The following is a 144,179-nucleotide window of genomic DNA, read 5'->3' on the forward strand; positions in this document are numbered from 1 at the left end:
TTGCGGCTTAAATTTTTACATCCCACAACCATTTTTGTGCTTGCCATCGGCTACTGTCTCCTTAACCTGCCCTACTCAAATGATGTGAAAGTCCGTTACGGCATTACACCGTTCGAGCACTTAGGCGCAGCACATTACAGAACAAAATTTGCGCTGTAAGCAGAAACCGAAGAGAGCCAATGAACCAAGCAAAACTGTTTGTAACCATAGGCACGAGTGAATAACGAATCGCTTATGTGCACAAGAATACTGTACGTAGATGTGAAGGCTCAGTACTTTTGCATTTGACGGTATAGAATTAGAAAAGGCAACTGTTTTTTTCGCCCAAAGCTTTCCGGTATTTGCTTGAATCTTCTGCTATAAGACAGCCGGGCACGGAAAGAAGCATACCTTTTAAGCTTACAATCTCTGCAAACTCTAGCTGTCAGTTAATTCCGAATTTGATTTTCTCAAGTGCGTGACCTTAGGAACGCGCGAATACCGTTACTGGAGCCCTTTTCTGGGGACATCAAGCGAGGAGCAATTTTTATCATTGTTCTCGGCTGGCTTTTCGTCGGCTGGCAGGTGCTACACAATATGGCTTCCTGCTGGCCTGCGCTCGTCCTGTTCTCTCGTTCTTGTCCGTGTCTTCTAGTGCTATGACCACCTCTTATGTATCTAACCAACTAGCCCAAAAAGCCATACTTGTAGACTGCTTTATTGCTGCATCTAACTATGCTTGCTTGCCAGTAGGGGAAATAACGTATCCCGAGCGCGCACTTTAAACAATATTATTTCAAAGCTATTTAGTCTTCCGAGCATGTAACGTCGTAGCCTACACAGTAAAAAAAAGTACACTCTTAAGGGTAACGCTCTTAGCCAAGGGGCAAACAAAATGCACTCTTACACACCAAAAGCATAAGGAAAGCGCGTTTAGGCGTGCTTTCGGTGGTCCCTACTGAACCTTTAAGCCTGCTGTTCTTTCGTCTCACAAATAGAAAAGTTACCCTGAACCACGTAATACTTTTATTGCAGAAGGATACAATCTTGAAGGTTTAGCAAAGCGCTACGTTCGACTTTAAGAAAGCTCGCTAAACCGTCAATGTCTAAAGCGGGTTACTGAGCTCTTCCGAGGCACTTTTCGTTTTTCAGCTAAAATTAGTGAAAGTTGCGGTAATGATCGACAGATTTCTGTAGCTAGAATTCTGGGTTCTACTGCTCCCACAACGCAACCAGGTTCTTTATGGGAAAGTTCCATCTGCGCATCATCTGCATGCACGAGAAATTTCAGGAGACTAGCCTTGAGTCAGTGGTCTTGAACAGCGCTTTTTTCACTTTGTGTCGTCGTTCCTTCCTTATTTTTTCGCGTTGTTACATACGTTTTAATGAACCAACTAGCACAGCAAGCAACCAATCTTGAGTCATATTTTCTTCAGTTGCTCTAATATACAGTGCAAAACATTTTCTTTACGAAAACGAAGGAACTTATTCAAACGAAGTAAATTATGAATATTAAAATGAAAGAATTTCCGCTTCATTCCCCTCAATCAACAATTTGCATCGCCTATTGCCTCTTTTGCATATATTAAATGTCAAATAATTTGTCCTTTTTTCAGGAGTGCGTTATGGATCACATCCCACTTTCAAAGAACATGGGAATGGCTGTCGGAAAATGGATCCTCAAGATTTTGGGACACCAGGAATAATTTGCAGGCAGCATTGCAGTCTGCAGACAATAAATAAACATTTTTGCGAAACAATCGTCATCCTTTCGGAGGAAAGCTTTTTTTAATAAAATTTATTGCGTAGATTTCACTCCAGCTTGATGTGATCGCAAATAATTCAGCAACCTCCACACATTGTTTAGGACTGACACCTTTCAAAACCATACAAGCTCGTTTCACACAGCTTACACTCGCGTGAATTATTTAGGTATAGGCGGGCGAAGAGGAAGACTAGACGTTGAACACACTGCTTCTGTTTCCTGTGCCTTTTATATATTCACCGTGATAAGATATGGAATGCAGAGGGGTCGGCAATTCGTGACGCACTATATTGTAAATTTATGTTTTTATTTTTCATTTTTTACGAAGAAATGTCTCTATTCGAAGCCTGCACGTAATAACGAATCCTGTAGTTAGCTTTCTGCTGAATCCTCACTGTCAAAATCCAAAGGCACTCATTATTAAAGTGAGGAGACCCATTTTTATTCCAGCGCATGTTTCGCGCAAAGCGTTTCGCTAGCCAGTGGTCAGCCCGTCTCACTGTACCACACAGTAATAACGTAATAACGCGTCATTATTCATTGGTCTGTGCCCTCACCCCACTCCTCCAGGGCCACGCAACCGTTCGCTTCACTCCACATGGCAGGAGCTCCCCACGTCATGCATGGTGGTGAAACACGGGACAAAAGAACAAGAACAGCAGAGGGTGAACCAAGGAAATAATAGCAAAAGGAAACGCTTTTGCGAAGTGCCATGAAACCAGACGGCAAAGTCCGCAATAACACAGTTTCCGCATCGGCTGCTGCTACCCCGTCGACAATAGCATTAGTCACATAGCGAAGGGCCCGCTTACTATAAACAGTTCCCATTTCAAAAGCTCAGAAGAAAATACAAGAAGACGAAGGCCCAATGTGTGTCCCTCCCCACGGTAGTCGTTAGTAAAAGGCTAAAGGTTATTTCGTACTGGTGCTGAGGCCGACAAAATCTTCCTGTCTCTCATACCTCCCAAGCGTCACAAGTGGCGTGAGAGTGACATGACGAAGCCGCAACTCGCCCACACTCATTGCGCTGAGTCATTCAGTTCCTTTTGATAAAAGGCACTTTGTGTGATGCGGGAGGTTATATTTAGCTCTAGTATTGCCAGATAACGCTGTCGTTGGTGTACGAGCCACATGCCTATATGGAAATCATCCTCAACGCCGGCGACCCGGCGAGCTGCTAAGCTGTTGAACGTATAAAAACCAGTTAATATCTAGCCAACAGCAACGTGCTCCGTAGAATGCACGTGAAAAGTGGAAATACTTTTGGTAGGCAGTCTTCCAAAGAGGCTGAATTCTTGGCCAAGTTCAAGAAAACGGTAAATTCCAAAAACGTATAGCAGAAGTAATAGCAGAAGGCGCACAAAAGTCACCTTTATGCCGCGTTGCTGTAGCTGACACCACGTGGACGAGAACTTTATACGGGTGGAAGGTAATCCCACTGATCTCTACTATGTTTAGTGGTAATCCACCTGAAAATGCCGAGTTGCACTAAATGCTTCATCCCAGCTTCTTTAAGTTAGTTTAAAAGTAAAAAAGCACAATTCTGTGTATTGTAAGTGCGCGCGCGCGCGGATGTGTGTGTGTGTGTGTGTGTGTGTGTGTGTGCGTGTGTGTGTGTGTGTGTGTGTGTGTGTGTGTGTGTGTGTGTGTGTGTGTGTGTGTGTGTGTGTGTGTGTGTGTGTGTGTGTGTGTGTGTGTGTGTGTGTGTGTGTGTGTGTGTGTGTGTGTGTGTGTGTGTGTGTGTGTGTGTGTGTGCATGTGCGAAATGTGTCGTTATACAATGTGTAATCATCGTGTGTGTGTGTGTGTGTGTGTGTGTGTGTGTGTGTGTGTGTGTGTGTGTGTGTGTGGACGTGACATGTGCCAAAGTGTAGTGTCGCGCTAAATTATGGGGCGCTATAACGTAAAATGATTCCAAACTATTTTGATTACAAACTCCTGACGTCAACTTTACGTAACCACCGACGCAAGCATGTGACCCGCAGCGTGTCTGAACAACCCAATCAAACACTCTCCTGTTTATAGGAGGTGTTGTGTGTGTGGTGTGGTGTGTGTGTGTGTGTCCAATCCCAGTTAGGCGAAAACACCCGTGTTCTTAGATTTAGGTGCACGTTAAAGAACCCCAGGTGGTCCAAATTTCCGGAGTCCCCCACTACGGCGTGCCTCATAATCAGATTGTGGTTTTGGCACGTAAAAACCAAATAATTAAAGTTACACGTTTCCCAATGGACGTTGACATGAGTGCCAAAGTGCTAGCCTTAAGAGTTTCGCGCTAATATTATGCGTACCGCAAGCATACTTGGTTTCTGGGCCACGTGTCCTTATACTATCTTATTTTAGACGTCAAACATCTGGCAGCTCTGTTGCCAACCATAACCTAAAGTTTAAAATTAAACATGACAGAAAAAATATGAGCTCACTCCGAGACTAAGCAGCTCAAAATAATATGAAAAGTTTTTAAAAAGCAAGAGAGAGAGATGAGCAGCCTTGTCACAACAAGCAACGCGCCTGCCAGCTGGCTTGTGCAAACGCGTTGCTCCCTCCCTTATCTACATCGTTACTCTAGTTCTTTATGTTTCTCGCTATGTCGGTGCGTGTCCCTTTTTTCGGCGTATGTAGAATGGGCCTTTCAGGCACTTCAAAACTAAAGTGTTCATTATTCATGGAGATGATTTCCAGTCTGCACATGCTGCGGCCCTCGCATGAGAGAGCAGGGGCGCGATCTTGTACGGCGTTCCAAAATGGAACGGAGGCGGTCCGTTCCATCGAGCCGCACACGATTGGTCAATTTCAACCGTGACAATCAAATTGACCAGTCGTGTGCGGCTCGATGGAACGGACCGCCTCCGTTCCATTTTGGAACGCGTACAAGATCGCGCCCCAGGTAAACAATAACTCCATTTTTCAATAAAAAAATATAATATTCAGAAAAACCCGCCTCGCTTCCCGATAATTTCTCATATTATTTGACAGCGCTAGCAACAAATTATACTGAAAAGTTCGCTGTTGCTTTATTTCAGGCATGCTGGTCCTTGAAAATTCACCTGCCCTACCACGCAACATCAGCGCGATTCTTTAGACACTCACGGTTATATTAATCATTACTTTATTAGGTTGTCTGGTATGGTGTGAATCGCTCTGTATTACTAGGTCAATCGTAAACAGCATGAAGATCAGCCGAAAACTTTATATGCACTTACCGCCATCGATTGCTGACACCACAGTTGGTGGTGTCAGCAATTGCACAATTGAGCAAGATCGCTCAATTGTGCCAATATCCATGCATCTGCCTGCAATATTTGTGTTCTGCAAGGTTATCGGAACAAAGTACGCAATACGAAGTTGTTCTGCGCACAACTCTACTTGCAATAACACTCGGCTGGTAGAATCAAACCGGCAAGCTTCCGATCCATTTATCGCAAAACTTGAGCTACGAGCGCAACACGGTTCACCCACCGCTTCATGGCATGTTGAGGTTTGACGGAACCAGTTCAGGGAAAAGCGCAGGCTCATCCGGGAGATTGAAAAGTGTGGGGCTTTTTAATTCGAAGCATTCTTTGCCTCATTCTTGGTACTTTGTGGAAAGTAGGTAGGTAAATAGGTTCCTGTATTGCCTCTCTTCAATAAGAAAACTAAAATAATGTGTAGCCGATGTAGGTGTCGAACCTATGCCGTCGATCACAGTAGCCGGGTGTTCTAACCCTTAGGCCTACGGTTGCGTTTTTTGTTTCTTCTTTCTTTTCTTTATTGCCGCTTTTGAAAACACAAAACGCAGTACAATTGTTAAAACCAGCCAGCCTGTGACCCGCCGCGGTGGCTTAGCAGCTGCGCTGCAAAGCACGAGGTCGCGGGATCAAATGCCGACAGCGGTGGCCACATTTCGATGGGGGCGAAATGCAAAGACGCCCGTGTCCCGTGCATTGGGGGCACGTTAAAGATCCGCTGGTGGTCAAAATTAGACTGCAGTCCCCCACAACGGCGTGCCTCATAATCAAATCATGTTTTGGCACGTAAAACACCAGAATTCAATCCTACGAGTTAGCCTATGTTTGCCGACACAACTTGATTAAAAGCTTTTCAATACAACCAAGTGATTCTTCTCTCGTTCCAAAGCCAGCCAGTTCTTTCAGACACTCGACGTGTGACCCCGTGCCACTTGCCCGTCTTCTGTCCTTGTGACAGCTCGCGCTTTGGTGCGCCATGTTAAAACAGCACGATCTCCGCGACCGGCCCATTTTGCCCAGTATACTTTCCTCGTAGCCGCTTAGGCGGCGTAGAAACTGCGCTATGTTGCACAGACTGCATGGTCGCCCAAGTTAATCAAGTGTTAACATTTTATCGCCAAATGACATCGCCGTTTTAAAATGAGCTCATAGAATAGCCATATGTACGTAATATTGTACAACACGCAGTCACCGATGGCGTCACAATCCGTGCTTCTCCGGAGCACTTACGCTCGTGCGATACCTATGTAGAACCCGGCAATTTACATGTGGTAGCCTCACGTCGAACGGCCTGCGTACAAATCATGCCTTTGCCATCATGCAATCGTCTACAACATGGGGCGCTATAACGTAAAGTGAGTCCTAAACTGTTTTGATTCCAAACTCCTGAAGTCAAATTTAAGTAACCACCGACGCAAGCATCGGGCGGTGACCCGCAACGCTCATTGAACAACCCAATCAAGCACTCTCCTCGTTTATAGGAGGTCACCTTTGTTCGCTTTCAAAACCAATAACATTTTCTACACTCAGCGGTTTTTCTTTATCGAATTGACTGACAAGAGGCGAGGAGCACGCTCTAGTGGAGAGGGTTTCTATGGGGCCGAGCCAGCACAGCGAACAAAGATAACCGCATGAAGAGGGTGGTGCCGGCTTCACCGATTGGTCCGCTTCGCCGTATTTAGCTTGCGGTGGCTGGTGAAAAATCGCGGCGGCGTACAACGCAAGGATAAGAATGCCGCTAAAATGAATCCTCAGCGAGGAATAGTTGGCAGAGCGATGTCGTATGGATGCCAAAAGGGCTCGATAAAGTTTTAGTGCCACGCAAAAAGGTTTATCATGCGCAAATAAAAACATGCTCACCGGCAGGTGCGAGTCGCGAGGGCCTGAGCGATCGGCGAGCAGCCATCTATTCCTTTCGGAACGGGGCAGTCTGTGACTATTCCGAAAAATTTTCAGTTTTCGTTCGGCATATTATTGCATTTTTTTTCGCGTACACGTCACTTTGACGTGGTGAGTTTTCACAGTTTTGTGAGGTCGCGTGACAGACAGGCGAAGTGGGCGTAGCCAGAAAACATTGGAGCAATAGCAGAGGGCTAATGGTGAAAAGGCATCGAATCAGGAATGATTATTTTCGTTTTGTATGGTTTAATCATGCATAATCAGTGTGTACATGGTATATCAGATGGGGAGCTATCGCGGTTTTCGTGACGTCACGTGACAGACAGGCGGAAGTTGGGAGTGGCCCGAAAATGTTTTTACCAATCATGGAGGCTGATTGCAGAAATAGGAATCAGAGCAGTTTGGAATCATTTTACGTTATAGCGCCCATGGTTGTCATCAGGCTGCTGTCGTCATACACACGTACGCTCGCGACCCACACACGTAACTATTCAATTTATGGCAGCACATTGGTCCATCTTGTATTGTTTCGCGGAACCCCAAACAATGCTGGATAGCTAAGCACTGCAAAATTATTTGCATAACATCAATTCCCATAGTGCGTGGGATCTTCACAATTTTTTTAGTCTAGGCAACAGTGTTTACGTAAAGTAGACGCGATCGGCGGAAGAAGTGTATTTTTGTAACAACAGCAGCTTATTTGGGCAAGTTGGTTCATACTGAATAACGTAGGTACAGTTGAAAGTCAGCGTTCTTTCCTGCCTCTGTTTCCTTCCAAGAATTGTTGCGCTTACCTACGTTATTCTGTATTTTTGTAAAGTTTATGCAAGATTATTTTATTCCATTAAACTGTACATATCCCTCACTCTACCACTCCAAAATTCAAGACACCGAGGCATTTTCCAACGGGCGCAACCCATCTCGATGTCAATGTTAATGGGAGGATCTTCCCGAGAATCAGTAACGCGGAAGAATGGCGCGCAGAAGAAAGCCTTTTAAAGCCAATTAAAACCAGACTTTTTTTTGAAGTCTTCCGGATTTCCTGACCGTGGCTGCTGCTGCTGTTTTGCCGAATACATTGATCCATGAAACATTTTTTTCGGATCCCGCGCACTGTGGTAATCCATGTAAGCGAAGTTTTCTGTGCTGTTTGCGATGATTCAACACAATCAGCGGTGTTGTTTGCCGCGAATGTTTAAGTTCTTCAGCGTTTAGGGCAATGCGGGAGTGGTGAGTTGGTTATGAACGTTACCTTGCATGGACCGCTTCTGTTTGTATGCGTAGCACACAGAACGCACATCGAGACGTGTTAGCTTGAGGCGTTGTTTTTCGCCATTGTTCATAGCTGGCGGGAAGGTTAGCACTGTTATTGCCTTAGACGGCGCATCGCATCGTACCAGAAGTGCTAAATTTTATTTAAACTATGGGGCTTTACATGCCAAACCCACAATCTCAATCTCCGTGCTTAACATAAAAAACTCCAATACAGTGTGAGACTGCGCTTTGGAATCAGGTGCTCTGTTAAACTTAACTGTAAAAATGTGAAACTCTGTGAAGTACCCAAAGCCACTAATGTATCAGCACATTGTCCTTATCTGCAAAAATAGGGTGATTGCACAAGTGCCGCGTCGTGTGCAACGCGACATATCGTCTTATGATGCGATAGTTGTGTCTATCCTGCGCATATTAAATCATGAACCAAAGCCTGCAGAATGATTCTTGCGCAGAGATAGCGCTATGTAGCCGGCAGGTTGTGTCAATATTTACCTTTTGATTTCATATTGGGAAACGTTCCTTTCGGGCCGCAACGTTCAACATGTGGTATCAGGTGGAATAGGTCTCTCTGCATAATTAGCTTACAAATCTCAGTGTGTCGAACGTAGAATCTTTGCAATGCTGAGTTCGCTGCCTGAAAGTTGCGATTTAACAGCGGGAAGCGTAACACAAGCCTCTAGTAGAGATTTTGTTAAGCTGGAACAAGTACTCAGTGGCAAATAGTTCAGCAAACGAAGTAAATTACCCTGTAATTTATTTTTCACTCACACAGCGATTTATTGCTCTTTATATGGATGTGATTTCGGTGGCCAAAATAAATATGAATGAGTTCTAATTGTTCTTGATGTCGAACGGGTGCTTGGGCTTTGTCTTGTCAAAGTCGTTATGATAACTATATTTTGCTGTTTTTTACCTAACAAGCTTTTCATGAGTTCCTAATAACGTAACACTCTTATTGAATGATAATAAAATTGTGTTGAGTTTACGGACATGACGTTTGTCACTTTATTACAATTTTCTTTTACTGGGACACCACTTGAAATCTTGAAATAAGGCTTTCCGTCTCTGTCTGTTTGTCCGCGCTTACTTTTGCGCTGTTGTCGTCATGCCACCATTCGTAGTCATCAAATTCATTGCATTCAGTGCCTATTTTCCTTTGCACACAAGATATAATGAAGTTTGTCTATGCCGCGTTGTGGACAATAGTTGCCAGGTATCAGTTAAAAAGTTCCAGGAAGCACTGTGTGCTTAACGAGACGTACTTTCTCAGCTTCCTTTTGCGTGATGACTACGTATTTGGCCTAAATGAACAGCCATATTTTGCGTCGTTACATCGCAATTTTTTTCAAGCGATTCTGTTCCCGCAGTAAAGACAAGCGGAGCAAAACAACCGTGCTGTAGGAAAGTCCTCATCCGTGTGAATCTCAATAGTGTGAACTTCTTCAAGTAGTTTTCATCTAGGGTACCAACACCTTACTGACAACGTTACGCAAGACTGGCAGACTGGCAGTTAAATACAGACAATTTCACTTGCCTACAGTCCACGGAACATTCCTTAACCTATGCTTCATTGTGGTTTCTGAATCAGTATGTCTACTCATAAAAAATACACGCTATGTTCAGTCGCGGAAAAACATAACGGGCATTTAGGGTGCTGCTGCTGCGTGGTCACTCGAGTGGGACATGCTATTGCCATAAATTAGAGATATTTTTGCAGCCCTCTTTGACGAACTGCATCTCTCTCAAGAACAGTTGCTTCGGACCGCCGAGCAAGCTGAAAGTCTTAGAGACCGTTTGCATTGTTCGCGTTCCACAAACGCTCGAAAAACAATTGCGCCCAGTTTGACAAGGGTTCTGGATTTCAAAGGCGCCTAAAGCCGCTGACGGTGTGGACGATAATCCAGCATGGCGAAAAGCCGCAAGAAGTAGCCGTTGTGAGATGTGTCAGTCCCACGAATAGGGAAGATGAAGCTCGTCGATCGCTACCGAGGAAAGCAGGTGCGAGTGCTGGCACCACTGCGCAGCGTGGTTGTGTCGAGATGGCCAAGCAAGTACTGGGAATATATTGAGCTTCTAAGTGTAATGACAAGAGAAATTAGGAAAAAGAAGCAACATGCTTGTTGGAAAGGAAAAAGTAAAACAAACACTCTGGTGGAACAGGTAGATACGGGAAGAGATCGACGAACGACAGAAAGCATCACGAGAGCTTAGGCAGGCAAGGAAAATGCACAGTTGACGCAGGTAGAAACAGACAGAAAAAGGGAAATATACCGGGCGAAAAAAAAGCTATGCTTCCAGTACTGGTTCAAGCAAAGATTAAAGGTGAAAGTGAGTGTTGGTTGCCGGAAATACGTGAGAAAATTAAGGCCGTACCTAGTATATTCTGGAACCAGATTATCGTATTAGACAGGAAGTCGGGAACAAAACAACATCATATCCTAGACGAAGGTGGAAACCAAACTGGAAGGGGATGCGGCATTAAATTACATTCGAAAATTAACAGCCGAATCATTTCAAGGAAATGGCGTGGTGCTTTCTTAGGAAAAAAAAGAGCTTGAACGAGAAACAGACAGAAAAGGAGCCTGTGTTGAGAAATTTCAACTGTAATTTTTCTGAAGAGAAAATTCGTAAACGCACAGCCACAAGTTAAAACAAGATTCCCGTTAGGCTGATCAATGAGCTAGGAACAGAGTATGGAAGCTCTGTTGAAAGCCGTAGAAAAAAGCTTACAAGATAGGAGTATACCAGCCACTTGGCGAGAAAGCAGAATGAATTTAATTTGTAAAGGTAAGAGAGAAAAGATAGAATTCACTCATATAGTCCCTTAACCGTTGCATAGGTAATATACAGGCTAGCGATGCGGGCGATTAAATTAAATCTGCATGTATTCGTACAAGAAAATCGCATATTGTGAGAATGTCAGAATGGTTTCAGAATCTGTACGCGTCTGGATGATAACGTATTTGTTCTCACTCAGTGTAATGAAATATCCAGTTAAGGAACGAGACCGCCATATATGTGGCTTTTTTTTAGACATTATCGAAGCGTATGACAACCTAAACCACAACATATTGTGGGATATTCTGGAATGGGAAAGCTTAGGCTACGTACGAATGTATACAGCTTTAGAGAGAGATTTACCGAGAAAATACCGTTTGTGTTGAATTGGAAGAAATGAGGAGCGACGAGAAAGTTGATATCAACAAGGGACGGATACAACGCTGCCCTCTATCGCCGCTGCTGTTTATGATGCACATGGTAAGGATAGAAAGGGCACTAGAATGAATCAATATCGCGTTTAACCTCTCATACAAACATGCGGGCGCAAAGGTCGAGCAGCAGCTTCCAGGTTTACTTTATGCGTACGACAGTGCGTTGCTTGCTAACAAGCAAAGTGGTATGCAATCTCTGGCTGATATCTCTGGACAAGAAGGTGATAATTTAGGATTCAAATATAGTGCTAAGAAATCAGGTTTTATGGTATTCAATGAAAGCAGTGAACAGACAGTGTTATTACAGGGCCAGGAAATACCTCGAGTAAAAGAATAAAAATACCTCGGTGTAATTGTAAACGAAGGTGATAGATTCTGGAGACAAAGGAAAAAACAATAATAGTAAAAGGTGAGAGAAATGTACCCATAATGAAACGCAGAGTGTTATAGGGATACAATAGGTACGAGGTGCTCCGGGGTATGTGGAAATCTGTAATGATTCCAGGGCTCACATTTTGAAATGCGGTTGTTTGCTTGAAGTCAGGGTTATAATCGGGACTTCATTGCAACCAAAGGTCAGTGGGACGCCTCGCATTGGGCGCTCAGGGGAAGACTACTAATGAAGCTGTGCAGGGTGATATGGGCTGGTCAAGTTTTGAAGTGAATGTAACACATAGCAAAATTGATTTTCAGGAACGACTGACGAATATGGAAGAAAGTAAATGTGTTGCGAGAGTGCTCAGATATTTGTTCAGGAAAAACATTGACTTGCAGTTGAGGAAAAGGACTAGGAAGCTTGCCAGAAAGTATACGACCGGTATGGTCAGCGACATGGCAACAAGGAACGTTAAACGCAAATTGAAAGAGGCTGAGAGAATGTCATGGGTGTTTGCATTGGAAGAACAAACTGCTAGGAGTAACTACCTCAAAAGAAAAAACGAAATCACGAAAGAAACAATTTATGCTAACTCAAAGGGGAGCTCCTTACTTTTGATCAGGATGCCTTAGAACGCGCAGTTTTAAACCTTTAACTGGCCGCTCAACAACATTGTTGACCTAAAATAACTATCTGCAAGAACTAGACAAATCCAAAAATTAGTCTGTGCCTTTCAATGTACCTTTATTTATCTGTCTGCTCAACACTGGTCCTCAATAAAATGTCGAGCGTGAACAGCAGCAGATGTTGTTGTTGCCTCAAAACATGGTGTGTTGATCACAATACCTGAATGACTCATCGTTATCTTCTTAGCGCATGTGAGGGTCATTTCTCGCCAATGCATTTCCCGCCTTTTTAAGCAGGCTCTTATTTCTTAAGTTCATAAAGGTACATCTGAAGAGCACACATTAACCTTGTCAAAGCAAGTGTCAGTGACCAGTTTTGGGCCATATATTTAGCTGTCACCACCTGGTAAACAATAATTTTGTTCTACGGTATCTCGCTTAGTTTTATTGCGATAGCAATTATATGGACACTCAAAAGCAGATTTCTGCCGTCGGCGTCGCCATCGCCGTCGCCGTCGCCGTGAGGTTCCGTATGACGTCATTTGGAGATGAAATCGTCGCCGCGCGCCGCTGAACGCTGTATGTGCGAATGAAAGGGCGCGAGGGGCGCGTCTTTCACGGGGAGTGAACGCACGGCGGAGAACTAACGCACGTTCTGCGCCGTGCTCGCTTAAGGGCTGCAGAAGTAGGCGTCTCTTTTCTCCTTTACAATCACCATATATGTAGAGCAAACGCGCCTTCTTCCGACGCTCGAGAGGCCGTGGGGGAGGGGGGGGAGGGAAGGGAGGCGACGTTTAGCTGCGGCACCAAGTGCCTATTTATATCAGAGGCTCCGGCAAGAGTCACCAACGCCGCACGCATTTTGAGCGAACGCGGGCAAAACGCCGATGGCGTCGACAACAGTTCTGCCTGTTGCCGATGCTGCTGCATGTCCAAGTTTATACAGCTGATAAAGCTAATATCATTACTCCGTATAGCTCTCTACAAGTTTGCTATCGCAATTGATGCTTCGCCTTTCAGGTGAAACTGCGACAACTTTTTAGACAAACCGTTTAATATCTCAATTGGTATGTATTTGAGCAAAGTAAAGAAGAACTAAAGCAATTTTACCATTCTAGGTCAAGTCTTTCTTATCTTGCCAGTTAAGGGGTTAAAGGGTTAAAGCCAGGTACACCATGGATGAAGGCACATCTGTTTGCCGCGGTAAAGCTAGTGAAAGGATGGAAAATGTTTTATTAGAATGTGAAGATATTTACCCAGATGCCGGATTAGGCTGCTTTGGCCTTCTTGAAGCCCTTGGGTTCAGGGATAGCAGGAGGAAAGTAAACGTGTCCACAATAGAGATTAGTAAGAGGGGATCGGAGGTTTGGTGGCAGAAAAGTAGGCAGACCACAAACAACGGAGGCGTACAACAGGGTTCCCAGTAATGGTTCAAAAAGTTTGATGCTTGGAATTTTTTGTGTTTGTGTGTATTCTCAAATATATAGGCAGGGCATTAGGCAAAATAAGAACAAGAACTTGGTGGTGCAACACACCACCCCGTTTTAAAGGGGATGCTCATAGCATCTATCCATACATCCACTAAGACAGGTGCATTATTACAGCATGTGCGGTATTTTGCCAATCGGCTGATAGTGAGGAACCATCATGACATTGTTGCTTACATAATAGACGGTAATCAAGAAACACCCAATTTAACAAAAATCCCTCAGCCGTTACCAGACATTTTTTTCAGTTCTTTTTTTTTTTTTGCAGCACATAGAATCAGTGCTGTGTCATATGGCCAACTTTGTCTAGCATTCAACTTCAGCTAATTTGCTCATCAGGCAGGCATTCGGTGCCAGAACTATAGTGTATTTTAACTAGTTTTACCTAATGATTAGCGGCACTAGCGTACAATGTGCGTTTATAAAATGTAAGAGGAACATTGTCAAATTTTATTAACCTTATCCTGGGCCCGAATGCCAGAAAGCAACGGGCCACACACCCATTGACTGCTCAGGTTCTTGAGTATTTCCCGTTGACAGCTTTTGTGGGCGAGCACATGAATGGAACAATCCACCACCCCCGACCGAAATGCCCCCACGCACTAGTTTTCTTGGCTGGCGACAAGTCACGGCAATGCAGAGCTCAGGCGAAGGAAATGCGGGCGGCGGTATACAAATGCAGAAGCCACCTGTTTTCTGCGACACATCAGTCAGTCGAGAAAACTAGCAGTTTCTTTTTGTTCATTTTTTCACGAACGCCATTGCGGAAGGCCATAATTTTAGTTTCTGTTCTGTGCTTTCTGACAGCTCATACTTGTGAATTCCGCCTTTCCAGAGCTTTCCTAACGAGCTTTTCTTGCAGAAACTCCTGACCTTAGATGCATGAGAAAACTTGCTAACGTCATTAAAGCTTTTGCAAATGAAATCTCGTGAAGCGTTTTATTTCCCCGATTAGGCGGTAAGAAATTTTCAATTGGAACTTTTGTTCATGCCTGAAAATTGTGTGTACAGAACCTCTGCGCTTTATGTAAACTCGAGCTCACCGCTTCATTACATGATCATAATGCCAACAAGTGTTGCTTGCATTACTTTGCTTTAATATGCATGAAGCTAAGCGATATACACTTCTACTGTGATGCTCCACTGTTATTTTACTTGCATCAGTAAACACGAGAAAAAAGCTGACATCATACGGAACCTTAATAAACGTGTGTTATTCCTTAAATCTTACAGGTAAACGTCTTTCGGCTAACTTCTAATTGCTTCGAAACACTGCCGAAGAGACAACTTTACTGCACGCTGAGCTAGCTGCCCTGCTGGTCAACAAGTGCAAGAATAGACTCCTCAAGCGAGAGACTGGACCAATAGAACCCTTGACAGGACTGGGACTTGATGATTCCTTAGAAACCGTACACCGCGTCGACTGCGTTGATATATTGACCTAGCTGCTAGAAAACGGCCCCTCGGGCCGGCCATGGATTGTCGCGCGCAAGCACATCTGTCTTCCTAGTAGCCGACGCGCTACCCCGTCCCCATATTTTCACAGCCATTCAAGACTCCGCGCTGTTCTTCGTTACCTCCCCCTCTACGACCTTGCTCATTTTCTTTGTTTTTGGCGGTAAAGAATGTCTCCACTCTGCAGAGATTAATGCACGTGCTGGTCCTTCATGACGACGTGCGAGTCCACTGGGCAAAAACTTTGCTCATAAAGAGTGTTGCTAGGGTCCTTCCGACTTCATTCGACGGGACACTAGTATAAGAAGTGCATTTTTGAATACACCGAGTCAATGGTAACAATGTCCGCACCCGTGCAAGCCCTTGTCTGTTTGCTGCTCGTGGGACTCTCAGGGGTATCCTATGGTCAAGAATGCCTTAAGCCACAAAGTAAGGGTTTCTTTTTCATTGTCGAGAAATGCGTATTTTTTTTCACACTAGTTCTTTGATTCTTCGTAAGTAAATCTCTATACCATTTCAAAAGAGACGTAGTAACCTACCTTATCGCTATGCAATGTCCTGCTACGCAAAAAGAGGTGAATAATCTGGCTTGATTTCGAGAGTACTTTCAACGGACCCTTCTATACGTATTCTAATTGTGTATAATGTGCGCTTTAAGCTGCAATTAAAACCAGTGGCCGTTTAGCTTTGTTTACTTCATGAAAGGTGTACGTAGACCGGACAAGTGACGCACGGTGATTTCTATGGGCATTAGTTTCCACGGCCATTCAACGCGCACCTGAATAATGGGCACAATAGTTGCATAGTGTCGTTGTGAAAGCAAAGAAACTTCAAAAGCGCCATCCTGATGGTTTGCAGAGCGACAAAATAATTAAAATTTTTTTGCCAAGTTAAGTGTGCTATTGTGACGCTTGTTTAAGTGAGAAGGCACCCTTCAATCTCACCACACCCACACTGCTTCATCATCTGACGAGAGCATACCCAGCAACTTTACTAAGCAAGACTTCAGCACTGGCACAACTTCATCAGGGCAAAGTACCACCTTCTTCCTTTCTTGAGCCGGTCATGCCGCTTGAAGCATCGTTCAGGGCTCCTACGTAACCACTAACGTGTCTCGAATGCGCATTCCGGAATTGTTTGCGATTCATTGCAGTAAAAAAACTGCATCAATAAAGCTCTCCCTCATAACAGGCACAGAAGTGCCAATTGCATAGACTCTCCTGTGTGACATGACGACGACTAGGACAGAGTGAATGCTACAGGTTGGTTTCTGCTCCATTTCTTCACAGAACCACACGCGCGCACACACACACACAAACACTCGCCTTCGTAAAAGTGTGCCATTTAGATTATCAGCCAGCTGAATCTTGTAGTCGCGGTCAGTCATTTGTTCTGGGTACCCTCAGAGCTAAGGCATTTTCTGCAAGCTAAAAAGTTGAAATTTTTTCAGCTTTTGTGTCACGGAGGAAAAAGCACAATTCTCCAAAATCGCGAGTGCAAAAAGGTACCATAATTGTTGTACCAATGTACCATATTTTTGGGGCCTCCGAAGTTCAATTAACGGCGATAAAGGCGTATATTTTTTGGACAGTCTTTGTTTCTACTACCAGCAGATACCTCAGCCGAGATGTTCTCGAGTCGACGTTCTAACATTGGAACGTGCGATCGCAATTTGCGTTGTTCCGCAAAAAAGCTGACTGGGACAAAATAGAGTACATGGGCACATTACAAGACTTTGCTAAGAATAGCTGCTGTGTAGAACAAAAAAAAACGTTTCGTGGATTTGTCGCAAATACTTGTGTTATAGTGTCATTTGCAATGAATACAAACATAAGTCAAATCTGAATCATCGATTTCGGTTACTTGCCCTCGCTACAAGAAAACGTTTCATGCCCTCCATTAGATCAAAAAGGGTTGTAGCCTCACGTACGTGGCCTCTTCGGTTCGCATATTCTCAACTTTCCTCTGTACCTCCACAGAAAGCTGAGGGAAGTGCCATCCGTTACTCGACACACTTCTCAGCTATTCCTGTGATCAGGCAAGACGGAAGACAACTAATAAAAAGCAAGGCAGTTTGACTAGAACGCCTGCCTCTAGCCGTTCAGCTATTTGGTATGTCATGGAGCGAAAACACTACTTTTCGGAACTTTTTCCTTTTAGTTTCTTCACTTGAAGCAGCATGGTCTTACAGCAAGCGCACGCAAGTGACTCCCGCTCTCGCAACATCTCGATGAGCTACGTGCACAAATGTGAATATCTTGAAGGGTAGACAGGAAAGAGCAAAGCAAGGTGCGGGGCGCTGATGCGCTATTGAGCTATTGCAACAAGCAAAGTACTTTCTCTCCGTTAAAACATGCGCAGTGAGTGGAATGAGCTCACTATCACTACCATCAAGTGGGCGCACGGGAACATTTTATGAATAAGAAAACAATCCGGACTACTTTCAAAACGTGCCCCCCATCCACGTGTGCGCTTAAAAGTGGGCACTGAAATAGTCTACAAACAAAACCATACCCCAGGAACCACAAGAACGGTCACGTAAGTGCAGCGTCTACCTCAGTGTATAAGAGCGGTGCTTTCCTACCCTTCCAAAAATTTGAGGCAGCGCTTTAAGCTGCAAGAGACATCCAAATGATTGCTGACATAAACGGCAGCAATTTCCTCTCAAACAGCTCTTCTAATGCCGACGAAGTGTTCTTCGAAATAAATTCAATAATATCTACGCTTACCACTACTTTCATGGCAACTCGCCTATCTACTAGTCAAAAGCGCAAGCAGCGCAAGACTCTAGATGGAGGTTTGGAGTTTAGAGCGGCTCCAAGGTTTAGGATGGTCGACATTGCCTTCCCGCAGAAACTGTAACTGTTGAGGAGAAAGACCTCCTCCGTGAGTGTCTTAGTGATGTCAATATGCTTAGAAGGTGCTGAATATCATCAACCGCCCAATGCACTGGGACTTCTCAATGGGTGCTGGGTAAACACGGTGGATTGTAACACACTCCTTTTTTTTCTTTGTCTGGTTTCATTGTCTTTGTCTGGCTTCAATCATCGGCTTTGTTGACCTCTCTTCGTAGCGTTAAGCGATCGAACACCAGCTTGTCCCCGTTTGACGTGTGGCACCTTTAGGCCATCAAACGTCGGAAGTAGACGATCGGGCGAAGAAAGCACCGGGATGCCGCAACGTTTGAACAGCCTGTGGTTAACACCGTCCTCTGCCTCCTCGAGCCAATTAGATAACTGCAATCCGCCCCCCTCCCCCCTATTGCCCATCGCATTCTCCCAGCAGGCGTCCATGCAGCCAGCCAATTTAAGTGTTTCAAAGTTCCAAGCAATAAAGGTGGGAAGGAATGTCTAGAGAAACATTGCTTGCTAAATTTCCTGAAAGTGCTTATCCTAATTTAAATAGTGAACCAAAAACATTTTTTCACGCTCCGTTGCTTTTTGAAACGTAGTTTATTTCTCGGGCCATGCTGTAAACGGGATTTGTAGTTTTCCCAGTCGACGGATTACTGCGCTACAGAAGCTGCTGTGCAGACGTAATTAAACACTTCCGAAGTTACCAATGAATAATTCCCTCACATTTAGGAGAATAAGAGATAACATAAATCAGTGACCAATTTCTCACGTTACGAAGAGAAAAGTATACAGTAACAACTGTCATCATTAACCTGATAATTTTCAGGTGAAGAAGTCATGAAGAAGGCTGGCCAGATTGCAGCGGAACTCATGAAACAATGCGTTCATCTGCTGGACAAGCACCCGATGCCCCTCAGCATGATTGCCGATGTGAGTACGGCTGCAACGCAATAATCCTTCACGGCAAGGTCATTTCCCAAATCAAGGTGGCGAAACCTTCTCAAGAGAAAACAGCACTGCAAAGTCAAACCTATGAGACCGTTTAACTTCAAAAAAAGCCCATGCAGAACATAAGTAGCATTTCCTATCGTTGCGGCCAACCGCGAAATTTTGCACGCACATTAGAGTTACGACATATGCTGGGAGTTCTTTTAGAAGGTTCAAAATGTTTAAGAATTGTCTATGACAGATAGCACAATTCTAGCTCTCGATCTAAGTTACTCGATTAGGCGGCCCCTACTTCTACGAGAAAGAAAAAAAAAACGCAATAAATAATTACTATAATTACCCTAATATTTCTTATTTATTTATTTACGGCACATATTTAAGCCTATGAATTATAGCCGGTTAGTTCGCATGGCGCATCCACTTGGAACCAATTCTCTGAACTGCACCATTTTCGAAATATTACTTTTCTAAGTGTCCGAAGAAATGTATTGGCGTTCCATTGGCATGTCCGCCTCGTTGGGTGGACCAGCTCATGGACTAGAATTGTGCTACCTGCCAAAGGCAATTTAAAAAATGAAAGCGTTCATTGAAACGCTCAGTGTACATGGGCAACGCTGTAGAGCCACTTACACCCATTGTGTACCGTGTCTACTGCAGAACGCTTTCTCGAACCCATTTAGAATGCTTTTGTCTACTACTTACTGTCACCCAATGCCAGTCAGTTTCTCTGCTCGTGACAGCCAATTCGCATTAACTTTATATTGTGAGGTTGAACGTCCCAAACCAAGACACTTGCATAGAGAACCGCCATAGTTGAGGGCTCTGCATTACTTTTGGCCACCATTAATTTTTACATTAGATCACCTAAAGCACCGTATACGAGCGTTCTTGCATTCCACCCGCGTCGATATGAGGCTGCTGTGAACCGAAATTAAACCTGCGATCTCGTTCTCAAGAGCTAATTCACACTATGGAATGATATTTGCAGTGTCAAATCAGGGACCGTTTTACACTCGGCCTCACATTACGCGAGATTTAACATATGTGGTGAATGCCACCAAATTTATCAGTGTATTGCTTTCTCCCAGGCCATGAAGACACTCTGTGTTGACTACGCTGGCTGCCATGACAAGCATGAAGCCATGGCTAGCGTAAGTATGGGTCTTAGACAACAAGCTGAGTTTTCTGTGAAATGTCAAAATAAAAGAACCTAATACATTACATCGTTTGTAGGACTGTGGTCCCGTATTACATCGCGAATTTTTTTACGCATTCAATATATTTATCTAGGAGCGATGCGTACCCCTATAGTTCGCCAGTAATGTATAGAAATATATATCTTGAAACGGGAATAGCTCAACATGTTGCTGCTTAATTTTATGTGTATGTCTTCTGTTCGAATTTTCGTTGTTCGAAACGTTGTAACATACAGTGTTCGGGCTAGCACATGCAACCTAGCTTCGACCTAAGTGGCTATATTTTTAGGCCTTTAAACATAAAATCAAGTAGCACGCCGTAGTCATCTACATCATGCGTTTAGGTAAAACGCGGCACAAAGCCAATGAGCGCAAAGTTAGAAATACTTAGTTTGCGAGTCCTCCGCTTATGTATAAAATGAACCTCTCTTGAAATGCTTGCTAATTGACTTTGCCATTTTTGCTTTTTTTATATTTGATACGTGCAGAAGCCGGAAGAATATCGAAAGCTCCTGATTACCTGCGGTCACCCACACCTCGTAAATTTCTTCGTAAGTGTGACGCTGAAAAGAGCATCGTTTCCATACCCATAGAAATATTTTGAAACAGAAATGCAACTTCCAAATTTTTCCCTGTTAAAGTATGCTTCTTCGTATTCAATTTCTATTTCTCTTCCCCAGAAAAAGCAGTCGGAATTCAAGCATGATCCGGAAGTTGTCGCGACGGAGATCGGAGTAAGTTCTGGTACATTTTGCCTTTAGTACAGAAAAATTTATTTTCATAAAAAATTATTTTTGAAGAGCCACGGCATCCACCACTGGTGGCCATACAACGCCACCAAATAGTCCTAAGATAGCTACTTTGAAGTGTAATATATTTTTTATTATTGTTGGAATGAGGCAACTGCTCACCTAAGCGAAGATTCCTTCGTTTGTTCAATACTAAAATTTTACTCTGTCTATCATCCTTTTTTTTTACCCGATAAAACTGGCCATGGTGTTTAGCAAACTTTGTTCATGAAAGTTGTAGTAATGTTTAACGCAAATCTGAAATATATTTGCAGACCTGCATTATGGACCACATTCCTCTGACCAAAGAGATGGGTATAGCAACTGCCTACTGGATCCTCAAGATCATGGGCGCACACGAGTGAAGAACTTCAGCCATGTTTTAGACCAAAGCACAAGGCGTGCAAGAACAGAAAATAATAAAAGGAAACCTCCGCGTCGAGACCCAAATAAAAGTTCATTAATTCTAATCATTCCTAGGATCTCAATACCGAGTAGTCAAGGATAACAAGCCTAAAACCTTCCCCCTCCATAAAAACAAAGTATTTTGCGGTAACTACTCTTTTTTTATAGTTTTACCTCTACTGTTGACATCGTAGGTCCACTGTATAGCTGTCGAGGCAAAAAAGACTCAACGCAGGATATACAAGAAGAGGACAAAAACTTGTGCTTTAAGTCCGATACCTAGTCCTAACAAGAAAGTTTTTTGGCATCCCGACAGAAATTGCAGATGTTGCAGCAATGTAAGCTTTACTCTGAATGCAGCATCATCGATCACACCACAAAAGCTTCTGGCGCTGCAGTGAAACTTCACTGTGCAACAAAAGCTGTGCATCACAAAAGCGAACATTTCAAATCACATTTTTGTTTCCGATGAGATGACACTGCATCACGACTCTACAGAAAGTGCCTCTAAATACGGAGTTGTACCATCGAACGTGTTAGCCTGACGCTAGATAAGAGACTTGGTACTTCAACGGCTGCAACTGTTTCTGGAACCAATGTGTACAGGCTCCAATTTGGTTCACGGTGATAGGCTCCAGAAAAACAGGTATCAATTGGTCTACGGAAGTGACTGTGTCACGGCCATTCTTGACCAGTGTCTGAAATCACCTGAAATCGCGATGTGTGGCTCAGTCTATGGCGTTTCAAGCGCACGATGAGCAGGGTCAACACGGAACAATATGTGTGTGCTCTCCCAGAGACTGCTCTTGCGGAATGGGGTTTGTGCCGGTGTGCTCGCGTAATGGTGCCACGGATTTGGCAGAAGACGTGACCTAAGGCACCTAATTATGTGGAACGGGTGTAAGGAAGACGTAACGGTGGCCGACGTGGGTTGCCATTGTCCTTTCATTTATTTGGGAAGAGCGAAGCGGTGGCTGTGGAGAGCACAGCTCGGCCGGGACCAAAAGCGCGTGTGTTCTGTTTTATGCTCGCTACTCAAGCCACGCGAGATGCGGAGCCCTGATAATGGTGCAGTCCTGAGAATTCGTTCCAAGTGGACGCACCTTGCGAACTCATCGGCTGTAACTCGTAGATTGAAATAATTTTTATTTCGCCTAGAAGTAATGACCACCTCATCGATTAATTTTGAACAATGACTAGAATCTTGTTATCTGCCATAGGCAATTTTCAAAAATTTGGTTCAGCTAAAGAAAAACACCCTGTACAACTACTGTAAAGCCATTTACATGTAGGGATAAGAAATCCTGATTTTATGATTTTCGTTTTATTTCTTCTTGGTGATGCAGAAACACATACAACCCGAACTAAAAGATCGCTTCTCTTCAAAGCAGTTTCGCCCGAAAGGCGAAGCATCAATTGCGATAGCAAATTAGCAGAGAGCTATTCGGAATAGGGATAGTAGTTTTATCGGCTGCATAAACTTGGACACATTCGCTTTCTAACTGAATTGACAAGCGTGGTGTCATCTCGCACAAGCAAACATGAATAGATCACACTGAATGACCGCAGACAACGACTGTCAAAACGCTGGCAGCAAGCGCAGCCGCCGCAGCGGGCGAAGGTTCGTGCGGTGTATCGCTTCAACGGAAGTTGAGCGGCGAATGCACGGCGCATACAAAGGTCAGAGCCGTGTGAAGATAAGAGACGTTGCGGGCGACCGCCACCACAGCCAGTGCAAGCTAGTTGTTGGCAGAGTAGAAGATTCCCCCCCCCCCTTCCTCCCGCGCTGCCTTCCCGCTTTCTTGCTTTCGCGTGGGAGAATGAGTGGCCAGCTTCCCTTGCGACCGGTTGCAAGATACGCATTTCGTGCCGTAGCAGCGTCGCCCCACCTTCCTCCCTCCCATACCCCCACGGCCTTTCGTGCGACGGTGGCGTTTGCTTTCCGCCGTGCGTTCGCTCTCCGTCCCCCGCGCGCTTTCACTCGCGCATACGGCGCGCGGCGACGATTTTATCGAGCTTGGAATCTATACGGAACCTCACGGCGACGGTGATGGCGACGACGACGGCGACGCCGACGGCAGAAATCCGGTTGAAGTGTCCGTATAATTGCTATCGCAATAAAAGAAATCAGTGGGGATTTAGCAGTAAATGCGACAGAAATGCGTTAGTATAACGTAGCACCTCTTTTGAGCTCCTGGATGCATGCTTTAAACCCTGTTCACTACATTGCAATGTATTGTTCCGGAGCTCACTCGTCACACGTCTCGCCTCTATGAGAAGCGAAATGCCACTAACGACCCTATGCAATTTACCTCAACCTACCTCAATAATGACCTACAATACGTCAGGTCAACAATACTGTTGGCCTGCCACTTAAAGGTCAATGTATGGCCCAGAGTTGGTGTTTCGTCTTTTCTTATAAGAGCCAGCATCGGAAAGTTTCTTATAATTATGTTATTGATAAAAATGAACAAGAATTATTTTTCTGATCTGCAAGAAAGGACTTTAGAAACACTGTTCCACCTTCTTGATAAGACTTAAATGTCCAAAATTTACTATTTTTGGGAGCCTCGACCCTTGAGCCCAGAGACAGTATAGTTGGCGATGCCATGCAGAATTTTATTGCAGGGTCAGAGAGATTTCGACTATAAAATCAGAACTTGTGGTTTCGCCATCTTTCGACAAAATCGGTTTTGATTAGCTGTATTTTTGTTTTCATTTATTCCTTCATTCTAATAAAATCATAAGTTATAATCTACCTATTATTTCTCACATGCCAATTCAAGAATTTTGTTTTCGTATATTTTTATAATTATTGTTTATTGTTTTAATATCGAACTACCTGGTTCATGGCCAATTCCCTAGAGTGGGTATGTGCCACTAACACCTGGGCTCTACATCTACAACTCTTATTATGGGGTTTTACGTGCCAAAACCACGATCTGATCATGAGGCACGCCGTAGTGGGGGACTCCGGAAATTTGGACCACCTGGGGTTCTTTAACGTGCACCTAAATGTAAGTACACGAGTGTTTTCGCATTTCGCCCCCATCGTAATGCGTACATCTACAACTCATTTTTTTTTCTTTTAATTCGCCCGAAACAACATCAAATGCGGACTTCATGTTCTGTGCTTCATGTCAATACAATACTAACAAAAATCAGCCGCCTAGCAATGCGTAGAAATGGTTAACCAGCGAAGCTGGAACGTGCGGCCCCGGTATTTGTCACTGGGTTAATCCTGACGGTACAATAAAGTCTTAATGAATTATTGGTTACGTCTTTGAGTTTCTTAATAAGGTAACACACACGTTCGGCTGCGACGGAAAAAACTACGTCACTGACGGTATGCCCGCAGTCCGCCGTTGTCGTATTGCCACTTGGGATTCTTCAAAATTAAATTGCTTCAAACTCAAATCTGTCCGTTACGAAAGAGAATGAAAGACTCATACCCCCCTTAAGCAATGACTCATACCACCTTAAACACGGTCTGCCCATTACGACGACAGAATAGAAGTGAAATTCTACGCTGGAATGTTGAGCGGCAACGGAGCCAGCTGTGGAAGAAGACGACGATGACGAACGGGGGAGCAGTGGCATGACTGCGTTACAGTGTGCTAGTACACTGTAACTGCGTTCCCGCGGTTGCGCCGAGGGACGCCAACGATCCAGCTATGGAAGAAGACGACGACGCTCGAGCCAATGGTGATGATGACAGTTTCTGCGTACAGGCGACAGGCGGACGAATCGTCTAGCCATATACAGCTTCACTGTAATAACTTTTGCCTGGAATCTCCTAATGCTATGGAAGGCAGCACATATATTACACAGCGCGAGAGACGTGTCTTAACTTTTAACCAACAGATCAACAATATCGTTAACTGTCATCACGCATTGCCTACAGGATATCTAACTGCAGTTTCTAAAATACTGTGACCAATATTTAGTTTTGTTTACTTAGCGTTAGTGAAAAAGGTGTCCGGCAGTGTCCATTTCGGCAAAGTTTTTTATAGGGAGTATTTATTTTGATTATATGTAGACATGGAAGTAAATGATGATGCGGACGCTAACTGGATGGCAAAAAAAAAAGAAAAAAAGTGACGGGCGCATCAACAACGTTCATGTAAAATTTACAACCTCGTAAGTTTCCCTTGCAATATAAGAGGTGTCCATCGAGACAATGATTATAGTTTATGTCTTTATGAGTATAGTTTATGCTGCGGTACGCTGCCGTATTCCACATCCAAACATATGTTTACACAGATAGTGTGGGGACATCGCCCTTGGCCAATTCTGCCTGGAAATAAAATTTATTAAATAATATTTTGAAACTATCAGCGTTTTATTGCACAAAGAAAACTTCGTGAAGCGCCGCTTAGTAAACTTGGCTTAAAATTAGGTGCTGGATTATTACTCTTTTGGGGCCTCATTATTTGTGTTTAGTGACGGGGACGTGGGGGCTTTACGCGATGGGAGATTTCCTTTGAGCAACGAAACGCATAACGTGCTGATTCTTGCTTTCCTTACAATCCCTAATGTAATTTTTCCAAAGTCATTTCTACAGCGTAGGGTAGCCAACCAGACGCTTTCTGGTTGACATTTCTTCCTTCTCTCTGTGATTTCTCTCTCTCTCTCTATCTTTCTAGATTACTTCTATTCCAAATTGTTCAACGAATGCACTTCTTCATTTCTTTTAAACTATGATCCGTCATTCACCTGGTCTCTCGTTCCAATTTCACAATATTTTTTTTAATTTGCAGCTTTGTTTTTCAAATACATTTTTCCAAAGTTTTTTTTTTTTTTACGGCGCGCACAACCACTAAATTTGTGGCCAGTCGCCCGTAATGGGTACGAGCGATGTTCTTAAAAGCTAATCATCGTCGATAGCAGCAGCGCGTGCCAGACTTGCAACGACAAAGAAGAATAGAAATCGTACGATCCAGGTGAGCAAGCAAGCAAGGTGAGCTGTCTCGACCTATTTCCTCTCGCCGTGAGAAGATGCTTACTTTTTCGGTAAAGCCGTTTGTGTAGATGTTCTGGCATCAACTCCGTACACCCAGAACCTGTGAGAGTCTACCCTCTTGTAGCTTTTCGATCTGTTCACATAGGCCTCGTTCCGAGGCCAACAGTGGCAGGTCACAGTCGCATAGATATTTATTTATTTCATGGGCTTCCGGATATACAGACGACTGAACCTGCTCAGCTTGTTTTGTGCTTAACACATACCCGATTTAAAGCTTCCTGCCTAAGGCTCACAGTATATTCGAAATTTCAAATGTGCAGCCTGTGTGAGTTGCGCTTCACATACTCGGTCGTGCGTTTGTCTTAGCCCTTGTGATTTATGCGGCCATTTAAGGGCAATACCGCCAGTGCCCAACGTGACAAACCTTTTCGTTTGTAAGTGCCATTTGCGATTCGCCGGCCACTTTCTCCAACAATTCCTCCGACATGAGAAGTGACTGGCACCTGCTCACGCGAAAAGTTATTCGTGTAAGCATTGTCTTGTGAATAACATCCCTGAAACGGTGTCATTTAGCAATTATATTTCAACGCTGTTCATTTTTACGTTTCGTCAGTTATATTAGCGGCCCTGATTCCATCTTATCACTATCACTGGCCGGCGGTGAGCAGTGGCTCATAAGGAAGGAATAGAATTGAGTGAAGTGAATTTTTACATCGTACCACCCTTTTCTGCTGCACACAGTGATCATGTAATAACGGCTACCCTTCCTAAGAAATTCTTTATACATACAGCACAATAAGCTATGTGTCGGATGTCCAAAACTCCATTGGAAATACCTCTCACTGCAAATTGCCACAAAAAGAAAAAAGAAAGAGCACTGTTCCAATCGAAATAAATTTGGAAATATGTGGTTGCCGAGCCAAATAGGTTAGCGCCGAAGTTGCGGCCGTTCAGTGCCATAGGTACACTGAAAATAGTCACAAATATGTCTGTAAGTATATGGCATTAATTGTGTATTACCATTTGGAAAAGAGTACATTTAGATAGCATGAAACAGAAGGCGAGGAAATATTAGGCTGCGGAGAAACGCTACTCGGGGCCACCGCCGCCCACGGTATATCTAAACTTGAAGACGCCACAAAGCGCTCCCGTGAAGGCCCGAACGTCTTCCTATAGCCTATTACCACCGTCTAAACTGATCCGGAGATCTAGGATTGCGACGACATACGCCGCTTTTCGCGTTCATGTAAATACCGCTCATGGCGGACGAATTTTACATAAGAAACCGCAGAGTTATTCAAGCACGCGCTCCCTCCACCTTCACATTGATTACTCTATGTTCTTCTTATGCGTCTGGCGAGGTTCCAGATTTTAATAGGTTAGAAGTTAGAAAAAAAAGCTAATGCGTTTATCTATACTTTCATGACGAGAGGAACTGCTCTCTGCATCCGTCACGATACAGAACGGCTGAAGCTGTGGCGCAATTAAATGAATAAATTGCTCTTGGTATTCTTTTTTTTTTCTTTTCTTTTCTTAGCCCAGGCATATAATTCGCGGAGCGTTCTCCGTTAATGAGGTGCCACGTTCTTAATATCGTACTCTGTCAGCCATGCAGTGATTCGTTTAAACGTTTTTTTTTCTAACTATTCAATATTGAACCTTACTGCCATTCGTCTTGTTCCGTTGGATAATTTGTTGCTCGAAGTTGAATGTTAACGATTTCAGCCCGGGCTCACCAACAGCTCTTGAGCTAGAGCGGTCCGTAAAGCATTTTTGAGTAACTCTTGATTCTGGACATATTAATAATAATATAGAAGGTGGGCGGCTAATGGGCAAAGAAACTTACAAAAAAATAACTTTGTTGACTCCTCCCCTGCTTTTGTTTCACATGTGTATGAGCATTTCATTTATTGCGATAGCAATCATTAAGGACACTTCAAGTGCATTTCTGCCAACGCCGTCGGCGTCGCTGTGAGGTTCCGTATAAAGTCCAAGGGCGATCAAATCGTCGCCGCGCGCCGTATGCTGTATGGGCAAGGAGAAGCGTGCGAGGGTGAGCCGGCGATCGCGGCTGAATTTTGAGTCATCTGCGCCGGTGACACAGTCAGCCGTGCGCTTTGTTTTCGCGGTTTAGTTCATGTCGATGCGAGACGCAGCACGAAGGTCAATTCGCTCACTACTGCAACCGCGCTTCCTCACTCCAGCGTTTTGACAGCGAGTTTCCGCGGTCATCGAGTGAGATGTGTTCATGTTTGCTTGTGCACGCGTGACACTGTGCTGGTTCATTTAGGTAGTATGCCTGTGTTTACAAACTTATAGGGTCAATAAAACTACTAACCTTATTTCGTATAGCTGTCCAGTAATTTGCTATCGCAATCGATGCTTCGCCTTTTCGTGCGAAACTGCGACCTTTTGTTTTTGCTGACGTTTTCATGCTGGATATATTTAATTCTCCCATCCGGGCTTAGCTCTAAATAGGGCTGCCGTATGTAAAAAAAACCATATCTATTAAATGCAAAACCTACTGGGGGTTTTGGTTTGTACTCTGTTTTTCCGAGTCCCTTTTGCTTTGATTCTTTATGCACCATGTGGTGAAACTGAAAATGTACAGTACACTTAACCACTTGTTCTTAGATTAATCCATTTTTCCCCAGTTTCACTTCATAGTTCAGGCTCCGTCATGTTCTTTCCTCCCTTCGTATCTCTTGTACCTTAAATCGAGTCAGCGACGCAACTTAATCGGCTGCGATTACATTTATTTTCGCAGCCAACATAAGCGACCACCATGGGTTGATTGCACTATTCCTTTCTACATAAAGCGAAAAAAAACTTCGAATAAAAGAGAGACTGTTTCAGCACCAAATAGAAGCACAACAGAAACAGTCCAAACGGAGTAGAAAGCGTCACATCTTATGCACATCAGCAGAACAAGAAAACATTACAAACATTGTGATTACGCAACTTAAATCGCCGTGACGCAGTGACTGCAGGGTTAGTGCGTACACTTTGGCAATGCACCTTGAAAAATTCAACTGTGCAAGGTGGGCTGCCGTTGTTGTGCGCCGATTTCAAGCGTTCAATCGCGCGTTGTGCTCTACACGCATAAAATCACATGTGCGCTCTTAATTATTGTGTATAGGGGGCGTGCAAGGGAAAGGCAATGTACGATAATAAAAGCAAGGGCAGTTGTGGAGCTTCCTACCCCGCACCAATAACTTGCATATGCTGGTCGTTATTTGCCTGGTAGTTGAGCGTATAGCAACTTATGTTTTCTTAGCGTCCTATAGAGTTGTATTCCTTCCGCCAGTTCTAGCAATACTAGTCATTCAGGAATAGCGTAAAAATAGGCATACCTTTACCTGTGTTTTACCCGAGGAAAGAGTGCAGAAGGCGGTACACACCTGGCAAAGGCATGCTCTTGCTGTAGGAAAAAAACCTGAAAAATTGGCATTTATAGCAATGACTCGTGCAGCAGCTTCAAAATTACGGCTTAGTACAGTGGCGCATAAGAAACCGATACAAAGCATATAAATTAACTCTATCATAAACCTACTAAAACTACCTGAAAGTAAAACACGAACATGACAAGAGCATAAACTAGACGAATCAAGTTGAAAATAAATAATAAGTAATACGAAAATTTCTCCAATTTATCTGCTCGAAAATTTTTACATGTACGAATAATGATGTGGGCATGCAGGCTGACCCGCGAGCACTTCGCCCGATAAACCAGAGGTTCCGGAACAGGCCCGCAGTCATGCAGCTGCTGCAAGCGTTGGCCGTCGTGCTGTGGAAGAACCTGTGGATGCAGCCATTCCGGCACCACTACGCCAGCACGGCAGCCGAGATGTTCATCGTGGTGCTGTGCTTCAGCGTTCTGTGGAACCGGGAGAGGCCCGCGCCGGGAACCCTGAGGCGCTCCGCCGACGCTGTGCTCTACGACGAGGAGCCGGCTCTCGACGAGGCCTTCGTGGAACAAGAGCACGTGCTCGTCTACGGGCCTGGCTACTCCTACACGCACGAGATAATGAGCGCCTTCCATTCTACGCACAGTACGTGTAACGCCGTCATGCTTACCAGTCGATACCGGGAAGAGGACCATTAAGTGTCCTTGTCGAAAAGTTGCCATTAGGTGACATTCCTTGTTCGACAACTCATCATTTAGAGTTTCCTTCTTCATTTGAACTGCACTTATAGCAGCAGCTTTATGTTGAGCAGCAAACGATGACTGGCAATGGCTATTGGCCTCGAGGGCCACCACTGGAGAGACCACAGCTGCCATCGCTGTGACCTAGAGAATGACATCACGTGACTCGCGTTTGCGCCTTTGCCGCAGCCAACGCCACTCGCTGGCTAGGCGATTAAAGCTTTCATTGTAGGCTTGCAGATAACGTGTTTCATTCGCAAGGCTGCAATTGAGTTGCCCAATCTTACTGCATGGTCTACTGCTTGTTGCCGCAGTGGCGGACGTATGAGACCGAGCGCAGTGTGAGTTTTCACGAGTACCCCAAAAGGAAGCGGCAGCGAGATGCTTGGCTGATAAAGTAACCGAAAACTAAAAAATATGATCATCGTAATAGTCGAGCAAGCGATGTACACAGGGCTTGTAACGTGCTCGTTTTTTATGACATCGGTCAAAACACCCTCCGCATAGATGCATGCGACTTGCATGCGCGCACACGGAGGAAGCGTAGATTCAGGAGACAAAAATATAAGTGGTTGAAGTTCCGCGTAATATATTAGACAGGTGATAATTCATCGCCTCGCAATACTTCTGGGGAAAGTGGCAAGCCGCACTTCCCGCGACGAATGCTATGAACAGTACTGTTTTTGCAACAAAAGTGTGTATAGCTACCTTTATGAATGATCAGGCGAACTGAATAATCAATATGACAGTATCAGGATGTTTGCTTGCTAAAAGCACTTGCTGCCCTACACACACACCAGACTGGGATGCACGCGCTATGTTGTTTTGAAGCGAAGACGCCACACATACAAAGCTTAAAAGATGCAAACACTAGAAATTAACCGTAATACAACCACTGGACCCCGAACACTTCGCAGCCCGTATCACGTAATGTCTCTTTCTATGTCACGGATTCATTCCAACAGTTGGCGCCACGGTATGTCCTCGGCGACAATAGTGGCATAGCCGGTGATATTGGTTTGTGGGAAGTGTGTGGAAGTGCGCGTGTGGTCAGTCCCACGGAGTGGTCGGTCGACATAGTGGTCGTAGCTGTGCCTTTGTGGAGTTCGGCCTCACGTGGCAGCAGGAGAAAGTGAAAGGTAGCACAGGCTCGATGACGCGAATGCTCTACAATGTGACGCAAGGGATAACACGAGTGAACTGTTTTAGGACGTGGTGTAAAGGCAGCCTTAGCCGCAAGAACGATGAGGCATGAAACAAGTAGTGCTCTTTGTAGCATAAAACACCAACGCTTTGTGGTGGGAACGTTTGAACGTTTATTTTTTAGGAGCTCCGCCACCATTTTCTAGTTCAGCTTAGGAAGCTTCGTAACAGATCAGCACAGTTGTATATAAACGACTTTTTTTGTTTTTTTGTTTTTTTGTCCTCAACAACGAACCGAGTGTCCCGCTAAGCATTGAGCATCTGCTGCAATGTCGGCTCTTTTGCGAGATTGGGAAAGCATGCTTGCATTGTAAACTGAGGAGGAAGCCTGTGGGGAATGCTAAGGAGTAGCTTAAGTTGCAGTCGAAAAACAATGGCAAGTGGAGGCTTTGTAATCGTAGTCGTCTAATAGAATGGCGAAGCAATCGAAGTGGCATATGTTTTCTACGACGTCTCAGCCACGTCTCCGCTTTCACCTTTTCACAGCCACAGGTAGGCGCAGAAGCGCTCACAGCGCGCAAAAGAAAGAGCAGAAAATGATTTACGTTGCCGACGAAGCAGGCGAGGTGGCCCTATTGTGCGCCGAAGTACGGCGTCAGTTCCACGGCCGCGACCAATACGTGATTTGCATCGATTTTGGCGAGGACACCCAGGAGACGAAGCTGCTCAACTACACAGTTCACGTGACCACCCAGCACACGGGCGACTATTCGCCTGGCGTCAAGTTCCCCTGGACATTCCGTGAGCCGACAGAAGACATCGACGTTTATGGTACGATGCTGCCTCTCTTCTGTGAGCTGGTCGGTGTCATAATGGAGAGAAGTACGCGTCGAATTTAATCACCATTTCGGCCCGCCATGCGATTAGTAAGGGCATAGTGTTGAATCTTGGGCCACGTACGCACGCAGCAAATACATTCAGCTCAAGTTCTAGCGCCGTTTGAACTCGAAGTCTCTCTTTCTAGGTCCCAAAAAGTCATTCAATATAGCGCTCATGATCCCCGACTAATTAGCTTGTGACCCTGACTTAATGGCCTGCGTAATGCATGTGCCCCTTATTTGGTAAAGCCACTGTACCGCAAATAAACATGAACACTGAGAACGCCAGACCAATTGCAATGGGCGCTGGTGGCACTCGTGATGTCCGGTCTCGTGTTCATCGCCCGTTCTTTTTCTTTTACAGCGTAAGCTGTTATGGGCTCCTTCCAATAGTCCTTTCGTGTCGCAATGATGCCGCCGCCGCCCCCACCGCGTAACCGCTGTCGCTGGAAATGAGAAAAAAGTACCCAGTCTCCGCCTAAGTCGAACCCAGGACCACTGCGCGCGAGTCGGATACTTTACCACTGAGCCACGCAAGCGCTTGCGATAGCGAAAAAAAAACCCTATAAACGCAGACGCTGAAGCTCCGAGCCGCCGCCAGTATGGTGGCGCCATCTAGTTCAGGCGCAGGCGACCAGATGCCATTCAAACGAGGCACGCAAAAAAAAAACGCGATCCCCAGTCTCCGCAAGTATGGTGGCGCCAGCTAGTTAACGTGCCTGCAAACGCATCGTGCGCAGCTCGCCATCGACGCCCGGCGGACAGTTCAGATTGTTCTCGTCAAAACGAGGCGAAGAGGCTTTCTCGCGAAGACCCTGGTGTGCGTGGTGCCGAAATTGGAGCTACTCTTAAGCCGCTCCACCAGCTTACGCTGTGACTGTGCTGCGTGTGCCGCGCAGGCCTGTGATTTTTTCTTTCGCTACGATTCCTTCACCGAGTATCAACCAACTAGGCCAGGAAGAACTTATCTCAAATCTCAGATATGTAGTTTACATAACCAAAGTTATGCTTCCGTTTTCGGTTCGCCTCACAGTGGTGACTACAGGGCAAATTCGCTACCACTTAAATTTTGTTAAACAATGACCCATTATCTCTAATTTAACCCAGGTGGTCCGTGTGGCAGTTCATTTATAGCCTTTACTCGAACACCACACTTGCCGGTGAACATGCATACGCTTCCATGCGCGTCAAGAACAACTTAGAACCTGTCATTACATTATGGGAACTGGCCTGTAGTTAACGCTAAGTGTTGAATGTGCACGCGAGGAGCAACCGCTGTCTATAGAGTAAAGAAGCCCACCCACATGAACTGTATAAGGGCATCTGACTTCCTTCATTCAGAGAAAGTGATTAAATTCTGTATAGGTGCATGCGAGTATATCGCCTTCGTGGCCACAACTTCAGCGATGGTTATTATTGACGGAAATTGAAAAAAAAAAGAAGACAGACCGCGATCGAAGAAGTGTGAATCCGAGACGGCCGTTTGCTGCCCAGGATGGATGATTCTGTGATAATTAGCGCAGGTCTAAAATAAGTTCTAAAGGCCATAATAAAACTCAATGTAGTCACATCTCGATTGCATCCCTTTACTACTTACTAAAGCGACGCTGTAAATATAAGTCAACGACTCTAGTACACCCTTATAAGGTTTCTCGGCGCGGACCCTTCGAAGGGGAAGGATGAAGTCTCGAAAAATACGTAACACGAAACCGCCAGCATTTGAAACACGCGCAGGACAGATTCCTTATTCTTCCTAATGAAGTCTGCCGTACTCCGCTGATTTTCCTACACATTCAAAATATTGCGAGAAATTTTGTGGCTTACACACACAAAAAGGCACATCGGTATCATTTCGATCACCAGGTTCTTTAACGTGCAAAAAATTGTAAGTGCCCGAGCATTTTTGCATTCCGCGCCAATCGTAATGCAATCGCCGTGGCCGGGCTCGAGCGGCTGACCCCGTGCCCAGCAGCGCAATATCATAGCCACTCATCTACATATCGCCGCGGGCTAGAAATGTTAAGCTATAACATGACCCCTGGCGCCGTGGTATACTGTAGCTCGCTCCTGAAAATAGTTCTATGATTGAGGTAACCTTACGCCGGAGGAAATGTGCTCAGAACGTAAAATGTGCGCAGCTGTTATCATTATTTAACACAAAATGATCTTTCCTACCCCTTCGAACGTCAAAATAAGCGCCTTGATAAAAATTGCTTGGTTTCGAGTGTATTGTGCTCCAAGGCACTAGCTTGTGTCCCGATCGCAGCCTAGTTAGTGCTGTGGCGGGAAAAAAAAGGCAATTCTCTCCTGCTCCATCCGTACAGACCAGGTGCAGAAGATAATGGCTGTGGTGGAGACAAGGCACATTGAGTTGCAGACGAGCAATAGATTTTCGTACGACGACATCTTCGGACGACACCATGTCGCGGATGACGAAGCAGACACGCCTGGCATCGAAGAGCTCAGGTCGATGGACAAGGGAGAAGCAGCTCTGGCCGCCTGAAGATGCAGCAGAGGCAAGTGGAAGGAATACTTTTTCGCTCGCTGGCTCGCTTGTTCATTCATTCGCTATTACGTACATTCATTCGCTCGTTCAATCGTTCCGACTATCTGCCTACATTGACAATTATCGTCGATGGTTTCTGCACAGTTTTTAATACCACTATTTCATTGAACAACCCCTGCTTCATACCACCTGCACATCCCCTTCTCTTTGTCATAACTAACTTCTCCTTTCGATCACTTCCACTCTTCCCCCTAGGGGTCTTTGTGGCTTATCATTGTTGGCGAGAGTGAGCTACCTGTTATGTGTTACATAAATAGGAGCACGAGGTACACAATACAGCTTATACTAAATCGCCATGGCAAACTTGTGCTAAAATCTTGCACAGAGGTAGCGAGTTCAGTAAACTTAGCGAGTGAAGTAAATTAGGGACGTTTTGTTGCATTTAATTACAATTTAATTACAATTTTTCGCTGCAATAACTTCGAAGTGCGCCTCATGAGCGGCGACGCCACTAGTACTCGTATGTTTCGATTCCACTGCAGCGGGACGGATGCGCGCATCTTTCAAGGAGAAGGCGAAAACGCGGTGTTCGCCGTAGCCGTGACTCATGACGTAATTCTTCTATTTCATTGTAACCCACATATTTTGAGTGACAGGAACATATACGCATTTCGGCGCATGCAGTCGAGACACATCTTGGTTTCGCGCGTAAGCTTCGCGCGGATCTCGGTTGTTGTGACAAGAGTGGCAAAATGGGCTTGTTGGTTCATGATGAAGACAGTATTTCAGCGCTTAGTAAGGACTTAGTAAGGCTTAGTAAGTCTCCTTCTTACTACGCGTCTCGTCCTTACTAAGTGCTGAAATACTGCCTTCGGGTTGTTCTGAGATTGTACTGACTACTACTGCTTTTGTGATTATCCCTCGGACTCGCTATTTGAATGGTCGTCCTGGTGTCCCGTCTTCGCGGCGCTAAAGCTAATTAGAAATGTAGGGTTCAGCATCTCACAGTGTGTGTGTGTGTGTGTGTGTGTGTGTGTGTGTGTGTGTGTGTGTGTGTGTGTGTGTGTGTGTGTGTGTGTGTGTGTGTGTGTGTGTGTGTGTGTGTGTGTGTGTGTGTGTGTGTGTGTGTGTGTGTGTGTGTGTGTGTGTGTGTGTGGTGTGTGTGTGTGTGTGTGTGTGTGTGTGTGTGTGTGTGTGTGTGTGTGTGTGTGTGTGTGTGTGTGTGTGTGTGTGTGTGTGTGTGTGTGTGTGTGTGTGTGTGTGTGTGTGTGTGTGTGTGTGTGTGTGTGTGTGTGTGTGTGTGTGTGTGTGTGTGTGTGTGTGTGTGTGATTTCGGGAAGCGTCTGTTTGTGGAGGTCGCAAATGTTGTCAACTTCAGCCCAGCTCTGATGAACAACCAAAGCGTGCGCGAACGTGCTGGGTGCCGCCGCACACTGAATTTCACAAGCAGTGGTGTGAATCACCGCAATAAAGAACGCTGTAACGTTGTTTAAAGCATTTTCAAACCGACAGGGAACCATCGTGAAGGTCAGCCTCCGTCGATTTCCGCATCCCAACATGCCGGATGACGTGGACAACTACCGGGCTAGCGTGTCATACATCCTGGGCATCGCCTACCTGCTACCCTTCTGCATGCGCCTCAAGGCGATAGTCCAGGACAAGGAGACCGGAATCATTGTGAGTGACAACTGCTGAAAGTTCTCTCCCCCCGGGGGAGAAAACTCTCAGAAAATAAAAGAAAACAAAAGAAATACAGAAAATAAAAGAAATAGAGAGAGAAAGGAACGAACTGAACATAACTTGACTTCATTTAGACGTGGCGTAACTGTGAATATTTTAACTTCATCGAGGACGAAAACTGAAGGGCAGAAGAAAGCTCAAATTAACGGGTCGAAACACCTCTCTCATGCGAACAGCATATTTCATTAAAGCAGTGATATGCGTTTCCTATTCTCCAATTGCACGGGTATTTAACCTGTCAGTCTTCTAGCCAATATTCAGATGCAGGCTACTTTGAACGGGTAATGTGGGCACTGCACGTGCGCTGCGCAGGCCATTTCATTGCCCAGGTACCGTACACTTGGTCGATAGCTGGCGGGGTACTTTCTAATTTTGCGTGACGTAACGTCCAGCACAGCGTCTCCGCAGATGCGGACCCTGCTGTCCGCCGGATTATCGAATCAACGCGCACTGAAAGTTACATGCTTGAAATCCTACCAGAGAGAATATATGGCGCGAGGTCTGAGTAAATGCCTCTCGAGTATGTGGCCTGGTCGACGTGCTTGCAGGAGCTGCAGATGATCATGGGCTTGTCTAGTCTGGTGCATACCCTGGGTCACCTCATCACGGGAGTGGCACTGACAATGCTCCACTCCATCATCCCCGTATTATGCATGACCGTGTTGCCGAGTGCAGGGCCTGCCACCAACCACGCGTACCTCGAGGGTGCCAGTTTCACGCTGCTTCTGTTCGTGTTCTTCATGTTTTCCGTGATGCTGTCATTCCATGCACTACTCGTCGCCACCATCTTCATAAACAGTAAGTCTGCGCTTATTATATTCCCTCGCATTGGTAAGTGATGTCTTGATAAAACGTCAGCAATTACCGTTGCACTGGAGTTCGATATATATACTAAGCTGCAGCGGTGGCTGAGTGGCGGTAGCGTTCTGCCACTTATCACGAGGCCGACGATTCGATACCCGGCCGATGAGCCACCGCGCTCGTGTTCTGACGGGAGCGGAATTCAGCTGCGCTCGTGCATGCGAAGTTCATTTCGTGCGTTTCAAAGAACTCCCGGAAGTCTAAACTCATCCGCAACGTTCTAGGCAAATCTACTTCTAGGGGATGTGTCAGAAAAGTTCATTGCCAGGAAAGAATTTATTCTGGGGAAAAAATTGTCTTTCACTGCCTAGGTGCCAACAACGAACAAATCAGTCTCACTCTGGCGAGACAGAAAATTGTCTTCACGAAAAACATACTGAAGCACCCGTTGAGTCAGAAGCACTTGTTGCAGATTTTGCCGACTCCGCATTTTGGCTAACTTCAAAACGAAAAATATTGTGGCTTTCGCTCTAATAATATTTAGCGGCAGACTAACACGCCAATAGCTATTACACGTCGAATCCAAATAATTAGCAGGAACCTTCACCACTATAGTAGGGAGAAGAAACAAAAGTTCCCCGATGATTAATTACGGTCTGCCTAATGCGAAATTTGAGCGCAGCTCTATAAGTGTTTTCATTTCCCGATATATAGGCTGGCTCTGACAATCTGTCTCGTGCGGCACGTTGCAAACAGAGCAAAGTGTGGCGCGTCTGCCGAGCTAATCTGGAGGTGGCGAAAGCCAGCGCGTGGGTAACGCGTGTGCAGCCGCCACTGCAGCCTCCGTAGACAGACCTTCCAGACGACGCGTGCTACTCTGGCGCCATCTCGTAGCCATCGTCGCCGCACTACGCTTTTCTTCTCACGCTTTCGCCGTACCCTCCTCCTCCACTTTCCTCCTTGTGTCTTTCCTCCCCCGCTGCGCTCCGCGATCACTCTTTCATCCTTCGCTGTGCTCGTTCACTCGGTTACGCCGACACCGACGCTCTCCGCAAGCACGGGCGGCTAAGAGCCGCCCTCTAAAAAAGCAAGAGCGGAACTTTGCACAATATTGGCCAAAGTTGTGTTTTTTTTAATGCGCAGCATTTCTTTCCGGCGGCTTTGTCCGTCCCTCCCGCACGTCCCACATCCCCACAGCGCATGCGCGTCCCCTCCCCCTCTCCCTCCTTGACTACGCTCCTCCCCCTCTCTCTCCTCTAGGAATCGGAGCGGCGCGCAGGACAGGTGGTGCGACAGCTGCATGCTCCGCTGGGGGCGCCACGGTAGTTCCGCGGTATGAAAATGACGGAGCGCGCGCGCCTCATTCTCTCTCCTGTGCAGCACCGCCATGAGCGCTCGGGCCGCTGCCGCGAAACCATCTCGCGCTCAAGCTAACCATCTCCCCGCTGCTTCGCATTCACACATGGTTCCCTTTAGCGGGAGATGGAGTAACTTATTTACCTGCATCTGTTTTCACGCTACTGAAACCTTGCCAGCCTGCTTCCATCAATGTCGTTGAAAATTTAGGCAAATATGTATGCCCTCGTCGACTTTAGACATCTAGGAGAAACTGTCTAGTTTGGGTTTGTTAGTAAAGTAGTCATATTTTAAAAACCTAGGTCAAAAAATTTTATTCTTGATTGTCTTCAATATTTCTCAAATTAAGCGCACTGAGATGAACTAACTTTGCCACCGTGTTGCATTATTTGTTTGGTTGTGGAATTACAAAGCTAGAAATGTGACCAAATAAAGGTACCGCTCCTGCGAAATATGGGCGCCGTGCGGGGTCGTTGTTTGCAGGTCCCTTTCCTATACGACCGGAAAATGCTCCAGGATGTCTTGGAAAGCGCGGAATGACAAAGAAAATTGGCAATGCCTCGAGCGGCCAGTCCAGCGGCAATTCGGCGTGTATTCGCGGGCTTCTTTCACGCTCGGAAAAACGCTTTTATGTAGCACGTATCTACTTCTTTCTGGGGTTTTACGTGCCAAAACCACTTCTGATTATAATGCACGCCGTAGTGGAGGGCTCCGGATTGATTTGGACCATCTTGGTTTCTTTGACGTGCACTACATTGCAAGCACAAAGGGGTTTTTGCATTTCGCCTCCATCGAAATGGAGCCGCTGCAGCCGGGATTCGATCCCACGACCTCGTGCTCAGCAGCGCAACGCCTCAGCCACTGAGCCACCACTGAGCTACTGAGCCACCGTATCGAGCAACAGAAAGCTGCATCGGGAGTTTTTCATGTCGCGCTACAATTTTCTCATTGACACTTTTCATCTAATTGTAATATTTGAGAAGTTGAATAGTTAATACTAATTATCTAATTAGGCGGAATGCAACATATAGTCTGACTATCTCCAAGTGACTCCAAACATTTCCTTGGTTTTGTCCAGTTACGTAGCATCTGCATATTTTTTAATGTTTCGCCCAAGTTAAGTCAAGCATCCTGTATACTCACTGCGAAACGAACTGCTGTAGTGCCGAGCAGCAGAGACTATAAAAGAGGCACCGGGAGGATGAAATCTCTATAATCCCCCAATCTTCCTTAATCCCTTAATCACCTGCCATGGATGCTTAGTGGCTATGGTTTTGAGCTGCTGAACACGAGGTCGCGGGATTGAATCCTGGCCACGGCGGCCGCGTTTCGATGGGGGCGAAATACGAAAACACCCGTGTACTTAGATTTAGGTGCACGTTAAAGAACCCTAGGTGGTCTAAACTTCCGGAGTCCCACACTACGGCGTGCCTCATAATCAGATCATGGTTTTGGCACGTAAAACCCCATAATTTAATTTAATTCCTTAATCTCCTCAATAAATGGTACTAAGCGATTGTCAGTAGTGTGATGCCAGTCACGAGATGGCGCCATGTATCTGTTGGTTCTAGAGTTACTGTATATGCTCCCTATATATACAGTAACTCTAGTTGGTGCGCCGTCGCCGTTTCACCTTTTCCAAGCCCCTCTTGTTTTCTCCCTCTCGTTATCTTTTTCTCTTTTTTTTTTTTTGCTTGGTGCTATTAAACAACATGGCAGCTTAACAGTTGTGTGTCGCTTCTTTGGCTTCGTGCCAAATCTACTCAATCCGCGACCCCAAAAGATCTCGTCACCCTGCGTACTCAACAAAACCAACAGCGATCCCCCGGCCTCTCTCGCGGAGCGTTAGTGGAGTGGTCGGCGGCGGCTGATGCGTGCTTGCGCCCAATTCAGAAGGCGTTGATTGGCGGCCCCTGTTGCGCGGCACGCCGACTTCTTGTTGTAAATGGTGTATATTCGCGGACAACTTTCTGTGGCAATCAAGGGAAAGCTACGGAGGCAAAGCGCGCTCAAATGAAAACGCTTCTGAACAAAAAAGTCCCGCATTTTCATCCGCGTTATAAAGATAAAAATGGGAAAGAGAAAACCATAACGCCTAATTTACAACAGCGAAATATCAGTAAACGCACTCCTGAGCGTTAAATTTGGCCTATTTTCACCGCTTTTCTCTTCCACGTTTGGGGAAATGCGAAACCACCGCCAGTGGAAGCTACGCTGACTCGGTATCTCTCTTAAGAAACGAAAAGTGCTATCAAACGCGGCCAGAATCATAGAGTTTCATACAATAATTGTCCAGTAAGCGGGGTCTGCTGAAGTAAATACTTCCGGTAACCAATGACGCTAACCACACTCAGAGAAGTGGATGTATATCATCGAGCAGGGGTAAAAAAGGTTCCGGACTTTTACATGCCAAAACAACGATCTTATTATGAGGCACTTCGTATAATTGGAGGCTCCAGATTGATTTGGCCACCTGGAGTTCTTTACGTGCAACCAATGCACGGTACACGAGCGTTTTCTTTTTTTTTCTTTTCTTTTTTTGCGTTCCGCCCCCACGGCAATGCGGCCGCCGCTGCCAGGATCGAATCCGCGACCTCGAGCTTCGAAACGCAACGTCATTGCCACTGAGCTACCGTGGCGAGTGAAGGGGTGGGTGCTCGCAGAGCTATAGCTTTAGATAAAAATGATATTGTTCGTAATAGGCTCGTATTATATTTGCAGCAAGCATGGCGGTCATGTTCGGCGTGTTCTACTGGGTGATTCTGACTCTGGCCGTGCCGCTGATGATCATCGATGGCATCACGCCTTCGCTGGCGCATTACGTGTTCACCTCGGAGTCTAGAAAGTACTACTCGTCTTACACGCCCTGTCTTGGCACTTACTGGATCCTCAAGATGATAGGCATCGCCGTTGACTTCGATGGTGAGTGCGACATCCTCGCGTCATTCGTTTTGAACGCGATAAAAACAAGGGCACAGCGTTCACAAGATGGTGCTATAATGAACATCTGAACCAAGTACTGAACACCTTACCGCAGCACAGAATGATACTGTCCTAAAGATCACCTATGCATTCCTGTGGCTTCTTCAACTTCATAACATCCTTCCGTGGTCATGATGCTACAGTGGGGACACTACGACGATTAAATGAATTTTTGAATTCTCAAAAGCAAGAAAACTTGACGATTTTTTTACTACTCGCATTAGTTTTCTCTGTAAATCTAGGATCACTGAGGCTCAGTTCCGTTTCAGTTTTCCGAAAATTTACTGTCGAATGATGCTGCCTCTTCGATAGGGCTACATTGTATCTGCGGTAAATCTTATCTGATCACCTGACTGGTAAGTCTTCCCCTACTACGGCGTGCCGCAGAATCATGTGATTTTGGCATGTAAAACCACTGAATTCAATTAGTTTGAAAATTGTTTAAGTGTTACTTGACCATATCTTTTTAGGCTTTTATTACCCGATTGTGTTCGTTTCATGTCAATCGTTTCTTGGAGAAGCGGAATGGGGCACTATTCGCAACTCAAATGAACTGCAGGGGGCGCTGCTAAAACTGGCCGCGGTCTGGCTACACTGTGCAACATGGCGGTTATACGGAGGTCCCCGCGTCGCCGAAACCAGCTGTGTTTGATGTACAGTACACTGTAGTTTGATGATTTTCGTGCAGTGTGATGCCGGTTTGCGCTGTTTTGTGGAAGGAAAGCGAGTAGCTTACGCCGACCAAATCATTTTAGCCGATCTGAGAGAGGCACAGTGGGTAATGAGGCTAAGTGGTCGCACGGTGTGTTCAAACATCTGGCGTGACAGCGGACCCGCGCGAGATTCTGATGAAAATCACCTATGTATTCTTGAACCCATTGGTCGTGGAACCGAAGTACTCGTGCACTGTTGGATGGTCGGAAAAGTACAAGCACGTTTCTGCTGCTTTGAGTCACTGTTAAGGTGCGGATAGATAGTCCGGTGTAGCGAGCGTGCGAGACAGCAGCCGGCGAAGTTGGATACGTCACGCTGGCCTCGCCAGGATTGCAGAAATATTACAACCTGCTCAGTTTGGTACGTTTAACATGGCCCGCAGTGCCGCACCGACTTGCTCGATCAGCTGTTGCCGCTGTACATGCGGATAAATGCGCAGCCGGCGCGCACTTTCTCATTGTTGTTGCCTTAACACATTTTCGTTCGGCGAAGGCGCAAACTCTGCACGCTCTTTTCAGTCCAGAGAGCAAGCGAACCTAAAATCAAGCTTTGCACTTTATCGCGAGCATGCACTACGAATCTGTGGCAAACCTTTCTTGCTACTTTTGCGTTCTTGTTATCTATTTTACATTCAAGATTTGCGCAATGTGACTGTTGCTTCGCTTAACTGTAGTTATTCCAGTAGTTGGCGCATTGTTTATCTCGTAGAGAACAATACGATAAATAAGAAACCGAAAGATCTGCTTACTACAATAAAAGCACATTTGCACACCATGTACATGTATGGCTTGTGCTGCGTGGCCTGACCATGATTGATTACTCCCCGCTGTCTACGAACATGTCGCTTATGGCTGCTGTGTAAACTAATGAAATAAAACAAATGTTTCTGTGTAAATTAATGTTAACTAAGCTACTGCATTATGAATCTAATTAATTTTCATGTTATTCTATAATTTACGTATCCTGCACTTTAAGTGGGGAGAACTGTGTTCGCCTCTGAACTGCCAATTTCCTTCAGACACTGATAAGAGATACAATTGCTCTGATAACTACGCATTTTTTTACACGGGTAGCGTGTCCAGGTCGCAAGGAAGGCGTACCGCTATGCCACCCCATAGTTATTTTGCATGCTGGCGCGTACATGTTGTGCTTACATAGAACGATTTACCGACGTTACCTGGGAGTACCTGAAACTCCGATGTAACGATCGATTTTCGCTGATGTACCATACTCGGTAGTTCCACGTTGTGCGCCGCATGTATCCGATATAACAGCTTTAATGAAGGAAAGCTTGAGTACTGCGGCGACATTTGCATCATAAACTGCATTACCACGCCGGCTATCACATGAAACTGCTTGTTGCAGCACGCATACGCTGAGCGTTATCACGATGGCAGTAACAACCTCAACGCAAACTTCCTGAAGTTCGCTGTAGCGCTTTACTGCAAACAGTACAAGCAACAGTATCGCGTTCTCTTCACACAAACAACAAACCGACCCTCGCCTGAAAAAAAAAAAAAAAGAAAACTTTCTCGGAGCAAGATGTTGAGCACATAACAATTGCCGTTGTCGCAGCTTATGATAAGATTCGCAATCCACGTGGCTCTTCGACGCCGCAAAACTGCAAAACGCAGCATAATTCCACGGCTGTGCGGAGTTCCACGGCTGTGCGGAGATCTTCCGCGGCTGTCTTCAACAAATTTGTTTAAATGGGAGCGTCGTCCTTCCTAGACCCCGTTGAAGGGAAAGTAGTTGACGTTGTACATCTCCCCTGTGTTTCGATGTCATCGCAGATTTCGAAAACGGATACTTCGAGCTCACGTTCTTTCAGGAGGTGCTGGCTGGGATCTGTTCTGGACGTTGGCATTCGGATTGGACAGCATCACCATTGGTTACGTGGTTACCACGATGGCCGAGAGTTTTCTCTTCATGCTGTTTCTAATCTGGTACCTGTCTCTGGTGCTTCCCTGGAACAGCAAGACACCACGGCCTTTCTACTTCCTGCTGCAAGTACGTGTCTCGAACCTTCCGATAGATGACGCGCACAAGGCTAAGTGAAACAGAAACTTTGCAAAAAAGTGGCTCTTTTCAAGCTTTTATTTAACGGTAGTGTTATTCTTGATCAAATATTCCTACGCGTTAAGCGTTTGTAAAGAGAAGCGCCCAATTAGCCGTATGTGGACATACTCGTCAGATCGTTCAATCCGTCTTTTATTATAGAGGGCATTTGTCGAACTGCGAAAGCTTTTTTTTTTTTGAAAGCCTACACTAAATTTACTCGAATTACGTCCCTGATGGTAAATTACCTGTCCAGACGGACATCATTACTAAAACAAGCCAGAAGAATAATACAGGGTTTCAACTAATGACATCAATTACCTTATTAATCGAAACATTAATGCAAATGCTTATAGTGGGAAGTTGAAAGCATTAAACCTCATTATAGTCTAACTCCGTGTCTCTACATTTTTGAAAATCTATTTAGATCGATATAACTGCCGTCAAGTTATTCGTTCAATTCACTTCCTTACGAACTCGCAACTGCAAAGCGCGGCTCATGGTCTAACCCATCTGTGAAAAAGGGTGGCACAAAATGAAGCTGCCATTGAGCTTCTCTTTTCCCGCGAGGTGATGCCGATTGGCGTTTTGCGCAAGTCCGACTAAGCGCATTCTCACCAGAGGGGAAACTGTACGGTATTGTGAAGTGAAGTATTGTTAAGTTGGATAATGAGCCGCGCTTCGCGTTCCTGCGTGCTTAATGTTGTCAAGTGAATAATTTGAGGGTAGTTATTTCTATATGCATGGGATGGGGGTCATTTTTAAGTGGACAAGCGCGTAACTAGATTTTTATGACAATCCATTTTAAATTTCCAATATAAACCTGTTCAGCAAGATTTGCATGTAAGCAGTTATTTGGTGTAATTAGTTTATTTAGAAAATTCATTGCTACAGTTCTTGTAGCAAATGATGCCCCTTGGGTATCATCTGCTTTGTATAAGGGCTTCAAATAAAATACGTTCACACATACGTCTGTCTGCCTGTCGGTCGGTCGGTCGGTTTAGAGCCTTACGTAAAGACTACGATGTTTGTTCAGCAGTTCCGTTGAAAAACCTTTGCTGAGCAAAACTACTTTGCTCAGCCATCCTTTTTAAGTTAGAAATCACGATATCACCACGCTATTTCCAGAGCACTGTTCATTAGTCTACAGAGGCCGCATTCACACTGGCGAGTCCTGGAGGTCACGTGATCAAGTTTGTCACAAAGCGACGGTCGCAATTAGTCACTTTGGTCGAAAAGCGGTCATTTTGGATCGGTCACTCCTTGCTCGATTATTCAGCTCCGCGACAAGACTCGTAAGGCTGCTGAACGAAGCAGCGGCCCAGGAACAGGACGTCGGAATGCGCTGACGCTTATTAAAGACGATAGTCTTTAATAGTCTTTCTTGGGGAACTTAAACGCTGAAAATTTGGTCTGTCTGTCTGTCTGTCTGTCTGTCTGTCTGTCTGTCTGTCTGTCTGTCTGTCTGTCTGTCTGTATGTTTGTCTGTCTGTCACCCGATTCAGCCACCCGGCCAAAGTTAGGACCACTTGCTTCTCACCCACACTACTTAAACTGGTACGGCTGTTCATACTTGTGAACGTTATCGATCACAAAGTAAATATTACGCATATCTGAGGCGCAACATCACTAGGTAAGTATTAGGAGGTGTGTTCCTTTAATAGAAAATACATAGATACGTAACTCTAAAGACCCTAGTTTCTTAAGCTGCGCTGAAAATACCATGCTATGCACGCCGACGAACGACGTTCCCCGACTGCGCGCCAACGAGCGCCCTCTGCCATGGAGGAAGGAAACCCTCTGCACAAGCTCATGTTTCCCGATGTATTGCCAGATGGCGTCCATGTCTCACGCAGCGCCTCCTCAATTTTATCAATGCCAGCCAGATGCGGCCGATTCAACATAAAGGAAGCGCTGTCTGAGGCAGGGCAAAACATAAATGGCCGCTTGATGAAATAATGCGGTAAAATGAAATCTGTTCAAACAAAGCTTCATGCCAGGACGGAAATGGTAGGAGAACAGCATCACGGGTGACCGCGGATCAGACCAGCACTCATGTAGTACGGCCGGCAGAAGACTATCGTCTTTCGGCGACATTTGCAGCGAAGCACGCAGATACGCTGCAAATTTTTTACTTGTTGACGGTGGGAGAGCTGACGCGTGCGTCACTGCCGGTGGCTTTCTTTTTTTTTTTTTTGTTGCTGCAGCAAGGGCCACGACACAATAGCTGACAATATTGCTGTACTTATTAAGGCGCATTAACAAGCTTGTCATGGAAGTATAGGTAGTTGACGAGAGCGCCAGAACAAAAGTTAAAGCAGCGGGAGGCAGGCATGGTTGAGCCGAGAAGACGTAGACTCTCGTACGGCCTGTCAGTGTGCATGTCAGCAAAAATGTAACTATGCTTGAGGTAAACAACAGCTCTTATTGCCCTGCCTTTTATGCTGCTCACTGACGAACAACGGAATTGCTTAGTGCGAACGGCACCACTGATTAAACATTTAGGTGTGGCGACTTGCAGGCGGTGCTGTGTGATGTTTGGTCGTGGGGAGCCTACATCCAAGCGCTCGCGTGAAGGCTCCAAAATTGATCGCCAAGGCACCTAGTCCTGTAGTTTCCTTCTCCGCTTTTCGTGCTGTTTTATGCCATGATGGTCGCCAAATGTAGCTGCTTGAACGCCAGTCACACTTGATTGCGCTACCACAGCCATGCAATGGACGATGGGAACGCACGTAAATGCCCATTTTGGGGACATATACATCAGAAAAAGGCTTAAACTTGCCGCTATCAACGTTCCCATGTTTTCGCGTACGCAAGAATAGGTCGCCGGGGCATTTGAGCAGTAGTGAAAAAATAAGGGAGCGACCACAGTTGCCTCTTTTTGCATTTATTGAGTCTGAAGCATCGCTCCTGGTAATCTACTGTATGCTTGTACTAATTTCATTGGTGTAAGTTGCGATTGTACAGACCGACGATGGTTTACTGCACGATGGCATAAGTGCACGCAGAGGCATACGTACAGTTTCTATGTCTTTGCCTGTCTTTCCCCTCGATTTAATGTTTGATGTTCTTTTGCGATGGCGATTGCTACATACACTAAAGCTACATCGTTTGTTGCGCAGCATCTACAGCAACACCAGCTCCTCCATAACCCACGCGAAACACTCTATTTCTATATCAAGTTCTTCATCGCGATGAGACTTGTGATGTCAGCGTGTATGCTAGAAGAGGTACGCTGCAGAAGGGGTTGAGGAAAGAAGCATCTTTGTGACAGTAGAAGAGCACGCGTTGTTAAACTTGTTCTTTCAGCTTTCTTTCGCACGGAAAAGTTGGCTTCAACTCTGACGCTATAGACTCTCCCACCCTCCTGTCCCAAGTCGACCGTGAATGCATCCTCTATAGAGGGTCCTCTTTCTGAAATAAAGACGCGGAACTCTTTCATATGAGCTTTAAGCGAGCAAAGTAAGTTAAGCACGTAATCGCAGCACCTCGGCAATACGCTTCGCAGGTCAGCTACTGGATTCCCACAGAACAGAACGTGAACAGCACCCGGTCCAAATACAAGCGGATGCACTCGCACCACGAGGAAACACCTGAAACGGCGCTGGTCGTGGCCAGTATTCGGGCGGTGACGATGGTGAGTGCTGCGGTGGTTGTCACCAATTTGGCTACTGAACTGAATACTGCCGCCTTAGTTTACACACATGACATGGCCAGGAAGTAAGTATAATTGTAGGCCTTTCGTCAACCAAAAATCTTGCGCTTGTGTAGTTCAAATCCAGCGCTAATGCAGCTCCACTCAGGTGAAACCTGGGGAAGTGCAAAGCAGTGATCCGCCAGCGTTGTCGCTTGATGAGCTCCTGCTGCTCGGCGTCCATGGCTCAAAGGAGCTTTCGGAGTGCGCCAACTGCTTATAAAGCCCTGTTCCTTCTCTCTTGCCACACGGCGCTCGCTGATCGGGTGCTGTAGTAGCGTTGGGCTAAGAAGAAATCGAGCGCTTGTGGGGTGGTGGCGCCCTCTCTTGCGCTGCGCTGGTACCAGAATGGCGTTCGCGAAACAGTTTTCATGAGTTTCTGCTAATTAATTCACTTAACGCTTGATAATTGCTATCTACTAAATTATTCTGAATAATGTTAGTTTATTTTGAACCGGTTTTCGTCAATTCTTTACTAGTTTTGACCCTCTTTTTGCACGCGACCACAACGACATGGGATCACATTACACGCCGATAGCTCGGGCCCTAAAGTACTTCGCACTTGAAAAATGTCACATAGCACGCGAAAGTGAGGGAGTCAGCGTAAGTGTATACCTGCAGTTCCTACTACACAGTGCTGGTGCTAGAAGGTATACACGTAACGCTGTCGCTTTCTGAACGTAGTGTCTTAGAAGATGACATCATTGCACGCGGGAATTCTTGGGGACAAATGCCGCTTGTAAAGTTAAAAATTAAATTAAAATACATTATAGTGTTTTACGTGCCAAAACCACGATCTGATTATGAGGCACGCCGTAATGGGGGACTCTGGAATAAGTAGGACCATCTGGGCTTCTTTAACGGGCACCTAAATCTAAGTACGCGGGTGTTTTCGCATTTCGCCCCCATCGAAATGCGGTCGCCGCGGCCGGGATTCGATCCCACGACGTCGTGCTTAGCAGCCCAACACCATAGCGACCAAGCAACCACGGCGGGTGCTGTAAAGTTCCATTTTGATGATTGAACGTGCGAGTAGACAGCATGCACAATTAAGCAGTTTCAATTTAGCGTCCGCTGTTGCTGCGTAGGCAATAATCAAGAGCGCTACGAACGCAAGTAACATTTTCCATTTTCCTGCCATTAGAGCTGTATATCCAAATGCCCCGCCATTTGACTTGATGGGCGTTCCGAGCTTTCAGCGCGGAAAGCGATGCAGGAAAAGGTCAGCCGTACGGGTGTCGAAATCGCATCGCTGCACAGAACATACTTTCTTTGGAGGCCGACGAACGCTTTGGGCGTAGATTGCGTAGAGTGCTCGTCCTTTCGTTGGACGCCAAGCCCGTCGGCCAGCGCTGTCGCACGAAAACAACTAAAGTACGGTCGTAACTGACTATTTTTGACTGCACAGGTTAAGAAACAATAAAACTACCCGCGTCACCTAATTCAGGCAAACGTCGACATGCAAAACAGCACAACATGTGACGGGGGCGTATTGTAACAGGTGAACTTTACGAGCGCGCCTTTCCACGCACTCGAAGAGCTGCAGTGCATTGCAAGTGATAGCGGCGTCAACGCCCGCCGCTATCAATGGGCGCTATCACAGTGGGCGCTGAAAAAAGGTTTTATTGATAATGATCAAGTAAAATAGAGTTGCGTATATAAAATGCATTAGGCATTTTCTTTTTGTTGAATGAATCTAACTGCGTCTTCCTTCAATATAATAAAAACGCTTCTTTCTTTCCCAGTGTGTATTCCCTCCAAACATAGTCGCGCTTCAATGGCTGCTCCCATAACTTCAGTCCCTAGATATTTTTTTTTTTTTTGCTTTCTTTAAGTAGCGACAAGCTTTGAAGTACCGCCGACGAATCTCATTGGGCGGCGCTCATTCCAGCAGCCATGTTCTTATTAACGCTGTTCACCTGCATTCACTTGCACTCTGCTGCGAGCAGCGTAGACAGCAGCGGTCGTTGACGGTCGCATGCTATCTAGGAAGATAATGGCGGCCGACGGAGTAGATGTCGCTACTTAACAAAAGAGCAGTAAATCTAGGAACTTTACCCGTAACCACCCTTCCTGATGTCGGTGACAATTGGTTCTGAACCGCTTTTCGGCCGAAGCTTCGCGACCTATACATGTGGATCGACCTTGTCATGTGCGCACCTCGACGGAGCAGACTGGACGAAAGGGCTGCCGCGCTGGCGCGCCAGGTGTGGAGTGAGGGGAGAGGGCATCACCCCGACGCACGTCACCCTCGCTCTCGCTCTCGGAAGCCTGTGTTATGCGCGCGTTCCTTGCCCGCGCAAGCTCTCGCCGGCGTTCCAACTTCGCCTTGATAATCGCTATAAAGAAATTAATGTATAAAAAACGTAATAAATTTGAAAGGAAGATTGTTGGCGGTAGTGAGTTTCCAACCTACGACCCCACGCTCAGAAGCCGAGTGCCTCCTAGCTAGCATGCCTGTGCACTGTGCTTGATGGCATCATGTTACTTGGACCGAAATTTCCATTGCCAAGCCCGGCATGATGAAAGCGGTGACGTCAAAATCACCGCGGATTACTCGGTAGCGTCCCTATTACTTTATATGAGTCGGGCAAATGCATGACGTTACGGATTGAAGTGCACCTGGCCAAGCGTCTCAACGCGCTCGCTTGCGCGCGAGGAATTCATAACTCGAAGGACCGCTCAGCGGCATTCAACTGGACATTAATGCTTTCGCATTCACAACTCATTAGTGCTTAGGTGTCCTCAGCTACCTTTAAATGCAATGTAGTGGCACAGAGGACTACTTCGTTTAGCATAGAATATATAATTCTACTAGTGCAGAAACTGCACAAACACGCGCCAGCGTGTTTGTGCAGTTTGTGCAGAGAGAGTTTCAAACCAAAAAGAGCAACTTTTTAGCCACGAATGAGACTACTACTTAATTATTAGTCCGTTGCATTCTTTGACTCGAGCCCGGGGTCATTTTCTGCTTCTTTCCGTTCATCTAGCGCCATCTAGGGTTGAATAAGTGAATGCCTATCAATACATAAACTTATGTATGCTTAGCGCCACCTACTTGTGCACGCATGAACCTCCGATGCGACATTTTGCCAGAAGTCGCCAGCTGCCGACACGCACCCGCCCAAAGACCATGCTATCGTTACAATTTTCTCGACACGCGACCGGCGCATTCGGCATCTCGGGACCTGCGTAGCTTTATAGGCCAGAAAGTAAAACTTTCTGGGTGCGTTCATTGCTTGTATTACTTATTATGAACAAGAAAGTTATGTGATTATGCCGCGCCCTACGAAACTGTTCATTGACGATAAATGAAAACTTCAGAATGTATCGAGGAAACGTGTACGAAACGCAGCCCTTCGGAGGCGCAGTTAGAATGCAGGCCAGTGCTTGCGCGGGCAAGGTACGCGCCGAAAACACCAGCAGCTAGAGAATTACGTCTGCAATAACAGAGAAAAGCTTCTGAAGAGGACGCGTTGGAACGCAGGCGAGAGCATTTGCCGGCAAATTATGCCAAAAAAAGGCACTACAACAACACAGCCACCTTACAAAGGACGAGTACTCGTATAACTCAAGCGAGCGCGTGATCGAGTAAAAAATACGAGGAAGAAAGCGCTGCAACAGAGACCCCTTACGAAGAAAATCACCAAGTCTTTCATTCACCAAGCACAAGAACGGAGGTAAAAACAAGTTTACTATGGAGATCGTCATAGTGTGCGTAATATTCTTTGGTGTTGCTTATTTCAAGGGTACAGTACAAGGTTCATAAGTAATGATTTCAAAGAATGCTACGCACTATATAACAATTCTCCAGTGTGAAGTTGTTGCCTGAAGGTTTTCTTTTCGTTTTTCTTTATTTTTTGGACCCGCTTGTGGTTATTCGTGTGTCAATTCGAGCCTTTCAGTGCGGCATATATTGTTATTCTTCTCAGTAATAAGTTTCAAACATTGGACACTCTTAGCATGTTGTGTCCGAATTGGTCACTTGTGTTTTTAATGTGTACACTCGACGAAGCCTACGCGACGTGATGACATGCTGAACATAATGCAACTAAGAAGGAGGTATTCTAGCACAAAATTATAACTGGCAGAACACGAGCACGAGTGCTCATAATAACTCAGATAACCTGGATGAAAGAAAATTCATTGTTGTCGCTGGGCAAGAGGACGCAACCAATTACCACTCATCGTGCACGTTTACAGAAACTTTGCTTATTGGCGCGGACAATTCACTTGTCTGCATAGCAAGCATATACCTGCATATGTAGTTCTTGCGTAGGTCATTCAAGCGCCAACTTGCACACACTAAGCAGCGAACTCAAACGCAATTTCTTGCTACACAGAAATTCGGCAATTTGACAGCGCTCGACTCCGTGGACCTCAAGATCCTCGACAAGCAAATCACCGTCATCCTCGGCCACAACGCAGCAGGAAAGACCACGATCCTCAAGACATTGGCAGGTTTGTATAGGTTTTGGTTGACATCATACCCGCTGTCACCAGTACATACGTTCAAAAGGAGAATGTGCTAAATGCGACGTACAAAATTATTAATGCCTTGGCATTCTTAGGGTGCCTCACGCACTTTCCGGGAACTGTCTATCTATCCATCTATATATCTATCTATCTATCTATCTATCTATCTAACTGTCTATCTATCATCTATCTAACCGCCTAGGGTCACAGGGTAGTCCATGCTCGAATGGGTAGCGCATCGTGCAGCTGTGCTGAGAAGAAAATGCACGAAACCAACCGTCGGACCAACTCGGGTCACTGAGTATGTGGCAATGTGTACATATGGACCGCTCTTCAACAAACTTGTCTCACATGGACATGTGTCACTGTAGATGCGGCACTGGGTAAGTACCGCTCTTCAATAAAAACTCTGACGCAGACATAGAGCACTGGTTAGGTGCCACTCGGTCTTTGCTGGTCTTCAATGGAGCTCTTTGATGCCAACTTGGTCCTCTGGGTATGGGCCCGTGCGTGTGTGCCGCTCTTACTTGGGTAACTGGTATGCGCCTCTGGGAGTGAGCTTGACGCGAAGCATTCTTGGCCAACTTCAGGCACTTTGAGTGTATCTAGCGTATATTTGCGCGTATAACCCGCAATGAAAATGCAAAAAAAAAAAGTTTCAATAGAGTCGGGGTGCGGGTTATATGCGAATTTCGCCTGGACGTGTGCTTTCACGGCAGCACGGTGCGTGCTGCCGTGAAGCCACTCTTTTTGGGAACCCCACCCATGCATGTTAAAGCTCCCATCGCCCCTGCATGGTCGCCTCTTTACGGGTCACCATTTTGCGTTTAGTAGTTAGCAAATAGCGCATGGGGCGCCGGCAAACTATAAAACTCGAATCATGGTGAGCTTCGCTCTACGGCCATCCTAGAGCCGCTGGCCTAAAATACGACTTGAACGAGTAATGCATTCATGAACGGAAACCTTTTGCGAGGATTTAAGTGTTGTTGTATGCAGTAATTTTCGTGAAATATACGCGCAGATTTTCTTTTTTCGGGGCTGTTGTAATGGGCTGCGGGCTATACGCGAAGGCGGGTTGTACGAGGGAAAATACGGTATCTATATCTAGCCTCCTACGCCGCGGGGCTGGCGATGCCTACAAACTTGAGCCGCTAGGTATATGCTCATGTTCGCGTTGCCGGCGTGGTCGCGGCATGGTTGTCATTCGAGCACCGTCATCCGATTCTCGCCTGTGATTCTCGCGCACTACCTGCACCGAGCCAGATGGGGAGGGTAAAAAGACCCGGGCATCTCAGCGGCGGAACTGCAGGTGCTGGTGGCCTCCGTGGGAACAGGGATTCAAACGCAAGTTTCCCACCCCATGCACGCCAACCGGCGCCTGACGCTCACAAATACACCCTTGGAAGACCGCAGTTTCGTCAAGAAGTGCGTCATCTCGGACATTGCGTTCCTCAAAGGTTTACTTGAGCGGCTCGAGGATGACATACCATTGGGGTATTACTGGGCGCAGAGGAAGGGAACGTGTTCGCAATGATCGAGCAACCTGGAAAGCCCTAGCTTTTACTGATCCTCAGCATATCCGAGCTCCAGAATAAGCGCCTGCTCGAAGTTATCGGAAGAATCAAAGAACCTGTCGAGGCGCGCCACCGCAGGGTCGATGCTATAGACATATACCTGCAAACTGCTTCGTTTAACCTCAATTCCCACTGTAAGTGGATTCTGCGCAATTTATTTTTTATAGTGCACCAAGACTGCACCCCAATATAGTGGATATATGAAGGGAACTCCGAGGCACCATCTTACCACTCCACTGGATGGATTTTCGGGAACATACGCATTCTAGCTAGTCGGTAACTTGTTACTACGGCATTAAGCGTGGGAAAAGACAAGCACGAATTCAATTGCTTCTAGTTTTGTCTTTGTATTTGTCTTTTACACCCGGAAAATAGTATTTATGAATTCTCGTCCAAGTTACCAGCACGGTGACATAACTGGGTGACTGTTATGGTCACGGAGTTATGTCACCGTGCTGGTAACTTGGACGAGAATTCTTAAATACTATTTAATAATATTTAAATACTATTCAAATACTATTTAATAAACAGATTGCTGTTTATTTTTGTCATTCTCCTTACGCTAGCCTTCTTTACACGGGTGCAGGCATTGTGCGTCCCACAAAAGGCTGTACTCAGGTGTGCGGCTATGACGTGGTGACCCGTTCGTCTCTCGCACGGAAGAACATCAGCTTCTGTCAGCAGGACGACGTATTCTTCGCCGACCTCACTGTCTACGAGCACCTCATCTACTTTGGACTGGTACCCCAGCTACTACACTGCTCTTCTTAGAAGGCGCACGAGTTCAATTCGCAAAGATTGGTTTTTGTGCGTAAACGCTCTTTACCATTGGCCGGCCTCCTTCGATAATCGAACGACGTCAAGATTGGCTAGCACATGCTCTTATGAACAGTGCTAACGCCACATCCGTTTATGTGTTAAAGTCCTGATCTTTCGCACCCATTTGAGCTTTTCTTGTAAGTGCTTGGGGGCAGAGGAGGGGGAGTGGGCGGCGGTTGGCAGACCTTTTTATGAGAGGCAAAGTTCTGTTTGCCAGTCCACTGCAACACCTTTCAGCATGTTTGCCCACAACGAGCGAACTACAACCCGTACGTGAATGGCGATTATAGTTTATACGACTCCTAGCAACACTTTCTTTTTTCAAAGACACTTTAGTTTTTCAGCAATTATTCTACGTGACGTTGTAAACTTTCTTCAGTGTTTTCTCAAGAAAACACGAGGTGAACTTAAATGTCTCCCTTCTCATTAGGTTGGCTTCCACAGATGTCGGTAAACATGGGTGTTATAACATAAAGTTATTACAATCTGTTTCTATATTCCATTTCTGCCATTATCAATCCGCGATTGGTCAAACATTTTTTGGGACGCCCCCACTTCGCTTGTCTGTTACGCGGCGTCATGAAAACCGCGAAAGCTCATTTCATATGACGCGTGCACAGTGATTATGCATGATTACGCCGAATAAAAAAAAGTAAATTTCGATTTCACCTGTTTCCTTCATTAGCCACCCGCTATTGGTCAAAAATATTTCTCCATGCGCCCACTTCGCCTGCCTTTTACGCGACGTCACAAAATTGCGATAACTCACCACGTCAAGGTGACGTGCACGCACCAAACATGCAACAATGTTATTGCGTTATTTAACTGCCCCATTCCGAAAGCAATAAAGGATGGCCGCCCGCCAATCACCCTGGCACTGGCTACTCAGGGCTGCTAGGTAAAATGGATTTCTCAGCATATGAAGGCCATTTTGCGTGGTAGTACAGCGTTGTGAAGTTCTTTCTTCACGTATACGAGATCACTCTGCCAACTCTTCGCTGAGCATCCGCTTTAGTGCCATTTTTTAACCTTCCGTTGCACGCCGCCGCGATTTTCGGCCAGCCAGCTTAAGCAAAGCAACGAGGAGCGGACCAATCGCAGATGCCAGCACCATCCTCCTAATCCGATTATCTACTTACACTGCACCTTCACCAAAACCCTCTCCCCTTCTGCGTGTTCCTCGCCTCTTGTCAGCCAATTAGATAATAAACACGTTTCAAGGTAGACGATAGTATTTGCTTTGAAAGCCAACAAAAGTGATCTCCCCTAAAGGGGGAGAGCCTTTTGATTGGCCTGTTCAAACACTTAGCGTCACCTATTGGTTTGCGTCTGTAGTTACATAAATATGACATAAGGAGATTGGAATAAAACCATGAACAAATATTTTTGCGTCATGTGGTCCCATAACTGCCTAAATATAGGACAGGTACTTTTCTTCACAGCAGCAATTTACAATAACCTGTAATGCAGTTTCTATAACTGGGATATTCAGAGAAAGTGTTTTCCCGGTGGTCCCTTGCATCTCGTATAGTGCACAACACGCATCCTATGGCTCACTCCCCCACCCCAAAACCCGTATGTTCTTAGGAGGTAACAGCGTTGCTAAGATTACTTTCTTGAAAGCCTTGAGGGTCTCGGCTCTAAATAGTAAATGTAATCACTAGAGACCGGATTTTAGGCAAATGGATTTTTTGTTCCTTGCGTTCCTATTGCCCCACTTTGATATATAAGCATGAATTAGAGGTTAATAAGGGCTTTTATAGTGTCTTTATAGTGCCTATAAATACCTATTTGGGCGTTTGTGCCTAAATGCCTATAATGCCTATTTTCAATATCGGCGCCTATATGAACACTATTTAGCCCCAAGTTTCGCTTTCGAGTGCAGTTAGAGACCGTTATTCATGTTACCGGGCAACATTGACTGTTCGGAACTCTATGGGGTTCAACCTAGTCCTTTAGTTCAACCAAATCCCGGAAAACAACTGCTAGCAGCATTGAAATGGGACGCGCCGGCCAGCATACGCCACCGCGCTGAATTGCGCGATTTGTTTTGTTTGTAATTTACTTTGTAAGGTGTTCACCGCCGTCGGGCGTTCCTTCTCAGTGTACGAGATCAACCTCAATGACAAGAGGCGCAATTTTGAATCCAGAAATCTGGAGATGGTGGTAGTTTTATATTGTTTCCACAATCTTCACAGTGATGCGTTCCGCGTGCTCTCCAAACGTATTTCTTCAAACATGTGCTCTTCAAATGGGCGGAAGTGTATTTGGCAGTGTTGGGACGTCTTGCCTGTACAATTCGGATAATGTCATTGTACATGAGAAAATTGCCAAGAGTTGTACCTAACAGTTCTCATGTAAGAACATGCTAATTTCTTAATAAATCGTGGTCTCTCTTGCATTTGTTATTTGTTTTTGTTGTGTCTTAATTTAATTGCGTCAGGCAGACATAAATTATCGCTTTTTTAATCAGTATTCCCAGCTTTCAAGCATTCTTTTTCATGCCTGTTTCACTATATGAGACGCTCGAGTACAGTGGCCGTTGAACATGAATATGAGCAGTGTGCTTATTGAATTAAGCCAATTGATCGTCATTAGTCCCGAAGTTTTATGGAGAATGGTACGGCTATGCTCAACTGTTGGCGCCTTTGTGCCATCATTGACAATAACATTTCTTGTTTTCCTATCGTAGATATATACCGCGCACGTCTTCGTTTGAAATTATTTGCATTTATGTAAAAAATTATTGTGCCTATATTTACGACATTGGAGGCCTAAAACGTTGGTTTGCTTGCCTAATTTTGGCGCCTAAAACATGCTTTTTTAATGCCTAAAGATCCGGCCTCTAGTAATCACACTGGCACGTCTTCTTTCTATTTGATTTACTTTGCTATAATTACAATAACTTTAAAACAAATAACATTTTTCTGTCGTCCTGGGCCTTTATCTCATTGTTTTGAATAGTTGAATTTCAAGTCAAAACGATGACGACAGGAAACAAAATATTTATTTCCTTCAATCCACCGCGAACACCACTGGATAGCAGCTGAATGTGCTGAGAAAGAGCCAGTTGACCATTGCTCCGTTTATATTTTTCGCTGATTATGACCGCAATGTTGACTAACGTTTTCATTTTTTTCTTGCTCCTCTAAATTTAAAGCAGCTGCTGTTGCCTGTCTGTGAAGAAGTCTTCTGGCGCTGTAAAAGCGAACTGAAGTATTATTTCCCTCCCTTTACTTCGCGTGTTCAGGCTGCGTCAGTTAAGTCAGAATATTTTCGAGGTAACGATGGATTTTAACTAACGTGACAGGGATGATGCACTCTCAAGACCAAGAACCCTGCCTGAGTACTGACTTTGTGTTTGTTCTCTGGGAACTTCAGTCGAATATGTGGGCCGAGATGCGGTGATCAGGACCTCAAGGCCTCCAGGTTGCCTAGCTTGGAACAAGCCAAAGAAAAAAAACTAAGATACAAGAAAGTTTAAGCCTGTATAAATTTCGGGTTAACGAAATGAACGTTTATTCATTGAATATGTCAACATATAGCGACTGCACCGACAACACCAACTGAGTATTGCACACACGATGTACTCGTACCAATTTACGATGCACATATTCCCGAACGACTCAAGGCGGCGATTACCATGAGGCTCATCTCAAAAATTTTCTTCGAGCTTGTCGGTGCCTTCACTCGAAGAATAGTATAGCCAGAAATGCCACCTTAGCTCGGTTTGCTTCACCTAAATTACTACGAACATTATTAGTTCTACAGTTCCCACGAGGGGAAATCAGCTAAACACGCTTGATATTAGATCTGCTGTGTCAAGGTTTGCTGACACTCCTTTGGTTCTGTGCAGCTCAAGGGTGTTCCGTACTCACTGATCAAGCAACGAGTCGAGGAAGTGCTCGATGACCTTTACCTCACTGACAGCCAACACGAGCAGCCGCGCCACCTGTCCGGAGGTGTCAGAAAGAGGCTCAGCGTCGCCATTGCCGTCGTCTCGCGCCCCAGGGTACATGCCAAACCCTTCTTCTCGAGAGCACTCCTTGCGGTTGCACATAGCCACTCCTACGCTCTGTTACTTCCCTGCTATGTAGAATTTATTTGGCGAATCCATGCATTTGAGATGCCACTGGGAAGAGAATTCCCCGGCTTTTTCGCATGGACAATGAGATCTTGCTCTTTAGAAGAACATGAGTTCTTCGTAGTTATGACCGTAGTATGCGCTGGTGAATATAGGAGCCCGGGTGCAGTTCGACATTAATTATGAATCGAATAATTTGACTTTAGCGTGTCACTGTGAAGGCAAAGTTCGTCTCATACCAGTGTCTGTACGCGGCCTTTCGTGTCAACAAGTGTAGCTCGGTTGTAACGCTGCCCGTGCGAAGGACACCGTCCTTCAAGAACCCAGAAGAATAAAGGGAACCAAGGAGTTCGATTTTCCATATTCATCTCGCTCATTGCATACGAGGGTCTCAACCTCGGCATACAAGGGTAGCATACAAGGGTTTATTGGTAAGTTGCCTACACCCGAGTTTACATACTCTTGACGCCTGTAATTGAGGGTTTTCCCGCATCCGCAGCCACAGCCATGAGCGGCGCTGGCTAACACTCCCAAGGCCAGGTCTAGTACAAGTACACAAGGAGGGCGGACGCCCAGATAGCTCATTGGTAGAGCGCAGCACGCGTAATGCATAAGGTGAGGGCTTGGTTCCCAGCGGTAGCAAGTTGTCTAACCGTATACCTTCATTTGCCTTTCTCTTATTGTTTCTTAATCCTAATATGATCGAGCAACTATTATCTACTATGGTTTTCTTGGCTTTATTGTCTGTTGGCTTCGTATGATTGTTACACTGCTCCAAAAACGTTTGAGCTAACGGATGTTACTAATAAAACTGGAGGTTAAAGTGAAACCGTCATTTTCGTCCACCGCTGCCACTTCGACATCGGAAAGGGAAACAAAGTGGTGGCATCTCGACTTAGAGACGTGTTTTTGTTGTCCTATCCACACATTCAATCTCAATTAATGAGACCGACCCACGAGAGCTTGAAGAATGCCTTTGGGATGCCTCCCAAGAACAGAATAATTAATCATTTCTCAGCACACCATGCTCAAGCAAGTCTCCTAACAGTCACTCCCTTCCTTTGGGAGTTAGTTCTTTTTCGCAATGATTCCGCAAACACAACCGTTTTTGTAGGCGGTGCATCATGGTCGTCGCGTACCTCTTGTTAGATTGCCTTCAGTCTTGGCAAATTGGTTAATGGTGCGACGAAGTGCCAGCCCTTACTTGCTTGTCACTATTTATCCGGCTTCTATTATTAGCAGGCGTTTAAGTATAAGGCGTCATCCCGGGATTGACAAGATCAGCTGAGAAAAAAAGTTGAGGCAGTGTTCGTTTCCTTCGCAGCCCACTTTAGTAACAAGAGTTTTCAGACTGAAGCTGACCACATACACTGTTTCTATGTATTATTAAGAGTACAAAATAAGACCAATTAAAGACAATTGTGGGGACGAGCAACTATAACGCTTGCGATTATTGCTTACTGCAAAATCTTCATGCGTGCTGCTTCTTTTACTTATATGCACGTAAAACCCAACGTGCTCACATTGAATGAAACGCAAGCACTACTGCTCCTGCTCCATGCTCATGTCTTTTAACACAAGCGGCGGCACTGGCTGCTGTGAGAATTGTAACGTTGGGTGGTGCGCGCAGGTGATCCTGCTGGACGAGCCGTCAGCGGGCATCGACCCTGAAAACCAGGGCGATATATGGGACCTGCTGCTGGACATTCGACAGACATGCGCCGTGGTCCTCACCACCCACGACCTGCAGGAGGCCGACGCGCTTGCTGACCGGCTCATTATAATCGCATACGGACGAGTGCTTTGTTCGGGATCGTCGGCCTTCATTAGGAAAAACTTCGGTGCGAACCGTCAGATGATCACACGCATAACGCTGGTATTAGGCCACTATCAAATCAGCGCGCGAAAGCAGGCAAGCCATAGTTTAAAGCGAGCAACCTGTCACAGCGCATAAGCGTTCACCATGTTCAGTGCAGGCCACCGGAAAAGAAGAAAATCCTGGCCGGTGACTCGCGCACATAAGTGCGCACAATAACGGCGAAATATTCATGAACGCAAAGCGTCACACTTGACGCAACGAAGCGAATTCCAAAGGCATCACTTTTGCTTTATATCCTCGCTCATTTTTAGTATCATCATTCCTTTATGCCGGATCGTGAAGCGTAGCCATGCGTTCCAGAAATTTGGTGGCGGAATTAACTGAATTTAACTTACACTTACTGCTACACAGAAATAACTAGCCGCTGCTACATTTATTATTGCGATAGCAATTATATGGACACTCAAAAGCAGATTTCTGCCGTCGGCGTCGCCGTCGCCGTCGCCGTAGCCGTCGCCGTCGCCGTCGCCGTGAGGTTCCGTATGACGTCATTTGGAGAAGAAATCGTCGCCGCGCGCGATAAGTGGTTCTTGAGGGAAAGGGAAAGGTTGGCGCTATCTTCTGCAGCCCTTGAGGGAGCACGGCTCAGCGCCAACGGGAAGGGGTAAGTGGGAGCGTCGCCGATGATGATAAGTGGTTCGTGAGGGAAAGGGAAAGGTTGGCGCTATCTTCTGCAGCCCTTGAGGGAGCACGGCTCAGCGACAACGCGCCGAACGCTGTATGTGCGAGTGAAAGGGCGCGAGGGGCGCGTCTTTCACGGGGAGTGAACGCACGGCGGAGAACAAACGCGCGTTCGGCGCCGTGCTCGCTTAAGGGCTGCAGAAGTAGGCGTCTCTTTTCTCCTTTACAATCACCATATATGTAGAGCAAACGCACCTTCTTCCGACGAGCGAGAAGCCGTGGGGGAGGGGGAGGGAAGGGAGGCGACGTTTAGCTGCGGCACCAAGTGCCTATTTATATCACAGGCTCCGGCAACAGTCACCAACGCCGCACGCATTTTGAGCGAACGCGGGCAAAACGCCGATGGCGTCGACAACAGTTCTGCGTGTTGCCGACGCTCCTGCATGTCCAAGTTTATACAGCTGATAAAGCTAATATCATTACTCCGTATAGCTCTCTACAAATTTGCTATCGCAATTGATGATTCGCCTTTCAGGTGAAACTGCGACCACTTTTTTTTTACCTAAAGCCTTACCTCCAGGCTAATTTTTCGTATGTATTGCAATCCCTACCATTTTGATTTTTGGCGTGGATTATACGTGCAGAATAGCGGTATTGAATTACTTATGGGCTCCTAGAGTACACTTCTCCAATCACAGAAGACGTGACACACTCTGACATCACGCCTTCATGTGCAAAAAAAAATCGTTACCAGCATCGGTACCCTGTGACGTTAGAGATTCCGTTAACGTTGTGTGAAGCTCAATGTCTATTAATAAAACCAGATTCCTCTAATCGCATTCCAAAATGAACAAAATATTTTCCTCGTAACTTATATAGACTTTTCGTGCATTGAAAAGAATCACATTCGCATATACTGACTAAAGCGATGTCACAAGCGATGTCATCGTAACCTCCATATTTTTAAAGCTAAAATAAAAAAACACAGCTTCTTGTTATTTTTTATCATTGTTGAATGTCTTACTCCTGAATAAAGAGCTCATTTCCGGTGCCACCATCAACAAGACAGTGTGCACTGGCGTAATTTCCCTTGAATTGTTTGTTTATTGTGCGCGGTGTTCTTTTTCATTTTGCCAGCAGTTTCCGGCGTTTCTCTTCCCTTATTATTATTCACATGTCGTACTTCCGAAATGTTGTCGTAGCAACACTTGTTCTCGTAGTAATAGTGGCAAGTATTGACAAAGACCTCTTACGCTACAAGTATTTGTAAGAGCAAGTTCCGCCAAACCTAATCTTAAACATATCATTAGCGAGGGCAGTTGGCCAGGGGTGAAGATCGCGTACGGATGAAAAGCTTTGTAAAATCTGCCCCAGCAGTTGGCGTAGAAGCACTGTAATCGTTATGCCAACAACTGATTGAAAGTAGCAGTTGCACTGACGAACAAAAGCCTGCTTTGTCAAAACCTTGGCTCCGAGCTGAGGAGTCCCGTGTTCATCCATTGTTAAGCAATTTGTCTTCGTCTTCCCGTGAGCCATGGCCCGCACTGAAAAAAGCTCTCTAGATAGAACTATTTCTGAGAGTAAATTGTTGCCAATCGTGACGCTGCACACATTATTAACGAATTGAATTGAACTCTGGGGTTTTACGTGCCAAACCCACGATTTGATTATGAGGCACGCTGTAGTGCATAAAGCGTCTGTAACTACTTTACTAATGAATTCAATTGTCAAAGTAACGAATGCTTTCCTACTTGATTATACTTTATCTTCTTTTTTCTTTGTGGATTTTCCTAAACTTTATCAGTGCTCACGACGCTGATAGAAAAAAAAAGATTCTCATACACAGAATTTACAAGTGAGAATCACTTTTTCTCATATTCGCTTGAATAATGAGCTACACCCAAATAACCCGCAAGGATAAAACGATAGTGCGAAGCAGGAGCTAAAAACAACATACCACTCCTATCACGTATTTTTGCGAATGACTAGGCACTCCTTTGTCTGCCGGGATAATGAGGCAAACTGACAAAACATTCGCCATGTCTCAATACATTTTTCCCCTTGCGAGCCTTACTTTTTTATATGTCTCCTTAGTTTTTGGCAATCGTCTGCACCGCCCTTTATTGCCTATCTGGTCAGGGTAATCCATCTCTCTTGATGCCGTCAGCCCAAAAGGAATGTGTTTAACAGACAGTTCGGACGAATTCACGTGCATTGATTTGTATGGCAGCGACGTAGACGCGAGCTTTTACGAAAAAGTACGTACTGATTACGCGCCTCTTATATACAAAAGCGTAAAGCAGAAGTAATTGCAACAACACCGTCCAAGAGGCTTACTGACGTCGTGAGTGCCACAAAAGTGTCAAGATGTGTACTAACGACAACGGCAATACTCTGCGATTTTTTTTTTTATGTTGATGCTACACTACTGGTGTACGATGCATTGGCGATACCAGGTCCGGGCTACCAGCTCATCATTAGCAAGAGCCAGGCGCCGTTTAACTTGGTGGAAGTGATGAAGATAATCAAGAACACTGCACCCGCAGCCGAAGTGAAGGCCGTGCGCCCCGACGAAGTGGACATCGACCTAAATGTAGTCGGCACCGAGGGCTTGGACGTCATGTTCGCACAACTCGAGCGCGCATCCCGCCTGTTCGGCATTGACACCATCTCAGTTGCGGCCACCACCTTGGAAGAGCTGTTCGTCAGGTGCGCTGCAGTTAAATGCGTCTTCTCAAAATGCAGCCGTACGGTAGCTACAGGATTATCGCAGGCGTTGCTTAATCACGGATGACTCTGTAGTATTGCATCTGCCGTCACTTTCGGGTGCACATCAGAGCTGTCGCTGGAAAATTATATCCGCAACATACGCATGCAAGCCTGCTCTAGGCCACGTTCTCGGCCGCGATTCACTAAGCAATCAGCTTGGCGTGCAGATTAAAGCGTATGATGTATCGCGCTTCAGTACTGTACGACAACTTAGAGGTACACAACTAAACCATATCAGCGCAAGTACCTCAAAGTACAAAAAGACGAAAGAAAGATGAGAGAAAAAGATGGCAAAGGGACTCATCTTTTTTTTCTCAGGTCAACAACTGCTTTGCTTGGCAGCGTTTATGCAAATCACTCTCCATCGCCCTCTATAAGGAGTGAAGTAAAGGGGTGCGTAAGGTACAATGAGCGATGTAAAAAAAGATTCCCATCCACCTAAGCGCAGCACAAAACTAGGAAAACCCATACAGGCTTTCTTACACAGGAAGTAAAATTTGTTCTAGTACCGGCCATAATGGGCGCTGGATGGCCTGGCTTTCCCGGGGCGTTCGTTCTGCCATCTGTGCTAGCCAGGGGAATAGCAGATGGAAGAGCGAGGGCAAATCTAATCGACAACTCGAACCCCATGCGCTTTCGAAGCACATGGTAAAACAACCCTCCTTATGACTCTTGATCCACCTGGCGGGTTTCCGAACAAGTAATTTGCTACATTGAGGATCGACGAAACGTTCAAAAGAGGGCTATCGGCTGTGATCGTGAAAGGGCAAAGAAGGGGTTATGCCGCATAACCCTAATTCGAAATGTTCCGACTTCCCTCAATATCATTTCTGCATCCTTTATTTTCCTACCCCGTTGGGGGTGAATGAGCTATGTTAACGCTTCCAAGAAAAGCATTTATTGCCCTCACGAATACATTTGCCTATGTAACTTTGACTGGTTCGACCCCTGTTAATTACTTAACGCTAAAACCTTCCCCCCAACCTCCGTCAATACTAGCCATGTAGCTCAACTCCAAACACCCCAACACAATCTCTACTACTAACGGTGGGCATCTCTTTCTTTCGCAGTTCGTCCCACGCACAAAGCACGCCCGTAAAACTGTTGTGCTAAGTCACGTTGCGTGAACTAGCCTTCTCAGCGAACATTTGGTGAAATTGTTTAGGATCAGTTGCCACGTGTCATGGTACACAAAACTATACGTACTTGCATAATTAAGCTATCGAGAGCTCTCTTACTCAAGCCCAAATCAATTCTCGTATTTCGTTCTTGTCGTCGAAACATGCTCAAATACGTAGATTAAGTAATCAAAGATATATCTTCGAAACTAGCCTACATTGACTTCTAAACTTGTCGGTCTGTGGTTAGCTAATCATATGTTTTAAAAAATGTCACACTTTCGCCCTAAGGGCGAAGCAATGAATGCGATAGCAACACAGCAATGTCATACGAAGTAAGGTGAGCGGCTTTGGTAGCAATATGAATTGGAGTAAACATGAGCTGATTAAGTAAGCAGGTGTGCTGCGGCGTAAGTAGACCGACATGAAGAGAGACTCGATGACCACGAGAAGACGCGTGTTAAACGGTGGTGTTGATGAGAAGCGCTTCCCGTGGGCAGCGCGTGCGAAGGGACACACCTGTAGCGCTGCACTGCCGATCCGGGCAGCATTGCATGTGTAGCGTGCGTTGGAAAATGTGGCCCGACTATTACTAACTGTGGTGTGAGCGCGCACAAACAAACATGAATAGATCACACTGAATGACTGCAGACAACGAATGTCAAAACGCTGGCAGCAAGCGGCATATACGCCGCAGCGGGCGAAGGTACGTGCGGTCTATCGCTGCAACAGAAACTGAGCGGCGATTGCACAGCGCATAAAGGTCAGAGCCGTGTGGAGATAAGAGACGGTGCGAGCGAGCGACGAGCGCGGTTGTTGGCAGAGTAGAAATGCGCTCCCCCCCCCCCCCCCCCCCGCTCCCTCCGGCGCTCGCTTCCCGTTTCCTTGCTTGCGCGTGGAAGATTGAGTGCGTTCGCTCTCCGTGACAGCGTGCTTCCCCGCACGCTTCCGCTCGGGCATATGGCTAATATCAGTAACAGGCATCAGGAAATAAGCTTTTGCCATTCCACTCACAATAATCACAGCAGATGAAGCGTTTTTCCGTACAGAAACACTGAAGTTCTTGAACAGCTTTGGGGATTTACATTCTAAACTTCTTGAACAAAGTCCGGAAGCCTCGTACTTCTTTCGGCGTCTAATAAATAACTCACGTTTGGCATTGCTCATCACTTTTACATGAACATGATTTCCCGCCCGCATTAAAGTAGTAACGAATAAAGATTCGCTTTAAAGCGTACCTTTAAAATGATAACACTCAATACAGCAGGAGTGTAACAATACTTTTTTAACTACATCCTCGCCAATATTTATTAATATCCCACAATTGTCGACGCACAAAGTTTCAGCGTCCTTGTAGCAGCACGGGGCACTCCGTAGCGAGCAGGGCAGCAAATTGCACTACCTGTAAGTCGCCTTGCACGCCCGTGCGTACTGTGACGGATGCCGGAGCGATTCGCCGCCGCAGGGTAGCGGACACGCGTTGCGGTCAACGCTCGCCTGAAATTATCAATTTGTTTCGGAATCTGTATCTTCAAAATGATTTCAACGCGTAAAAAAGCAGTGACCTGTAAAGAAGTGTTTTAAATCGCAGTTGTTGCGAATACTGTAAGTCTAATGAAACGAAGCCGGATACCGTAACTTAGAGGGCACAACTTGTCCAGCAAAACCAGAAAGGGGGCAGCGAAAATCTTGAAGCTGAAGGCACCGCTTTGTAAAGAGCAGGTAGATAAGAACACTAAAACAGTCTTTACATAGCTTCTGTCTCCCTTTTCTCTTTTAAATCTGATGGAAGCCCGCCGGCAAAGAAATCTACATATTGCACTGTTTCGGCACAAGATCAATAAGGTGCATTTTAAGCCATGTTTGTCCTAACTGAGAAAGACGAGTAACCAGCAGCCCTCAGTCTAAACTCTTCGCGTGGCACGCAAGGTTAACGCCTACAGCAGAGCATTTCGTGCTTGTTTGTCGATGTCGGAAATGTTTTATTGCGATAGCAATTATATGGACACTCCAAAGCAGATCTCTGCCGTCGCCGTCGCCGTGAGGTTCCGTATGACGTCAACGGCGATGAAATCGTCGCCGTGCTCCGGACGCTGTATGTGCGAGTGAAAGGGCGCGAGGGACGCGCGCTTTCACGGGGAGCGAACGCACGTCGGAGAGCAAACGCACGTTTTGCGCCGTGCTCCCTGAAGGGCTGCAGAATTAAGCGTCTCTTTCCTCGCTTCCACATATAGAGGGCAAACGCAACTTTTTTCCGTCACGCGAAAGGCTGTGGGAGGGAAGGGAGGCGACGTTTAGCTGCAGCACCAAACACGCATTTATATAAAAGCGCCGCGCGCGTTCGATGCGAACGCAGGAAAACGCCGATGAAGTCGACAACAGTTCTGCGCATTGCTGGTGCTGCTGCATGTTCAAGTTTATACAGCTGATACAACTACTATCCTTACTCCGTATAGCTCTCTACTAATTTGCTATCGCAATTGGTGCTTCGCCTTTCGGGTGAAACTGCGACAAATTTTTTCCGGGCTTTGCCGCTTAATGTAAAGGTCTGGCGCTGTTGCGACCACTACCTTGGTACCAATTTCTCGAGTGAAAAATAATTACAGTGCTACTAAACGACTACCCCCATAAGCTTGGCTGATGTGCGTGAAATTCCAATCGAATACATGTTGCCTGCGTGCCCAGAAATGCTTAAATCAAATTTATTAATTCTACGAACTGATGCGCACAATTGCAGTGCACATATCTTGGGCCATGCAACGCTAACTCAAACAAAAGCCGACAGAGTTTTTGAGGTGTCTTCGCTTAATTAACTTGTAGTGTCCAGGCTATAATCCGCAACAAATGGTTGCATCGGGTGAAAGCATTCATCGCGCGGGTCGCGCTCAGGTTATTTCTTTAGAAATTACCTTACAGACCCCGCTCCGGACATTGAGTCAGGGAGTTATTAATAAACATAAACAAGATTACTGCAAGCAAGGCAAAACACCCTAAAGCGTTTTGTAACAACTGTAAAACAAAATGAGGTATAGGTGGCATTTAAAGTTCAACGTCATAATTAGTTAACAAGGTGTGGAAAGGACTACGACAATGTATATGTTGAAATGAGTGCAACACCGCAAAGTAATTAGTCTGGTGAGCCAACATGCGCTGGACTTACTCGCTTTGTTCAAAAGAGCCAGCGCTGCTTTCGTTTCTTTCTGAATCTCTTTCAGAATCAACCTCAGTGAGCTGTCTGAACAGGAGAGGGGTGCATGGATGGACAAAGGTAAGAGTTATTTTTTCTTTTATTTTGGGCATTCAATTCAAGGATGTCTTATGCGCACGTGAAGTATCAAAGTCAAGTTGTTCAGAAAGCTGAAAAAAAAAGACTTATCTTGTAGGCAGACCGATCACTCACACTTACTAGCCATATATCACCTCGTAAAAGACATGTCGAACTGCTCGTATGAAATTAACTCATTGCTGCTACCGTGCTAGGCTTCCCAGTGACGTCTATAAATCTACATAGCATGGTGACACAGTGCAAATGAGAATCCCACTCTGCTCACGGGAGCAGCGTAGAAACATTAACTATTGGCTCGGGTGGCTGGGAATTTAGACGAATACCAATTGCAAGAACAATGTAGCTGTATTGATATTTTGTTACATGCAAACAATCCAAACTGGTCAAAACTATCATGGAACCGTCCAGCACGGCGCTTGTATTATGATACTGCTGCTTTTGGACGAACTCAGCCCGCAGGCATGCAGGTAGGCCATTCAACCAGTCAGGCCAAACAACCTGGCCAGCCAGGCTGGCTAGTCACTCAGTCAGGCCATTTAGTAACAGGGTGGGTCAGTCAATCAGACCAGGCAGGCCAGCGAATAACTAATTGTGTTTTGCACTGGTCTATCTGGGGCAATACTACTTGCTCCGCACCGGTGAATCCACATTTTGCGGATCGGTCTGGAGAGGATTTGCGGTTTCCACTGGTCGTTTCGGATCAACTCGCTCTGCGCCTGATCGCTTTCTCTTGCTCCGCTGCTGAAGCACAGATTTGGGCGGAAATAAGATGAGTAGCAAACGTCTCTTCCACTTGCTGTGGGATGGTGACTTTGGTTGGCGTGGTAACGCACAGAGCGGAAGTCGGTTTGTGTGACGTGGGCGCACAGACTTCCAGTATGATCTACCCCGCAGCATTTTGCTCTCCTCTGGCAAATAACTATTGCTAGAATCCGAGCACTCGCTGCAAGGTTTCGAAACCTGCTCCAGATCGACCAGGGAAAAAACACCAGAAATCAGGTCGGCCAACAGTCGCGTCAGTCAGCTCGACAGGGAGGTTAGATACGTCAGTCAGTCAGTCACTCGATTAGTCGACCAGTCGGTAGATCATTCGGTCAGTGGCAGTCAGTTAGTCAGTCGGTCAGGCGGTCGTTCAGTCAATCGGTAAGTTGAGCAGTCGGTCAGTCAGTAATTTGGTCAGTCGGTCAGTCTAGCAGCCGGTCAGTTAGTCGGTCACTCGAGCAGCCAGCGGTCAGTCAGTTGTTCCGTCAGTCAGTCATTTGGTCCGTCAGTGAATCGGTCCGTCGAGCAATCGGCCAGTCGGTCAGTCAGTCAGTCATTGGTTGAGTCGGTCATTCGAGTAGTCTGTCAGTCGGTCGGTCAATTGGTCAATCGGGCAGCCGGTCAGTCGATCATTCGTTCTGTAACTCTATTAGAACTTCGAATATTCATTTTTAGTGCAGCTTTTTGAGCACTATGGCATTCCAACAATACAAGCAAGTGGACATCAAAACGACAAAAGGGGAGTGATCCCATCACAGCTATCAGTGTAAGGAGAAGTTCATCTTTTTGATTTAGTTGCCGCATAAAAGGCGCAGATAAGGCCACTGCCACACCCTGTCGGTCTCGCTTTTCAGACGAAGACGTCACCACGGCCAGCTCGATGGTGTACATGCAGCGCGAGTTTACTCGTACGCTGCTGGCGCTGCTTTCCAAGCGCGCCTTGTGCCTGTCGCGAAGCTGGGCCACGCTGGTGCTTATGTGGGCCGCGCCTTTCGCCGTCTTCTGGGTACTGCTGCTCTTCGAGAAGTCCGCCTTGCACGGAGTCACACCGTTGCTCACCGACCGCGTCCTAGTGCCTATGACGCTGGCCGGCGCGGAACTCGAAGCAGTCGACGCTCCCGAGGTGAGTGACAGAACGCGAGTGATATTGGACAAAAAAGCTGATGCTTGAAACATAAAGTTAAATGATGATGAAGTATAAAGGTGCGAATGAAAAATAGCTTTCCTGGTTGTCTAGATTGTCAAGGATTAGCTTGATTGTCATGCTTACTGCTGCTCCAATGACACACACAAACGCCAGTCAGAAGCGCAGCGGCTCCAGCGCAGTGTCAGACGGCGACTGCACAGCGAGCGCGCGCCGGCGCCAGTGCGTCTACCACGGCTACGACGTCACTCCTCTGGAATGCGCAGACCGGCGGCGGTGAGTCGCGCGCGGCGGCGGCGGAGTGCGCGAGAGGTGCCGGCTCCGGTGGCTCCGGTGCGCAAGCCGTGTGACATCACTGATCCTTGCGCATGCGCAGCACGGCTCTTGATGTGCCGCGCGAAACGGGCTTGGCTAGGCCAGTGTAGCTAACGCTACAAAAAATATTGTGAAGCTGATCGATGGCGGTCGTTGAAGCAAGCGGGCCTCGAAAGCGCGTAGTCGAAGAGTGTTGCGCACTTGAATCAGGCTAACATATATCGCTCACTGATTCATAGAGGCCACTGGTGGACATCTCTACCCTCTTCGTGACGCAGAATAGTCATATGGCGCCTAAATTTTCTATCGTAGCTTAATGTCACCTGCCAGCTTCGGCTCCGTTGCATTTATTTGGTACTCATTCAGCGACATGCTAATAAGCGACCGGTTATGCGTCGTGCGGACTGTGCGACCATCCGTTCACATTATCATCATCCTTCTGAAGTAGGGAATTACTGGCTACAAAAAAAAAAAAAAAACAGCTGACGCCGTCCCATTTTTCACCGACTAAAATCACCTCTCTTCTGCGTGCCGACTTGATTTTATTACTTTTTATCCGGCGTTAATGATCTAATACAACCATTTTTCCGTACGCGCGCTTTGTCGCTGGCCTTCCAGTTCATTTTTTTAGCACCTGAGCACAAATTAAAGAAGACGAATCGAATGACAATTTCATCAACCTTATTCTCCGTCTTCACTGGAGAAAGCTGACTTGAGTATACTCATTGGCGTAAATTCAAACAGGGGCACGTCAAAAACCATTTGAATGCGTTGTTTCGTTTCAAGGTATACGGCTGCCTTTATGGCTTGATTCAGGCTTGGAGACGTGTAGTCACGACCTAAAGTATGACTGCGAAAAAAAAAATAGAAAAACGCCTGAAATACCGTCTACAGTACCGTCTACGTGCGCGTGTAGGACCAGTAGGATGTATTGAAGCAATTTCACGTTAAGAAACTACCCATCGCATTGGGTCAGCGGCTCTGGCGTTGCGCTTCTAAATACGAGGCCGTGGGTTCGATTCACATCCAATTCCGCCGATTCACATCCAATTGAACAACGTTCGTGTGTCTTGCTTTGGGAGAACGTTAAGGAATCTGAGTTGGCTCATTAGTAAACCGAAGGCCTCCCCCCTTACGGCGTCCCTCATAATTCATTCTAGAATGGCGGGACGTCAAATCCCGACATGTTTAGAATAAACGTTAACTTTTTTTGTTGCTGATGCGGTAATTCCTAAAGTATTGCTCCCGCGGCTGTATTTATACATTAGCGGCTGCACCATGCATAAAAACCGGCTACAGCACGATTGTGGATCGCGCTGCCGTGTAATAATGTTGTAAAATGTGTTTTATCTATTTGAGGTTTGGCTCTCAAATGTGTGTTGAATGACGACATGCGTTCGATGTGCATCTTGCATGGGCTCGTTTTCACGCACACACGCGCTTTCGGGCAGGCGTTCGTGCAGTTCGGTCCTGACCAGATGATACCGGCGGCCGCGTATCGTGGCCTCACCGAGCAGCTCGGCGTCAAGGTCACGACCTTCCTCGATGCCCAGGAGCGTCTGCTGTTCCTGGCCAGCCAGGACTTCGTCGCCTACTCCCAACAGCTGCTCGTCGGGGCAGTCTTTGCCGAGAACGGCACGTGCGTGCGATTCCGCTCGTTTCACGCTCTATACTTGTCGCGTGAAGCAATCCAATGAATACGACTCCTCGATCCGTGTATAAAGACTGTCGGGATTCTGTGAAGAAAAAAAAATGAGAAACGGGACTGCAGGAAACGTTTCGGAGATCTCCAGTGCCAACAGTAAAATGCTTCGAAACTCTTGAAAAACGCTAGACGGCTCAACCGCAACCTGCATAAGCACCCAGCTCTCATACAGTGGCAAACGCGCGCTGTGTAGGGAGCCTACATGCAAGCGCTGCGCTTGCATGTAGGCTCCCTAACGCTGTGCGACGCGCAGAGCCATGCATTTGCGAGCGGGAAATGCAGTACACGTCAGATTAGCTACAGCATTTTCTACAAAAAAAAAATTGCCGCGTATCTGCGTGCTTCGCTGCAAATGTCGTCGAAAGACGATAGTCTTCTGCCGGCCGTACTACATGAGTGCTGGTCTGATCCGCGGCCACCCGTGATGCTGTTCTAGTACCATTTCCGTCCTGGCATGATAAATGCAATGGAGGTTTGTTTGAACAGATTTCATTTTACCGCATTATTTCATCAAGCGGCCATTTATGTTTTGCCCTGCCTCAGACAGCGCTTCCTTTATGTTGAATCGGCCGCATCTGGCTGGCATTGATAAAATTGAGGAGGCGCTGCGTGAGACATGGACGCCATCTGGCAATACATCGGGAAACATGAGCTTGTGCAGAGGGTTTCCTTCCTTCATGGCAGCGGGCGCTCGTCGGCGCGTAGTCGGGGAACGTCCTTCGTCGGCGCGCATAGCATGGCATTTTCAGCGCCGCTTAAGAAACTAGGGTCTTTAGAGTTACGTATCTATATGTATTTTCTATTAAAGGAACACACCTCCTAATACTTACCTAGTGATGTTGCGCCTCAGATATGCGTAATATTTACTTTGTGATCGATAACGTTCACAAGTATGAACAGCCGTACCAGTTTAAGTAGTGTGGGCGGTCAGCAAGTGGTCCAACTTTGGCCGAGTGGCTGAATCGGGTGACAGACAGACAAACAGACAGACAGACAGACAGACAGACCAAATTTTCAGCGTTTAAGTTCCCCAAGGAAGACTATCGTCTTTTACAAAACGTGGGCAGCTTGCACTAGTGGTGCTAGGCTACAGTAAACAGCGGAGCTGGCGATCGACCTAGCTTTTCTTCCAGGTTTTACTAGGCTTGGCTAAGTTTTGCTAGGAAATTCTAAGTCCTACTAGGCACGGTATTCCGAATCGGCTCACCGCCGACGCGCAGATTCTCGCTTGGCTCCGCGACGCGCTTCAAGATGAGTGGATGATAAGTGGTTCTTGAGGGAAAGGGAAAGGTTGGCGCTATCTTCTGCAGCCCTTGAGGGAGCACGGCTCAGCGCCAAAGAGTGGCTTCTTCTTTTCTCATTTTCTCTTTCCCTCTCCCGAGCATTGCGCGCGCCGCGCGCATGCTCTCATTCCCTCTCCCTTACGTCCCATGTCAAGGCAACATGGACACAGCACGGAGAGGCGAAGCACACGCCGTTCCGCGAGGTGGTTGCCAGGCAACCCAGGTGACTCATCGCTCAGCGATGTTTTGCGGCTCGCGGCACAACTTACGGCCGGCTTAAACAGCTCCGCTGTTAAAACAGGAACTTGCGAATGAACTCTACCGCCAGTTGGTCAAAGGGTGGAGGGTCAAGTATGGTGGTTCAGCCAGCGTGATTGGTTGATACACGTATTTTTGAGAGCAGCTTTAGGCACTCGTTCCTGCTGCGAGCGTCGGCGTCCTAGGCGTAACCGAGCGAACGAGCACAGCGAAAAATGAAACAGCGAACTCGGAGCGCAGAGGGGGTGAAAGACAGCGATAGCGAAGAGAGCGCGAGCGGAAAGCGGTGGAGGAGGGTATGGCGAAAGCGTCAGAAGAAAAGCGTAGTACCGCACAAGACGGGCTATGCAGCAACGATGGCTACGAGATGGCGCCAGAGTAGCGCGCGTCATCTGCATGGAAACAAAGCGCTGCATGAGAGGAGGTCTCTCTGTGGCGGCTGCTGGGAATCGCGCCACCCACGCGCTGCCTCTCTCGACCTCCCGATTAGCGAGGTGGTCGCGCCACACTTCGGTCAATTTGCAACATGCCAAATGAGGCACATTGTCCGCGCCAGCCAGCATATCGCGAAATAAAAACCCGTATATAGCTGCGTTCAGAATTCTCAATAGTAATCGTCGGTGAATTTTTTTTATTCGTCTTTCCGGCTTTAAAATGGACTCGTGGCATTGCTCTTTGACCATTTTCAGCATAACGTTGTGTTTCAAATTTAACAATTTGCAGTGTTTTACGTGTGCGCCGAATGCAATGGTCTTCGTGTGCTTAAAAAATTATAATTTCGTGGACTTTATACAAAAATAAAAGCGTGTTAAGTAAGGCCGCAAGAACGTCTGAAGCTACAACCACGAATACTAGGCCCTAACCATCATTTCCACAGTAGCGTAACAATTGCAGAATCACAGTTTACTATAGTAATTTCCGTACATTTGCAGGAAACTTGCGAGTCCTACACCTGAAATGACCCCCTGCACGGAGTTAGCATGTAGCCTTGTTACGTTTTTTTTCTCGCGCGCATTTGCATTATCAGCATGAGAAGCCTGCTAGTATAGCACGTACGTGCAGCTTAAAACGAACGCCGGTGGAGTGTGGCGCGATCAAGGAAGATTAAAACAAAATGCCTCCTTGGGCGCGATGCACGCATACGCTCTAAATGTAAATGTAGGTAGCAAATTGAACATTTTACAATTAGCGCAGTGCTATATTATTATTTTGTATGGACACATCGGATAATGGAAAGTGCACTAAATACCGAAGTAATATATATATATATATATATATATATATATATATATCCACTCATTAGAACAAGTGTCAGTAATGCCAGCGTTCGGTAATTTTTCTTTGGCGAAAACTGTACCACTGAGGACATCGTGAACTCTGTAATGGGGCTTTGTCATATCTGATATCTGTATCGCACATCTGCGTCAGTACGTGTGACGGACGGTATATGGGCGCTTGGCGGGTTTGCAGCGTGGAGGCCTGGTTCAACCAGTACCTGCGCGGCGGCAAGGCCATCGCCATGAGCATGGTGCACACGGCCCTGCTGCGCAACTTGACCGAAAGCAGCAAGGATGTGACGCCGGGATTCGTGCCCGCCGCGCTCATCTCCTCGTCAGAGTCCGTGGTCGAAGGTATGGCGCTCATCACCTTCTCTCGTGATCGCGGCTTGCCTTCGTATTCTTCAAAAATGCGCAGTTAACGACGGAACGAGCCTCAGAAGACTGATAAGAACGCTCGCAACAGGGTCATTGAAGCGAAACGTCACATTTTTTTTCTTCCTGGTGGCAAAATTCAACATAGACCACCTGGTCAACTTTGTGTATAATAAAGCAACGAACATCGGTGATTGTTAAATCACTCGTGTGACAGCTGAACAAGTTATATGTCAGTAACGGCTGGCTGACTCATGTCTCCAAGCATTCTAATATAAAAATGTGATGTTTTTGTCATCGATCTCGGGGGCGTGCGGGTGTTAGGAGAGATGGAGAAGGAAGACGGATGGCGACACAGCAAACAGATTCTTTAACAGCACGCAAACTCGAGACTGAAACTAAAAAAAAAATCAAGCACACTAAATCACACTGCGGGAACAATACTAACAAAGATACAAACTAAAGCCTAATATACTAAACAAGTTCTAATTCACGCCTACGCTTGTCTGTGGCGGCTTATCCTTCAAAGTCAGGCAACCCTGTCCTATCGCTGAGACGCACGCCTGAAACGCCAGAAACGCCACTCTTTAGAGTCACCTTGCTGCACCCGTCGTTGAACTGGTGTTCCGGCTTGTCGGCTCTTTTTCCCCAGCGGTTGGTGCTCTCGTTGATGATGTAGTCGCCTTGTAGTCGTCACGTCGTCTCTTTTATCGGTGGTGAGCTCGTCGGTACTTCGTCGGTGATGAGCTCGTCAGTAATTCTTCAGTGACGGCGCTCGGAGTTGCTTAGGCCCACCTGGATAGGCCTAGCGTCGGGATGCGTCGCAACTTCTTCATGAGTGCCGACGTGGCGTCCCGTGGAGAATCGAACGTGCCGGTCTGCCGCAGAAGGGGGATCCTCTCTGGGGTGCCTGGTCCTGCCCTGAGAGGCTTCAGCCAGTCCAGGAACCTCGCTCGAACTTGCCGAGGTCGACGGCCACACCTTGGACGGCCAACGTCACGGACTCAGCCAGACCCCCAAGTCTCCTGTCGCCAGAGCGTAGCTGGCGATGCGACCTTCCTGGCCCGGAGCCACGTCAATAATCCACCGACAGCGCCGTTCATCCCTCGATTACGCCTCGGCTCACGCGCCTCGAGAGCTCGTGCCGTTCCGAACACTGTGCTTCACGTGCTCTTCTCCTTTTTCGCGCCGCAGGCGGCCTCTTACATATGACAAAAAATATACGCCAACTGTCACTAACACACAATTTTCGTAACTTTGTAGCCACTGTCACGCGAGTGATTAAATAATCTTGGTGTAAGTGTCACTTTATTTTCTTCCTTTTCAAAGTTGACCAGATAGTTATTGTAAGAGAGACTACAAATATATATTTGTGACGTTTCGTGGGCAATAAACCGGTTGCGATCCTGTGGACGTCCTTGGCAGTCTTTTACGCTGGGCCCGTCTTTAACTGCGCAGTTTTCATGAATGCAACAGTATCAACAGGTCCAGCTGTCCACAGTTTTGACACCTTTCTATTCACACGGCGCGCCTTGACTCGATTAAAAAAAAAAACCAAGCGCATTTCCACTGCTGTGAAGGTGGATTACTAGCGAAGCAGTTTAGCACACGACATACAGAGCTGACACACAATTTAGACCAAAAGTACGAGCACATTTTATTTTTCTTGAGCGATGACCGTGCCCATACTAAAAAAGACACACCCACACACGCTTTTATTTTGATCGGTGGTCTTGATCAGCGGCATACATTCGCGTGCAAGACAACCGCCACTTCAGCCAGCCGGCGGAAACTAGACACGCCCGACGGGACCGCCACCCCGGGCAAGCGGACGGAAACTAGGCACGCAAGCGCTTGGAACGACGACAAAGAGGGCGGTGCGAGCGTATACATATGGCCGACGTGGGCCTCACAGCGGCAAATCTTTGAGAAACCCTCATTATCTACCTGAAAGTCTACTGATATTGAAAATGGTGTCTATTGATAACTAATCTACTGAAAGTGTATATCCAAGTGATAAAAACATATAAGCTTTTCAATAAAAGGAAGCGATTTTGCACCAGATTCGGGAGCTGAGTTTTTGCACACGCACACTTGTTCACGGACGCGAGAAATCCACGGAACCCTAGCCATAAACAGCTTCGCTGTAAAAATTCAGCGACGATTACGATACTCCCTAATGGGAAATTTCAGCGCAGCTCTACACTTGTTTTCATTTCGCGATATCTCGTGCGGCACGTTGCAAACTGGAGCTAAGTGTGGTGCGACTGCCTCGCTAATCGGGAGACCGCGAGAAGCAGCGCGTGGGTGACGCGCGGGCGCCATTCACAGCAGCAACCACCGCAGACAGACCTCCCAGACGACGCGCGCTACTCTCCCGCCAACTCGAAACGATCGTCGTCGCCGCACTGCGCGTATTTCGTGGCACTACGCTTTTTTCCTCACGCTTTCACCATACTCTCCTCTCCGCTTTCCGCTTCAAGGTTCCGCTGCGCCCTGCTCGTCCGCTTTCCTCCTCGCGCTCTCTTCGCTATTGCCGCATTTCATTCCCCGCTGCGCTCGTTGCCTCGGTCACACAGATGCTCGCCGCAGAAACGGGCGCCTAAGAGCTGCGCTATAAATAGGGGGGGGGGGGGGGTGATCGTGCGTCTTTCCATCTCCACCTTTAGCCAGGCCGTGGCTGCGCCTGCATATTCGTGCGGAGGAGCGCATACCCTGCCGATTTAGGCGTATCCTCGATGTGATATGCGGCTTGCGCAAACGTTGAGTGAGCCACGATATCTGGTCGCTTATTCGAAAACAGAAGTATTATTTTTGGCAGAAGTATTTTATTGGTCGAAATCATGTGTTTCATTTTGTTTTATTTTTTCTTTATTTTCGCCATAAGTGAGACATGCCATTTAGGGAAGTCCCAAATGCAGTAGCAGGAGAAACTACTGCAGCTTAAGGCAGAAGAAAAACTATTTATTGGTCCTAACGCGAGTAAGAAACAGGTCCTTCATCAAATTAAGAGAGTACTTAAATGCCTTAAGTCTTCTCTTTAACGGTAAAATAATACAAGAAACAAAGCTCTCTATATCCTAGTGATAGACTACTATTTGTGCATTTAGTCAAATATGCTGTATATGCTGACACTACGACTCTTATATTTCTCGGAAATGCAATCGCAGGAATAGGTTTTGCTCTAGGTGACAAGGTAAAACGCTTGTCAAGGCCGGACAAAATCTAGCAGTCTAGCGCAACGTTTGCGAAGCCAAGTACACACTTTTCCGCTCTGCGTGAAAAGTGTGTAAACACAACATGATTACAAATTAATATCATCCTCAGTAGGTGGACTGGATAGGCTTGGGGAACTAGAATTGGAAAGTGCACATTATTTATAATGTTGACGAGGTCGCCGACCTATGCTACTGCCCACTCGTCCCCTATACGCACGTATAGGCACCTTGGCCAGCTTCGAGCGCGTGGTGTCGGCGCTGTCCTCAGCCAGCGCGATCACGACTGCCGCGCGAGCCCTGTTCCTCCCTCTGGCCGCGGGTCTTCTGGTGGCCGCGTTCGCCCTGTTTCCGACGGCCGAGCGCGTGAGCCGCGCCAAGGACATCCAGATGATGACCGGCATGTCCGGGCGCACTTTCTGGATCGCCAACTACATATTCGACCTGCAGACATACCTGATCTTGTGGGCGCTCATGGGAGTCCTCCACGCCTTCTACCACGCGGTCACCATTGAGACGTCGAGTGAGTATCGGCACGGAAGTCTATAGGCGGGCTTTTCACCTTGCTTCCTGCACGCCGATACTTGGATACTTTGCATGTGACAATTTTCACCGCCTTTCATTGACACAAAGCCTTTGATTTACTATATAATGCGATAATATATTACTTCTATATATATATATATATTCATAGAGCAGATACTCGTTGAAAATAAATATTTTTATTGGAAACTGCCCAGATTCACTAGCGCAGTGTGCGCCCGCCGAAAACCTCGCAATTTATCTGCGTGTACTGTTGACTTCTTTGATTATCGAAGAAGCAATCATTTTGACAATGCTGCCGCAGATGCGTTCCGGCCATCAAAATATCACTAACAAGGTTGAAAACTCTCCAAAAAGGTGAAGTTCTCTTTGGGATGACTAAAATGTTGCTATATTTTACGACTGTTTCGCGTAATTAACAACACAGCGTGAAGGCATTAAATATGCATGCTTACTATACTTATCGCGTACGTCTTTGGAATTCTTTATAGCGAATTTTTTGTAAATCTTCGCAAAGCTTTATTGCTACATTCTGGCGGATTTTGTCTGTGCTTTTAACGGAATCATTTAAGAAAAACTGTCAACGTTTGTCGCAGTGGCGCTGGTTGTGGCCGTTCTGGCGTTCTCCGTCGTCGCGCTGCCCATCGCCTACATGGTGTCGCTCTTTGCCAGCACACAGCCCGGCGCTTTTTCTTTGATTGCGCTGAGCTTTACGATTATTGGTGAGTGATCTCATGTTCTTTGGATTCATACAAAGTGCCACTTTTGCTGTTGTTTTTGTTATCCTCCGCACGCCAGCACGACTGACATACTCGAGCAACGTCACTTTCCATAACAGTGAAGTGAAACGTAGACTAATGGGCGGGCACCCTGAGTTACCTGTCTGCGCCGGGAATCAGACTGCAAATGAGCGAGCGCTTGCCCACTTACAACACCCTTGTACACGCCTACACGAAGGAATCTCAATCTGCGGTGTAAGTAATCAGAAAATTCTTCCCGTGTTATCTGATCAGCGCTGGCGATAAGAATGACGAGGTCGAGACAAACCATCGTGGTTGGAGCAATTCGCAAACAGCCAATTTCTGCACGCGCTCACACGCCTAGTCCCGAAGGAAGTTGGTGTACAAAACAGTTCACGACGGAAGCAGCCTTACAAACATATCACTGGAAATGCTAGAATATAAGGGGTAAAAGGAAACATGAGTTTGCTACATTCGTCCACCTTCAGCTGGTAAGCTTTCACACTATTAAGATGGCATGGCACACAGAACGAATAAATGAAAGGCATACTTACACTGCCTCGGCAGCTCTGGTCAAATTGTTGTGTCGCCTACCGGCTCACTGCTCACCGCCGTAATGGCCGAAATACCGGCTGCCTGAGAAAGCAACAAGTGATAAAAAGGTCGATTAGAAGGCGCTCAATGGCGGGCATTGTCACTTACCAAATAGGGTGGCGCCAATGGGTATGGTGCTGTAAGCGATCTATAGCAGTTCTTTAACCGCTTCACTATTCACAAAGCTTTTCGTTCGTAAGTCCCGCTTGCCTATGGCCAGCCGCCTTCGCTAATGGTATGTCCAACACCATTGTGCAGGTATCATTGGCTGATACCTGCTTCTAAGAACAGTTTTAGCGTCAGAACATTTTCGTGAATCCGGCCCCTGGTTGTTTGAAATTACATCGCAGTGTGTACGGTGTCTCCCTGTCTACGGCCTACGGGCTGCAGACAGTAGAATTAGTTGGACCATCGACCGTCCGTGCATTGGCCACGGAAGTCCATAGGCATATTAGTATAAACAGGAAAAATATTTTTTTCTATAACAGAGTATGCGTCCAATGAGTTGCAGGCAAAAGGTATGCCTGTATAACGCAGCTGCGTTGAAGGCTTTAAGGTGGCATGCTGCAGCAGACGCGTCAATAGCAGGCTGGTTATCCACCGGCAGGCACGGCGCTGATGTGGAACGGGCTTATCCGGTCGGCGGAGCGGCGCCACAGCGGCGAAGACCTGGTCAAGCACGGCACGCACGAGTACGTGATGGCACTGGTGCCGGCGTTCGCGTTGCCGCGTGCCCTGACCAAGGCGCTGGAGTTGGACGCAGAGAACCAGGACTGCCTGAACCGGCGCAACACGCTGCTCGCTGGCAGTAGCCTGCTGTGGCACATGTGCAGCCGTGACCCCACCTACCGCTTCCTGGGAACCGGCATCTACTATTGCTGCCACAGTGGGTCCTCGGGCTGCGCTTGATGTAGCCCGCCACGCAGTGTCTAATTCGATGAAAAAAAAAAAAGGTCAAACACAGCGTACACGAAGAATAATACGACGGGACGAAGACGTAAATAACGATAGGAAATTTTGTAAAGCAAAATTACAATTGTATAAGCTCCGGCATAAAACTTCAGGTGACATAGCTCCAGCCTCTTCCCATGTGGTCTTCGACCTTGCGTGCGTTGTTTATACTTTCAATCGTGTAACAACTGGCGCAGCTTTCAATCCTGTCCGCCACGTGCACGTGTTTACTTGCCCTCGTACATTTTATGAACTCTCAACTTTGCAGGAAAGATTGGCAAAGACGAACACCCTAAAGCACGTTTGCAATCGCAGATTTCAAGCAGAGCGTTTGCCAGACTTGTTCCTCGCGCAGAGCGAAAGCGGAAAATAACAAGGCCAGCGCTGTTTCTCGAGTTTGTCCTGTTCTTCCGATCCTTGCTTCACTTTCCAGAACCACACAAACTTTACCACTTTAATGCCCTCCTGCAGCAAATTTCAATGGTTGCGTTCTTAACTGACGATTTACTACATATTGCGAACGTGGGTTCGCTTATACTTAATCGATTGGTGGTCAATCAAAAAAAATGTTGCCGAACAGAAAAATTATTACTTTCGGGTGGCGTTCATGCTCGTTACCTTTTGGTTGTAATCGTATTTCTGCAGACCTAAACAGCCACACCAGCGTACATGGGAATGTGGCAATACCAGAGAAACACTGAGTTCACTAACTGCGGAGGCTGGTAATCAGGCGAACACTGCCCAAGAACCACAATAACCAGCTTAACACATGATGCAGCTAATGACGCCCTGAATAATTTAGCACATCGCATTTTAAACTTTGAAGGCACTGAAGAATTTTCGAGCAATCTAGGTCAAATGTCTCCTTGGGTGACAAGGCATGGATTTGCAGAGCCGCCAAGCAACAACTGTTGAATACTTTAAGTAAAGAGTTCATGAATAACACATTTTATCATTCAAATCTAATAAATATCGCCTTTTACCTTTTGGTTGTAACGCTGTTTCGTTTATTGCTTTGCATAGCGGTTTTCGAGGATCACCAGTGATTGATTTTGAGTTATCTAGATCTCTTCCGTTAACATGAACTTCCTATAATACGAAGATTTTCACAGCCCCACATATTGTCGTATGAGGAGTCTACTGTGTGACGCTCCTAAATCCATACCGGACTTAAAGCACACTGCTTTACGGAGTGAAATCTGCAGCCTATCTTTTCACCTTAATTAAGTGTTATTCTACTTTCTGCTCATTGCTATTCTCAGTGCATCCGGCGACGTCAATACGTATATACCCCGCAAGCTCCTCATGTTTCCATCATTTTAATTTCCTTATTTGTCAGCAGCACGGGAAGGCAACAGTCGGGCTACCGACACTGTACACGTTCCAACTGACGTCATAATTCAAAGAAACCATCAGTCGTCTCAGCCGCATTTTCCCCCTCATGGTCCTCTTATATATTTTCCCTAATTGGGGCATACGTGCTACAAATAAATCAATATCGATAATTACTTAGACGAAATTCAGGATAAGTAAATTTGCACAAGTCATGCAATGCTCTCGCTGATATCATGTGGTATATTTCAGCAGCAGAATGTGTGCCACGAGAAGATAAATGCCGTCGAGGACGGCAGATGATTAAATGCTGTATTGAGATTAGAAAGTATGCAGGATTAAGACGGGAACGACTCACGCGCGGTGAGCGTTTCAGGAAGACCGCTGGGATGAACGGGCTTCCTGCATTTTGTTAGCCTTACGTAGGCCGATGAGAGGATGACGAAGATTTCCATCTCTTCCCTGCTTTGCATTGAAAGTGGAGCTGGCCAACCACACGGACTGGAAGCCCCTAAGCCCGTTCGGCTTGCACAGCAGCGGCATCCTGCCCGAACTGCTCTTCATGCTGGTGGAGGGCGTGATGCTGTTCGTGCTGCTCGACCGGCTGGACTCCGGCCGCTTCCTTTGGTCACCGCAACCACCCGCTCCCGCAGGACAAGGCGCCGAGGCCACCGCTGCCGACGAACAGGTGCGCGAAGAGCGGAAGCTCGTCGACGCGGAAGTCGCCAAAGGAAAGTTCACAGACGTCGTCATGGCCGCCAGGGGTCTTGAGAAGAAGTGAGTGAATGCGCACGGGTTGATGCTACCAGCGAGAAAAGAGCCAAGTATCAATAGTCACGCGTTGCAGGGCCTGCTCTTATCTGATTGATTTTCTGGTCGATTGATTTATGGGCTGATTTAATGTCCCAAGCGACGCGGGGTCTATGCGAGCAGAGGCCGGGAAGGAGTTATCTCGATTATAGCGAACAGCTCGGTTTACTTAGCGCCCACAAAAGCCTTAAGAAACTTGGGAGTTTTCGTAATGATATTTTGCAGATAATTTGATTATTCAGAAGGCTAATTTGTTCTCTTCATTTATCGATGCAAATTGTAATAACAATGCTAGTTGTTTAGCAATATAGTTTGCTTTTCTGCACCACCATGGCTGCCAGTGAAACCTTTTAAGTACCCGCCGTTCCCGAATGCTCCGAGCTGAATGAGCAAAATTGAATATTTTCTTGGATGCGGATGTTTATTCAAATGTTGACTCCAGTATGGCCACAGTGCAAGAGCTAAGAAACAAAAAAATACGTTGCATAAGCAGACCACTTTACACGCGGGCACACGCACCTGACAGGCTGTGAAGAGCTGCTTTATAGATTAGGGGATGCAAGAGGTTTGCGTTCTCCTTGGGTCCCAGCATAACCGAATGACGACTATGTGTTTTAGGGTGCGCATGCCGCCTGTGCACCTAATCTAATTACTTTCTATTAAAGCTTAGTCCATATCGGTCTGACTACTCATTTCTCCGCTAGGGTAAGAATTTCAATGCTAATGACCTTGAAAATTTTTACAGCAAGCGTTATCTCGCACTGAACAAGGATTTATCGTGCAACTTGTCCACTCTGCAGCCCCAGCGAACTTGTCCATTCTAAGTGAATAGACAGCAGTGCCGGGAAGGCTTCTCTTGAAAAAGCGTGGTATGCACGTCGGCCATGCCTCCGCCCTTCCCGAAAAAGCTGCACCAAAGCTTTCACCAAAGCTAACGGGGCGTATCCCAGTTGTTGAGCAACCATCTCAGTGTTTTCACTCCTAGTTGTTCAGCAACAGTTGTTCAGCAACCGAAGCTTACAGGACGACGATCCCAAATCGTCAAACGTCAAAGCCGGAGAAGGCTTACAGCACATACTTTTGGTTTGATGAGGCCCAGGAAATATATCTGCCTGACATGTTCAAATCGTTACTTCGCACCACCCCTCACCACCCTCCCCTAAATGCACGGTGCCTTCATACATGCATATGCGCAAGCGCTGGCATTTGCGTGCGTATAGAGGCTTCCTACTTCAGTGTGTGAATGAGCGCCACTGCCATGATTATGCACCATGACAGGCAGAATGGCCTCGTTGATCTCTTTGCGATATGTACCACCCACTACTTGACGAGCACAAAGCTCCTCAGCAGGGCAGGAATTCCACTACAAGGAAGCGCCTCAAGGCGAAGGGGGGGCATGGTTACGAATGATAATTTGGAGAAGAGAGATACTTGGAAGGGGAGATTTGCTGGCATATGTATACATGTTCCCTGTGAGGGACGCTTGCCGCTACGTTCCTGACTTGTCACTACGCGTGCCAACGGCGTGGAGTTCATTGTTATGCCATCCACACCGGAGAGCTGTACGCAATCTCTTAGGACTACTTCGTGACTACCAGGCCTCCGTTATGCCAACCCCCTCTGTGCAGCGAATACATCCGACTCACGATGCATTTGAATGGCTCGTACAACGCTCCGAACTGCATGGCATTGAAGCCCGCTTGAGACAAGAGGTAGAGGTAGCTTGCCGAATACGAACCTCTGTCCCCCACTAGGGCGAGCGGAAGCCAGGAAAGGACGCGCATCATTACTGCTCCTGTTGTATAGTGGGGCCGCAAGGCCGCGCACACGCAATACTTCTGTAAAAACAAAAGAATTCCATAGCCCACGCAACGCTAATGGAAGCTGCAGCAGTTAAAGCTGAATGCACACGAAGGACCAAATTCCACGGACGAGAATGACGTCACTGAGCCGCGACAAATTTCACCGCCAGCAGCTTATCTGCTTTCTGCTTGTGTGCGAAGTTATTGGACGGGGCCGTGATTCGCGTGATGCTCGTCCGTGGAATTTGGTCCGTCGTGTCAATCCAGCTTGAGTGACCAGAACTTTGGACGCAATCAGCCACACTCGCAGCAAGAAGGTCCCAGCGCCTCCGAGCACTGCGAAGTGCGGGGCTCCGAAGACCCCAGGGAACATATGAGTATTCCGAGCACTGGACTTCGGCTATATCCACATGTAACGCGCGCCGCCACAGGCGGCTTGCAGGCTGATGAGTCCTCCGAGGTTCACATTTATTAAACTTCCTGAGACGATTATCGCTTGGTTGGGCAGTCGCGAAAGAAGCAGACAGCAATGGCAGCCGGCAGTAGCGCATACTCAGAACAAGTTGTCGCGAAGTTGCACCCTATATATATATATATATATTGAATACTCAAAAGACCAGACCAATAAGATAGTTGACATTGCATTATGCGGTGTGTAGCAGAAGCGGGGCACGGAAGGCGAGAGAAAAGAGAACGATACAACGTTCAACGGATGTTTTATTGGTACAAGATATGAATGCAAGATCCAACAGATGTTTGTTGCCGGTTGTCAATTTCTATATATAGCATCATGCAACAAAAAGCATGAAAGGGGAAAAAGACGCAATGCAGATTACCTTCTAGGAATGCATCAGTAACTAGCAGGTACCAAGAATGAAACAGGATTTTTTTTACAGGCAGTCAACTCGGCATAGAAATAGCATGATCTTCATCTAGGGTAGCACTCATGTTTCTCGGTATACCGGTCGATTACAGATGGTTCGCTGAGATGTTATCTGTCTTGCGTTGTTATTTGTCTTCCTTGCTTTCTGTGGCACGATTATATATGTAAGACCACTCGCAATAAACCACCAGATGTTGCTAGCGCCATGTCTTCGTCTTCCTTGTCGTATTGTGTGTCTCGTGCAATGCGTCACGTAATGCAATGAACGTACCGACTCGCTGCTCAGCAGAACGCCACTGCGCTGTGCACAAGCATTGAAGGTGCTGGACATATTGCATCCCACCACATTCAGTCTGCCCAAGACAAATACCTGAGGTGCTTTTCCGGATACCTCGAAATTTCGCCACGTTGTCAAATTCGTCATATTTGCGGTCGAGGACGGTATCTTTGGGCGATAACGTTCGGAGATAATTTCATTTTCGCGAACATCCGCTTGACTAGCGGCACGCGTGTCGGCATGCAACAGCGACGTCATTCATTTTACAATGTCAGGCGCACCGTTCTAGCTCCTGTAGTGGAGACAATACCAGTAACGATGTCACCTGTAGACGCCGGACGTGTCCGGCGCTAGACACGTGAAATTTCGCGAAAGTCAACGTATCTCCGAAACTGATTGCCCGATAATACCACCCTTAGTTGGGTCATAGGCCGGCCATGCCCTCTCTGATTGGCTGAAAGCTCCAACCGGACGAACTTCGGCAGTTCCTACAATAGGTGCCGACCAAATCACGCACCCATCGACAGTTCCCTCTGAGTAATGGAATCTAGCATTATGAAACATCGTGCCAACGCACAAGTAAACACGGACGAGAAGAGAAAGACAACAAAAACGCCGGACTTCCAACTGAGTTTTATTCACGGGAAACAGGGCTTTATGTACACAGGAAAAAAAAAAAGGGGGGGGGGGGGGGGCTGCTTGTGCACCCGACCACTCAAAGACATTTCCTTGATCAAGGCCACAGTCATCAAAGGCGGAAAAAAATGTCACAGTTTCGCCCGAAAGGCGAAGCATCGATTGCGATAGCAAATTAGTAAAGAGCTATTCGGAGTAGGGATAGTAGTTTTATCGGCTGCATAAACTGGGACACATTGGCTTACTAACTGAGTTAACAATCGTAGTGTCAGCGCGCACAAGCAAACATGAATAGATCACACTGAATGACCGCAGACAACGACTGTCAAAACGCTGGCAGCAAGCGCAGGTTCGCGCGGTCTATCGCTTCAACGGAAACTGAGCGGCGATTGCACAGCGCATACAAAGGTCAGAGCCGTGAGGAGATAAAAGACGGTGCGGGCGACCGGCACCGTAGGGCAAAGTGCAGAGGAGAAGTTGTTGGCAGAAGAGAAGCTGCCCCCCCCCCCCTCTCCCTCCCGCGCTGCCTTCCCGCTTTCATGCTTTCGCGTGGGAGATTGAGTGGCCAGTTCCCCTTGAGCCCGGTTGCAAGATAAGCATTTGGTGAAGCAGCATAGTGTCGCCCTGCCCCCCTCCCTCCTTCCCATACCCCCACTGCCTTTCGCGCAATGGTCGCGTTTGCTTTCCGCCGTGCGTTCCCTCTCCGTGATAGCGCGCCTCCCCGCGCGCTTTCGCTCGCGCATACGGCGCGGGGCGACGATTTTATCGCCCTTGGAATCTATACGGAACCTCACGACGACGGTGACGCCGACGGCAGTAATCCGGTTGAAGTGTCCATACAATTGCTATCGCAATAAGACCAGCTAGGTAGGGCAAGAGATGTGCAAGATCGTACATGAGTGATGCAAAACTTTTGCCTTAATTTGGCTTTCACCGGCTTTGATGATTGTGGCCTGGATCACAGAAATATCGTTGAGCGGTCGGGTGCGCAAGCAGCACTCCCCTCCCCCTGTGTGCATAAAGCACTGTTTTCTATGAATAAAATTCAGTTGAAGCCATGCGTTCTTGTTGTTGTTCTGTTCTCTTCCGTGTTTATTTGTCCGCTGGAACGATGGTTCATAATGCTAATCACAACCCAGCTATCCACGCTAAACGTAATGTAATGTAGTTGGTGCGTTGCAAGCAACGTAACCGATTGCTGAAGCCTGAAACACGTCATGATCGCCCATGTTTTTTGGCAGCACTCATAGCAGCCCCGATAGCCTGCCCCCTTCCTAGCCAACTGACGCACTGGTGGTTCTCGCGCAGGTACGGCATGACGGAAGCAGTGCGCAGCGTGTCACTTGCACTGCGCACCACCGAGTGTCTCGGCCTGCTGGGTCTGAACGGCGCTGGAAAGACGACCACGCTGGAGATGCTGGCTGCTCTGTTGCGGCCCACCAGCGGAGACGCATACATCAGCGGCCTCTGCATGTCAGAAAATCCCAGGAAGGTACTTTTGCGAGATGACGGCACCTGCGACTGTACGCGGGGCGGGACAACATGAAAAGAAGCACCCGCAGTCGGATTCGGAAAAATCGTCTTACGCTAGAATTGGTTCTTAAGAGAAAAGTTAAGCCAGTTCTGATGCTGGACATATGAGAAAAGGCAGCTGGCCAATGGCAGAGAACGCTTAGGAACGAAAAGCTTTGAGAATTTTGCCCCCGTTCTGTAACCAATTATTCCATTTTTTCTTGTTTCTCCCTTTTACATTGGCTTGGTGCCACAGCGCTGCCAATGTCGCTTTATTACGGCACTCGGCGGGACCGAGAACAAGAATGGAAGAATGAAAGCAGAAATGGCACGTTCCGAATTATGGTTACAGCTTTAAAAAAATAAATTATGGGGTTTTACGTGCCAAAACACACGATATGCTTATGAGCACGCCATGGGGGGCGGGACTCCGAGTTAATTTTGACCACCTTGAGGTTTTCTAACAAGCGCCCAATGCACGGAACACGGGTATTTTTGCATTTTGCCCCCATTGACATGCGGCCGCCACGGCCGGGATTGGATGTCGTAACCTCAGGCTTAGCAGCGCAACACCAAAGCCACTACGCCACCACGGCGGGTGGCACAGCTTTTCATTCAAGGACATCGATTGTTGCTAGTCGCCTCCTAAGAAGTAAGAGTATTTGGCAAAATTTCCGCGTTGACTGTTTCTCGAATGCAGAGGCCACGTTCCTTCTCATGCTGGGGACCACACTTATAATAGCCTGTTCAAACATGGCATTATATCACTAGCCCGCCCCCTCCTACCCCCTTCGTGCACAATAATGTGATGTTAAGCGTTGAAAAAAAAAATAAAGCTCAAACATAGCATGATTGTTTATAGATTTATTTATAATTGAACAAAAATGAAATCATATGTCCACGACGTTTGTTTTAGCGGCGAACCATTGGAGGCCAGAGAACTACGTTCAGACGTACTGGCGCCATGTTGCTAAAGCGTGGTCTTCGAGTGTGCTTGCGGAAACGATTGAGCGCACATTAACAAACTGGAAAAGCTTTACGCATACAAGGCACTCAACAAAAGACGAAACGTGCAATCGTTATCTTCTTATCATGAGTATAAAAGAGATAAACCTAACCGCACACCACACGGGTTTCAGCAAGCATGCCTCCCCATCCAGTTTGTATCGACGCCCGATCGTTATGAGGCAGGCACGGGTTTCAATAATTTGATAAGCTCCTCAATTAACATGAATAGGTGAGGTTCTCTTGTAGATGTTATAAGGAATTCCCCTGCGTCCTCGATTGCTGGATAGAGACGCGAATGTATATATTATGCATGTGTTATCATTCGCCATCAACGTGCCTTAATTCATTGCTCGCTCACTGTGTTTCTAAAGTCTAACGTAGCGCTAGTGTGACCAGGCACTTTAGTTCTAAAGGTCACAGAAAAGTCGCTTTTAACCAGCTGTATAATCGTGGCTAACTTGAAGAACATTGACATTTAATCAACCTGAGCGCCTTCTGGACTACAAACAATGTCAGGACAGTCTCAATAGACACTGTTTAGAAAATAGATTCAGTTGTAGTAGAAAAAGATTAGTACAAGTGGCCGATGACCACAGTACCGAAATTGCTGTACGCGGCGCTCTTGTTTCCGTGCACACTGGTATCTAAAGTGCCACATCATTCAAGCTTCGAAAAGGGGATGCCTGGCACTCTCGTTTTCGGTGTGCTATAGGGAACAACAGCGTCGCGTGCCACAATTTACCTCATCGGGTGATCGGTAACTTGTGCTAATCTTTTACCGCTGCAGCTGTGCGTCCTTGCAATACTATGATGAATTCACATGGTACTGTTTTCAACCAAAATGTCGTGAGACACGAGCTCTAATATTATTACGCAAGGTAGTTCTTTGTGCGAGCTGGCACTGCATGATGAAATAATGTCAGCTCGAAACAGAACATGCGTATTGTCCCCCTCTGTGTCGCAAAAATATGAAGAGGGTGAACGATTTCTCTCCTAAACAGTGGCAGTCAGGTGTGGGCTACTGTCCCCAGTCGGGCGGCCTGCTCGAGCAGCTGACGGGCTCAGAGTTTCTGCGGCTGATGGCCAACTTGCGTGGCATACCCCAGGCCGACGTCGAACTTATCGTGAGAAGCCTGCTACGCGTCGTTGGCATTGACGAGGCCGAAGCTAAGCAGCCGTGTGGATCATACAGGTACTGCACCGTTGATCGTGCACGTTATACAATGAAGGCTTGGCACTTAGTGGCCACTCTAATATTTTGATTCCGATAAAATTATACCGATATTCGAGGCGCAACAACACCGTTGACGCTGCCGTTGGCGTTGTCGTGCGCTCCCAATATTGAGGGCGGCGCATGCGCGGCATGCAGGTGGGCGGAGGATTAGAGGGTTCCCGGCGACGCAGAGTGCGTTTGGCTGTAACACCAAAAAAGCAAACGGGACGCACCATCAGCGCTCCATTCAATAAGCTCGCGTAATAGCACCGTCGGGGAGTCCAAGCGCAATGCTACGCCTTGCTATTGCTGTCAGTGCTTGGGCCTTTGGGCGAAGCTGCTGCATGGGCTGCCGTACAGCAAATTAATTATAGTTAAATAAGTGCGCGCGGTTCTTCTTCGTAAAGAAGCGTGCATGGAGAACCTGTGATAGTTATTGTCCACAATTAACTGTACGCAGTCTGTGATATGGTTTGCCCATATCTCGGCCCCTCTAGGCACTTTCACTCTTGTCCCAGCATGTAGCCAAAGAATATGGCAAGCATCCGCTGCAGACGCGGCAGAAGATTGAGGGAATACAGGTTCTTCGTGACTTTCGGCCCCAGGTCCAGATGATGGAAGGTGCATGTAAGGGCGGCCCCAGCCTAAGTTTCCGGAGCAAGAGTTCCTCCACGCGAGTGAGAGTACGAGAGAGAAAGCAGATGCAATGGGGGATTAGAGAGCTAGTGTCCCGTGGGTGTTGACATTTCCCGGTTACAAAGTTACACAAGGGGAGAGGTCGATGCGTAGCTCGGCCATTTGCACGGAACCGTAAGTAGGATTTGACAACCACGCAGGACTGCGCTCAGTGCTTGTCAACATGATGGGCTACCTATACAAAATAAAAACGAAGTAAATTTTGGCACAATAAACGCTCTTTGTTTGTACGCCGACTATACAGAGCCGCGGTTATGAGTCATGAAATTGGCCGATCCTGTCGGTCAGCTTATGCATGGCGCCAAAGTAACTAAAAAAGCATATCTGAAGAGTTATACCTTTAAAACACACAAAAAAGCGGCGCCTGACTAGTGTAGCTGTGAAGTCGTTACCAAGCATGGCATGACGTCAGCGTGAATGCATATATAGCAGTGCTATTGTCCTGTCACCACGTCTTTTCTAGAGTTTGTTACCAAGCATGGCATGACGTCAGCGTGAATGCATATATAGCAGTGCTATTGTCCTCTCACCGCGCCTTTTCTAGAGGTGCTGAAGTTTGCGCAAGGCTAAAACCCTTTAATGCTGTAAAAACAGACAATTTTGTACTAATGTGAGCTCGAACTGTAGCTGCAATGAGAGAAGGCGTAGTTGAGAACTGTGTATTATTTCTGACCACCAGGTACGCCTAAACTGAAGTACCTGGCAGGAGTGCCTGTCGGCGATAAGTATTAGGGCTCATTTACAATGGCGACTCGCAGAGGTCGCGCGACCAAGTTGGTTGCAAAGCGACCAGGTCGTATATATGGCGGCGAATTATCGCTTTGATCGGAAGGTGACTGCTATGGGTCAATCTTTTGCTGCTGAAATGATGAGTGTGAATGAGTTTATTTAATGCAGTTTTCTTGCCTTCTGTCGCAGCTCTCGTTGTGCTTATTTACCACAAAAATTCACCAGAGAAAAAAAACTCCATTCATCCCCTTCAGCGATCGGATCTTACCCTTGAAGGACAAGGTTCTTATCAATGGGACAAGCCCAGAACCGTTAAGGGTGCGAGAAATCTTTAACTAGGAAGCCTTTTCTTGAGAGGCACAGATTTTTGTCGTCGTATATGTATGACCGCAAACACGCTACTGTGCAAACGAAGGTGCAGGGTATCTAAATTTTCTGGAGGAGGCCTACAATAAATCGGCAAAAAGAGAATAAAAATGCTTCATTAAAGCTGATGATGGTATTTAAACCCTAAAAATGAAGTTTTTCAGTGACATGTATCAAACTTGGTTTGTGGCTTTTGCAGGTGATCGACCTTGTTTTTACCAGACCTTCACTTTCTATTTGCAGCCATGGCGACAAGCGCAAGTTATCTGTAGCAGCTGCTATGGTGGGCCTACCGCGACTCGTGTTGCTTGATGAACCTGTAGCAGGCGTGGACATCTTGGCACGGAGGTCGATTTTCCAGGGGCTACAGGCTATCATCAAAAAGGGATACTCGTCCGTTATCCTCTCCTCCAACAAGTATGCTCAGCTGAGGAGCTTTCCTTAATCAAGTTCATTTTGTAACCTTTGTTTTAACTTTGCTACCGAGCGCAATTAATTTTTTTTCAGACCTCCTGCACCAAATTACAGATCCCATTGGGTGCGCCAATAAAAAAAAAGACTAGAATTTTCACACAGCAAATTTTCTTTTTCTGAGGGCTTTGATATCTTGACCCTTCTTGAGTACAAAGAAACGCAGATGTTAGTGAGCAATTAACACTTCGTCCGGGCGTTTATCACAGAGCACTGGAGCTTGCTGATTTACACCTCGGCCACAAAGTAACTGACCTTAAGGGGAAACTCCGGGAATAGTTAAAACTAAGACACGTACTAGCCCCGTAGTGTCTATACTACGTTCGTGCAGGGCCCTCCATAATTTACGAAAGTACACACATTGACTCCTATATAGTTGTAATATTCTGGGAGAAAAATACACTGTATAATGCAGCTACAGTTGATAGAGCTTTGTCTGCCTTATTTCTACAAGATATCCCAAACCAGTGCCAAAAAAGCCGAAGCTTTAGTGTAAAAAGTTCAGTTTTACTAATCGCGCTTGCAAATGGCCCTGAGATGCCAAAAGAAAAACAACAAAGGTAATGGCAGCGCTACAGAGGGCCCTGAAGTCTGACAGTTACGAGCTTAGCTCTCGACTGCATATTGGTACTCATCGTACTCAATTGTTCCCAGCACGATTACCGCTAACCAACAGTTCTTTGTCCCTGATTGTACAGTTCGCGTTCTATTTGTGTAGTTCTTCGCACCTTCACGTACTTCCATACTATGTCAAAAATTGACGTTAAAGATTAACATTACTACAGCATATTTCTCCCTGTCAACTCTAGTTGAATATTTTCTTTTACAAAATAATGCTATTAGTGGAGAACATATGCTACAAAATTACCCACCGTTCTTCATTCCAGGATCGGTGCCAATGACATTCAGCACAAGGTACCTGATTTCGCGGCATTTTCGCTCATTTCAGTTCATCTGTGCGGGCAAAGCGTCCAAAAGTTGTCAAACTTATTTTTTGCGTGCCCCTTCAAATTGAATGCAGTCACTTTCTTAACTGATAAACTTTCATCTAGCACCCAGCAATGGGCTGCCGAATTTCATAACGTCAGCGACAGTGAATATGTGCCGTTGAGAGCATATAGAGTGTTATGTTAAGAACACTATAGAAAGAAATGTGACGCTGGCGTCGGTGGGCCGCGCTAGTACGCCTTTTCAATCAACGTGAGAACGGTATGGGTAGTACATGTGTTTGACTAAACTTTGCCCTTGTTGCAACGTTGTCGACTCTTGTATCAATGTTACTGAAGCTTCAATTTTATCGCATAATTGATTGCACGAAAACAGCCTTATTTACCCTCTAATTTCTACCAATGCACTGGTTGCCATGATGTTTCAATGAAAAAGAAATCCCTTAGGATATGAATATTACTCCTCGTGAGTGTTAATTATCACACATCTGCCTAGCATTTGGTAAGTATAAGCGCCAGGTACACACGACGCTTCGACATAAACAACTGGCTGATCACCGCTCAAATTTCGCCCGGATGTAGCATTATGCAATGGTTCAGATTATTGCGGTGTTTCCGAGAATTACTTACCTGCTTCGTCCGCATTAGAGCCGAAGTGTGCGCCGTCTGCGGCAATGCCACTCAATGTTCGTCCCTTCGTATAGAATTAGCATATTACTTACGTCATGAGTCACTGCAATGGAACAGTTGCGCCGTCCGGGGAGAGTAGGAGAGTAGCCGCGAATATGCCACGATCAACCGGATGCGTACGACGCCCTGAAAGAATATGCGCACTCTTAGGTCTCAAGAGTGCCTGTGCAAGGTCTCCTCGCCGACTCAAGGGAGCTGAAAACGAATTTTCTCTGCAGCAGCAACTTTATTTTATGAAGTAATGGAGCACGTGATGCGCGGCGTTGGCCAGACCGCTTGCCGGAGAGATTCGGAAGCACGGGAGAGCCCATGGGAACTATAGGGGCGGCCGGCACACGGTAGGCATGGCTTTGGTTACAGAACGAAAAAGAACACACCTTCATTTTCTTCGACGGCACGTACTGTGTTCGTAATACGTCCTCAGTGAACTTCCAGTAGAACGTCGATTGCCACGCCACGCATGATAATTTTAGAACACATTTGAACATAATAACTTCAATTTGCGTGCATGAGTAGTGGACTTTTCATCAATTCACACTAGTTCATCGACTCGAATGCGCACCTTTCGTTCATAGCTCAGTTTGGCCATGCATGGAATGCCGAGTTGGAAGCAAAATCCTCTAGGCCACCACCGTCAATCTTCCTTTGTGATAATAAATATGCCTTTATCGTCATCCTTGAGCCTCGTTTTATCATCATCATCATCATCGGGGGTTACCGATATGTGAACACACGTGACAAGGGTAATGGCGTGAAGTCCTTTCTGGTTTTCCTGGCTACGCAAAGCCGACCCTTCTCTGCAACCGCAGCGGCGGAGTGCCACGGAATCGCCACGGCTGAAGAGGCACTTCACATCCGCTCCGAAAGTAATTTTCGCAGCCCGGTGGTAGCCTACTACAGTGGTAGCCCGCTGACCTTGAGCCACCTGACATCGCAGCAATCACATACCGGAACGCGTTAAAATCCTACTAATTCGCAATGACATCGCTACTCTTCCGAATCTCCATTGGGATAAACGGCAATTCGCACATACCACTGCAAAGAGAAGAGCGGTGCGGCGCGCTGGCTCAACGCCACCTGAAACAAGGCCGTCGCACTGCCGGTCGCGAAAGCGCGCCGGAGATTTAGCGCTGTGCTGGAGGAACAACATGACTTGTTTGATGTAAGACACTTGCTTGCTTGGCGATGTTGCTATGTAAGACGCCTTCTGAATGATCTCTTCGGGTGTGAAATGATCCTCGCAAACCTACAAAGAATGTTATCTCCAGCGATCATTCGCCGCCACCTTATGACGTCAGGGCAGCAGTGCTACGGCCTACGGTTTAGGCTGGCTCGATGCAGCGTTCCTCCTCTCCAATTCAAAAGTCTGTACCTCGTAGCCAAACTTCAGTGGAAATCAGCCGGGGGTTAGCTCGAATAGTTATGCATTACACCTTCCACTCGTACTTTTGCAGCAACCAGGGGCCGCATTCGAAAAGGGTTATCGGTCGTAATTGTTATTTGCCATTGGCCGGTCGAGCCTTCGTTAACAACAATGGCAGGGTCAGGATTGGTTGAAATTTACTCTAACGAAATACAGGCCCAAGATATTGAGCAGCACGCATATTCCCTGCGTCCTTTTAAGGTGACGTTGTGGAGAGGGCGAGACGATTGGTGACATAAAACAAGTCTTTCGTTTTCGCGTATGATGGCGGGATAAATCGCTTTCTTGGCCTATCTCAGAAGTGTACAATGCGGTTATGGTGTACGATAATATTTCTTTTTAGTGTTTCACTAAAACTGTGATGATAAAACCTAATGAAAGCTGCACTAACTTTGTTGACGACGAACGGTATAACTGTAACTCGTGCTCTCAAACTTGAGCTGCGGGTCTTTTTCAGCATGGACGTATGCGAGGCGAACTGCAGCCGCGTGGGTATCTTGGTTTCGGGCCAACTACAGTGCCTGGGCAGCGTGCAGCGACTGCTAGTGCGCTTCGGCCGCGGCTTCACGCTGCAGATCAAGTGCGTCGCCAAGGACGCGAGCAACGCGACCGCCCTCGAGGAGGCCGTGGCCACGCTCTTCCCGGGCATCTTGCTCACCGACGTGCACCCGGTACGCGCTCGCAACGTTGCTATATCATTGAATGTACTATAGACGAGTTTTACGAGCATCATCCCTCCAGTCGGCATCCCCTTTGGGATGGCTGCTGGCGCCGCCACCAAGTTCTTTCCATTAAAGCGACGCTTTCTTTGCCGGACATAACTGACCTTGGTTCCTGGGTGCTGCAACTGCTGCGGTGTTGCTGGGTAGCTCACGTACAGAAAATAAAATGAACTCTTCGATGGTGGCATCTAACCTCGGTCTCTACTAGCTGAGAGACCGATGTTAGATGCCACCATCGAAGAGTTCATTTTATTTATGCTATAGTACTTGGCTACAGTTGTTCTTATTAACACGCATCCCTTCTTCTCTTGAGGCAACGCCTAGTAGTTCTTTGATACGATTGTCACTAGCATCACGTCGCTTGGCATGCGTGCGAAAAAGAACTGCATCATGAAATCTTCGCTTGTCATATATTCTAACATGTGCGTATGATCTGCATAATTTATCCCTTTCGGTTACGTTTATTCTCGGAAATTAAGATCCCTTGTTATTGCCGACAAACCATCAGCTTTTCGAATAAATAATACCTTCCATCAGTAAAGTATTCTTTTTTTCATCTTGGGCGTCCCCGATAACCTGCAAGCTGTCCTCCAACCGCATCATCACTGCCTCTAAAGCAAACTCATTCACATTGCACCCTACAGTGGCTAATACCCAAGGCCTCGGCGGCAAGGTCACAAATTGCGCTGAAACCATTGGATGTGGTTGTAAAAAATAAGCGAAGCTTTGCTTCTCGTTTCACTGCTAAAGCTGCTTCCCGCGCTGAGTCACTCTTCTCAGGTCGAAAGGTCGCGCCATTGGCGGTGTTATGAAAGCATTTGATAGCCTTGTCCGTCTCGGGTTTGTCGTGTGTAGTTCACGGCCGGGATGCACTCGTGACATCTGCTTTCTGGCCCCAACCGAACGTGGTTTTCCCCTCCGGAATTATGATGTGCACCCTTCTATTGACCTCGCGCGCGACCGATGGCGGCGCTGCGAACGGCATTCTAATGACGTCAACAGGGGGAAGTCGCCTTTGCCTTCTGCTATAATCTGGCTGGAATAGCTGCATTTCTATTCGTTTGCTGCCATTCTCACTGCATGCTCGTATAGCATGGCGCTCTCTGATATTGTTGTCGGGTGTAAGTTTATAAATATCCATACTATTAGCCAAGCAACGCTATATATACTTTGCGCCTTCCATAAAAAGCCGCCGTCGCGCTCAAAGACACGATCTCGTGACTCAGTCGCAAAACAAGACATCCAATGAACTCGAGTTTACACGACTTAGGAGCCGAAGCACGATCTTGAGGTACAATTGCAAATGACATTTTGACTAAGTCACAATGCTGTCGATCGAAAAGCTTACATTTCGCATTACTTTACTACATTCAAGAGATGAAGTTCTTGAATGCAATAAAGTAATGCGAAATGTAAAATTTGCGTTCGACTAAATTGTGGCTTAGTCAACACGTTCACCTCTTGAATGCAATAAATTTCATTTGAATGGGCCCCGAAGGTGTCTCATGAAGGCTTTTCTTGAGCGTTTTACATGTATTGAACTTGTGCTCATTATGTAACTTGTGTAACTCGGCCAACGTGGCCCCGAGCTAAAGCCTCCTCTTAAGTAATGGTGACTGCTGAAAATTCATCCGGGGTCTCTCTACTCTGGCGCGCCATATAATGAGACGGTGGCGCTTTCACGCGCAGAGCCCCTTTTCTCTGTCTTCTTTCATTTTTCCTTTTTTTTTCATGGCACAAGCCTCACTGTACCTGCGCCGCCCTCGTCTGCAGGGCCTGTTCCAGTTCTCGATGAAAGAGATGCTGCAATGGAGCGTGCTCTTCGCTCGCGTCAACCAGCTGCATCGGCATTTCCAGCTCGAGTACGTGAACGTGTCCAGCACGGGGCTCGAGGAGGTCTTCATCGACTTCGTGCGCGACACGCGCCGCCCGGCGCTTTCGCCCGCAGGCTTGAGCTCGCCCCAAGCCCCACCGGCCACGGCGCCTGCAACCGCTAAGGTCAACGCTACGTCGGCGCCGGGTGCGGCCGCCGGGCCTAGCCTGGGAGGACGGGCAGGAGCAGCCAGAGGGGACGTTGCCGCTACCGCGCAAGCGAAGGGTGCTGCGCCGTCCACCAGCTACCCGACAGCCAAGGGTGGCGCGGGCGGCGCGGCAACGAAAATTTAGGCATTCAAAGACGCCACCAACGCATCCTTGGACTCGAACCTTTATGTGTAGTTTTGTGTGTGTTCATATGTGCCAACTCGCCGCCCACAAAACGATAATGGCGTGTTTCTGCGCATACATTATAAGTATTACTAACTAGGAGTCAGTTTTCAGTATATGTCTTCTTCTGTCGACATTATTTTGCACGATAACAAAAAAGTCCTGCTCGCCCTTCTTGTAGGACAACGCCCACCGTTCGAGACCCCCTCATTGAAGGAGACTGATGTATCTGCATGCAGACGGATACGTATAACGTGCCCTCAGGTGTGAGCTCCTTTGCTCACAACCAATAAGAGCCCGTGAGAGGAGGTCAAATTTAAAAGCCATCCTGCAGTGCTCGTTCATGACGTGTGGACCCCTGCTCACGACGTGTTTCTCGGCCACAGCGGCCGGATTCCAAACGCATAATTCCACCCTAACTGTAAACGGCCGCAAGCTTCTCTTGGAGCGAAATGAGGTCCGCTAGCTGAAGGTGAAGGTCTCTCCAATAAGGAAACACGCAGAGAAAGAAAAAAATTCAAAGCCAAAGCAGTGTCGGAAGCCACAGTGACGGGCTTTTTTTTCTCTCTTTTTTTTCCTTTTTCTTTAATGAATCGCTTAAGTGTGTAATTCCGTGTATACGACACAATTCTCGCTTTTCTTATTACTTGTTCTTCTAGGTTTCTGTATTACTTCCATTGCGAAAGATTTTCCAACTGTAATCATTTTCTTGCCATGTTTACATCCATCTTCGATCTCTCGCTGTCCTCGTTATGCAAATACTCCCTCAAAAGAAGTTCCCTGCGGTGTTTGTTCGTGGATTGTAGGCATCCGCTCACTCCTAGGAAATTTTGTCTTTACCACCAGCCCTACAGCAATGGTTATGTCATGTCAGAACTGCAAATCAGCTTCAACCATACTGTCAAACCATACACGCAGGCAATTCCTTCTGATAGACTTTCTCGCTAACGACTACGCATAGCCGTGCTACACTCTTTCTCCCATACCTTAGCTTCTCTTTTTCACCCACCACTGCGCTGCCAAGCCACTCGACCTCTAACGACCATCAGCCATATGTTGGATGCGCCGTTTTCGCGAAATCACCGAGGCCAAGCAATGTTGGCCTTGGCGATTTTGGGATGGGAGAGAGACCAGCTGAGAATGCCGGACACTGGTGACTTCTCACCCGTCAAGAAATTGCTGCAGGGTCCGGCTCCAGCGCAAACGTTACAAACCCCACTACATTGTATGCACTGGTCTGTTCCATGTAATTATAGAACTAAAACGGGAAGCTCGATGCTTCGGCACGACGTAAATGCAAGACACGGGACAGAGACAGACATTGACGAGGACAAGCATTTTATCTGTGTCCGGTCTTTTGCATTTGCATTGTACCCAATCACGATAGGAAGACGCAAACATTAACACATTCTGTCACGCTTCTATAGTGAGAACACCATGGCATACAGTGTGTCCCGGCTAACTTTAGCCAAGGTTGCAAAACAGCGATATGCGCTGTTCGTTCGTACGCAGCACGTTCAAGAGCACTGCAATTAAGGCTCGCAAGCGGGCATATCACGTGCTGTTTTCCTTCTTTTTAGGACACAGGAAAAAATTATTACGTAACAAGTAGGAAGTTAGAAGCTACTGAAATAGATGTTTCTTAGAACACTCAACAACTTTCTTGTTGATAGTTTTTTACTAATGTTAATACTCGTGATGTTGCCTAATTATTCTTGAATAATTATGCAGATAAACAGAATACAAAAAAGTGTAACAGCCAGCAACATGCATTTGGTTGCGTCAGCCTAGACTGCTTCGGCATGGTTTTAAACCTCTGCTGAAATTACCAGCTGGGACAGTGTAAAAGGGACACCCGACACCCAGCAGGAAACAGCCATAAGCACACTGGAAATAACGTCACATGTGGTTTCACACCTTTGTCTGTTTAAGTCGTACACGCCGAAAATTGATGTTCTTGGTGCCCACTCTATATCGATGCCGAGCTTCGCAAAGCTATACTTCTGAGAGCCCGCGCAATGCCATAGCAGCGAAGGGTCGTTGTTATCCACTGAAATCGCCATTTTGCCCACTGTTTTCCCGTGGCGGCATCCGAGAGCGATTCTTATCGCTAATCTGAATCACAACACGTGATGGAACGTACCTATAGCACCCCAGCCGCTCCATCTTCGTAAGTACGATGCTTGTCGTTTTTTGAAGATGTATTGACCTCCCTCATAACTTCACGAAAACAATTTCGACAGGTACACACAGCACAAAAATGCTATTTTCAGTTCTTAGCCACCGGTTTTGTTTCAGAGTGACTTCGACGTGTCGGGCGTGTGACGCGCGCTCATTAATGATGGTCGCGCCTTCATAGAACTGAGCTGGTCAAGGAGTTCCAGACAAGTATGCAAACGCCACAACATAGAAGGGTCCTGCATTGAAATGTCGCAGAATAAAGTAAGAGGCCACTATGTCTTTTTCTTGCATTTTTTATTATTATTATTCGCCACACCTCACTCCGCGATTAAGCTTCATCATCGTTCGACCAGCAGCTGGAACCGTCGTGGTCGCATAGGTGACTTCCTTTAGTTTTTTTGTGTTTGCTTTGCCGGATGACTCGACTCCGAGTTACATCTGCAGACAAGAAATAGCAACATCGTTAGAACAGAGATCAAATATGTTATATACCGTGCGATAAAAAATATCTCACCCACCCCGCAAAGCCCAACGTATAATTCCTTATACTCTGGGAAGCAGTTTGAGTTGCGGATATTTCGGAAAACTATTTCATAATTAATTACTACACCAATTATTTTAAACTTTAAAACTACTTCAAGCAAGACGCCAATTAAGCGGCTTATCCGGGGAAGAAGAGCTCGTCCGTGAGAGCTCTCACTAAAGTAATTTACAGTAAAGTGCTCATAATCAGATCGTGGTTTTGACACGTAGAACCACATAACTGAATTTTTTTAGTGCTGCGTAGACACAAACAAAAAACGGACACGGACGGGTCTGTCTGTCCAGTGTTCCCAAGTTACCACATAGAAGGAAAGACCAAATAGGCCAACATTGCGTTCTGTTGTTGCTGGGCAAAATGGTGTGCATATTCCTTATTTATATTTCTGCTTGGCGCAAGGTTAAAAAAAAAGAAACATGACGCCAAACAGAGATCACAGACACAACCGCAACCTACCAAATGCTTAATGACGGTACTTTTTCATGACAGAACCTCTATTAAACCATTCCTCTTTCTGGTTTTTCATTTCCTTACGTTGTTCCAAGCAGAATAATAATCTATGTACTTTATCCACTTCGGGCACGGCGTCTACGCTCGTGGACGCGACCTATTTTTGCCATTTCTGTGCAGTGGTAGCTAGGAATATAAATGAAACATTAAGCTTAGGGTAAACTGAACATTTTACTAGCCTATATTACTTCCATTTTTCTTCTGAGTGATATGTATCGTTACCCAGTACCGCTTTGGTGAAGGCGCTACCGTGTTTTACGTGACGTATGACGTGGGGCGTGTCGGTAGCAACCTCGAACATTATTTTTCTCGCAATTCTTGTGGCCAATAAATACCTCGTGCATGTAATTCGAGTGGGTGATTCAATCCTCTTTATCAAGAAACTTAGCATGACTGAATTTACAATATTCAAATGTTTAGTTGCTCTAATTATGACGACTCATCATAAAATGCACAGAGTCATTCTACCACCTTGATTTGCTTTCAGTGGAGTCTCAAGCAACCTGGCATAAAATTATCTATGTTTCACACATGCATCGGCAGTCGATCAAAATTTGTTTCTGAAGGTGTTATCTTCTGTTTGTGCACTGCCATTTGCTGCAACTCCCACTTTCGATGATCTTATTTCTTTTTTTTTTTCTTAATGCTCACCTTTTCCCCGCGTCCCCGTCCTGGATGTACCAGGCTACTTCTTGCATTTCCCGCAGCCGCATCGTCCCGAGCCGCACTGGCAGGACGATGTGCATCGGCAGTTGGGGTCTGCGGGTAAAGAGGCAAGAGAAGGCGTGTACGTTATGGCACGGCACCAACTCTGTCAAAGTTGTTAACGACGTTCCCGATAGACGCCGTCATCGACAAGAATAATTCCCAGCAAACATGAAAGCGATAGTTGTCGGAACACTGCAAGAACACCAGCTTATACATATAGAACATTTACCTAAGTGAGATAACCAGTAACAGTCATGCCTTAACGCTAACCAAACATAGACGCGATAGCAGAAAATTTATCACAAAACCTCTCGAGGCAGACCTTTTTCACACGGGACGTCACGCATTATCGCAGAGAAAACTTTTGTGATAGGTCTGGCCTTCGCTCGACAAATTCGACAAGAACAATTCACGAAAGTGGCGCAGTCTTACCACCACACTTGCAAGGGCCGTCCATGTCTATAGCTCTGGTGCAAAGTCTGCTTGTAGAAAGGCGCTTCTCCTCCGATGAGTGTCTGTAGACGTGTGAGAACCAATTCAGCAGCGCCGACCCCTTATTTATATTGCGATGCCTGTTGTTTTTCAAGAGGGAAAGGGTGAGCCTACGGGTGGTCGTGTGCAAAGCCAACTCTGATTGGTTTTCTCCTCTCCCGCTCGCGTTTGTTGTCGTCTGCACCGCCCAACCATAGGCGTCGCCTGTTAGCCCAGATGAGCGCTCGTTCGTGCCGTCCTCGCATAGTGCCGCCTACCCTGACGTGATATATCCGTTGCGCACTTTAAAAAAGCAAACCTCTAAAAGACAAAAACAATCAAGCGAAGAAAATGAAGGTGGCCGCTGGCAGGTAAACATCCGCGGTATAAGAGGGTTGCCTTCGGGGAAGACGGTGGTGCATTAAAATGAATTGCAACTCGGCAAAAAACAGTTGCTATCAAAGTTGCCGCAGGAAAAATGAACAAGACGGTCTAGCAGCCGGGGCACGGTTTTTCGTGGAAGCGGCCGTTCTATACGCCACGCTCTTGCCAGGGCGGTGCTGAACATTTTTCTTTGAGGCTTTCATTCGTTTCGTTGAACGAAGTTAACCAGGCGAAGGCGAGAAGACAAACGACGCGCCTAAAGTGACTCGAGACGAGGTTCGTCGACACACTTCATTGGGCGTGCGTCGAGAAGGTCAATGTGGAGACCTCACCCACGCTCGTATACCGTATCGTCGCAATTACAAGCATCATTTCCTTGTTATGAGTGACCTGCAAGGCAAACATTAGCGTCTGTGATACGTACGCTTGTGCGCTCTGATCATCTTTACTTCGATCAATTATTGCAAATCTTTCAACGAGTTGCTTGCAATACCGAGGGCATTTAAGGAGCGAAGGACGTTTTTGCCGATAAATGGTCCATGACTCAGCCGGCAGGCGTTAATACCCTTCTCGGATTTCCATGGTTGCTGATGTGATCGATATGATCGCTTTTAAGTGTGGGTGAAACTTTTTCGACGAATAAAGTTGGAAAGACCGCCGAGTTCTACACATCACTGGCCGTACTTAGCGTAATCATCTAATTTGTATTCGAGCAAGTATATTTCCCGCTACAGAGCCGTTTCCTTGGCGCGTATTCGACACAGCGGCTAGCGACGGACTATTACATCAAAATTACTTCGCAGGTTTTGGTTCGTAACCTGAGCTGCAATCAGAGGCTGAATACTCGAAAGGTGCTTATCTTATGTATATGATCAGTATATATGTATATACTGTATGTCAGATACGTATATGTACCGCTACTTCTGTCCCTGTGTCTTGGCTCACCTCTCTACAAATACATTATTTGGGCAAGACTCGACAAGGCAAAATGAACGCAAGAATAAAAATAAATAAATGACTGCACTGCTTCGTAACCCCGCAGTAGACTCCTCGTGTAGCAATAACTTTTGGCAGCATTTGCTAAGGTTCACCAATACATTATGATTATAGTCGATCATGAACTAAACATCGGCTGAAACTGGGAACTTTTCTCTATATCAAAGGCCCGAGTACAGTATTAGACCCTCCATGGAGTAATCTTTAAAGATGTAGCTTTGGCGCCCTTCGGAATTTGTTGCCTTGGTGGCATTAAACTTCAAACCTAATATCATCACCATCAATATTATTGCGCTAAATAGCGAAACAGTGGCGTCATGAAGGCCCTGTGCATCATAGCTCTGCGCCTATGGCATTGCGCTACTGAACTCGAGGTCGAAGGTGCGATGCCCACCGCATTTCGATGGGGGCGAAATGCAAAACCGCTCTTGTACATATATTTATTACTTACAATACCGTCAATCTCATTTCTAAGTCATAATAGGCGGGCACGTGATTGAATGATGTCTTATTTATACAATGAGGAGTGAAGCGTGCACGTTGTCTCTGCATGTGCAGGTGTAAAACGCAGGGTAAATGCACATATTTAAAACAATAACTCGGTTCACTTACTTAAAATGAGGAAATACAAAGTAGCCTGTTCATTAAGTTTATTCCGTTTTAGTACTGAGTATAAGAATCTTACAAAATAAGGGAAAGAAAAAAAGAAAAATAAAGTACGCAAAAAAACTTCAGCTCTAGATAATATGGGTGGAAATTAGGGTGAATAAGATTGAAAAATAATTTTTAGTAATTTATTGCATCTTGTAATAACTTAACCAAATCATGTCACGAAGCTGTAGTATTTATTGATGCAGCTTGATTGTTCCGACGCGGGGGATGAAGGAAACACATAAAAGAAGCGAAAACATTGATTTTGGCGCAACAGTAAAGAGCCCAAAGTGGTCAAAATAGTTCAGGTTTGCCGAGCTCTCTCTTTTTTTTTTCTACTAATGTCAACTAGAAAATCGGCTATCCCCATTGGCTCTTTCATCGAGACCTCTCTCTTCCTCTCTCTTAACGTTACGCCAAACAGGCATAAAATATTCACTCACATAATTTGCAATAGAATTGGGGCAGTACTTCAACCAAACAAGAGAATGGCTTCACGGAGGCATATTCTACGATGAATCACGTCCATGTCATCAATCAGAGTAACTGAGAAATCTGCGGAGTACAATCAACCTCTCTATATGACTTTCATATATTATGAAAATGCATTTGTTTCAGTACAGATACCAGCAGTCATGGAGACATTGCGTAATCAATGAGCAGAGGAATCATACGTGAATATTTTGGAAAATATCTACAATGATTCCACAGCTACCTTGCTTCTCCACAAGAACAGTAGAAAATTTTCTATCAAGAGAGGCTTCAGGCAAGAACACACAATCTCTTCAATGCCATTCACTGCATGTTTAGAAGAGGTATTTAAACTATTTAACGGCGAAGGCTTCGCAGTGAGGATCGACGGCGAATATCTCAACAACCTTCGGTTTGCAGATGACATTATTCTGTTCAGCAACACCGGTGATGGATTGCAAGAAATTATTAAGAACTTTTACCGACAAAGTGCAAGATTAAAGTTGAAGAACAATATGGAGAAGACAAAGTAATGTCCAATAGCCTGGCTAGGGAACAAGAATTCATGATCGCCAGTCAACCTCTAGAGCCTGTGCAGCAGTTCATTTATCTAAGTCAATTACTCACAGGGGACCCTGATCATGAGAACGAAATTTACAGAAGAATAAAAGTACGTTGGGGTGCATACAGCAGGCATTGCCAAATCCTGACTGGGAGCTTGCCACTGTCGTTGAAAAGAGCAGCGTACAGTTATTGCATTCTACCGGTGCTAACATATGGGACATAAGCTTGAAGGTTAACAAAGAAACTGCAGAAGAAGTTAAGGACCGCGTAAAGAGTGACGGAACAGACAGACAGACAAAGAACTTTAATGGAGGTCCTGAGAAGCTCTGTTGCCCCCTCTCAGGGAGGCGACGAAGCCGCTGGCCGCACCCACGTCGGGACGGGGAGACCAAGCTCCAGCGCCGCATCGTGGGCTCTCTGGACAGCCCAAAATTGGCGTGACTGGTCGGAGCTCCGAAGTGCAGAGCTCCACTCCTCTGCAGTGCATCGATGCGGGCCCCTCTGTAACGAGGGGCATCCCCAGAGCATGTGTTCCAAAGGACTACATTGTCCGCAGCTAGGGCAGTCTGGACTAAAGCAGTCTGGATTGATGTAGTGAAATAAATTCAGGTTGGGATATGATCCCGTCTGAAGCATGCGTAGTGTGACAGCTTGAGGTCTGGTTAGTGTCCCGTGTGGGGGAGGGTATAGTCTTCTACCAAGGTAGTAGTGTTTGGTAACCTCGTTGAAGGTGGAGAGAGTGTCACGGAACTCGACGAGCCTAGAATCGACGGAGCCTCGACTTGCAGTGGCGTCAGCGCGGAGGGTTAGTTCGCGCGTTTGGACGTGTGCGATGTCATTGAGGTTGCGGAGGGAGTCGAGTTGGGGTTCGAGATGGGCCGGGAACCACGTGATTGTATGTGCTGGATGACTTTGCCTTTGAGAATTCGATGAGCTTCCTTGGCGATGGCACCAGAGGCAAATGCCCGAACCGCCGCCCTCGAGTCAGTAAATATTTCAGCTCTCTCATCGTCGAGAAGTGCAAGAGCGACCGCAGCCTGCTCTGCCCTAGCCGGGGTGCTGTCTCTGATGGAGGCTGCACAAGTGACGTGTCCGTCGTGATTGACTACCATTGCGACGAAGTCCGATGTGTGCTCGTACTGGGCCGCGTCAACGAAAGTGACCGTGTGAGGCGAGGCTTTTATGCTCCGGAGCAATGCCACAGCCCTAGCTTTGCGCCTGCTCGCATTGTGTTGTGGATGCACGTTTTTGGGAAAAGGAGCAACCGTAATGTTGTCCCGTAGGTAATCTGGCATTTCACATGTGCGTTCCATCGCTACAGTGGAGCCGATTCCTAAGACCACGAGAATCTCCCTCCCAGCAGGGGTGCTAGAGAGTCGTGATACTTGAGCCGTTTCCTGAGCTTCGATGATTTCATCGAGTGTATTATGTACACCTAGTTGAAGAAGGCGGTCCGTGCTGGCGTTTATTGGTACTCCTATCACTTTTTTGATGCTTTTAAGGATGAGCGTGTCCAGCTTGTGCCTTTCAGAAGCGTACCACTTGTGCATTGCAGCCACGTAAATTATGTGACTCATTAAGAATGTGTGGAATAGCCGTAGGAGATTGTCCTCCTTTAGACCGCTCCTCTTGTTGGAGATTCTATTGATTAATCCAATCATGCACTCCGTCTTGGTCGTGATTTTTCTGAGCGTCGTGATGTTACCTCCGGTAGACTCGATGAACATTCCCAGCACCTTTAGGGTGTCGACCCTAGGAATGCTCGCCCTGCCAGGTGAGTGACGGAACGAAAACAAAAAAAAAGAAACGTTGATGCCTCAGTGTTCATTAATCTTTCTGCGGTCCCTTCTCCTCCCCGGTCTTCCAAGGTGAAGGTCGATGAGAGCGTTGTATGCTCAGGACGCTGTCGCTGGTTTCGGCTGTTCTTGTGGCCACACATTTCTGGGGTTATCTCGTGCGTTCCAAAGCTAATCGCAAGGAAAACGTCGCCCACGTCCGCCAGTGCATCTATTTCTCCGCATGCGCACGTTTGAGACCGCCAAGAAGCCGCAGGCTAATAAGATTAGGTACGGACGCCTATCAGGACCAGCTTGTTGTTTACACTGTTTCAGTGCATCACACGTTACAATAGATACTGTTCCTTCTAGTACTGTATCACGGTGGCATTCTCGTTTGCTCATTAATGTTGTGGCCTGGTTGTAGTCAAAAAAGAAGCGAATAATGCATGTTCACGCGTGTAGTATAAGTAAACTTATAACAACCCTCTGCATGCGCTCGGCGAGCGTGCGCGGTTCCTTCATCTATCGGTATGCGTATTTTGGGACTACAGCTTCAACGTGGTACAAGTCAAACGACTTTGAGAAAACTTGTTGAGTGACAGGGATTCGGCCTGGGACGGATTGGGTGAGCGCATACCATTCAAGAAGATGGTGCTCATGATTACCTGGAATAGATTGGCGCACACTAACTACGAGGGATCGTCAAAGAATCGTCGATAGGTGCCTTGTTGGGATTAGATCTAAAGCAATAAGCGTGATAGCAATCACACGCATTGATTCCTTCCTTCCTTCTACTCCCATTTGCTCTTCAAAAAGATACGATATATATTGTTGTTGTTATTGTTGTTTGGTGACCTAGCTTTACTAATCAAAATAGACAATGGCCAGGTCAATAGGTGCCTTGCTAGCATTATCTCTAAAGCAATGGTGTGATTGCAATCATACGCATTGATTCCTTCTTTCTACCCACATCTGCTCTTCAAAAAGACACCATATATGTTGTTGTTATTATTGCTGTTTTGGTCACCTAGCTTTATTAATGAAAATACGCAATGGTCGGGTGTCTCGCTGAGAGACCCGGGGCTGAACTTACAAAGCTTTTAGTTCGTAAGAGCTCTTTGCGATTGGCCGAGCCGCCTTCACTAAAAGTATTTCCAATATTGCATTTGCCTGGCAGGTTCAGTATGAATTATTCTGAGGTAATAACTTTGTTTGTATAAATACAGACCCATGTCTGTGCGGAAGAGCGAAAATATAAAGGAAATCTTTAGGATGCATGCTCGGTGAGAAACGATAAGGGAGATGAAATGTATAAGTGGGTGCCAAAGTGATTCTATATTAGTCGATGTGAATATGCCCAAAGGAGTGAGGTACACAATTTAGTTATTGAGACTACAAATTAGTCACGAGGGTGCCGGTGAAGGCCTGCGGTTGCTGCAGTAGCCTATAGTGATGACAATATTCACACTATGTGTGACGTAAGTGCACTTGCGCACGTAAAGGGACAATAAAGAGAAAAATTATTTCACCTGTATTTGTAAATTGCCCTCTTACAAATACAAAAATACACCATTCTTACCACTAGAAGATGCTTGGTAAACCGGAAAAAGCGCAAGAACTAAAGACGGGTGGTGTTACCGCATCAGCTCGCCGTGACATTGGGTTCTTAAGGAGCCAAGGACTGAACATGGCAAGTACCGGGAACTTTCACTCAGTCGCCGCGCGGTCCTAGTACTAAAATAAGTTTCAAATTTTTGATGTCACGCTGACGTATACCGGCTTTGCGGTTTCGGCGTGATACTCGAAAAAAAAAGCTTCGGCCTTCATTTTTTTATTGATCATGAACATATAATCACAAAACTAACGATGATTAAGTTCTCAAACAATGTCAGTCTAAAGCAATTCAGCATTTTGCTTTAGTGATCCCTTATAAGACGTATCTGCGTGACGCCAAACACGAAGTGGCGCTGCGTCCGCGCAAACACGGTAACCTCGCAGCCTTCGCGTCAACTCGAATTGTGGTTTAACGTCGGCTTCTAGCGCATCGCGAAGCGCCCGAGAACGGCCGCCAGCCAGCTCCAACCTTCTTCGAGGCGTGGTGACGTCACACCCGCACATATATACTGCTCTCAGTCACTGCAGCTGGGACCGCTGCGTGGCGAGCGGGGGACGCCCTTGGACGAAACGAAAGAGCGCCTCGTGAGACGAATCGAGAATTAAGTCAGCGCGCGCAGCGGGGAGCGGCTCCACCGCGGCTCCACAACGCGCCGCGGTGCAGTAAATCCGTGCCACCCCTTTGTGAAGCCGGGGCTACGATTCGTCAGGCAATGTCGTGAGGGCAAGAAGTGGACATTGACCCGCCGTGGTCGCTTATAGTGGCTATGGTGTTGGGCTGCTATATAAGCACGAGGTCGCGGGATCGAATCCCCGCCAGCCACGGCGTGCCGCATTTCGATGAGGTGCGAAAAACACCCGTGTACTTAGATTGATTTAGGTGCACGTTGAAGAACCCCAGGTGGTCCAAATTAGTATTCCGGCGTCCGCCGCACTATACGGTGTGCCTCCTAATCAGAGAGTGGTTTTGGCGCGTAAAACCCCGTAATTTAATGTTGTTGAGGACGGGGACAACAATGTCGGCTCAAAATGACACGCACCTTGAACTGCGCATTCTTTCTATCACCGTAGGTATTCTACTATCTTTCATACACTATTCTCATCCCCCCCCCCCCTCCCCACAATTTTTCATTACAGAGTAGAAAAAAACAAGCAAGGAACTCATGCTTGCAGTGCTGCCTTTATACTGCTGTGAATGCGGTATATGTAGTGAAGTGTTTCTAGTGCTGCGTCACAAGCGCGAAGACGATTTGAAAATTCGTTTCATTGGGCGATGCATAGGTACGATTCCGGACAATCTCTCGGGCCGCTGGTTTCTTTCTTCGCTATTGCTTCTTTCTCCCTAATTTTGTCTTGCATCAGTGGAAAGAATCAGCCGGCAACTTTTAGGAGTGCACAAACATATAACTCGAAACCGGATTACGAGCAAATGCCTATTTCTTTCCACGCATAAGCGTAGCCATCTTTAGCGTATAAACACGAATTATGGGTTGAGAAATTGGTTTAGCACTGATTTGATAGTGCCTGTAAATTCCTACTTGTCTATTTCTGGCTATTTTTTATCTAAACATCTGAGAGGGCTTTTTGAGAACGCGTTTTTTTTTTTCTGCCGTAGGGAGTAGGGGGGTCGAAGGGCTTCGCCGTTTTTTTTTTTTTTTTTAATATGCCTTCGGTTACTACTTTTCATGACTCCTAGCAACATAGGAAGAGGCTGTTATGGTATGGCAACATGACCCGGCGAAGTAACACTCGCACTGAACGATAGTCGAACTTAGAAACATATATAATCGGGCCACCGTCTCCATGCGGCCGGTTAGTAATGCCAAAGAAAAAGAGTGCCAAAAGCCTATTTGTTTGCCAGCGGATGCTCCACTCATCGTGTCACACTGCCGACGAGGATATTCTGCACCGCAAACCGAGCAGAATATTCTTTCCATCGACCATTTTCAACCTAATATACTCACGAAGTGAATTGCGGTAATGAAACTTCAAAAATAAAACGTCCCTTAAGTACAATTACCGGCGACTGCCATGCCGCATTGCTACGCATATTGGGTCCCGTGTTGGAAGAAACGCTTTTAGGCTATAGAACTGTTCGCAAGAGCATTTCGAAGTAATCCTAGTGATGACATATTATAAAAGAAGGTGGCTAACCAGTGGCAATGAGCAGTTACGAACGAAAAGCTTCGCGACTTCGGCGTATAACTGAGAATCGCATGGGCTCTGATCTAAAATTAGGTGCAAAAATTACGCCGGTGCCACACGAACCGGAGTACGCGTAAACAAAGGTAGACGTACTAGCAACACCCTAATTGACGCGGTTTATTTCGTACTGTAAGTGTGTTGTTATTTTGGGTTTGCTTTCTCTCCCGAGTCTCAATTTAGGCTGCAATCACTTGCGGCTTCGTGTTCCTTCTCTTATTCTTCTTTCTTCTTTTTCTCAACGTCGTTCGGTCCTACTTGCAAAATTTTGGGTAATAAATGTACTAAAGATGTTCTCTGGGTCAGAACAATTGTATTAACTAAGCGGTTGTTGGCTGCACTGAGCCGATCGATATAAAAACGGCGTCTCATATCATGTGAAAGCACTCTCATAGCTTGCATTATAAGGTTGCTGCCATCGAGACCTCACAGTTGAACGCTATTTGTTTGTTTCCAAGAAAATGAGACACATGCGCTTAGTGAACTAAATGGGCCATCGTTTCCTAACAATTTCTCGTGTCTATTGTCCCTTATTGTGCCTATACTATGCGGCTTTGTGTGCCTCTTTTAGGCGTTTATAGCCCACCTTTCTAGCGCCTCAAAATCCCTTCTCAGCCTCTAACCAACGGAAGCATAATGACGCAATAGCAAACAAGCGAATGCCCTCTGCAGACAAGGAATGGACACGCGGGGAACCAGATGAAATAGTAAGAACTCCACTGCAGTCTGTCTGTGACTTGGCATCTTGCTGTCTAAAAAAAGAAGAATTCCTACCACCTTTACGATTTGCGATTTTTCTGATAACAGCGAAACGAATGTCTACCGTTATTGCACCAAAGGCGCGACAACAAAGTACGAATACGAAGGCGATGTGACTGAACAGGTGAAACGCTTCATCTTCTGTTTGGTCCTGTTCCTTGGCTCGATCATGTGACCTTTGGCTGTCGTTTTAAACTGATATTCGTAAATATTGGTAGTCCTCCGACTAACTCCGTTGAGAACTCGTTGAGTCGAGTAGAAAATATAATAAACAGGCACAATACGACAAGTGCCAAACTGCACCAAGATCGGGTTTAGTGCGATGCCAAGTAATGTCCTCTCTGTTTGTTCAAATAGTTCCGAGCGCCTGGCAGAAAAGTAGACAAAATCGGCAATCAAGCTATTCATCGGCGATCAAGCTCGTCATGCAATCGTTATCTAAAACTAAGATGTCCTCTAGTTGTAAATCATAAGAGCACCGCTGCAAGCCGGCGCAAACTTTATTGGTTGTTATGTTTTTCGCTCTCGGGCTGCTTATATTTGCACTTTTTCTATACTACACAACTGTATAATTCCCCACTCCTGCCATAGCCCTAACATGGCTGCAGCACGTAAAAATAAAATAAGTAATAAATAAACCAACAAAAAAATCAACTGTGGCCACCGATTTCCTTTTCAGCTTTGGTGTGGGCACTTATTCTGAGGAGGTATTCTGTAAGTTCCCACCTAGTGGACATGCCCATTTCGTCTGCTGCTCAAGCTCTGATTGGCTGGGGGCACCTGTCTCATTTCCGACGTGTACCTCAGCCCAGCCAATCAGCAGCAGACGAAATGGAGGCATCCTTCTTGATCCAAGTTTTGTGATTGCTTCGATTTCCTGCGCGCTTCTCCCCACGCACCTATACTCACCTCCTATCGCTGGAAGTGCGGTAAGCCGAGAGGTACGTCTGCGTCTGGCGAAGAGGATCGCCGTCGCCTGCACTTTCCCACGCCTGGCCAGACACGAAAACAATGGAGTGTACGTGTAGGCAAGCAGCGCAAACCGACCCACACAGCCACGAAAGCAATCGCTGCTTGCATGTTTTCGTGCAATCAACAATCGTTGCGTACTATTGCCAAGTGTTTCCCGCGCAATTTACACGGTATGGCGCAATAATTTCGCGCGTATTCCATACCATATCTGTAGAAATGATACGCAAGTTCGGCGGGATTACTAAACCCTACCACTGTGAGCAAAAGTTTGAGGACAGCGGAATGAGCGAACCATACTTCTTTCTTTTTTTTTAATTTTCTGGTGCAGCCACATGGCACGGAATTGGTAAAACAGGCACACAAATTTATTTAAGTCTGCCTTTAGGCATAATGAATGCGGTAATTATCACACGCAAACACATTTGCCTGCTGTCAGTATGTATGTCAGGATGGTAGTAAGAATCATGTAGCCCGCGTTTTATGTCGGGAGGGTGCCATGAGCGAAGGCCTCTGGCGCGAAAGGCGACGAGAACGAATGCATGAGGGGAGCGAGCGGGCTAGATGAATTCCAGGACGATTCCGCAGCAGGTGCATTACGCTCGCGTTCACGATACTGGTGCCGCAGAACGGACAGGAAGAACACATGGGCCGCTGTATTGCTGCGGCCGCAAGGCGGTCAGAGCCGCTCAAGTGCAACCCTCACAGGTAACGAATTCCGCAGCGTCACCGTCCCTCTGCGAACGCACACTAAGTTCATACTCCTTAATTACGCTGTCAATCCAGACAGGAAAAAACACTTTCCTTTTTTTTTTTTTTTACACCGAAGAAGAGGGGAGTTCCGCAATGGTTTTCGTACGGCGATCAAAGCTGGCGTGTGACGGTGACGTGTGGTCAATATCAAACTAAATGCCAGGCAACGTGTGTCGGAGCCCCAAATTTGCTTTGAAACGCACTAATCAATCATTATAGCATAAGGCTTGCCCTGCGTATGCCTCGCTCAAATAGACATCAAGTTATCTACGTTCTTTTTCTAACCAGTAATTCGTTACTTTTGTTCGGTGTGTCTCTTATGCGTATCTGCGTGCTTCACTGTAGATGACTTGTAAGCGTGGTGGCGCTACGTCAGTACATGGGCTGCAAGCAAAGTTTATTGCGTAATTTTACATTGATCTAATGTAGCGGAACACTGTTTGGACACTGTTACAGCTTGTAAAGGAGGGCAGCACCCATTACTCAATTCGAATAATGTTCGGTAACCGAGGTAGTTCACTAACAGGGCTGTTGCGCGCGCACCGATGTAAGGGCAGGTAAGACAGCTTCCATCCGATCCATAGCTCCGCTGTCAGGCTCTCACGATACCGCGCGAGGTGGAGCAGCTCCGCTCTTATCGATGACGTGCCATCGGCAATGCTGGCTTCTTTCGAAAACGGACGGAAAACGGCCAGAAGAGCCAAATAAAGCTATTCGCTTTAAAAACTGTGACAAGCTCCCTTAGTGAGCGTGACTAATGGTACACTAACGCCCGTGTTCCCTGTTTAATTATTATATTATTATTATTACGTTTTTATCCATAAATTGTGTCTGTAACAAGCAGCCAGCTGGCAAATGTCACTAGAATGGGCACAAGGCCAACCAGCTCTGCCGGGGAAAAGGCAAATAGAAAAAGAAATATTGTCAGTGAAGAAGAGGAGAGAGATCAAGAGGATTAGAACGAATTCGTAATAAGTCAGGATAAGATTTTTGCTTGAAACATGATTTGCTCGGCGAATTGCTGCAGACGAAAGCATCTGCTGTACAGTGTTCGTATGACTGTTCAATTCCTGACTGCTGTAGAGTGTACAATGACAATAAATAAGTGCGATCAGTAGACATAGTAGCATACGAATAGAATTAAATGTTTGAAGTCTATCAAAAGCGAGATGACCAGCCTGTGCTAGCAATCGTTTTTTGTTTTGTTATATCTAGAAGGAATCAGGTTGTTGCCAGTGGAACACTTGGGATGAAATTAAGGTTGGCTATGTGTTAATACCACCCAAGATATATATATATATATATATATATATATGTGTGTGTGTGTGTGTGTGTGTGTGTGTGTGTGTGATTTATTTGAAGGAAGGCCTGAGCGGTGTTGTACGGAACGGTGTTCCTGGAACTAGTTCCTTTTGGGAGGAACGGAGGAACGCCACCGTTCCATTGAGGGTCGGTGGAACAGTAACGGTAACTCGTTAGGTTTACGAAGGAACGGCAGAGGGAACGGCGTTCCCTCTGCCGTTTTTATCACTAGGGTTCAAGATTGTCACTTGACACTTCCTCCTGTAGACCATCAACATAAAGACAGAGTTGGCTGCAGTGACCAAACCAGCCAGCGCAGATGTTGCCATCTCGTCCGCGCCCGAAGATTTCTTCTCGTTCGGGCACCAAACCCTTCCAGCCGAGGAGCAGGATGAGCTGTCACGGTACCTGATGGTACCAGTTGACTACCCGCTGTCACAGATTAAGAACTTCGAGAGACTGAACCAACTTTTCCTGAAGTACAGCACGGCAGCACCTTCAAGCGCTTCGGTGGAACGGCTCTTCAACATTGCCATCGAAGTGCTAACGAAGAAACTGGTTCGTCTGTCGGAAACCAACGTCGAGATGCAACTCTTTGGGACTTTATTAAGTCCTAAGATGGGACTTTACTAAGTTTCGAATATGTGTAGTAGACATTTTTCTTCCGCTCACACCACAATATTGAATCAGCATTCATTAAACGCCTATGCATTGTTCCTTTCGATGTGTTTCCTTGTGCAAGAAATTTAATTCTTTTGATGCATGTGAGTAACTTTCTATCTGCACATCTGAAGCGCAGTATTCTGACTGCGCATTTGAAGACCGAAGTGTAAGGTGCCCTATTTGTTGCATTGTAATAGACGAGCACCAAAGTTGCAGTTAGACGTGCCTGGAGTATGTGCGGTGCACCCTTAACAAATTCGTCTAGGAGCGTTTCTTCGGATTCTTTTTTTCTCCAGATGATCTGCTGTTGGTGATGTTCAACTTCGTATAATATACGTAGTTCGACGTGAGTTCAAAATTGCTCACTTTATTTCGCCTCAGGGTTATCCGACACAATATTTTAATTTTAAAAAATGAAATGTAACGTTTATGTAACGTCACGTTCCAATGTTCGAAGTGTAACGAACGCGTTCCTTTCACATTAAAGGAACTTGTAACGGGAGCTCGTTTCAATATTGGGAAGGAACGAGGAACGAGCTTTTGTTCCTGTTTTTGAGGAACGTGTACAACACTGGGCCTGAGCTAGCGTGCTTTAGCCTGCTACTCTGCGCATGGGGAGGGGGGAACAGGGACGTAAAAACTGGATGAGGGGTGATGATGACATAGAAGAAGGATGCACCAGAATAAAGGCATGTTCAACATCCTCCTGGCTATGAACAAAGTCCAAAAAGGTCATTCAAAAGTGTCATCCACCTTCCAGAGCATGGATTGAGCCACGAATACAATTGAAAGTTCACAAAAACACGCAACGAAGGAGCTATAGTGTGTGGGCTTCCACTGCGTGAGCAGCACAGGTGCCAAGAAATGTATTTAAGTTATGTAAAGGGCAGCGATAAGATGTTCCAGTGCGGCGGGGACATGCATGGCGCTTAAAGCGGCCGGAGTCTGGAGACCCCAGAGGATCTCACGCATTGATTCTAGCGGGTGTTTCAGCATTTTTTTAACGTCATCGGCTTTATTAGCCCTGGCATCCACTTCTTGACTTTGAGGAACACTACGGCATGGAGTCATGCTCTTGGGTCTACAGGGCAGCAAAGGACACAGCGTATCTGTGCCACCCAGGGGCGACGAATGTTCACCCTGCGCTTTCATATATCCTGAATTTGCAGTAAGCGTGGTTACCGTCTCGATGTCGGCGCAGGCAGATGTTGTAGTGGCCCCTGCGCCCCGCAATTCAGTTCTTCTGAAGTCGTTGGGTGGCGCTTCTTACGCGAGCGTTGTCTGTCTCGGCAAGCCGATTGAGCAGCCTTTCATGGGAAGATTTGTATCTTGCCATTTTCTGGAGAATACAAACTTCCTGCTGCAACTTCGGGAAATCATTCGACATTGCTTCGTAAGAGCCAGGACAGTTGGGACATTTCGATGATGGTGCATCACAGTTGGCGGTATTATGTTGCCCACCGCAACGCTGGCAGGTGACATGATTTCTGCACACAGCGCTTACGCGACCTATCTTGAGACACTTCCGACACTGCAGAGGCCTCGGGACGAATGGTCGGACGCGCTGTATCGCGTACTCCACTTTGACTGTCATTGGCAAAGTTGACGAAGCAAATAGTAGTTTGATGAACCGGGAGTTCCCCAAGCCGTGAATCTCATGAATGCGCACCGATGAACTCAGCAGATTCCTGAGATCCACATTCTTGATGTCAAAATCGACATGAGAAATTACACCAGTCGTTGACTCCTTCCCGTAATTAATAAAGGAACGGACGGGAATTAGGCCTAATGTCGGAATAGTCTTTAACTTCTCTATTATAGTTGAACTTATTGCATCTACCGTCAGGATGTTCTTATCAGAGTTGATGTGGATTTCATTGACTTGACCAGGGGCCACAATTTTAAAATATTCAGTTAAAAACTGCCTACTTAGGGATTTCAGGTTGTGTGACGCCGTAAGCGGCACGTCAGAGACCAAGAAACACTGCTGCTCACTCGGGTTAGATGAAATCTGCTCACTCAACATCTGGCGCATCTTCTTCGTCATACGACGGCCCGTGGCTACGGTGTACTCGTTGTCAGAGTCCATGGCTTCGGGCGTTGAGCTCTCCCAGGAATGGAGCTGGTCCGAGCTGCCATAGTCATGGCGCCTAAACATGATCCATGAAGTAGACGCTCGACCTTGTTCAGGTGGTCGTGCGAGCGTTTCTTGCTCATTAATGATGAGAGTACGTTCATGAAACTGGCGAAACTGCAAAAAACCTGCATAACAGCGACAGGCCCAGATACCGATGATGATGATGTTCTCAAAACATGGCTCGCACCAACTCAGGAGGATTGGCCAAGAATTAGGCACCTGGACTTTTAGATACGGTTTCTGAAACTACAGTTACTGTGCAATAGAGTAATCAAAACAGACATTAATTTTCCTAAACAGCACAATTTATAATGATTGAACACTCCGATATCACTAAGAGAATTGTAAAAGTAGGGATTCAAAATTTTATTCGTTTTCTTGACTGAGTGAAACCACAAACGGCATTAAATACATCCCTGTGGCTAAAGCCAAGTACTGAGCACTGAAAGTCAGTACTGTTTATGGTGTTAAATTTACCTCTAATTTGGCAAGCAGAATTTCAAGAAGTCTCTTTTTTTTCTACTTTATACCGGAAATGCAATAAAAAAATAGTGTCCTATGGCTTCTATGTCTAGACATAATTGACACAGCGGCGATATCACCAGACCAGCCCTGTGAAAATATAGGTTTAATGGGAGGACACGGTAGCGTAATTTCGTGATCATAACTTCCGATTGTCTTAATGGACACCAATGTATTTTCCACGGAAATTTTAGGCCCTGAAATTTAGTCCATAATGTTATTGCTTCAATGATATCTCTGCAAATGGAAAACTTCCGATATCTGATCGCTGTTATTTGTGCCACCACTGAAAGAACCGATATTATCGGTGCATTCAGGGATGCTCGCGCTAATGAATCGGTCATTTAATTTAAATTTTTTCGCAGTGTCCTGGTACACATAATAATTTTACACGATTCAGCTGTGGGGGAACTAATCTTAGAAACTTCTTTATAGCTGGTGAATTGGTTGAAGCTGTAAGCGAAGTACACACAGAAAGGAAATCTGATATAATAACCGCGCTGGATTCATTAAACGGGAATTTCCGCAGCGCTAGAATTATCGCTGAGAGCTCAGCTTCAGATACGCGAGTGAAATCTGGCAGTCTGAAAGAGAATGACCAGCCAAGCGAGAGCGAGAAAATGCCTACGCCTGCATTATCGTCGCTTGCGAAAGCGTCAGTGGCTATTATGTTAATTGTGTGTACGTCTGCAAGCAAATCTTGCAACAGATTATTGAAGAACCTGACTGATTGAAACTTAAGGTTTTGTGGGAAAATTTCATCGAATTCAATCTTCCGATTCTGATTCGAGTCACATGATGGAATTACGTCCCGAATGTTGATATTTAGGCTATCTAATTGCTTTTGTACAAAAATAATCTGTGGGGCGTGAAAGCGTGGCCAATGAGCAGGAAAGAAGGATTTTGGATCGTTTATAAATACATATTAAAATCGTCTAATTGGAAAGCTATAAAATTTTAGAAATGATTGTATCATTAAGATGCGGAATCTGCAGGGCAATGTTGGTAGGTGCGCTTCCTGATAAAGAACATTGTTTGCTACAAACCTAGGGAGTCCCAGACACAGGCGTAGGGCTTCACGCTCCAGGAGAAACAGAGGCTTAGTTTTATAAGCAGGGCATCCAAAGAACAATACACAGCCGAATTCCAATATTACACGCACCTACATTTTGTATATCATTATGAGAGAGTCCCTACGAAAACCATATTTTCGGTTGCTCAGTCTGCGTAGTAAACCTAAAGCACGCTGTGCCTTAGAACTACACTTTCTATGCGTGGACTCCAGTTGAGTTTTCCGTCATAGATGATATTTAAGTATTTAAGAGACTCAACTTGGGGAATGGGTCCTTGTTTACAAAATACGTATAGAGAATGAAACACAAATAGTATAGAGAACACAAATATTGCGCTTTTACTTACATTTAATGACACGCAAATTGACTGAAGCCATACCTCAAACATACTCAAGTATATTTGCAATTTTTGGTATAGAGAGTAAATGTCATTCTCGGCCGCAAAGACGGCAATATAATCTGCATAAACGTGAACTTGCAAATCCTGACTGGTTGGAATGGAGCTCAATAATATATTAAATAATATTGCAGATAGGACTGCTCCTTCGGAGACAGCGCGAGTCTGTTTGAATTTAGACAAAGAGCAGCCATCCTTAAAGCAATATCTCTTGATCTCAAAAATTCTGCCAACCACACAATAATATATTTTGGGACATTACGACTCTGTAGGGCATTCAATAAAAATGAATGTTCCACGGCGTCATATATATGCTTTAGATATGTCTAATGTCACTAAAGCAGCAGCAGCATCATCATCATTAGCCTATATTTATGTCCACTGCAGGACGAAGGCCTCTCCCTGCGATCTCTAATTTCCCCTGTCTTGCGCTAGCGTATTCCAACTTGAGCCTACAAATTTCCTAACTTCATCACCTGACCTAGTTTTCTGCCGTCCTCGACTGCGCTTCCCTTCTCTTGGTATCCATTCTGTAACTCTAACTGTCCACCGGTTATCCTTCCTACAAATTACATGGCCTGCCCAGCTCCATTTCTCCCTCTTAATGTCATCTAGAATATCGGCTATCCCGGTTTGCTCTCTGATCCACACCGCTCTCTTCCTGTCTCTTAACGTTAAGCGTAACATTTTTTGTTCCATCGCTCTTTGTGCGGTCCTTAACTTGTTCTCGAGCTTCTTTGTTAACCTCCAAGTTTCTGCCCCATATGTTAGCACCGGTAGAATGCAATGATTATACACTTTTCTTTTCAACGACAGTGCTAAGCGCCCAGTCAGGATTTGGTAATGCCTGCATTATGCACTCTAACCCAATTTTTTTTCTTCTGTAAACTTATTTCTCATGATCAGGGTCCCCGGTGAGTAACTGATCTAGATAAACGTACTCCTTTACAGATTCTAGAGGCTCACTGGTGATCCTGAATTCTTGTTCGCTTACCAGGCTATTGAACATTACCACCATCTAATAATAATACCTTTGTCTTCTGCACATTAATCTTCAACCCCACTCTTACACTTTCTCGGTTAAGGTCCTCAACCATTTGTTGTAATTCGTCCCCATTGTTGCTGAATAGTACAATTTCATCTGCAAACGAAGGTTGCTGAGATATTCGCCGTTGATCCTCACTCCTTAGCCTTCCCGATGTAAGAGCTTGAATACTTCTTCTAAGCATGCAGTGAATTGCAGTGGAGATTGTGTCTCCTTGCCTGACCCCTTTCTTGATAGGTAACTTTCTACTTTTCTTGTGGAGAACCAAGGTAGCTGTTACACCCTTGTTGATAGATATTTGCCAAGATATCCACGTATGCCTTCGGTACTCCTTCATTACGCAATGCCTCTTTGACTGCTGGTACCTTTACTGAATCAAATGCATTTTCACAATCTATGAAAGCCATATAGAGAGCCGTATAAGCAGCATATTGTCTCCTTTCTCTAGCAAGTGTATGTTGCTCTCTAAATCAGCATGGGCACACAATATAGAGCAGTCAACTCTGAAGCCTGTTTCATTTGGATTTAATATTAAATTATCCGACATCCAGACAGTAATTCTGCAATGTCGAACCTTTTCTATGAGGTTGACCATATTAGAAGTAAGAGAGATGGGTCTGATATTTTCTATGGTGTAACCTACTCCTTGTTTTTTAGGTATCGGGATTACTTTAGCTATAGTTTCCAATCGCATGGTATCCAGGTGCTGTTTAGTGAATAGTTTATAATGCTTAGGAGGTCACATGGAGATAGTTCGTATAAAATTTTTTATCATATGCACTGTAATTCCATCAGGACCTAGCTGACAAGGGCAAGTTTCGAATTACTTGTGCTAATTCAGGCAATATAGCTTCATTAAAGTGTGACGTTAGGGTTGATTTTGCAAGTTATATGACATAGACGACATGAATCAAAGCTCAAGGCCTTTAGAAATGTGTTGTATAGATTTGGTCATTTCATCAGACGATACAGCTACATAGTTAATATTAATTGGCGGTGGCAGATTATTGCGATTTCGCATATATCTAAACAGCGCTTTTTTCTTTTTAGGTTTTGAAAGGAAATCATAGTGTTTTCTATCATAATCTTCTTTAGCGTGAGCGACTGTACGTTTAAATATAGTGGCGTGAGATTGAAAATTGTAATCAGCCCAATTTTTGGGGAACTGGTTATAAAGTAGCTGCTTCCAAGCTGTCCTTCGTCGTCGGTAGTCTCGTTTACAGTCTGGATTCCACCAGGCACTATGAGAGGCTCTCTTGGCAGATTCAACAATAAATTCAGCTTCTGTGTATGATCGCTTGATTACCGCACGAATTTTCATAGCTTTAGTTTCTTCGCTCTCTTCAGAATGATCAGTCAAATGTGCTTTTAAAATACTTTCTAATTTATTGTAGTTTACTAATACTCGGATCTGAGAGTACGATGGCATTAACGGGCAAGCAATTTCAAACATCATTGGAAAGTGATCCCTGTTGGTGGCAAAGTTCAAGGCTGCCCAAGATGAACAAGTGAGAGATGAACTTATGAAACTTAAATCCCAGGCTGAGCGCGACCGATTGCAAATAAATGTATGAATTCTAGTGTTGAGACAAGTCATGTTATCTATTGACCAATCCCACAAGCGTTTGCCGCATTGGTCAGTTCGAAAACCCGACACGTGTGATGGGAGTTGAAATCTCCTACAAGAATTTTATCCTTACATCATGACGTCACCGCGGAATCCAAACATCGAGTGTCCTGTACACCCACAGGAAAGTATAAATTTACTAAAGAGAATGGTAGGCAGACAATCAAAAAAGGGATAGCATCTACTCAATCCTTGGTGGCAACCCCAAGAGCCGGGTGGAACGTCCCAGAATCTTGTGTGTGTGTGTGTGTGTGTGTGTGTGTGTGTGTGTGTGTGTGTGTGTGTGTGTGTGTGTGTGTGTGTGCGTGTGCGTGTGCGTGTGCGTGTGCGTGTGTGTGTGTGTGTGTGTGTGTGTGTGTGTGTGTGTGTGTGTGTGTGTGTGTGTGTGTGTGTGTGTGTGTGTGTGTGTGTGTGTGTGCGTGTGTGTGTGTCGCAGCCAATAATGGAATGTAGGGGAGAATGGTCATGAGGTAAAAAAAACTATGCGAGGGGTGGCAGCTGCCAGGAAAGTGTGTCTTTGCAATAGAACTGTTTCAATAGAAACAGTCAGACTGTTTCTTATACAAAGTGTACGTGTGTATCTAAAATGACTGAGAATGAGAATTTGTAATTAATGATGCATAAATATACATATCACTTTATAAACATGCCATAGAGTATATGCATATGTGATCGTTAGGAAATGCATAAGGCAACCAGGAAAATGTTCATTGGAGCATCAAACAAGTGGTATTCTTTGTGTTGGCGAGTAAGCTGTTTTTCATGCAATGTCTACGTTTGTATAAAAAATGAAGATAGATGAATATTACATGACAAGGAGAAGTAATAAACATCAACATAACAGAAGGGTGAGGAGAATTTCTAATAAGTGAGGCGGAAATCTATACATCACTTATGGGACCGGTGTCGGCGAGAGCACTACCATGCGCTTACGTGCCGTCTTTCTGCAGATCGCGGCAGCTGGGGTACTCATGTCATCGCTATCACCGCAACCTGGCCACGCCTACCGATGCCCGGTGGAAATGGCGGGAGCATCGCTGGATCTTTCGACCATGTCGGCTGTCATAGAAAACGTCAGCGGACAGTGGGCGTCGCCAACAGACCATCAAAGTACTAAAGCGGCAGCCTCACGCCATCACAACGGGGACCGGTGTCGACGAGAGCACTACCATGCGCTTACGTGCCGTCTTTCTGCAGGTTGGTGTTGCATATCATGCTACTCCCAAACCTAAGAAGCGCCGTTTTCTGTCGACACCGTGGCCCTTGTTTCTTGCTATTCGCTTTATTGGAAGTGTGCCTTTCACGTGGTTTTGCATTACGAGCTCTGCAGTGCATCTGCTTGTAGTTTTGTCCGGAGACGTCGAGCTGAATCCTGGACCTCTGACAGAGACTCAGGTTGCAAGGCTCATGAAAGTTGTCGATGCCATTCCTGTAATTCAAGAAAACCAGCAAAAACTTTTGAAGGAGGTCTCAGTTGTCCAGTCAAATCAAGGCGAATTCATGGAGAAGCTAGGTTGTTTGGCAACAAAGCTATCCAAAGTATAAGAAGAGATTGAGTCCTTCAGAGGCACACAGACAGCTGTCATGGACCTTCAGTCGACTGTTGAATCTCTGAGGAAACAAGTTCAAACTTTGTCAGAAAAAAACGACGTTAGAAAACCGATCTAGGCGATGCAACCTTGTTTTTTTATGGCATGACGGATACTGAAAGGAAAACCTGGGATGAGGCAGAAAAAAATGTTATCAGTTTGTGTAAGGATCTGCTCGGTGTCAGCATCAGTCACAGTGACATTGAACGCACTCACAGGATAGGGCGATAGAGCGCGCTAAAGCCACGACCAACTTTAGTTGCTTTTTCGTCGTACAAAACTAAACAGAAGGTCTTACTTCAAGGCCGGAGGCTTAAAGAAACAAGCTATGCTATGAGTGAAGACTACTGCGCGCAGGTTCGCTTAGAAAGAAGGCATCTAATTTCATTCACCAAAAAGCAAACGCACCCCTTTAAGCTTCGGTTTAACCGTTTGAATATTGGATACAGCGCCTACATCTTTGATAACGAGGCAAAAGAGCTGGTACGGTGTAATTCATAGCAAACCCTCGAAGCTGACCGTTCTGCGCATGTCAAACAAAGTTTGCAGCTTATAATTATCAACTGCCGCAGTATAAAAAATAAAGCAGATGAGTTCGCGCTTGTAATTTCACTGCACTGTCCGGACATTATCATTGGTACTGAATCCTGGCTGGATGACACAGTTTCAAATACTGAAGTGTTCCCAATAGGCTACACGGTTTATCGCTCGGACAGGGACAGACACGGAGGGGGCGTATTCATACTTGTTTCAGATAACTTGCAAAGCTGGCCGATCGATCTTTGCAACATAGACTGCGCGCTTGTTATGTGTAAAGTTGCTTCACAAACTGGTAGGACAATTACAATAGCCTCGTTCTACAGGCCCCCAGGAAATGACAATGCAGCTTTATCTAGCCTGTCTGAAGCACTGGCGTCAGTTTCTTATGACGTAGTTCTACTGGGGGGTGACTTCAACCTACCAGACGTGTCCTGGGGCCGCGGCCGGCCGACGAACTTATCTAACTCATCGTTACATTCTGCCTTGTTGGACCTCACAAGTAGCTTCCACCTTACTCAGTGCGTCGAGTCTCCAACCAGAGTCACTGCTCTGTCATCCAACACCCTCGATCTCCTCTTCACAAATGAAGCTGATCTGGTGTCTCCACCTATTTGTGTTCCCGGTATCAGCGACCACGCTGTCGTTTTAACCAGCGTTTCTTATCCACACCAAAATAGAGCTCGGCTTACTCCAAAAGTGATATACTTTTACGATCAGGGAAACTACCAGTCAATGAACAGTGAATTAACTAATTTTCTTCCAGCTTTCACAGAGGTTTGCGCAGAAAAAGATGTTAACACTGCTTGGAGCATACTGAAAGATAAAATACTTGCACTAATTTCGGAGCACATACCATCAACATTTCTAACTACCAAACGTCGGAAAGATAAACCATGGATCACCTCCGAAATCCGTCAACTCCTTAGAAGAACACGCCGTCTTTTTCAGAACTTCAGAAAAAGCAAAATGCCAGTTCCTTCTGAAAAATTATTTTCTGTCCAGCAAATTTGTAAAGCGAAAATTAGTGAAGCGAAGCGTCATTTTTTCAGTACTTTAGATGCAAATATTCGAAACAATGACAAAATCATATGAAAGCTTGCCAAAAAAACCAGGAAGGAGAAAATTGGTATACAATGCATCACGTCTGACAATGGCATGATAACACATGATGAATTGATAGCCACTGCTTTTAACGACTATTTCAGGTCCGCCTTTTCTGCTAATTCCGCAATGAACAATATTACGTTACCAGCATGCGCCTCAGTTCTTCAGGAAATGTCCGATATCACTTTATCAATTCATGGTATTTTTCAAATCCTTACCAGCCTAGGCACAAACACAGCGACAGGTCCTGACGGCATACCCAATCGCGTGCTGAAAGACTGTGCTAGCTCTCTTAGTAATCTTCTTTTCACAATGTATATGATGTCACTATCTGAAGGAATCATGCCGGACGAATGGCAATTTGCTCATGTGGTTCCTGTTCATAAGAAAGGACCAAAAAATAACTTGGAACAATACCGCCCAATTTCTCTCCTATGTGGCGCTTCGAAAATTATGGAACACATCGTATACAGTAACCTAATAAGGCACCTGAATTCGCAAAACTTTTTTTTTATGCAGAACAGCATGGTTTTCGCGCCGGATTTTCTTGTGACACACTGTTAACGGAATTTTCTTTTGACATAACAACTGCATTAGATCAAGGTACTAGCGTTGACTGCTTGTTTTTAGATTTTAAAAAAGCATTTGATTGGGTACGACATGATTGTATAATACACAAACTTCAGCATTTAAAAAGTCCCGCTGTCCTAATGAACTGGTTAAAAAACTACTTCGTAAATCGCAGACAGATAACAGTGGTAAATGAATGTTGCTCAACAGCTGTTCCAGTCACGTCCGGAGTACCGCAGGGGTCTGTTCTGGGTCCGTTATTATTTCTTAATTTTATTAACGATATTGCTAAAAACATCTAGTCCAACCTACGATTGTACGCAGATGACTGCGTTGTTTACCGCTCGATAAACAATCCAAGTGACATCCAAATTCTTCAACAGGACCTTAATAAAATTTCGAACTAGTGTGCTACTTGGTCCATGACCCTAAATGAATCAAAATGCAACTACGTGTGCTTTTCTAGGAAAAAAATTGACGTTTCCCATTCTTACAGAGTGAACAATTCAACCATTCCGAGCGTAACAGGGGCCAAGTACCTCGGCCTTCACTTCTCAAGCGATCTTACTTGGCAGGATCACATTGTTGAAATTGCCGCAAAAGGGAATAACACACTAATTTTCTTGGCTCGAAATTTTCACCCCTGTCCTCTGGCAACTAAGAAGTTATTATACACGACATACGTGAGGCCTATTCTTGAGTATGCGTGCACGATATGGGACCCTTATCAGGACAACCTTAAATACATTCTAGAGCGCGTACAAAACCAAGCGGCACGCTTTATCACTGGGAACTATCGCAGATCTAGTAGCGTCACAGAAATGAAAATACGCCTAGAGGTTTCGACGCTAGCCTGAAATTTTTTCATAAGATTTTTTACAACAATACTGGCATTAATAAATCAAAATACATGCTTAACCCACATTACATATCCCATCGCCGTGAACACACATTAAAAGTAAGGCCAATGAAGTCAAGAACAAACCTGTTAAAATATTCTTTTTTCCCCAAAACCATCAATGAATGGAACGCTCTGCCTGAGGACACCGTTTCTAAAACATCAAATTCAGCCTTTTACAGTGAACTGCTTGCCATGTGATCAGTTCGTGTGTTTTGCTGTTATTTTTTTTCTCGCGTTTGCTGGCCTACTATATATATTTATGAGATTGTATATGTGCGTATGTGTGTTTGTATATGTATATGTGCACATGTATGTGTATATGTGTATATATGTACATGTAGGCCTTTTCTTTCTTTTTCTTTTTTTTGTTTTGGAGATAGTTATGCTGCCTGTACTCTATTATTCGTCACCGTGTTCTTTTTGTTATGTACCCTTAATTACTACTGTTTTGCATTTGTATTATTTCTCCCCCCCCCCCCACTGTAATGCTCTCTGGGCGAATGTGGGAATGATAATAAATAAATAAATAATAAATAAATAAATAAATAAATAAATAAATAATAAATAAATAAATAAATAAGTATGGTATATTACATATGTCATATATAATCATTAAGAAATGCATAAGGCAACCGGAAAAAAATAATAATTTGTGCGCCAAACATGCCAATCAATGCCTCTTATTCGTGAGGCATGCATTTCAGCCCACCTGTGCTTTCATTTGTTCCCTTTGAAAGTGCGCTGAACTTGTGTATTAGAAATGACTCGCAAGCTTCTCTGCCGTAGTGAGCGGAGAATCCTGATTTCAAAATATATAGTGGCCCTAAATTTTTCGAAAGGATGGCCCAGTGTGTTCACATGTTTGGAGAGGGGGAGCTCTGCGGTATAGATTTTACATGTGATTTGTGATTATTAAAGCGTAGGCTAAAAAGTGTTTCCGTTTGTCCCATGTATTGCGCGCGGCAAATGATGCATTCGAGGAGATATACAACGTAGCAAGTGTCACAGTTGTAATTAATCCCCCTGGATATTGAATGAAGATGAAGACGTGGTGCTCTTGGCCACGTTAGCGGTGTTCATCACGGGGCACAGTCTGCATCGAGGTTTTCCGTGTGGTGCACAGCTTTGATGTTAGCTGAATGAATTTTGGAGGGTGTCACAACGTCTCCGAGGTTGGTGGCCCGTCTGTATACCACCCGCGGAAGTTCAGGTACAATTTGGTCCATTTTCTGGCTCTGTAAGAGTATGGTATGATGTTTCCGGAGGATACAGTGTATGTTAGGATTTGATGCTGAATACGTGAGGATAAGGTTAGCCCGCGAATTTGGGGGAGCTGGTTTGCTGTTGATGAGCGCGCGACGATCAAGGTTGTCGGCTTTTCGAATCGCGTCACTGATAGCTAAAGGAGGATAACGCTGGCGTAGAAACTCGTTACGTAGTTGTTCACAGTTCGATTCAAAGTCTTGTTCTTTAGTGCATATCCACTTGAAACAAGAGCTTCTCTGTACGGATTGCTGTTTTACAATGTTTTACGTGGCTACTGTTGAAATGTAAGTATTGGTGCTTATCAGTTGTTGTTGTTGTTGTTGTTGTTGTTGTTGTTGTTGTTGTTGTTGTTGTTGTTGTTGTTGTTGTTGTTGTTGTTGTTGTTGTTGTTGTTGTTGTTGTTGTTGTTGTTGTTGTTGTTGTTGTTGTTGTTGTTGTTGTTGTTGTTGTTGTTGTTGTTGTTGTAGATTGATGTGATAAGCTTGTTGCTGTGCGCACTTGCACTAACATCCGGAAAAGTGATCTCGGAAGCAGAATATGTATGGGAGATTGAGATGGTTGGATGGACGGCATTGAACTCAAAAATGAACTTCAACAACTCTTCCTCACCGTGAGACCAGATTAGAAAAATGTCGTCAATGAACCTTTTGTAAAACATTCGTTTCAGCGCGCAGCTCTGAGGAAACTCTGATTCCGGTATGCCCATGAATATGTTGCCAAGTTTGGACCTATTTTAGTACCTATTGATATGCCGTTGACTTGCACGAAGTGTTTTTCATCAAATTCAAAATTATTTAGCTCTAACACCAATTTTTATAGCGTTTGAAGTGTATGACGACCAATGGGTTTTTCAAACAGCGACTCTTAAAACTCATGTATGACTGCGCGAGTGCCATCCGCGTGTGGTATATTTGTATACAGGGATACAAGATCCAGGATCACTAAGATGCTACCTGTGGGAATGCAATGGTCAATTATTTCAGATAGGAAGTGAGTGGTCTCTCTAATGTAAGAACGGAATGAAGGCGGAATTCCTTGGAAACGGCTATCTACGTAGCTCGTTTTATTTTTTTCTGTTATGGTTTCGATTCCAGAGACAATGGGTCAGCCCGGAATTTTTTATTTAAGTATTTTCGGTAGAAAATGGAACCTGCCTGCGGTCTGGCTTAGAGGATGCGAATTTTGGCAATGGCTTCATTGATCTTTTTTTTTTTGGAAGCTCAATTAGGGTCATACGAACGACTTCTTTGAATGGTAAAGTGGGGTCTGTGTCTACCTGTTTGTAAATGATTTTCTGCTCAAGCTGGCGATCGGCTTCTTTTATGTAGTCCTTGGTATTCATCATTACGATGGCGCCTGCTTTATCCGCGGCCTTTATAACTACGTCTGTCCTCTCGCTGAGGTTTCTTAACGCTTTTTCTTCCTATTTACTGATGTTTCTGTGGAAAGGCTTACTCTTTGTAATCTCCGATATTACATCCTGCTGGACTACCTCAATGTATATGTCGAGGTGTTTGTCACGTTGCGGTGGAGGAGTCCAATGCCTGGCTGACGGCAGTTGCGGGCGTTCTTGTGCGCCAAGTCTCAGACGGCGGGAAAAGTTCTCCAAATCCTTGTACAGCTGAAGTTCGTTTGAATATCCGGTGGCGGGACAAAAATTTAGATCTTTCGACAAGACACTACGCTCAACATCAGAAAGATCTACATTTGACAGGTTCACTATAGTCAGTTATGTTTGGGCCATGTCCGAAGAAATGTTGCTGCCGAATGGTTTGTAACATTGGGTGTCACTGAGGGGAGTCGGGACGTTATCGCGCTTCAGTTTCTTTTCCTTTGAAATAGCTAGCTGGCGTGCATTTTGCTTTGAATACTTTTACAATAAGGAAATCTCATTGTCCGTTAGAGAATGTTTTTCTTTTTTTTTAAGCACTCCTCTTCTCGCATCAACGCCGACAAACAAGACTTACCATGGTTCTTGTCACCTTTAAAAACTTTTTGGAGATGCCATTGTTTGCAGGAGACACGGAATCCGCTCGCCGTCATTGACCAGCAGGTGAATTTTTTGCTGTTCACTGAAGTCCCTCTCAGCTCATAACGGCCGCTTGGAGGGCAGGCACTTTCAGCGGGGTGATGGTTGCGGCGACGGAGTAGTCTGGGGATCTTCGGGCTGTTTGTAGAGGTGATATATATATATATATATATATATATATATATATATATATATATAGTCCTGCACTGAATCTCCAATCGTGGCAATCGTGGCAATCGTTCGCATGGCATTTCAAAGTGGACGATAATAGCACAGCTACATATGGGGAAACCAAATCAATACTGAAGATAAAGCGCAAACTTCACCCGCATATTATTCCAAAAAACAATTATTTACACGCTGCAACAACTAATTAAAACATGTATGCCTCAGTTTCTAAAAAATTCAATCTCTTCATTACCCAAAGCACCAAAGGAAGGGACCATACTTCCATGTCAGCTTCAGTTATCTCGCCTGTGAGCATATCGTGATCATTGCTTAAAAAAGTACGTGCATTCGAAGACTACTCACAACCACGGGATTTGGAATGGTGTACGAGCGAACCATCAAGTGCGTTTTATCATAGGTTCGTTCGAATAGTGATTTTTGAGAGCGCATCGAATACGAATCGAGTAGTGCCAGAAGCAAATCGAATTGAATCGAATATCGAATACTTTTCGAGATGTTTTGGAATAAGTAGAAAGCGTTATCACAATTAATATAAAACGATGTTGACATCCTAGTATTCTTAAAGTTAGCAAGTGCCTGATATATTTAGTCTGTTATGAAGGATTGTGTATTAAAAACGCAAATGGAGCATTAGGAGCAAAACAAGCAGTGTGTTGGCATGCGCTGGGCTGTTCAGGGTGTGCGAATGACCGCTGTACAGCCTGTAATGTATGGCTACCTATGTGACGGAGCCTGTTCCACTTTGCAAATGCCTATGTTTTGTGGCTATACTATGCACGCGGAGGGGGCGGGGGGGGGGGGGGATGTTACCGCACTGTTGCTCTAATTAATATGTCCTGACCGGGCTGCAGTAGGCAAAAATAAAATAAATTAATTAATTAATAACTAAATAAATAAATACACAAACTATGGCCGCGGATTTTCTTTTCACCTTTGGCGTGTGCAATTATTCTGGGGAGGTATTCTGTGTAGTGGACATCCATTGTGTCTGCTGCTCAAGTGCTGATTGGCTGGGGACACTTGGCTCCTCCTGACGCGTACCTCAGCCCAGCGAATCAGAAATTCAGCAGCAGACAAAATGGACATGCCCACTAGGTGGACACTTACTGGATATCCCCCCCCCCCCCCCCCTGGTGGCATCCTTCTTGGCCCAAGTTGCGTGACTGCTTCGATTGCCTTCTCCGGACGCACCTCTACTCGCCTCCTATCGCCGGAGGTGCGGTAAACCGAGAGGCACGTCTGCGTCTGGCGACGAGGATCGCCGACGCCTGCGCTTTCCCACGCCTGGCCAGACTCGAAAACAATGGAGTGTACGTGTGCGCAAGCAGCGTAAACCGATGCACGCAGCCACTAAAGCAATTGCTGTTTGGATGTTTTGCAAAAGTGCATGTTTGCACTTTTTGTACGCTACACAACTGTATAATTCAATACTCCTGCCATAGCCCTAACAGGGCTGCAGCACGTAAAAATAAAATAAGTAATAAATAAATCAACAAAGAAATCTACTGTGGCCACCGATTTCCTTTTCAGCTTTGGTGTGGGCACTTATTCTGAGGAGGTATTCTGCAAGTTCCCACCTAGTGGACATGCTCATTTCGTCTGCTGCTCAAGCGCTGATTGGCTGGGGGCACCTGTCTCATTCCAGACGTGTACCTCAGCCCAGCCAATCAGCAGCAGACGAAATGGAGGCATCCTTCTTGATCCAAGTTCTGTGATTGCTTCGATTTCCTGCGCGCTTCTCCGCACGCACCTATACTCGCCTCCTATCGCCGGAAGTGCGGTAAGCCGAGAGGTACGTCTGCGTCTGGCGAAGAGGATCGCCGATGCCTGCGCTTTCCCACGCCTGGCCAGACACGAAAACAATGGAGTGCACGCGTAGGCAAGCAGCGTAAACCGAAGCACACAGCCACGAAAGCAATCGCTGCTTGCACGTTTTCGTGCAGAGAACAATCGTTGCGTGCCATTTCCACGTTTTTCCCGCGCAATTTACACGGTATCCCGCGAAGATTTCGCGCGCATTCCGTACCATATCTGTATAAATGATACGCAAGTTTGGTGGCATTACTAAACTGTGAGCGAAAGTTTGAGAACAGCGGAATCAGTGAACGATACATTGTTTTTATTTTAATTTTTCTGGTGCACCCACTCGGAACTAATCGGTCATCCCCGCGCACAAATTTATTTAAGTCTGCCTTTGGGCATAATAAATGTGGTTTTAAACTTACGCAAACAGAATTGTTTGCGGTCAGGTAATCCAATGACTGTAAGAACCAGGTAGTCCAACTGTGATAAGAACCATGTACCCCGCGTTTTATGTCGCCAGGGCGCCCAGAGCGAAGGCCTGCTCAAGGTTCAGGCAGTGCGAATGATCACGGTACAGCCTGTAAAGTATGGCTACCTAAGTGACGGAGCCTGCTCCACTTCGCAAGTTCTCATGTTTTTAAAGACGATAGTCTTTCTTGGGGAACTTAAACGCTGAAAATTTGGTCTGTCTGTCTGTCTGTCTGTTTGTCTGTCTGTCACCCGATTCAGCCACCCAGCCAAAGTTGGACCACTTGCTTACCGTCCACACTACTTAAACTGGTACGGCTGTTCATACTTGTGAACGTTATCGATCACAAAGTAAATATTACGCATATCTGAGGCGCAACATCACTAGGTAAGTATTAGGAGGTGTGTTCCTTTAATAGAAAATACATAGATACGTAACTCTAAAGACCCTAGTTTCTTAAGCTGCGCTGAAAATGCCATGCTATGCGCGCCGACGAACGACGTTCCCCGACTGCGCGCCGACGAGCGCCCTCTGCCATGGAGGAAGGAAACCCTCTGCACAAGCTCATGTTTCCCGATGTATTGCCAGATGGCGTCCATGTCTCACGCAGCGCCTCCTCAATTTTATGCGGCCGATTCAACATAAAGGAAGCGCTGTCTGAGGCAGGGCAAAACATAAATGGCCGCTTGATGAAATAATGCGGTAAAATGAAATCTGTTCAAACAAACCTTCATGCCAGGACGGAAATGGTACGAGAACAGCATCACGGGTGGCCGCGGATCAGACCAGCACTCATGTAGTACGGCCGGCAGAAGACTATCGTCTTTCGACGACATTTGCAGCGAAGCACGCAGATACGCGGCAAATTTTTTTGTCTATGCTATTCCCGTGGGGGTGAAAATTTCCCGCACTTTTTCTCCAATTTTGCTCCTTTTTCTCCATTTTGTGTTTATTTGGGCGTAGTTGACGTTTTTAAATATTGGAAAAGTATTCAAAAAATATTCCCATTTACGAATCGTGACTATTCGATTCGAAGACCGAATCAAATAGGACAATATTCGATACGCTATTCAGAAGTTTCAAATATTCGCACGCCCATTGCTTTTTACATCATTGGCATATTCTCTCGCATGGTCATTAGTGCATCTTAAATAGATAATACTTCCAACTTATATGCAATATTGGAGATTCGCCCAACAAACTGCACTTTGCGTTTTTGATCGCACAATGTCTTTTCATTCTATCTGCGCACCTCAAGAGCCAAAGCTTACAATGCTTGCAAGGTGCAGGAGAGATCGCTTTGCTTTACATCACAACTATCCTCTCTAGATGATGGAAAACCTTATGTATATGATGAATAACTGAAACGTTTTTGCTTGTCTTAGTCTAGCTGCACAGAACTTTCTGAGGAACGTAATTCTCTAATACTTAAGTACGATGGTGGAAACAAGGCAGGGACATGAAAATACACAAAATAAACACCTCCAGCGCTAACTTCCAAGTCAGACTATTCATAAAACAGTGTCCATAGATATTCAAAATTGTCACAATAGCGTTAGGTGACGTGCTACGCATACAAAAGGAAGGAGGGGGTCGACAAATGGAGGAACACGCTGTGTTATAGAAGTTAGACAAACAGGGATAAAATGCCTCAGAAAGGCTGACCAACGTTTCGATAGGTGGATCTATCTTCGTCAAAGGCCTTTGATAAAGATAGGTCCACCTATCGAAATGTTGGCCAGCCTTTCTGAGGCTCTACATCTCTGTTCATCTAACTGCTAAGCATACAGTAATTGCCACTATATATCTTTCTCGAACGTGCATTTTCAGTAAGTCAAGTTCGCTTTTCAGTGAAGAATTGATGGTATGCTAACAAACTTTTCTCTGTCAACTTTGATATAGAATGTGTCGAGGATTGCACGTTTTCGCGTGTCCTTCTTTCGTTTTAAGAATGCCACGTCTAGATCAGGATTACAGCCACATAATTTGCAGTGATCATCCAAGTGACCACCGCCATGGTTGCCCACACACATTGTTTTCTCTGGGTCTGTCATTAAAACAACGACTTGTTTGTTGGTAATTTATTTGTTTATTTATTTACTTATGTCCTATTTATTTATTTATTTATTTATTTATTTATTTATTTATTTATTTATTTATTTATTTATTTATTTATTTATTTATTTATTTATTTATTTATTCATAATACCGTAAAGGTCTATTATCGTGGACTTTACCTGAGCGGTCAGTAACAAAGAGCAACTGAAGCAAGTATTTGGCTGAGCTAAAGTACGCGGACCATGGATGCCGCGATAAAGTCAATTTTCTTCGCTGCCTACGAATGTAAATCGAAAGTGACGATTGCAGCCCAAATTTAACATTGTGAATTTTCCAATGCATTCGTCAATTTCGTCCTATGCATCGGAATTACAAGGAAAATTTCGTTTTATTGGTGAACCTCTGGTCCGTATACTTTTGCTCACATGACATCGGGTATGATTTCATCTTCGGCCTGTTCGAGAAAAGATTTTAAATGGGCACCTCCCTAAACTCCATCTCGGACAAAATAAAGTTTATACTACTACTGGGCGCTGTTGGTAGCGAGAACGCAAGGTCATTCAAGCGGTCAGGTCACATGGCTGGCAAGGTCATTCCAGTCGTGCGCGTGTGGTCACGACGGTGTGTGGGCGGTCAGAGCATGAGGTACGACGGACATGGATAACGTGGGTGTTATCTGGCCGTAAATAGTAAAAGAAAGTTAGTGGAACCTCCCTGAATGGGGATTTATCCAAGATATACGTAGGCTTATATTCGGCGTCGGCTTGCTTCTGCTGCTGCTGCGGCTGTTTTGTACACGTGTTGTGGGAAGAGCGATGTGTGCCTACGAGTATAGAATTAACGGCAACATACACATCGCTACGCGTACCCGCCGGGGTGGCTCAGTCAGCTAAGGCGTTGCGCTGCTGAGCATGAGGTAGCGGGATCGAATCCCGGCCGCGGCGGCCGCCGATGGAGGCGAAATACAAAAACGCCCGTGTGCTTGCGTTGTAGTGCACGTTAAAGAACCCCATGTGGTCAAAATTAATCCGGAGCCCTCCACTACGGCGTGCCTCAAAATCAGAACTGGTTTTGGCACGTAAAACTCCAGAAAGAAGAAGAAGACACATCGTTACGCGTAGATTGTATACATATTATATCGTCTTCTAAAAAACGTCCCCGAAAGAAATATCCCAGGAAGGTACGCCCCCGGAAGATACGTCCCCGGAATATACGTCCCGTCAGGAATCGCTCTCTAGAAAAACAAGTCCCCTAGTGAAAAACTAACCAAAGAATGTGCGAACTCACTTGACAAAGAACTGAACTCTTTATTCGACACTAGGTATAATTTTCGGCCACCTTGGCTTCGAAAAAGAACGAAGTTAATACCCAATCGTATGTCCAATAGCCCTCATGAAATCTTCAATGTTCATCGTCCCCACACTGTAGTCTTCAAATAGGTTATGAACACGCTGATGCATCGCTATAAGCGCTGACTTGTTCCTCTTCTTTGGGGGTGCACCGACTCGATACTGGGCCATCTTCATTGTCACGGTGGCTTCTTCAGAGCGCAAGCCGTCAATGGCCTTCCACACTGTTGGGCAGCTGTGACCCACGATGCTTCCCAGCCTTCTGTTTCAGGCTTCCGCATGATTTTTCGTCCTGTGCCCTCCATTAAGAGTGGCCGAGTAGACGTTCCACATCGCAGGGGGGTAAGTAGGAGGTGTTCGCCGCAGACTAACCATGTTGTCAGCTTTGTTTACCTGCCTGTAGGTACCCGAAACATATATGTTGCATCAAAATATTCTAGTATTTCTCGGCTAGCTTCTGGCATTAAACATGTAAATGCGGTCATTCCATCTTGTACCTCGTCAAGCGGCAGGAAATTGAGAGCGTCCAGCAGGGGGGAAGGGGGGGGGGGGGGTTGAAGGCAGGACGTTACAGCAACATTTGAGGGCACCCGTCTGGGAATGTTTTTTCCGACATCGCAAATGGGGACATTTTTTCTGGGGACATATTTGCCGGGGAGATTATTTCCGTCGACATTATTTCCGGGGACTGTTTTTCCGGGGACTTTTTTTTTTCGGAACACCTCGAGCATCTGTTTATGTTATCGTAATACTACCCCCCGTTGGAAAAAGCGTTGTCCCGCTGCTATTAAATGTCAAAGGCGCGTGGATAGTTGTAGGGCTTGAGTCTGACGACGTGGACAGTCACTAGTTGTCAGAGCGGAGGACGTTGTGGGTGGGGCTAGAATAAGTTCACGGGTGACATCGGTCACTTGGCGGAGGATGCGATATGAGCCTGTGTAACAGGGGAGTAGTTTTCACAAAGGCCAACTTTACAAGGTAGGTGAACAAAGCAACACGAGGTTGCCGTGTGAAAAAAGGGCATCACTGGTGACGGAGGTCATATCGGTGCTTCTGTTTGTCTTGTATTTCTTCTGTTTGTCTTGTATATTTCTTGTACACATACAGTCTTCTCTTTCCCTTCATGTGTGCGTCTTGTAATTCTTCCTCGTGTTTCTTCTAGTACGTGTTTGGTACCAGTATACTGAGTACGGGTCCATGGACGCTGAAGTATGACACTTACTTTAGTGTTTTCACGTTGTTAAAGCCACGTACTTACACATGATCAATGTCTCATCCTTGCCTTGTGGTAGGCACTCAGTCGTCTGTAAGGATGTCAGACTGACGCGTAGGCAGTCTTGCATCGATGCCCATATTGTTTGCCTTGGACGATGAGTCGTTATCACGCCACACCTGCCGGCCGCTATCAAAGCGCGAACACAATGGGCTTAAACTGCGTATTCGTCCCCCTGCATTGGTAAAGTGTTCACTACCGGGCCACAGTCGGCCTGGGTATTGGACACTGCCTCTGAGATTGGCCCATATTATTTGGCCATGGACGGACGCACAGAATTTTCGGACCTACGCCCCCTGTAATGCTGGACTGTTAAAAACGTATGCTGAAGGCTTAACCTAGCGATGGCACCACGGTAAGCCAAGGACGGTAGACAAATCGCATTTTATTGCTGAGACAATCAAAATAAGCTTTTAAGTCGGCAAATTTTACCTTGTGAACAGTGACTGTTTTATCAATTCTTGCAAAAAAAGTATATGTCGCTTGAGATTCGGTAATGCTTCACGCGATACAAATTTCGTTCTCTTGGATGTGAAGTACAGCATTCCATAATGTGACAATCGACATGAAATAAAATGAGAGAAGTTCCAAAGAACACACACCGGACTTGCGTTGAAAGTCTAACTTAGATGCTTTCAATACACTCTTCTACGGCCGAGAGCAATAAGTTATGCGGGACAGAGTAACACAGATCTTTATTTCAGCGAAGACGGCTTGGAATCTCTTTTCCTGATATCACACCAGAAAATTTAAGACATATTCTCCAAACTCCTGATGAGATACGGATCGGCAATCACTAATTGCTTCGAATGTCCTTCCAGTTGGACCGAAATATAGTTCCGCTTCGTACCGCGTTCTGAGATGATGACTCTATAGGGAATTTCGAGTTTGTGCGTCTTGGCACTAAAGCACGTTTAAAAAAAAATACAGATCGGGCGTTCAGAAACGTTCTCAAGTACATGGACAAAAACATTAAATGGCTTACAGACCTCTTTAGCTTCGACTATCACTTTGGAAGTATTTACCCGTCGCGGCAAGCAAATGCAGAAGTGGCCACTTCAGTGGCTTAGCGTCAACTTTGGAACTCTGCAAGCTCCGTACCCCTCTCGCATTTTTTCAGACTAATCGTCAGGAAGCTCCTCTGCCGTTCGCTCACAATTCAACAAATTTTCATAGTTGCTTTCTTTGCAGGCTGACATGCAGCGTAAAAAAATAACTTTATTATCGATTGCACAATGCCTTGAGGTAAAAATAATGTTATCACTGCAATATTTTTTAGCGTTGCTCAATTCGTGTTCGTAGCCATAGCGAAAGGTAATTTTCAAAGAAATAAATTACTAAACTGTGGACAGTGACCGGGAAGTGAAGAAATCGTCGATGCACTTCTGACCAACATGTGTAATTTCTCATACAATCAACAATGCTATTTCCGGTGCCAAATCTTCTCAAAAAAAAAAGAGAGAGAGAGTTGCGAAGTTGCTGTAACTCCCCATATATATGTCTAACGTAAACGAAGGCTCGTGCACAAGCAAAGCATGCAGCGGAGCATGGAGTCACGACCTTTAGTGTTATACGGTGCCTCTCGTGCAATGTTTCTTTCAGATTTGATTCGCTCCTTCTCCATGTCTCTCAGGAGAAGTGGTCCAAAGTATTAAAATTCAAGCGAGTCTCTAAAGGTACCCCTTCAAACAGTTGCGACCGACTACCTCTGCATCCCTCACGGCTCACTGCTCCGCCCAAAAAATAAAACCAGTATGCCTATAGCCAAGAAACCCTGAGCACTTCAAACGCGCCTTTTATTCGGCCGCGCATCAACACATCAATTTCAGCTGTCCGATGTAAGATAAGTAATCGCTCATGTTCGGCATTATCGGAACAACTTCGGAAACCTGCACGCTCGGCACTCGGTAATATAGAGTTGACGTCACTGGAATGCCCCGATAAAATACTCCGTGACGCAAGCAGCGATGCCCTTCTGGCCTCCTGCATGGTGGCGACGCGTGGTGACGAGAAACGCAACTCAGCGCACTCACGACCGCTCGTTGCCGGAAGAGATACTCGCACAACACTCTTCACTCGCAATCTACCAGTCACGTGGTGCGTTCGCCTCGCGTTCACCTGGACCGTGGTGTCTCCATTGGTTGGCGCGTTTGCACGCGGCTCAATTCTCGTGCGCACGACACCGCAGGCGCAGGAGCCAATGGCTCCGCTTTTGCACACAGCACCACACAACACCGCGATGGGGCTATAAATGCGTTGCCGACCTAGCAAAAAGCGTTAAATACATACAGAATATACGCAGAGACAGGCTTTTGAAGAAGATAAACTTTTTTTTATTGAAGCAACATGGACAAGCCGGCATGCAAATGCGGAGGTAAGCGGCATGTTTTGTAAATATACTTTCCTTCCACTTAGCAGAATTTACGCCTCTGAGTTGGTTGATACGGGCCGATGTTTAAATGAAGGCCTGACGGAGCATTCAACCTATGTAAGGCACATGCACCACAAAAAATGCATCTATAGGGTCTGCGTTTTGTATTGTGGTTACGAACATCGGTGGACCAGCGCATGCAGTTTCTGCTTTTGTCAGAAAAGTTGCGTACTAAGTGTCCTATCTAACGGCAAGCTGCGTTACCTCTCCCTTCATACGCACGGTCAAACTTATTTTTTGGCTGTCACGGAGGAGTAGTAGCAGCATACGAAACGTTGTAATGAGAGTAACATGAGTCCATATAACTGCACCGATAAGTGCTGGTTACAGACAACATAACGATAGGAAACACGTAAGAGACTGTTTAAGAAGCGCGGCTCACAACTGTCACCGAAGTGCCCCGTAGACGTCACGAGCTAGCAAGCACAAATGTCTTGATCTTTGCGTCACGAAGGGAATGGATACACTTCACCGCTGCTACAAACATCCAACGCTGTCAGTCGTTGAACTGATCGCTTGCAAATGGTCGGTACATAATAACAAACGTTGCTTGGGTGGCATCTTTTTTTATCGATACGTTAAAACATTGCTTACACAGTCAACAATCACCTGATAGTACTGCAGGTGGATGCTGGAGGAGTCACTTCGTAACTGCTTGTCCACACTGAGCGCGCATGCACACACGAGCGCTTATCGCCCTGTACCTCTGCCCTGTAGAAATTCGCTGCACTCATATCGGCACCACGGCCTCACGGTACGCGCACAATACACGCTGATTAGTCAATTTCATCAAGTGGCCTCGTGATCCAGCCACGCTGTTATTTTGTTGTCATTATAGAGATGGCTAAGTCAGGCTGTTGTCGGTACTGCAATCGGTGGCATCGGCCTTGTACGCGTGAGACGCCGCTCATAGACTACAACCGCAGTTTTCTCCACTATAACACGGTGTATACATACAAACATGGAAGTGGTTGACACTACGTTTACGCTTCCTATTAGCAGAGGCCAATGCGACGCACTTGTGTTCTCATGCTAGCACTAATATGACGTATAGCATATTGTAGCGGACGTGGAATTCCGCCATCATAATCAAATCGCGCAACAAATCGTCAGAAGAACAATAATTGGTTGAGGTGGCTTGTCCCAATGGCAGTGTTGGCGCAGTGCTTGGCGCCATTTTATGTTGACGCCATACGTAAAAAAAAACCTAATGAAAATCTATTGGAATTTTTATGGCGAAGTACGGGAGCCTGAGACGGTGACAAAAATCAAAAACACACGAAAACGGAAGGCGCCTTAGTACTTCCAGCGCAAAGTGAGTGGAACCGGTCAAACGAGAGTCCGATTCTTCGGGTTGAGGAAATACACCCCTTTATAAGCTTTGAGGTCTCATAATGGCCGAGCACCAGGTCGGCAACGTGCTTGTAGGTACCCAGCGGCCAGCACTTGCCTCCCACAGCCGCGGCGGATGCTCTTCAACAACGCCGTCTGTGGTTGGACAAGAGGCACCCAGAGACAACGCCTGAAATCTCTATTGGGCGCTCTTTCGAAACGTGAACCCCCTCGAGAGCCGATCACCAGGCCAGGGAAAATCTCTACCCGCTAGAAGAAACCTGTGGGTGGGATCCCGGTGGTCCCGGGATTTGAACTCGATACCTCCCGAATATGAGGTGGATGCTCTACCGCTAGGCCACCGCTACAACAGGCTACCACAGTGAAACATAGGGTTCTCTTGGCAGCAATGAAGCAGATTGCAGTCAAAACTTTTTAAAATCTTATGTGATGCCAACTGCTCGTCACCGCAGCCGGCGACATACTATATACTTGCCAACATTTCTCATAACAGATCAAACAAGTGATTCTCTGCAATTGTATTAAGCGAGCAGACCATGAAATCGCGGGAAGCACAGTGTAAATTCACTGTTTTTTTTTTCATTCAAACGTAGAAATATGAAGGTAAAAGGAAGGGAAAACGGACAAAACGACAACATTTCTCTGTTGGGAACCGAATCCACATCTTCCGCATTACATGTGCGCTATTCTACCAAATAAGCCACTTTCTCGGAAATATATGTATGTCTACAAGATGAGACCCTATAAGAGTGTTAGCTAGCACCGCTCAGGGGCATAACGATGGACCTAGAGACTCCTTTTTTTTATTTTTTACCTGCGGTCCGATGACACCTTATGGCACATGTACATCGATATTTTGTGGCTCCTTTTCAGTTGTGCCACTACCTATGGCAGAGTTAGCGTTGCAAAGCCACGCAATGCAAGCGCCGCACTCTCAACATGCGTTACATCAAGG

The 144,179-nt window shown here is 46.0% G+C and overlaps 6 protein-coding genes and 2 long non-coding RNA genes across 9 annotated transcripts in view; 7 read left to right on the top strand and 1 right to left on the bottom strand.

Annotated features, from left to right (window-relative positions):
* LOC119444073 (uncharacterized) overlaps positions 1-1,701 on the top strand; it is a 31,809-nt gene extending 30,108 nt beyond the window's left edge. For both annotated transcript variants that reach the window (XM_037708575.2, XM_049665047.1), the window contains one exon: positions 1,596-1,701. In XM_037708575.2, coding sequence (XP_037564503.1) covers positions 1,596-1,685 — 90 coding nt within the window. In that variant the 3' untranslated portion in view covers positions 1,686-1,701. The remainder of the gene's footprint in view (positions 1-1,595) is intronic.
* A 13,873-nt stretch (positions 1,702-15,574) lies between these two features.
* LOC119444074 (uncharacterized) lies at positions 15,575-21,558 on the top strand. Its single transcript, XM_049665048.1, has 6 exons — positions 15,575-15,727; positions 18,980-19,083; positions 20,190-20,252; positions 20,786-20,848; positions 20,978-21,031; positions 21,361-21,558. Exons 1-6 carry the CDS (start codon positions 15,631-15,633, stop codon positions 21,448-21,450), a joined length of 471 nt encoding a protein of 156 aa, XP_049521005.1. The 5' UTR covers positions 15,575-15,630; the 3' UTR covers positions 21,451-21,558.
* A 10,781-nt stretch (positions 21,559-32,339) lies between these two features.
* Positions 32,340-35,135, top strand: LOC119444927 (uncharacterized). Its single transcript, XM_037709266.2, has 2 exons — positions 32,340-32,574; positions 34,946-35,135. The coding sequence occupies exons 1-2, from the start codon at positions 32,340-32,342 to the stop codon at positions 35,122-35,124; spliced, it is 414 nt and encodes a 137-aa protein (XP_037565194.1). The 3' UTR covers positions 35,125-35,135.
* Positions 35,136-48,325: 13,190 nt separating this feature from the next.
* On the top strand, positions 48,326-61,687 carry LOC119444928 (phospholipid-transporting ATPase ABCA3-like). Its single transcript, XM_037709267.2, has 5 exons — positions 48,326-48,415; positions 52,816-52,933; positions 55,109-55,263; positions 59,198-59,353; positions 61,056-61,687. Exons 1-5 carry the CDS (start codon positions 48,347-48,349, stop codon positions 61,377-61,379), a joined length of 822 nt encoding a protein of 273 aa, XP_037565195.2. The 5' UTR covers positions 48,326-48,346; the 3' UTR covers positions 61,380-61,687.
* Positions 61,688-64,440: 2,753 nt separating this feature from the next.
* LOC119444075 (ATP-binding cassette sub-family A member 7-like) lies at positions 64,441-93,969 on the top strand. Its single transcript, XM_049664801.1, has 12 exons — positions 64,441-64,634; positions 69,028-69,080; positions 70,715-70,983; positions 72,771-72,958; positions 76,036-76,196; positions 79,659-79,955; positions 80,572-80,697; positions 81,917-82,195; positions 84,072-84,369; positions 89,309-89,492; positions 91,522-91,712; positions 93,768-93,969. Exons 1-12 carry the CDS (start codon positions 64,441-64,443, stop codon positions 93,967-93,969), a joined length of 2,442 nt encoding a protein of 813 aa, XP_049520758.1.
* Positions 93,970-97,460: 3,491 nt separating this feature from the next.
* Positions 97,461-100,182, top strand: LOC125944031 (ATP-binding cassette sub-family A member 17-like). The gene is made up of 2 exons (XM_049663754.1): positions 97,461-97,726; positions 99,551-100,182. The coding sequence occupies exons 1-2, from the start codon at positions 97,514-97,516 to the stop codon at positions 99,941-99,943; spliced, it is 606 nt and encodes a 201-aa protein (XP_049519711.1). The 5' UTR covers positions 97,461-97,513; the 3' UTR covers positions 99,944-100,182.
* Positions 100,183-102,438: 2,256 nt separating this feature from the next.
* Positions 102,439-104,504, bottom strand: LOC119445952 (uncharacterized). The gene is made up of 3 exons (XR_005190714.2): positions 104,355-104,504; positions 103,866-103,973; positions 102,439-102,601 (listed from the first exon to the last, which is right to left on the bottom strand). It is a non-coding gene; the product is annotated as an uncharacterized LOC119445952 (long non-coding RNA).
* A 37,150-nt stretch (positions 104,505-141,654) lies between these two features.
* Positions 141,655-144,179, top strand: part of LOC119445953 (uncharacterized) — a 6,498-nt gene continuing 3,973 nt past the window's right edge. The window contains exon 1 of the long non-coding RNA XR_005190715.2: positions 141,655-141,814. This is a non-coding gene — a long non-coding RNA (uncharacterized LOC119445953). The remainder of the gene's footprint in view (positions 141,815-144,179) is intronic.

The sequence above is a fragment of the Dermacentor silvarum genome, chromosome 3, assembly GCF_013339745.2.
Source record: "Dermacentor silvarum isolate Dsil-2018 chromosome 3, BIME_Dsil_1.4, whole genome shotgun sequence".
NCBI lineage: Eukaryota > Metazoa > Arthropoda > Arachnida > Ixodida > Ixodidae > Dermacentor > Dermacentor silvarum.

Bases quoted from the DNA above. Each gene is read 5' to 3' on its own strand.
- LOC119444075 (XM_049664801.1), top strand. From the start codon at position 64,441: ATGAAGATAATCAAGAACACTGCACCCGCAGCCGAAGTGAAGGCCGTG. The intron at 72,959-76,035 runs GTGCGTGCGATT...GCGGGTTTGCAG, and splicing joins GTCTTTGCCGAGAACGGCAC to CGTGGAGGCCTGGTTCAACC. The intron at 89,493-91,521 runs GTACTTTTGCGA...TCTCCTAAACAG, and splicing joins TGTCAGAAAATCCCAGGAAG to TGGCAGTCAGGTGTGGGCTA.
- LOC119444927 (XM_037709266.2), top strand. From the start codon at position 32,340: ATGATTTACGTTGCCGACGAAGCAGGCGAGGTGGCCCTATTGTGCGCC. The intron at 32,575-34,945 runs GTACGATGCTGC...CCATCCGTACAG, and splicing joins AGAAGACATCGACGTTTATG to ACCAGGTGCAGAAGATAATG.
- LOC119444074 (XM_049665048.1), top strand. From the start codon at position 15,631: ATGGTAACAATGTCCGCACCCGTGCAAGCCCTTGTCTGTTTGCTGCTC. The intron at 20,849-20,977 runs GTAAGTGTGACG...TCTCTTCCCCAG, and splicing joins CACACCTCGTAAATTTCTTC to AAAAAGCAGTCGGAATTCAA. The intron at 21,032-21,360 runs GTAAGTTCTGGT...ATATATTTGCAG, and splicing joins TTGTCGCGACGGAGATCGGA to ACCTGCATTATGGACCACAT.
- LOC125944031 (XM_049663754.1), top strand. From the start codon at position 97,514: ATGGACGTATGCGAGGCGAACTGCAGCCGCGTGGGTATCTTGGTTTCG. The intron at 97,727-99,550 runs GTACGCGCTCGC...CCTCGTCTGCAG, and splicing joins TGCTCACCGACGTGCACCCG to GGCCTGTTCCAGTTCTCGAT.
- LOC119444928 (XM_037709267.2), top strand. From the start codon at position 48,347: ATGCACTCGCACCACGAGGAAACACCTGAAACGGCGCTGGTCGTGGCC. The intron at 52,934-55,108 runs GTTTGTATAGGT...ACACGGGTGCAG, and splicing joins GATCCTCAAGACATTGGCAG to GCATTGTGCGTCCCACAAAA. The intron at 55,264-59,197 runs GTACCCCAGCTA...GGTTCTGTGCAG, and splicing joins ACCTCATCTACTTTGGACTG to CTCAAGGGTGTTCCGTACTC.